At 39.5% G+C, this 115,001-nt stretch overlaps 1 protein-coding gene across 5 annotated transcripts; it reads left to right on the top strand.

The window, feature by feature from the left end:
• Positions 1-22,755: 22,755 nt before the first annotated feature.
• On the top strand, positions 22,756-106,766 carry Ptbp3 (polypyrimidine tract binding protein 3). Of its 5 annotated transcripts, none has more exons than XM_036178741.1 (15): positions 22,883-22,940; positions 25,914-25,947; positions 51,618-51,693; positions 64,468-64,637; positions 71,748-71,894; positions 81,651-81,815; positions 86,444-86,554; positions 87,725-87,899; positions 93,746-93,823; positions 96,706-96,845; positions 97,063-97,096; positions 100,578-100,670; positions 101,768-101,984; positions 105,660-105,737; positions 106,037-106,766. In XM_036178741.1, the coding sequence occupies exons 1-15, from the start codon at positions 22,933-22,935 to the stop codon at positions 106,167-106,169; spliced, it is 1,659 nt and encodes a 552-aa protein (XP_036034634.1). In that variant the 5' UTR covers positions 22,883-22,932; the 3' UTR covers positions 106,170-106,766. The 5 variants fall into 5 exon arrangements, with proteins under 5 accessions (XP_036034637.1, XP_036034634.1, XP_036034633.1 ...); XM_036178740.1 differs by having other exon boundaries at positions 51,618-51,702; XM_036178744.1 differs by lacking the exon at positions 25,914-25,947 and having other exon boundaries at positions 22,756-22,940; positions 51,618-51,702.
• The last annotated feature ends 8,235 nt before the right edge of the window (positions 106,767-115,001 follow it).

Here is a 115,001-nt window from a genome sequence, read left to right as displayed (position 1 = left end):
CAGTTTGGGCCAAAACATCCTATTTTACAAGGATGTCCAGATAACTAGAAATTCACATGCACAGAACTGGATCCACCCTTGCACCTCACAGAAAAATCAGCGAAGATAGATAAAGCCTTAAACGTAAGAAGCAGGACCGTAAAGTTCTTAGACGGAAACACAGAGGTACAGCAACAAAGCCCAGACAAGAAATACAAGGCATTGGGACTCATCAGAATTTAAAAATCTTAGGCAGAGGGTACACAGCTGTCAGCCCACTCCGTGCCCCATGCCCTGTACCCAGCAAACCTATTTTCTCCCTACTAATTGTTTTTACTTCCCCCCTTTTCCAATTTTCTTGTGTGTGTCTGTGTGTGTGTGTGTGTGTGTGTGTGTGTGTGCGTGCCTGCCTGTATTGGGGTATAAGTGTGTGGCGCACATAAGCATATGTCTGCATCCATGTGGCGGCTAAGGTTGACGTCGGGAACTTGACTCCATGAGGCAGGGTCTCTCATCAAACCCAGAGCTCGTCAAGAGAATATGGCTAGTCTTACTTGCCAGTTTGCCTGGGACACTGGGGCTGGAATTAAAGGCAGGTACCACGTCTGCCCAGCATTTACCCGGGTTCTTGGGGGGACCTGAGGCATTTACTTCAACCTCTGAGCCACTTTTTCAGCCACCCAAAACATTTGTGCCTCAAAAGATGCTATCGAGGGATGGAAAGAGCGCTAGGCATGATGGTACATGACTAATCCCGGCACTAGGGAAGTGGAAACAGGTGGATCAGGAGCTCAAGGCCGAGTTAAGTGCCAGCTTGGTTACTTGATACCTTGTCAAAAAGGAAAGAAAAAGAAATTGAAAGGATGATGGATAGATTGGACAACCAGTTTCATAAATCATCTATCTGATAAAGAACATTATCTAGCATTTATGAAAAAACTTGCAACATAGCAAGGACGATAAATGGCCCAAGTTCAGAGTGGACAAAGAGGGCCACTGAAGTGGTCCTGGGGTAACAGCACTTGCCGTGGAGACTGATGACCTCAGTTCAAAGGCATGTGGGTGGAAGGAGAGACCCGACCTCTGCAGGTTATATTCACTGTCGCACTCAGGTGCACACATGGGACTTAAATAAGTGATCAGAGAGGGGCTGGAGGCATGGACCCATGGTTAAGAGCACTGGTCGCTGTTCCAGAGGACTCAATTCACTTCCCAGCATCCACATGGCAACTCCCAACTGTTTCTAATGCCTGTTCCAGAGGACCCAATGTCCTCTCTGCCTCTGAGGGCACTGCATACATGTAGTGTACAGACATACCTACAGGCAAAATGCCCACACCTACAAAAATAAGAAATAGCCAGGCAATGGTGGCACACTCCTTTAATCCCAGCAGCACTCAGGAGGCAGAGGCAGGTGGATCTCTGTGAGTTTGAGACTAGCCTGACCTACAGAGCAAGTTCCAGGACAGGCTCAAAAAAAAAAAAAAAAAAAAAAAAAAAGCTAAACTTTATGGTAATATTTTATTTGTGCTAAAATGTGATTTTATTTGTATGTTAATAAATAAAGTTGCCTGGGGGTCAGAGCTAAAAGCAAGCCATTTAGCAGAAGTCTGGCAGTGGTAGCACCGGCCCTTAATCTGATCACTTGGCAGGCAAAGTCTCTTCAAGGACACAGCCAGCATGAAGACACACACCTTTAATCCCAGTACCAACCACAGAGACCTGGAGGTCTGTATAGACAGGCAGTGATGAGGAAGTCACGTGGTTGGGTTTAGAACCAATGAGAAGGCAGAACAGAAAGGCAATAAAAAGATGGGTCACATAGGAGAAGTCTCTCTCGGGAAGGACAGCAGCGACTGGTAAGCTAAAGGCTATTCACTAGTGTTCTGACCTCTTGCTTGGGCTTTTAACTCTTTATTTGGCTCTGTGTTTCTTATTTAATAAGACTGTTTAGAATTACATCTACAGGGGCTGGAGAGATGGCTCAGAGGTGGCTTAAGAGCACTGACTGCTCTTCCAGAGGTCTTGAGTTCAATTCCCAGCAACCACATGGTGGCTCACAACCATCTGTAATGAGATCTGGCGCCCTCTTCTGTATACATAATAAATAAATAAATCTTAAGAAAAAGAATTACATCTACAAAGCTTTTAAGTTAAAAGAACTAGAAGCAGTACACTTGGAAGCTGAGGCAGGAGGATCATTTGAGCCCAGAAGTATGAGATCAAACTAGGCAACACAGGGCACTCTATATTCAAAACAAAAACAAAACCCTTGTAGGATTTGAATAGAAAATTCTCTCCAAAAGACATGCAAATAGGCAGCAAGCGGATGGGGAAAAGTGCAGCCACATTAACTATAAGGGACATGCAGCTAAATGCCATGAAATGACATCACTTTGCATCTACTAGGATGGTTACAAATGAAAAGGCTAGAAAATAGGCAGTGTTCAGGGCATGGAGAATTTGGAACCCTCAGACATTGCAGCAGGGAATATAAAATGGTGCAGGAGGCATTGAAAAGCCCTGTCACTATCTCAGACATCGGCCCTACTGGACGTTCATTCGCTCACTGGAGAGAGTAGGGCAAACGCTCAAAACAGCCGCCAGATGGCAGTGTTGCTTTAAAATTCAAATTTATTAGCCAAGAAACCATTGATCTGGTAACATTGTGATAGACGATTACTATTAGAGTTAAGGCAAAAATATGAGAGTCTCTATAGGACTACCTTTAAAAAGTAAGAATATGCCGGGCGGTGGTGGTGCACGCCTTTAATCCCAGCACTCGGGAGGCAGAGATCTCTGTGGATCTCTGTGAGTTCGGGGCCAGCCTAGTCCACAGAGTTCCAGGACAGCCAGGGCAACACCGAAAAACCCTGTCTCAGAATATATATTTTGGGACAACGATAAAGGTTACAATTTAAATCTCGAGCCTCAAGCTCTCAATCTTCCTGTTTCTGCCACTCAAGAACTAAAATTACAGTTCCTGCACTCAGAAAATTAATACTTTACCATTAAATGGTCCTCCATTTGGTGGCTAACAACCACCTGTAACTCCAGATCCAGGGTACTGAAAGCCCTCTCTGGCCTCTGTGCATCCTCATGTGTGTGCACACATGCATACATACACACACAAATAAGTGAAAAATATTTTAAAAAGAAATTATGTTATGACCAAGAGCAGATATTTTCAGTGGCTTTAGGAAAGTCAAGGGTCTCTTGGAAATGTTCATTTTCTTCTCACAGATAGGTCACTTTGCCCCAGAGTCGCCTTCTGAGAAATCCTTGTGGTTTTGTGAGTGTGGCAATTGCTTCTGATGTGGGAATCAAACCTTCCACACAATTCCTGGGTCTTTTCTTGCTTTGTTATGCCAGTGGTTACACAATAACTTTAGGATAACTTCATAATTGTATTCTCATTTGTATTCTTTCTGGTGGTTTATAATTCCAAAGACTACAGAGAAGTGGACAGCCTCTTCTAACACTAGTCTTTGGAGAAAATTATCATTACATTTCCCATCTCCTTTAAGATGGAAAATTTTGCATTAGTTTTAAAAGATTTTAAAGCAGAGGGGAGTCTACTACACTGTCTTGAAACCTATTTTTGGTTTTGTTTTTATATTTAAGATGGGGTCTTCCTGTGTAGCCCAGGCTGGCCTCAAAGTCACATTTCTCCCACTTGAGGCTTCCAAGTTCTAGATTACAGACAGGTATGTACCAGCATGCCCGTTCCTGATTTTGTTTAGCTGAGTGTATCACAGATCTCTTTCCATGTTTACACCCCCAAACCTACCTTAACTGAGTGTGTATTAATAATATATATGTATATTACTTTGCATGTGTGTGTGTGTGTGTGTGTGTGTGTGTGTGTGTGTGTGTGCGCGTGCGTGATGTGTACTTGACTGTGAATGTGTGTGTTGTGGGTGTGTTGTACCCAGAGTCCCCCAAAGACCACCAAGAGACTGAATCTGAAACAAAAGCCGAATCTTTGTATTGTTGCTAGTTAACTCGGGACTCTTTGTCCATCTGATATAGCAGCAGAGCAGGAGAGACCCCAAGTAGCAACGGGGCACGGTTTTTAAATCAAGGAGACTTGGAGGGCACGGACTTCAGAGGGACAGACTCAGGACTGGTTTATGCGAGTAGCAATCGTGTTAGTAACTTTTAATTGGCTAGGCTTAGTTGGGCGTTACCATTTTTGGGCAGGCCTGGGCAAGTCCCAGGCTTTGTCCTTGAGCTGCCTAGTACTTTCACACTGACCCATGCACGTAGCTCTGAGTTGGTGAGGGGTCCCTGACAGTAAACAATTGGCTGAACCTTGAGCAGTCAGAGTACATGCAGAAAGGGAGCTACTGCAAAGACTGACTTTTGTTCACGGCCCTCCCAGAGACTGCTTGCTCAGGTCTCAGGAAACTGAAATTGAGGCCTGATCTCTGAGAGGGGACTGAGCAGCCTGTTGTGGTGTCTGCCTGGTCCTTTGGTTGTGCATGTGAAAGTCAGAGGACAAGTTTGTGCAGTTAGTACTCCAGCTCCACCTTTAAGGGAGTTCCAATGATCAAACTCAGGTCACCAGGCTCCCGCGACAAACACCTTCACCGTCTTACCAGCTCCTTACCTGAACTTTGTAGTAGTTGTTCTTGTTTGTTTCTCAAGACAAGTTTTCTCTGTGTAACTGCCCTGGCTGTCCTGGACACAAACAAACAAAAAAACAATCCAGACGGCAAGTTGCTGTGATGACTTGTAGCACCAAGAGCTGACTGAGGCTAGAAGAGGGCACCGGATCCCCTGGAGTTGTGAACTCCTAGATGTTGATGCTGGTATCCCAAATCTGGTCCTCGGAAAGAGCAGTTAGCTCTTACCCCATAAGATTGAGTCTAGCCATCTCTCCGGCCCGCCCCATTGGTTGTTTCCGTGGGACTCATTCTAACCGGGGTCAGATGCTACCTGTGTGGTTTTGATTTGCAGCTCCCTGATGATTAGTGGTATTGACTGTATTTTACACACTTCGGGGCCGTTTGAGTATTCTCTTTTGAGAATCATCTATCCAGGTAATTCACTTCTTTTCTGATTAGATTTTCTTTCTCTGGAAAGGAATCCTGGCCCGTTTGCGAATCTTTCCTGCCATTCTGGCTGCTGTTCATTCCTCTGGTCATTGTTTCCTTTGGAAGCTTCTTAGCTTGATGTCATCGCTTTGGCCAATTATTGCTTTTGTTTCCTGTGCTTTGATGATCATACCCAAAAGATCTTGGTCAGTAGTATTTGTTCTTAAGTGTTCCTCTATTTCCTTCCTGTGGCTGCAAAGTTTGGGCTCTTAAATTTAAGTCTTTATCCCCTTTGAGTGGATGATGAAAGATGGGGGTCTAGATTTCTTTCCTCTCTCTCTCTCTCTCTCTCTCTCTCTCTCTCTCTCTCTCTCTCTCTGTTTTTGGTGTATGTGTATGGGGTGCATATATGTGACTTTCACATGTTCATGCGCATGTGTTCATGCCTGTGCATTCTGAGATCAGGGAGTACACCAGGCGTCATTTCTTGCTGCCCTGAGACAGGCTTCTCCAGCACTGGATTGACCAGAAGTCAAAGTAGACCTCTCTGTTTTGTTCCTGGTCTTAGAAGAAATAATTTCAGCTTTCCACATTCAGTATGGCAAAGGACTTGGGTTCATCATGTATTGTCCTCATAGTGTGAAGCCATATTCCCACTGTCTGTAATTTATAAAGGATATAATTTCTTCACCATGGAGGTTGTCAAATTCTAACAAATGCTTTTCTGTAGTTGTTGAGATGGTGGGTAGCTTTCTCCTTCATTCTGTTGCTGGGAGGGATTGATCACGTTTCCTGTTTTCTATATATTAAACCATGCTGCATCTCTGGATTAAGTCCCACTTGATCATGATATATGATCTTTTATCCACTGCTGGATTAAATTTGCTGGCATTTTGTGACAACTTTCTTTTCTTTTTGCATCTCTGTCCATCAAGGACGTTAGCGTAGTTTTATTTGTGGTTTCTGTAGTCTGGTTTTGGGTATTGGGCTAATGCTGACTTTACAGAGTGAGCTTGGAAGTATTTACTCTCTTTCAAGTATCTGGAACAGTCTGAGAAGACTCTGCACTAATTCTTCTTTAAATGTTTGATAAAATTTAGCAGTGATACAATCTGACTTTGAGTGTATCTTGGTTAGAGACATCTTAGGAGTGATTTGATCTCGTTATGCCATATTGTTCTGTCCCTTTGTCCATAGCTGAGCCATTGGCTCCAGTAGGTTATTGTTCCATGTTTTCCAATTTCTTCACATATAGTTATCCCTAATGAGTCCTTATATTTCTGTGGTTCCAAGTGTAATGTCTCCTTTTTATTTTTTTAAACCTATATATAGTATTTTTGGGAGTCTTATGGATTAGTCGAGCAAAAGATCTGTCCATTTCATTTTTGCTTGTTTTCTTTTATGTGTGTGTCTTTGAAGCATGTGTGGGTACATGTTCCGGTGGGTGCATGGTGCCCTGCATGCATGCCTGTGCATGTAGAGATCAACTTTGGGTGTTCCTTAGGAGCTAGCCACTGTGTGTGTGTGTGTGTGTGTGTGTGTGTGTGTGTGTGTGAGAGAGAGAGAGAGAGAGAGAGAGAGAGAGAGAGAGAGAGAAGAAGAAGAAGGAGGAGGAGGAGGAGGAGGAGGAGGAGGAGGAGGAGGAGGGAGGTGGGAAGTGGGAGGTGGAGGGAGAGACACAGTCTCTCATTGGCCTGGAGCTCACTGACTAGACTAGCTTGGCTGACCAGGGAGCCCCAAGGGAACTAGTTGTCTGCCTCCCAACACGCCACAGCTCAGGGCTTTTTGTATCTAGATTGTAGGAGCTAACCCCTCAGGTCCTCATGTTTTCAGGACAAGCGGTTACCTCCTGAGCTGTCTCCTCAGTACTGTTTTCCCAGGCCTTTCACAGCATGCGCTTATCCTCTCCTTTCCTCTCCGTCCTTTCTTTCTTTCTGCCAAGTTTCCGGTCTGTTCTTGTCTTTCTAGTTCCTTATGATACATTGTTCGGCTGTGTGTCTGCAGACTGCCTTCCTCCGACTACTGCCTTTTTCCCTCCCACTGAGTCCCGGAGGTTTCGATATGCTGTGTTTTCGTTTTCATTTCTTTCAAGACATTTTAAACTTCCTTTTTTATTTTTCAATAACTTGTTCATTCAACAGAATGTTGCTTAATTGACAAGCATCTGTCCAGTTTCTAAAGCTCCTCTTGCTGACTCTTAGCTCTCAGAGAATGATTTCAGTGTTATTGAATTTGCTGAGACTCAGATTATAGCCTCGCATACAGCCTGTCCTAGTGGATGGTTCACTTGGTGATGAGAAGGAAGTGCCTATCTGCAGCCTGCTCGAAGGCGTGCCGTGTAGATATCTGCCAGACCCATTGGGTCCATCTATAATTTAATGGTTCTTTGTGGATGTTTTGGTCTGGATAATTTTATATTAGTAGGAGAGGGATCGATAGTAAGGTGTCTGAATATATTGTGTTATACTTTGTCTCTCCTTTTATACCTAATGGTATTTGTATTCTATCACTAAGTGCTATTGTACTCATTGTATGTTTATGAATTTAGAGTAGCTATTTCTTCCTGTTGGATTTGTATTTCTATTCATTCATCAATGAAGAGCCAGCTTCACTGACTTTTTAAGATATGATCCCTGACTGGCATTAAACTCAATATGAAGCAGGGGATGACACTGAACATCTTCTTGTATTTGTTTGGTTTTGAGGCAGGGTTTCTCTGTATAGCCCTGGGTATCCTGGAACTCAGACACATCCAGTTTATTCAACTCCTTTTTTATTTTTATTTTTCCAGATATGGTCTCACTATGTAGCTCTGGCTGGCTTAGAACTTGCTATGTAGACCAGGCTGGCTTCAAACTCACAGAGATCCACCTGCTTCTGCTAGGATTGAAGGCATGTACCACCACACCCAGGCTTTTTAAATATAATTTTAATTTAAAGTCTATTTTATCTCATATAATTATAGTGACTCCTGTTCCTTTTTGATTTCATGGTGATCTTTTCTCACCCCTTCCTTTTTATCTCTGTGCCTTTTCTAGTGAAGACAGTTTCTTATAGGCCATATATAATTATGTCTGTGTTTTTTGTTTTTGTTTTTCTATCCACCAGTGAGTCTATACCTTTCAATCGAGTAAATGTGTTCAAGGTTATTGATGGTCAGTAAAGACACACTTCACTGATTTTTCTCCTGGTGGTTCTGCGCATACTTGTTCCTTTCTTGTGTCTCTGGTTTGGTGGTTTTCAGAACACTGAGGTTTGATTTTCTCTCTCAGGTGTGTGTGTGTACTCTGCTGTTAGCTCTCACAGTTGCTCATACTTGCCAGAGTGGACAGCACCCTTTCACTTCAGGGGAGGACACATTTCACTGTTTCTACAGGCCGGTCGGGGAGGCGGGGGTAAGGACGTCCCTCTGCTTCTGCCTGTTTGAGAATGCAGGATGTCTTGCTTCACTTCTGAAGTGATAGCATTCCTGAGGGTGTGAGTGTAGCTACCCCTCAGTGTGTGCCTCCCTTTTAACCCCATTTGAGTGAGGAGTCTCAAGAGAACATACCTGAAGCTCAGAAGGTTGTTTGTTTGTTTTTCTTCCTGATTGGTACTGCTCTCTCCACCACCCCCAGACAGATGGAGTGTCACTGTATAGGCCTGGCTGTCCTGAAACTCACTAAGTAGGCCAGGCTGATCTGGAACACACAGAGACCCACCTGGTTCTGCTTCCTGAGTGCTAGGATTAAAGGCACATACCACCATTCCCTGCCTACTAAAGTAGTTATTAACTTTGATTGCAGATTGAAATCACGTGGGAGAACATGAGACCATTCTGAGTCTGGCTCTTACATAGAGGGGTTCTCATGAAATCAGTAGGGGGTTATACTGGCTGCTTTTCTATTATTCTAATAAATACCTACAGTAATCAGTTTCTAGAGAGTTTTGGGCTTCCAGTCCATGATTGGTTAGTACAAATGCATTTAGTCCTGTGTGAAGAAGCACATCACATCAGAAACACGTGGCAGAGCGTCATGCTTCATGAGTGAGTTGAAGCTTATTCATGGCCAGGAAGCAAACAGCGGAAGAGATGGGTCCCACAATCCCCTTGGATGAAAAGTTCCCAGCAGCTCAAAGCCATTCCACTAGGCCCCTCTTCTACATTGTCTATCACTTCCCAACAGTGTTAAACTGGAGGCAAAGCCTTTATGGGCCTTGAGGGGGCTTTTCCAAACTCAGAATATAGCCGGGATGCACACTGGAAGCTGTATGATGTAAAGTCCTTCGGCTAGTTTTCACATGCAGCCAAAGCTGAGAATCACTGATCTTGACCAATACAATCTTTATTCTCTTTGACAATGTCTTGTTCAGAAGTGAGTGTAGGATCGGGTTTGGACAAATCTAGGAAGTTCTCCTGGAGAAGCCAAAGAGGGTGTCAAATCCAGTGTCTTCATGGATTATACATAGAAAACGACAGGCCAAACAGCCCTTTTTGTACTTAGCAATTCCTCAGCTGATTTCAGCTTGAAGCAGTTGATATACTAATCCAGCGTATTTTGGGGTCATACACCCTGACTTCCTCCATGCGTGTGCAGATTATAGCATGCTTTGCTTCTCGTGTTCTGTTGCTTTGCTCAGCATACCACTGAGACAGTTGATTCCATCAGGATCCTGTCTTGCCCTCCCTCCAATAACGGAGTGACCAGACAGTTAATGCACAAACAAGGAGGACTTTTATTTGCAATGCGCAACCAACAGTTAAACAGGATAAACTTGAATAGGAACCCAAATAGGAACCTGGAAGGTCCAAACTTTGCAGCAGTGAGGTACCAAACCATTGGTTGCTGGCAAATTGCAGCTCTGGGCTCTCAGCTGGCCTGTGACGCCAACTGAGAGTCGTCCTCTGAAGAACAGGCTGCAGAAGAGGCAGGTCTCAGGCAAGTCTGTCTCAAAGGTTCTCCAAGGCAGGAGCATCTTCCTTCTCCAATAGTGAGACTGACTTTGACTCCTTCGGTCTTTCTCTGAAGTCTGGGGCTGACCTCACCCCCTCCTCAAGCTGGGCTGGTAAAACTTCTCCATGTATGGGGCTCAGCCAGGCCCTGATTAGTTTGGTGTATGTACGATAATGGATAGTAGGCGACTCTTTTTCTGTCAGTTAAAGAATTAAATGATGGGAAAGAGTTGAGAGCAAAGACAAAATGTGTTTGTAAGTGTCATAGACTCTAGACAGAGAGGAGTCCCAGAAATGGATGCCTCTGGGGACAAGGGGGTTTGGGTTTTTATTTGAGTTTACAGTGTTCTGCCTGGTGAGTCTCCCTCTCTCCCTTTCTGCATGGGTCTAAAGGTGGTGGCGAACCCTTTCTACAGCTGGGATTGGTTCCCTGTCTCTGTTCACAAACATAGAGATAGGAGCCCCTGCCCTGGAGTATGTATTAGTTACAAAATACCGTCACCAAAAGCAAATCTTAGAAGAAAGAGTTTATTCTGACTTCTAGTTCCAGAGGCCATAATGGCAGGGAAGTCATGGCCGGAGCAGGAAGCTGCTGCCGCATGCTCTTACACAGGAAGCCGGGAGGGGTTGTAAACTCCTAAAGCCTGCCCTCAAAGATGTACTTCCTAACAAGGCTCCTGGTCCTAAAAGTTCCCACTCGTTGTGAATCCTGCTGGGTGAGAATAAGACCACTGCCACAATTTGAAGCCAAATTTGAAGCTGACTTTAAGTAAATACTGGCCAGGATAGGATGGTGGGCTCTGGCCAGGTCCGTTCCTGGGTTCCTAGAAAATGGTGACATTTTGCAGAGGCTTATAAAGGCAAACCCATAAGGTTATGTATTTCCCACCAGGTCCAATCAGAGGCCCACATACATCTTGAAGTATTTCTTGCCTGCATACCTCCCACCTACCTGTGATCAAGCACACGGGGTGGGGGTGGGGGTCAACAAACCTGTTCAGGGGAGTCACAACACAGTGCTTGTTATCTCCCATAAACAATAGCCTCCAGCATCTCAGGAAGTACCTGACCTTGGGCAAGGGGCTGACAGGTTAGAGGCGTTTTTTTGTTTCATGGGTCTCTTAGGGACAGTAATTAAAACTTAAAATAGGGCTGGAGAGATGGCTCAGAGGTTAGAAGCACTGGTTGTTCTTCCAGAGCTCCTGAGTTCAAATCCCAGCAACCACATGGTGGCTCACAACCATCTGGCGCCCTCTTCCAGCCTGCAGGGATACATGCAGGCAGAACACTGTATATGTAATAAACAAATCTTGTAAATAGATAAGAGTGTAATTTAAATAAAACTTAAAATATAACTTTGGCTCTCACACCAAAAGAGGAGCAAGTGTTCAAATACACGAACCCATGGGGGATATTTCTCATCCAAACCGGCACAGTGCACTACCGTAGAAACACCTGCAATAGGGTTCCCTGCACTGATGCATGAGTTCACAAACAGTTGTTGGTGACTGGGGTTACAGTTTTCCCCTACCCCCTTTGTCCTTTGTGGTGTAGCATGGACAAAGAGACTCATCCCAGGTAAGGGGAAGTGACCTACTTTTTGGGGAAATGGAAACTTACTGCTGGGACCAAAAAGCCACATAGTAATAATAATTTTAAAACTCTCATGTTAGCTCAAAATGTAGTTATTATAGTCCCCCTTCTTCAGTTATTGGAATAAGGACCAATCCAGGCTGGAGAGGTGGCTTAGTGGGGAAGAGTGAGTACTGCTCTTGAAGACAATCTGAATTGTTTCCCAGCATCCATGCTGGGAAGGTGGGGGGCTCATAACCCCCTTAACTCCTGCTCCAGGGAGTTTGACACCATCTCTGTCTTCTGAGGTCACCTGGACTCATGTGCACATGCCCACACACTTACACATAATTAAAAATAACATAAATCTTGAGAGAGTGAGAGAGAGAGAGAGAGAACCAATTAATTATGAGAGAGCATCAAACCTAGGGGAGCGGGGAAAAGCCAAGCCCATCAAAAGGTTTCCCAACCAAGTTTGGCGGCTCCCATTTCCCTTTCTGCCCAGTGAGGCTGTAAGGAAGCAGGCCCCCTAAGTCGTCAGAAGAGCATAACTGGACAGTCTGAGCCCAGGAGTTTCAATCTGTTTCTGGCCTCCAGGGATCTTTGCAAAGTCTCTGACTCATCAGTAGTTAACTGAGGGCCATCAAAGGCAGTCACTGCAGGCTCTCTGTCCCTGAGGCTTGGGCTCCAGGCTACCACCAGGAAGCTCCAATCTTGCTGAGACTTTCCTCCTGTCTGTAACCCTGGCACTATATAAGAAAAGAGTTTTTCCCTCTGTATGACAACTTCATCAGAGATTCCTAGTGACCTACCTAGTCTCCTTTCGACACTTCTTACCTACAAGCTTTACTACTAGTAGTAGAAATATGGGCTTGGGGATTTAGTTCAGTGGTAGAGCAGCGCTCGCCTAGCAAGCGCAAGGCCCTGGGTTTGATCCTCAGCTCAAAAAAAGAAAAGAAAAGAAAGGAAAAAGAAATATGTCCCGCAAAAACACCACAGCCACCAGTCTCTCTTGCGTGGTCATGAGACCAAATTACGGCCAAGATATATTTGGAAAGATTCTGGGAAGTCTTTGTTTTTTGTTTCTTTTTTAAGTGTGGAGAGAGAGGGAGAGAAAGTGGGGAAGGTTTTGCAAGTGTGCAGGGACATGTGTAGGGAGGCCGGAGTCTGACACTGGGGCTCTTCCTCTGTCACTCTGGACTTTATTCATGAAGGCAGGATCTCACACTTGAACCCAGAGATTGCTGAAGTGGCTAGTCCAGCTGGCCACCTTGCTCTGGAGATCCTGTCTGTCTTCCTATTGCTGGGATTCTGGGTGGGCTGCCACACCTACCTTGCATTTCCCTGGGTGCTGGAGATCTGAACTCAGATCGTCAAGCTTGTGCAGCAAGCACTTTACCCACTGAACCACTTCTCCAGACTCTAGAAAAGCTTTTTGAAAGACTTTTCAGACACTTAGGATACTAATAGTGAGAGTCATAGGCTCAGACAATGAAACCAAAAGGAGACTGGGTTATTAATGAACCAGCCTTGAATCCATAACTTTGGACTTCTTTTGATTGAGTACAAAATTTAAGAACAAAAATAAAATTTTTTTCAGTTACTTTGAATTTTCTTTTAAATATGGGTGGACCCAATTCTTAATGGATATCCTATTTCAAGACAAAAGGATCAAAATATATATATATATATATATATATATATATATATATATATATATGGTCCATTACAGGATTCTTAAGCACAATTACATTCTTTCTGAAAACATCTCTTTTGTTCAAATTTCCTTCATTAAAATTGCCTTTCCTATCTCCAACTCCTGCTGTTCCCCAAGCACAGGGCTGCTCTCACACCAGGATCCAGCCTCCTTTCCCAAGTCAAACATTTTCTTGTCTGAACTGCTAATTTTGTTTGGAAAATAACTAGCAAGAAGGTCCAGGGTGAGTATGTGTAGTCCAACTTCCACTGGAGATATTTCCACCTAATTCTTCCTGGTGCCTTGTCAGTAAATATTATGTCAAAAGGATCTGCATTTTCCAAAGATAGATATGAATTTTGAGAAACAGAATTACTGCATTTACATGTTGAGAAAGAGAGATATTTGACATTCTCTGGATCAATGAAGCTTCCTCCCTCCTCCATGACAATAATAGGTAGAATAGTTAGCAGGTCCTTTCCCTTTGGGCTTTTAGGTGGTGCCTGACGTTTGCATTAGTTTAAGATCAAGCCTGATAGCTTCTCCCCCATATCTCTTAATGGCCTGTGTTTGCTACACAAAGGTCAGGCTTTGGAAACACTCTGCATTTCTACTCTCTGCCAAATGACATTCCTCCTAGGTGTCAGCCTCCTTTTGTCCTCCACAAAATTAAATTTTTGATTAAGGTCTCATCCTCCCTGTGTTTTGGAAGACAGGCAATATGAAGACCTAAGCCCCTGGTACAAGTCACCCTCCACTGCCAAGGGTGGGAGTGAGGCAGGGAGGTTCAGTTTTCCAGTTACATAAATAATACATTCTGGGAGAAACTTTCCAGACAGGGTTCTGTTTTCTTGTGTGTGTGTGTGTGTGTGTGTGTGTGTGTGTGTGTGTGTGTGTGTGTGGTGTGTTTTTCTTCTTCTTTTTCAGACTGACCTTTTGCTTATTTGCCTACTCAGGGTTGAACATTTGCCTGGTGTCCTGTGGAGTCATCAGCAGTTAAACATTTTTCAGAGCCAGACTGGGAAGGGAGAACAGCCCTATCCAGTTGTCTGACATTCCAGGAACTTCCCCACTACCTTTTTGCGTAAGGCCATTATTTCAACAAAAGCAAGTCTGGAAGAAAGAAGATAGGTATATGCTAACCAACCCACTTGGCTCTCTGCTAAAGACTCCCGTCAAAGGATTTTATGGATGCATTTGAATTAGTGACTAGAATGAAGGCTTTGTTCTAATTGCAAACTAAAATTTATATTTCCTGCTGGGTGTGGTGACCCAAGCCTCTAATCCCAGCCTTTAGGAGGTAGAGGCAGGCTGATCTCTGGAAGTTTAAGGCCTGCCTGGTCTACAACATGAAGCAAGTTCCAAACCAGGCAGGGCTACATAGTGACCCCTCCCCACAAAAAAAGATTTATATTTTGTGCTTATTATGTGGTCTCAGATACCCGAAAAGAAACTATCTGCGCAACCCCCATCCCCTGCCTGCTCCCCATAGAGCAGTACTAACAGTCATGCTTTTATGGGCATCTATAATATTTATCTACTCCATACTTCAGCAGACAGAAGGGTGCCGAGTCAGCACAGAAACTGTCCGGATCCATATACAGGCTGCAGGAAAGCAATTTTCTGCTACCATAAAGCAGGTTTTTCCACCTTTACGTCTTTGAAAAGATTAGGACCAGGCCCCAGTTTCTTAGTCAGTTAGAGATATCTAGATAAGTTAGGAAAAACTCCCCCTAAGGGCTGGTGAAAGGCTGGATGAATGCTACAGTACTTCTGGGGGAGACGGTGTCCTAGTAAAGCGGGGAGAACGAACCATGACCAGACAAGAAATGTCAGCAGTAATGATTCTGGGGCACAGACAGAATCCATGCCACAGACTGTGAAGAAGACTTTGTATTGTGTCCCCAATGGGGAAAGCATTGGGCTTTGACAAGGACTCCCTCCAAATGGTAATTCAATGCCAGTTTTAGCAAGTGAGACATTCCTAAAGGTGCAGTAGCAACTTGGATCTTGAAAGAGTATAAACTAGAGCTCAAGTATGTCATCTACAAATTAAGAACACCCCTGGGGTCCATTCCCAGGAGCAGGGTAGGCAGAAGAAGACAATGCACCCTATGTTGCTATTTCCAGGAGTCAGTTTCCTGATCATTATTGAAATGTGGACATGAAGGGAGGCAGAAGGGTGAGTGAGGGACCTGCAAAGCTGATCCGCCACTGTGGACCAAAGGACACCAAGTAGTATACATTTATACTGATTGTAACATAAAGACCATACAACAGAGAGTGGGTGATGGCATCCCAGTTGATAAAGTACTACACACAAGGACCTGAGTTGGATCCTCAAACTCTTTTTTTTTTTTAAGTAAGAATGAAATCTGGGCATGATGGTGCTTATTTGTAATGCCAGGCCTAGGGAGGCAGAGACAGAGGGACTCCTGGGGCTCACTAGCCAGCTAGTCTCCCTTACTCAGTGAGTTCCCAGCCAGCAGGAAAACCTGTCTTTGCAAAAATAAAGTGGATAGTACCTAGGGTTGCTCTCTGACCTACACACACATGTCCACTCATGCATACATACCTGAACACACAGGTGTACACACACACACACACACACACACACACACACACACACACATACAACACACTTCATTACAGGATAGATCTTTGGAAATTCTCAAGTTAAAAACTTTAGAAGCAATGAGCACACTTAGTACCCAGATCTTGTTTTTGACAAATGACTGATCCTCACATAGAGGCAAAAAATAAATAGGATGACTCTGGAACATCTTGTAATACCATAAAGTTAAAAGTCAAGAAGTGTTCAATAAAAAGCTGGGTACAGTAGTTTGTGCCTGTGGTTCCAGGGTTCAGGCGACTGAGACAGAGGATTCCTTGTGTCAGGGAGTTTGAGATCAACCTGGGAAATACTGAGAGACTGAAGAAAAACCTACAAACATGCCCCCAACACTGACAGGAGTATGTTAAGGAACACAGAAGTCAACTTAAATAGCTTCCATTGGCCAATGGCTAGAGAAATTTGGAAATTAAGATAAAATGACACTAGGTTATAATCAGATTGTAAAATGAATGTCTGTGATTCTGTAATGAAAAAAATAAATGATTATATATACAGATTCATGGGGCAGTAACAATGCATAATCCTAAATAATTTAGGTAAATGCTGTCCCTTCAAGGAAGTGGAAAGTAACACCCCATTCCTTGAGCATGAGCTGTGTATGATGACATCTTTCTAGAGAAAAAAATCTGGAAAAAGGATGACAAAGAAAAAAAAATAATAATGATTAAAAAAATCCACTTTACAGTAAAGAAAACTCTAAATTCTTATCTCAGTCAGGTGTTCAAAGTCAGTCTCAGCTTGATGACTAACGAAGTAATATGCACCTTAGATATGGTGTGGTGAAAATGGTGTTTTACCTCTGTATCTTCCTCTCTAATCCTATAAACAAATTGCAGTTGAAGGACATCCTACACAATCTCTGAATAGTATTATTCAAAGTTGTCCAAGTTTGAGAACAGGATCCTCAAGAGACCTAATGACGTCATGTAAGCTTGCTATCTTAGATGGGATTATAGGACACATATATCTTATTAGGTTAAAAATTAAGGAGCTTGCGGGGCGGTGGTTGTGCACACCTTTAATCACAGCATTCGTGAGGCAGAGCCAGGTAGGTGGATCTCTGAGCCAGCCTGGTCTACAGAGAGAGATCCAGGAAAGGCACTAAAACGACACGGAGAAACCCTGTCTCAAAAACCAAAAAAAACCCAAACCAAAACAAAAAAATTAAGGAACTTTATTAATAAAGACTAAAGTAATGATATCAGAATTATTTAATTTCATTAAATATTACTGTTCCAATGTAAGCTACAATAGCAGAAATGGTGTAGGACATGCATAAATGCTATCTTTGAAATTTATCTGTAAAATCAAAATTGCTCAAAAATGCTCATTTTAAAATTTTGCCAGCTGTGATGGGGCACGCTTCTAATTGTAACATTCGAGAAGTGGAGGTAGAGGGACCAGGAATTCAGTGACAATGACATTTGGCAAGAAAATTGCTTTAATTAGTTTGGATAGCTTATTCGACAGCATACAATACAGGAACATCAAGGTAGAAGATGTGTACATGGTGAGGTCCAGGGGTGGAGGGAGGATTTCTATGCCCTCTCTGGGAACACCATCTTTCCAACACCTCCATGTATCCAGAAACCCAGAAGTGCCTCAGATCTCTGTGTGAGAAACTGTCGTAGAGGATAGAGAGGTGGTGGTGTCTTAGGGTTTTTATTGCTCTGCAGAGACACCATGATCATGGCAACTCATATACAGAAAACATGTAATTGGGGTGGCTGGCTTACAGTTTCAGAGGTTCGGTCCATTATCAACATGATGGGGGGGAGCATGGAGGTGTGAGGGCAGATGTAATGCTAGAGTAGCTGAGAATCCTGCATCTTGCAGGCAACACGAAGTCCACAGAAAGTCACACTGAAAGAATCTTGAGCAAGAGACCACAGGGATCCCCCTCCTTCCAGCTAGGCCTCACCTCCTAATAGTGCCACGCCCTCTGATAGTGCCACTCCCTTTGGGGCCATTTTCTTTCAAACTACCACAGATGGTGCAATGGTTAAGAGCACTGGCTGCTCTTTTCAGAGAATTTATCTTCAATTCCCAGCACCCACACAACCCTTTGTATGTAACTCAGGTTCCAGTAGATCCAATACCTTCTTCTGGATTCTGTGGGTACCAGGCATGCCAGCAGTGCATGGACATCCATGCAGGTGAAACACCCATACACATAAAATTAAATAATAATAAAAAAAGACGTTAAAAGAATTTTGTTGTAGCTGGTTTTTGACTGCTGGAGAACATACAGAGATCCGCCTGGCTCTGCCTCCCGAGTGCTGGGATTAAAGCCATGTGCCACCACTGCCCGGCTCTGTTTGTTTTTTTGAGACAGCTCTGGCTGTCCTGGAAGTCCCTTTGTAGACCAGGCTGACCACAAACTGTGAGATCTGCCTGCCTCTGCCTCCCAAGTACTGGGATTAAAGATGTGTGTCACCACCGCCCACCTCACACCCCAGCTGGGTTTTGTTTGCTTGTTTTGTTTTGAGACAGGGTTTCTCTGTCCTAGAACTCACTATGTAGATAGACCATGCTGGGCCTTGAACTCACAGAGATCCTCCTGCCTCTGTCTCCTGAGTACTTGAGGCATTACACCCAGCTAGGGTTACCAGTTTTAAGGACAAAAGGTCAATATTTAAGGGTAATGATTCTTTAAACATTGGTGTTTAGCACTTGGACTATCTCTGGTTTAAACCTTACAGATTTTCCTCTGAATAGAAATAGGAAGGAGAGTTATATTAGAATCTCTGGACAACACTGGGAGCCTTGTGGCACAGGATGACAAAAAGAGCAGGGGACAGGAATGTCCTCCCTCTTTGGAAGAGTGCTTCAGAATGACCAACGCAAGTCTGGCAAGGGTTGGACGCTCTAACTAGAGTGACAGGAGATAAGAACATCTTCAATACAAACAGAAGGATCCTCTGCACCAGGTATCGTCCACGTGCAGCTGATTGTACTAGCACAGTCACAGGATGAGCAAAACAGACATTACTCCTGGTAGTTTCAGGGGAGGAATTTCACAAACCAGAAGAAAAATACACGGAAAATAAAATTATAAGGATTTTAGAACTAACTATCCGAGTATACAGTAACCTGCAGTGAGCACACAGGAGACACTGATGCCATCTCCTCCAACAGTGGGGAGGGCTTGAAGATGGGCTGAAGCCACACACTAATCCTGCATGTGTCAGTTATTACAGCCTCATTTGACAGCCACAGTGAGGTAGCCTGAAAAGGAAGACCATACTCAAATGGTTTTTTTCTTAAGCCTTTGAAGTTGAACTGTAGCAGTACTGAGGAAATATCAAATACTAACAGAACAATCAGATAACACTGATCTCTTAAAATTGTTGTTTTACTTTGAAATAATTGCAGTATGCAGACATTTAAAAGGTAATGCCACAAGGCCCTGTGTTCCCTCACCCAACTTCATCTATTGTCCATCTTAGCCCAAAGCAGGAGACTGATACAGATGCATCCATATATTTGTGACTTTTATATGGGTGGGTATCTGAAGTTCTACACACTCTAATCACGGGAAGATTTGTATAAGTTCACTCACCCTGCAAATCAAGACTCAGAACTGTTTCCATCACTACAAATATTCTCCTTGCATACTACTTTACAGTTACAGACATCTCTTCCAAACACTGACTTGTTCTCTGCTATATAATTATGCCACTTTGAAAATGCGATAGAAATGGAGTCACAGTATATAAGCTCTTGAAACTGGCCTTTTCCATTTAGTTTGATTTTAGAGGTTTCTTCTATTTTAAGGAACAGATGTCAATGTTTATGCTTTGGAATTATCATGAGATAAAATGTTCATATAATGACCTTCGGAGATTCATCTAATGACTAGTATTATTTCTGAACTATATTGGCATCTTTTTTAATGGCATCTTTTATGTCTTAAGAAGTCTTACATGTAAACACAAATGTGGGTTAAATGTTAACTATCCACTGCATAGTGGGATAGCTTAAGGCAAGTGTTCAAAGGTTACTTTTTGTGTAAACATAATAATGAAGGGTGTGCCTCTTATCAGATAAACAAGTTTCAGGGGGGATTTTCTTAAGCAAACTGGAAAAAAAATACAGGGAAAAAATATAAACTAAATTATTTAGAAACATCTTTTCAAAGTATACAGGAATCTGCAGAAATTGTCCTCTTTGGCACCAAGAAGACAGAATCTTATAAAGTGCTTATTCCAAATTCATGTGAAAACCCAGAACCTTCTGTTGAAATTACAGAAGACCAAGTCTCCTTTATATTATATGACCTATGGGAATACCTGAAATCCTGAACATAGGCTTTAAGAAGCAAACTTCAATCGAAAGAGTTCGAGGCCAGCCTGGTCAACAGAGGGAGTTCTAGGACAGCCATGGCTATACAGAGAAACCCTGTCTCAAAAACAAAAACAACAACAAAAAGCAGTGAACTCCATTCTATTATTTATTTATTTACACACACACCCTTCTGTGTGTAGCTCTGGCTGGCCTGAAATTCAGTCTGTAGACCAGGCTGGCCTGGGGGTCACTGCCACTGGCTCTTCTTTTTTTTTAAACCTTGTAAATTGGTATATTTTTAGAATTATCTTGCAGTGTTTATTAAATTTGATGTGCTTATACCAGTTTTCTGCAATTCTATTTACAATATTCTATTTCTCAGATGTAATAATATGTTTATAGCTACATGTTTCATGTGACACTGTTAGTGATAGTGAATAGCTACAAATAATTTAAGCCTCCACTATTTTGGAAAAAGTTAAATAAATTATGGCATATTAAATTATGGAGTACATTGGAGTATTAAAAAGAAGTCAATTAGCCGGGCAGTGGTGGCGCACGCCTGTAAGCCCAGCACTCGGGAGGCAGAGGCAGGTGGATCTCTGTTTCAGGCCAGCCTGGTCTACAAAGCGAGTTCCAAGAAAGGCTCTAAAGCTACAGAGAGACCCTGTCTCAGAAAAGAAAAAAGTATTATAAACCAGGCAGTGGTGGTACACACCTTTTCTTTTTCTCTTTTTTTAGAGCTAAGGATGGAACCCAGGGCCTTGTGCTTGCTAGGCAAGTGTTCTACCACTGAGCTAAATCCCCAACCCCGGTATACACCTTTCATGCCAGCATTTGGGAGGCAAAGGCAGGTGGATTTCTGTGAGTTTGAGGCCAGCTTGGTCTACAAAATGAGTTCCTGGACAGCCAGGACCATTACACAGAGAAACTCTGTCTAAATAAATAAATATCTAGATAAATATACACAAAATGGTTATAGTGGTTAGCAAGGGGGTGGTTCAGGGAGAAAAGCAAAAGCTTTTCAGGCCTGTATGGCAGTTCATCTCTGTAATCTCAGGAGGTTGAAGCCAGAGGATCTTAAGTTTGGTGCTAGCCTGAGTTCCATAGCAAGTTTCAGCTGGGCTGTTCTAGATTTAAAACTTGATCTCAAACAAACAAAGCTATTTGCTACTGTTTGAGTTTTGAAAAAACAAAAAGCATTATATTTATATGTGTAGCTTAGAAAGTAAGGGAGGCAACTTACAACACAAAATGCCCCAGATGCAGCAACAGAAACACTCCACCTGCAGCTTTGCCTGTTATTTTATCATTCATGTTTTTTGTTTGCTCGTTTGTTTTTGTTTTGTGACCCAGGCTGGCCTGGAACTTACAATGTAGCTCAAGATGGCCTCAAACTCTGGTAGGAGCTGCGGGTACAGGCTAGTTTAAAATCCCACATAGCAATGAAGGGTGGCAATGTTTCCAAACATAACTTAATATTTAAATTTAACATACAAAACGTTTTTGACATTTTGAATAGGGGAACAGAAATAACTTTAAAAATGACCTTCCTGAATTACAAACTGAAAGTGTCTACTATTTTAAAGTTAGGAAATCAGAAAGGATAAGGTGAAGCTGTTACTTCCTTTGAAATGGGTGTGGGCGGCCCACTTTCGTTTCAGAGTTTGAAGACTGGCTTACATTTCAATGATCTGTGAACTGGAAAAGCACTCAGTTCCAGAAGTAGGTAGGCTATAATAGCTATTCTATACTTCTATGTATAACCTGTTTTTGCTCATACTAGAGAAAAGGGCTTTGGTGCAAACGAAACGTCTCCTGACTGAAATTCCGGAGATCACCCGTGTATTTTCATCTGGAAAAACAATAATCCTTTCCTCCTCCCCCTCCTCCCAAGGATGAATGGCTATAAACTTATAATACTGGCCCTATAACGATCATCCCACGGCTAGGCAATGAAAGTTTCGTGTTAGAACGCTTAGTATTAGACTAGAAAAGCACTCAGATTAAAACTGTACAAACGAAGTACTTCAGTCCAGGGCAGTCTCATCTACCTAATTCCTTTCCCAACCACACCTATCCGGCCACTGCGTGTCTCTGAGGCTGACTTCCCGGGCCTGGGCGTCCGGCCGGCGGGCGATCTCTCCCAGGCTATGGGGCGCTGCTCTCAGCTCCCGGAAGACCACTGCCCGAGCCTGCACTGTGGCCGTCGCGCCGGTCCCCCGCCGTGCCGCCCGCAGGGTCGTCCGCCCGCAGAAACTCCTCCCGGCTTCAAATGTCCCTTGGGGTCCCGAGGCTTTGCTCGCCATCAGCGGGAAGCGTTCAGGCCCCTGCGGAAAGCCGGAAGGCCTGCGGGTTCGCGGGAGGGCGAGCGGCGAAGCGGGAAGCACAAGGCGCGCGTCCCCGCGAGCGCGTGCGCGTGCGCGGCGCAGAGGGGGGTCGCGGGCGGCGGGGGCGCGCAGGCGCGCTGGGGCGCGGGCGGGCGAGGGCGGGGCGAAGAGGCGAAGGCGGGAAGAGGGCGCCCTGGAGTCCAGCCGAGTCCGGGGAGGGCGTCGACGCCGAGGGGGCGGGGCCAGGCGAGGCGGGGACGCGCTCGCGGGCTGGGAAGGCGGGGGCGCGGCGCTGGCGAGAGCGTGCCCGGTCCCCGCCCCTGTTTCCCACTCTTCCTTCCACCTCCGACCGGCCGGAGCTGCGGAGCGGCTCGGCTCGCCGGTCCCCGGAGCCGCCGCCTGCTTTCTCCGCCCGCGACGAGCCCGTCAATCCCCGCACAAGGCGCTCCTCCATCTGGGCCATGGATGGGTAAGTGCCGGGTGGCCGCTCGGGGGCTGCGCTGGCCTCGTTTCCTTTCGGCGTCGCGTCCCGCCGAGGCCGGGGAACAGGGCGCGGCGCCGGCTAGCGGAGGAGCGACCCGGGGCCGAGCCCGACGGCAGCGACCCGGGGGACGCGGGGGTCCGTCCGCCGCAGTCTCCGCTTCCTGCGCGCGGCGCCCCCCGTCACGTCCGCCCCTCGCAGCCTCGGGGCGCTCTCGGGAAGCGGAGACGAGCCGGGGCCGGGGTGCCGGGCCAGCCTCTCCACACTTCCTCTCAGAAAATGGTGCGCGGCGCTGTTGGGGGCGGAGGCTGAGGCGGCCGCGGCGCTCGGGGAGTTGCTGTTTACCGGCGGGGTGGGGCGCGCGGCGGAGCTTTCCCCGGCGGCCGGCCCGGGCGAGCGGCGACAGCCGTCTGGGCGGCGACCGGGTCTCGAACCGCGGTCCCTTACGGGTCTCGGGACCGGCGGGGTCTCCTGACTTGCGCTGTGAGATACGTTAATCATTTCTACATAAGGAGCGTCTGCACTTTGTCACCGGGGACGCTTCCTCCTTGTCCCACCCCCACCCCCAAGAAACTTAGTGAATTCGCCGCGGGCGATGTCAGATATTGTGTAAGTGCAGTTTTCCGGGCTCTTAAAACTGCTCAGTTTAAATGGGGTCCGCGGCTAAAATTAAAGGAAAAAAAAAAAGATTTACAACCACCCTTTCCGAGTTGATAATTTCTCTCGGAACTTGAGACATGGGGCAGGACCTGATGTATTTTAATAAAAGTGGTAATTCAAGGATTTTAGTAAATTGGGGGTCATAACAAATAGTATTGTTCGGCAAGATTAAAAAAAAATCTCCAAGTCTATTAGAGATTCCAACTCCTTTTATTTATTTAATCCTTAGGCGTTTGAGTTGTTCTTAATCGCTGCCTCCGCCGACTTTGGACAAGATTTCTGTAAACTGCTGGATGGTGGAGCATATAGCTTGTTTGAAAAGTAAAAGCCATTTAACAGGTTGCCGCGTATTTAATTATTGCTTGCTACGCACTTACGTGAAGACCCTGGGATCTTACAACAGTTTTTTTTTTTTTTTTCCCCTTGCTAGGTTTCGTTTATCTTAGTTTCACAATATTGTGATATGGATTATCTCGTTGGAATGCAGATCGCACGCTGCTGCAGATATCAAAGTGCAATTTTAGATTTGATTTATGGTTGTGATGTTCTTTAAAGGATTTTTATTTAATGGAAGCTACCTTGTGAAAGCTTCTTAAGCATTGACTTCTCTTTACCTGACTGATTGATTTTACCTGTGAAACCATTTCGGTGATGTGTGCCATAATGCACTATATCTGTCAGGAAGGGCTGTGAAGTTACCGTCTTTAGAACGTTCGACTTGGGGTTTGGGGAAACAGGTTCGCTTTTTGTGCCCTGAGATTTACAATTAAATGGCTTCACTTGCTTCTTCAGTGTGAAGTGCAAATTCCTTCCCTACTGCGCGCTCAGGGATGGGGGGAGGGGAAGTAGGGGTAGTCAACCTTATTCAGCTTCATGCTTATCTGATCCAAAACGTTAATTGCATCGGCTTTTAGTCTTCATTTGCTACTTACTACATCTTACTTGTTAAAAATCACCTTTTTATTTGGCACACAAAGTAATAGGTTTTCATTATGCCATTTCATACATACATATCCTGGCACTCGGCTCATATTTGCTCCTCTGCTCACCTTCCCAAACGTAGTCTTGCTGATAGTTTTTTAAGAACTTTGACATGCTTGTGGTGTTGAGGTTACAAAGGCAATGATGTAGAACAGAGGAGGTCAAATAAGGTTGCTTTTTCCATCAGGACCAACAAAGACACTATTACACACTTTAAAGAGTGTAGCTTACCACTTACTCACAAGGTGACAAGTTTCAGAACTCTAAAAGGGAAATATTGTTTAAAACATTGTAATTTATACCACTTGATGTAGACACGTGTTTGCATACCTTTAGGAAGCTATGATGGCATTATGATTAGTAACATAATACAAAGCTTATTTGTAGCTTTTAGCAAATAAGGAAATAAAACTGCTAACTGAAGATATAGAAGAGTTGACTTTTTGTACAGAATAGCTGTATAGGGCTTTTTACACTCTTAAGGAGTGTAGCTTTGAATATAGTGGATTATGCTGTAGGCAGGTTTATTAAATTTTATTTTTCCACAGCTTGAAAAAAGCCCATTTCCTCTATTCAGAGTAGTTAAAAAAGCAAGCAAAAAAACCACTAGCCAACATATTTTTAGTTTCTCTTCGAGCTGTGTGTGTGTGTGTGTGTGTGTGTGTGTGTTCGTGTTCATGTGATTTGTGCCATAATGCACTATAACAGTCAGGAAGGGCTGTGAAGTTATCAAGTAGGAATACTTTTGTACTCACAACATAGTATTGATGTTTAACTTCTTTTTAATAATAAAATTTACAATAAAAATCTTACAGTAAAATTTGATGTGTGAAATGTGATGTTTGTATTTATTCTAGCTATGGGAGACAGTCATAACAATATTTTGGTGAGTTTTTGGGGTGGTAAGATGCAGGTTTCTGAGATGCTTTTTTCATGTCTGTAAAATCCAGGCACAGGTTTTGTTTCATTTAAAGCTTCATGGTTTGATCACTCATTTCAGGGACTTAATGAAGTTTGGTGATTTTAGTTTTCTTTGGATTTGCCAAAGTGAGATAAACACATGCTTATTGTATTGAAGCACAACTATACTTTTCTACACACTAGAGAGTAATTTTTTTTCTTGCATTGAGGTGTCGAGGCTTTGCTTTTGAACTCTGCTGTTGCTACACTGTCCATTGTTTTTTCTTTATTAACATTTCACAGTTCATCATTTTTTCATTATTTATTATAATGCTTTTTCTTTTTCTTAATCTTATCTGTCTTTTAAAACTTGTTCTCTAACTTTGTTTTCCATTTTCTCTTTTTACTTTTTCCATACAGTGTTGTTACAGATCTTATAGCAGTCGGTTTAAAGGTAGGAATCTTTTTACTATCCTTTCATAATCATTTTTATTTTAATTTTGACGTCTCTCCCAGTGGTGAAATAATTTCACCTGTTCATGAAATTGTATTTTGTTCTGTGTGATGATAATCTTTTACTTTTAACTCCAAAATGAAGAAGTATAGCTAATTTTGGATTTTATGTACTTTTCAGGAGGAACTATAGTATTATACATGTAAATTTAAAAAAAATCTAAAGTTTTACTTAACATCAGGATGGTGTTTTTGTTTGTTTTTTGTAATTAAAATAATCCTAGGCTCTGATTTATTTTTCTGATGAGTCCTTTTTAAAAAAACAACTTTTGTGAGTGTACTTATGAGAAATAAAATAACAATACTTGTTTTTTTTTTGTTTTTTGTTTTTTGTCTTTTTTTTTTTAGTGCCAGTGCTCTACATTTACATGGATTCTCACTAATCATTATAACATTCCTTCAAGATAGGAATTACAAGATAAAAAATTACTTTTTTTTTTTTTTTCTCGAGAAAGAGTATTTCTGTGTAGCTTTGCGCCTTTCCTGGAACTCACTTTGTAGCCCAGGCTGGCCTTGAACTCACAGAGATCTGCCTGGCTCTGTCTCAGAGAGTTGGGATTAGAGGCTTTCGCCACCACCACCTGGCTGGTAATTACTATTTTTTATTTTAGAGATGAAAAAGCAAGTTGAGAAAGTTTGTTCTAGATGTGATTTTCTAGTGTTCAAATGCTTGTCTTCCCTTTCTGTTTTAAAAGCCTGACCTTTGTTTCATTATATATCATTGCTAGCAATGAGACCTCTATCTAAAAAGGTGACCATCTAGAGAACTCAATATTTTGTAGTAGTGATTTTTCCAAGCTACAAATCTTTAGTTATACCAGGACCTTCTCATTACTGTCTTAAAGAAAATACAAATCAAGTAAACAGTGTTCCTAAATATATGGCTTTTAAAATATAATTGTCTTGGAGCTGCAGAGATGGCTCAGCTCTTAAGTACTTACTTACTGTTCTTGCAGATGACTGCGTTCTGTTCCCAGCACCTATGTGGTGATTCACGACTACCTAACTTCAGTTGCAAGGGGGTCAGATGCACTTTTCTGATCTCTGAGTGCACATACATACCAGGCACATCACACATACATGAAAATTTTAAATAAAATACTAAAGGATAACTGTCATAAAGTTTCCTTTGCTCTTTTGGTGTTTGATACTGATGTGGGAAACCTAGTTCAGTAGGTCACACAGTGCAGATTACTGTAGAAAGTAGAACAAATTATTTAACCTTTGTGTATATTTTAAATAAGCTAAGTTCATTTATATAGTTGCTTGATCACTTTCTAGTCTGTTTTTGTCAAAGTAAGCATAAATCCCACCACTATCTCCCTATTTCTGTACACTTTGCTAGTTAGTTCCGTATTTCTTTTTCTTCACACTTAGTGGATCTGGTGGTGGTGCTTATAGTCTATGACTTTTTTTGTTTGTTTTGTTTTTCGAGACAGGGTTTCTCTGTAGCTTTGGAGCCTGACCTGGAACTCACTCTGTAGCCCAGGCTGGCCTGGAACTCAGAGATCCGCCTGCCTCTGCCTTCCAAGAGCTAGAATTAAAGGCGTGCGCCACCACTGCCGGCTATGACTTAAGAAATAAGCATAGCAAGAAGCAGCATTTAACACTAAGAATGGCATGTCTGAGGCTAGCATAATTGGGAACTGTTGTTGTCCTTTGGGGTTAGGTAGAGTTGATCTGCTTTGGCAAGCTTTGAATATGTTTATGAATAGGAAATGAGGCAGCCTTTTCTGGAACTACCCTCTCCATAGGTTGTCTCATTTGAGAATGATACTCAGAGATTAGAAATTAAGTCCTCAACTATGTGTCTGAAGGTGTCTGTGGGAGAAGAGATATTTAAATGAATTGTTTTGATCTTTAAAGATTTGTGATTCTAGTTTTTTATCTGGCATATAAATACAGCAGACATTTAAAAAAGTTACCACTTAAAAGTTAAATTATGCTTGAAGGACCCATGCTTGTTTTATTATGGTGAAAACATATCCATAGTAAATGAAAGAATATTTAAGTGTTATGCCTAGGAACCACATGTGAATACAGGGTATGATTTTCTGTCTATGTGTTTTGAAATAAGCACTTTAAAAGCAACAACTCTGAAGAGATGATAAGCTGATTAATTGGTTCAGTAGGCAGCCTGAATATATACGCCCGTATGTTTATATATTATAAATATTTATATATTTATGCTATAAAATTATTCAATATATGTACTTTATCTTTTTCTTCCCCTTTGTGTGTGTGTGTGTGTGTGTGTGTGTGTGTGTGTGAAGGTTTCTCTGTGTAGCCTTGGCTGTCCTGAAACTCCCTCTGTAGACCAGGCTGGCCTTGAACTCATAGCAATCTGCCTGCCTCTGCCTTGGAAGTGCTTGTTATATGTACTTTTTGACAGAATTATTCTTTCTTTGATCTCACCAAAGAAGTTTAGTTATTACCAAATAATGAGCCATTAAGGCTTGCATTTCATCTAGAGTATGTGAAAAATAAACCAACATTTGCTTCCTCTGTTTGGTGTCTGAATAATAAAACAATTAATGGCTTTAGTTTGTAGCAAGGATGGAATTAAAGTTGTGTTCCCTAAATTTACTTTTGTGGATTAAAAAAGTTATTTATTTTAAAACTTATGTGTATGAGTGTTTTTCCTGGACATGTCATGTATGTATATGTTACATGTGTGTCGGGTGTTCATGGAAGTCAGAAGAGGGCGATCTGGAACCGAAGTTAAGGATGATTATGAGCTACTGTGTGGGTACTGGAATCTGAACCTGATGTTTTCTTTACTAATGTGTTTCCAGTGTCTGTTGTATTATAATCTCAAAAGATGTTTGATGCATGAATGAATGCTGAATTGTAACACACTTAAGTGGCATACGTACTGGAGCCCAAGCTTTCTGATACTGCTAGTATTTCTTCTAATAGGCGTAGACTTAGTGAGAAAGAATTCCTTTTCTTTTAGATTGGAATTTTATTGAAAACGTTTATATCTTCAGGTGTTTAGGATTCTTATCATGGTATGTACTTGAATGTTCTTTGTGGGGTATTAATTTTTGAACCTTGACCAAATTAAAAGATTAGCTCTTGGAACTCATCATGAAACATATTTGTTTTTGCGTTATTGAGAAAGAATCTTGCTAGGTTAATCAAGCTGGACTTGAACCTTCTTCAATCTCCCAATGGTTGGGGTCACAGGAATGCACTACTGTGTCTGGCTCTGTGTGTGTGTGTGTGTGTGTGTGTGTGTGTGTGTGTGTGTGTGTATCATTGAGAAACAATGAACAGTGAGTTCTTTTAAATGAAGACACAATCAGATGATGAAGAGTGATAGGGCACACACTTCAAGGATTTTATTTTACCACATAAATCAGTGTCAGCATTGTAGGTGATTACTTTTTCTGCATGCCAAAGTGCATTTTCAAATTTCAGCTTATGCTTTCATTAGTTCTAGCTGGCTAGTACTCAAAATCTTAAAACCACATGTCCTGTATTTTTTTTTTTCCATATTCACTGTCATAGTCTTTTAGGTACTCCTCCTATCTTTAGTGGGTTGTTGAGTATAGAGAAACACTTAAAAAGAACTGTAAATGGCTTCTGATAACTGTCATGCCTCCGATGTAGAAAAAGAACAATACAGCATATTGAAATTAATTTTGTCATCCATTTTCTTCATTCTGACATTGGGGTTAACAAGCAGCAGCCCATGAGCACATCCTGCATGACACCTGTTTTTTTGTAAGTAGTTTTATTGGAACACAGCCATGCCTATTTGTTTCCATATTGTCTGTGGTTACTTTCACATTATAGATAATTGCAGAGCTGAGTAGTGGTCATAGTCTGCAAAGCATTACATGTTCACCCCCTGGCCTTTACAGAAAGTGTTTGCTTACTGTTGTGCATCACTGTTGGAAACAGAAGCCTTTGACTGCAAGTTCTTACCCTTTAAAAATGAGATGTTTGGTTGGGGATTTAGCTCAGTGGTAGAGTGCTTGCCTAGCAAGTGCAAGGCCCTGGGTTTGATCCTCAGCTCAAAAAAAAAAAAAAAAAAGAAAAGAAAAATGAGATGTTATTTATGTAGAGTGCAGTTCAATAACCTTTGACACATTTTAACACTTAATCATAATGAGAGAATGCTACTCTAAAGATCCCTGTTATGTCTTTCCAGACACAGTTTAGGCAACTGTTCTGAATTCTATTAATGTAGATTAGTTTTACCTGTTTTTGCACCTCATGTGAATGGATTCATAGATCATAAGCTCTCTGGTGTATGGCAGGTTTTTATTTAGCAAAATAAATTTTTAGACTTATCTATGTTGAATAGTAGTAGTTCTATGTAGTTAGTAGTCCATCTTCATTTATCTGTATTTTATTGTGTCTTAAAGTCTGTTCTCATGTGATGGACACCTGAGTTCTTTCTGGTTTGGGACTATTACAAATAAAGCTTCTGAGAAGGTGTGTGTGTGTGTGTGTGTGTGTGTGTGTAGGATACTGTTATATATCTCTCTTCTGAGCCCAGGGATAGACGTGCAGGGTGATAGGACATGTATGTATATCAGAAACTTAATATTTGGATTTTGAATGTTCGCCAAATGTCTGTATGTTAAAGGCTCACTGCAGGGTAGCATTTTGGGGAATAGAACCCATTAGGAGGTTTAGTCTCCAGAGGTTTTAGGTTTCCGTGAGATTGTGGGATGTTGGCACTCTCCTCTTTCCCTTTGCTTTCTAGCCTCAAGGTGAACCATTTGTCTATCATGTTCACATTGCCATTTCTACCTGGCATTCTCATTAGAGGCTCAAGCTGTAGTCCATCTTCTTGATCTTAGACTAGAACCTCAGAACTATGAGCTGAACAAACGTCTCATGCAAGTTAGTTGTCTCAGGTATTTCATTATACTGATGAAGCCCCTACTCATGAACTGTAAAGCCGTTTTCTAAAATGTATGTACTTCACACAGCCTGCTTTATATTGGAGGTCACATCTATGGCCATACTACCTTGAATGTGCCTGATCTCCTGATCTGATCTTTAGAGCTCAGGTTGTCTTTCGTTCTTTGCAACCCTTGGTGCTGCTGGTTTTTACTTTTAGGTACTTTAAAAGGTATAGTTGAATGACTAGTGTCAGTAGTATTTCAATACACTTGCAGTTTTGTTTTTTGTTCTTTTTTTTTTTCCAAGACAGGGTTTCTCTGTATAACAGCCCTGGCTGTCCTGGAACTTGCTTTGTAGACCAGGCTGGCCTTGAACTAACTGATTCGCCTGCCTCTGCCTCCCAAGTGCTGGGATTAAAGGCATGTGTTACTGATTTGATGATTGGTAGTGATATTCATTAGTACCCTTTTTATGTGCTGTCACTTTTTGGGAGGGATGCCTGTTAAACTTAAATTTTTTTTTTTAAAGATTTCATATGAGTATTGACTCATATGAGTGTGCATGTGTGCATGTGTGTGTGTACCACATGCATACCTGGTGTCTTTGGAGGCCAGAAGAGGGCATCTGATCCTCTAGAACTAAAGTTGCAGAAAGTTGTGAACCTCTGTGTTGGTACTGGAAGTTGAACCCCAGAGTAATAAGTGTTCAAACCCTGAGCCATCTTTCCAGGCCATCTGTTAAATCTTTAATGTTTCATTTTGTGTCTCCCTTCCATTCTTCCACAGAGTTTCTCTGTAGATGTCCTGGAATTAGTTCTGCTTCCTGAGTGTTGGAATTAAAGATGTGTGTCACCACCCCCATCACCACTGGCTCCTCAATGTTTCTTATAGACAAAATGTAGCTTTTAAAAATCACATTTTGTAGCATCCTCGCCATTCCTGAAATCCGGGGGAATTTCCAAACAGCTACCTAGCTCAGTCAGTAGAGCATGAGACTTAATCTCAGGGTCGTGGGTTCGTGCCCCAAGTTGGGCGCCAAATGTAGATGTAACCGGCTTGTTAAATAAGAAACACAGAACCGACTGCAGAGTTAAAAACCACGAGGTTAGAGCAAGAGCGGAAAACCTTACCCTTCAACATTTACTTATGTACTTAACTTATGTAATTGTGTGTGCATTTGCCACAGCATGTGAGTGGAGGTCAGAAGCATCCTGCTGGAGTTGATGTTACCTTCCAATCTGTTAAAGTTACAGTGCTCCCCCCCTACACTTCTCCTTCTTCCCTCCAGCCCCTCCCATGCATTCCCTTTTGTTTTCTCTCAGATTCATGGGCTACAATGTTTATATATATATATTTTTCTTCCCCTTTTGAACATTGTGGTTTTGTCTTTCTTACTCATTGAAATTGTAACACATTATTAGGTGTCCTGGGTTTTTATTGTTTATTTTCACTCAGCATTTCAGTTTGGGAAGTTTCTATTGAAATATCCTTGTCTTTCTTTACTCTCCGCTGTACTGGTGCTAGGCATACATTCTATGACTGAGCTTATACCCATAGCCTTTATTGAAATACCTTGAAGTTTATTGAATTCTTTCTTCAGTAATATCCAGTCTACTAATAAACCCACCACAGATTTCATTTTTGGTGTGTGTGTGTGTGTGTGTGTGTGTGTGTGTGTGTACTGTGGTATATATGTGGCGGTCAGAGGACCATTTGTGAGAGTCCATTCTTTCCTTCCAACCATTTGATTTGGGACCTAGGGATGAACTCAAGTCATGGTAGCAAGTGTTTTTACCCCTAGAGTCATCTTACCAACTCCAGATTTCATTTTTAATACAGTGTCTGTCTGTCTGCTTCTTTCTGGCAGGATCTTAGTATATAATCCTAGAACTCTATGTAGACCAGGCTAGCCTCAACCTCACATAAATCTACTTCCTTCTGCCTCCTAAGTGCTGGGATTAAAGGCATGTACCATTGCACCTGGTCAGTATTTATTTCTCTTTTAGAGTTTACATCTCTGCTTAAATTGTCTTTATTATGTTTTCTATTTGTTTTCAGTAGAGACCTTCATAACATATTGGTCATAGCTACTTGAAATCTTGTCATCTAGTTTTAAAAATTTTTGTCCTAGCTGGACATGGTGGTGTGTGTCCTCAGTACCAGCACTGAGTGGGTGGGGTGGCAAGAGGCAGGTGGAGCTCTTAAAATTGATGCCAGCTACATCTACACAGAGAAACCCTGTCTCAAAATAAATTAGTTTTTTTCTTCTGCATGATTCTGTTTAGAGGCTTAGTACCTGTCTGTATTTATTTACTGCTTAAGGTAACTTTTACATTGTGGAAAGCCAGACATAATATATCAGAACAGAAATTTAGAGGCAAAAGGTCCATAGTGTGACAAGTTCTGTGCTGATCTACAAGTTGAGTTGGGTTTGGTATTTGGTGTAGTGCCTAAAAGCTTCAGTTTCCCCCTTGTTTGGGTCTGTATTTAGAGCCTGACCCTGCAGCTCTTTCTGCTGTAATCCATTGCTGTTATCATTACCAACCATCCCTGTGATGTGGTAAGATTTTGAGAAGGGACTCATTCAGAATGTCCTTACATGTCAGCTTTTTATGGACCCCTATCTTTGTTCTGCACTGCCGTAAATTCCCCCATACCCCTTTAGGAAGGCTTGCAGGGGATAGAGTTTGAGGAACTGCCCTTTCTTTTTTGGACAGAGTAAAGTGGTTTACACATTAGTGTAGGAATGCATTAGTCACAGTCTTTAAGGAACAGAACTGATAGAATGAATATATACACATACATGTTAGTTTATTTGATCGACTTAGAGATAAGAGTCTGGGTAGTCCAACAGTGGCTGACTCATGACCAAAGGTGCAGAGCCTGGCATTTGTTCAGTCCAGAAGGCTGGACGTCTTTGCTGTCCCAATCTGGTGCTAGAGTTGGGGTGGGTTCCTATAGAGCTGCTGGTTCTAAGTCTGTGTTGGATTTGATACTGGCCATAGCAGCAAGATAGATCAACTTGCCAGTAAGTGTGAAGGCAGGCACTCAGAAAGAAAACTGCTCTGGCCCAGTTCATGGTGGGTCTTCCTGCTTCAAATTTGATGAAGAAAAATCCCTTACAGGAGTGCCCAACAGTTTGATCTTTTTTTTTTTTTTTTTTTTTTGGGTAAGTATTCTAGGGCTGGGTGTGGTGCCACATGCCTTTATTCCTTGCACTTGGGAGGCAGAGACAGGAGAGTGAGTTCAAGGCCAATATGGTCTACATAGAGTTTCAGGTCAACTAACTACAAGCTGAAACCCTGACTTAAGAGACAGCTCTTTGTCTGAGGATATAAAAGGAAGATTTTCTCATTTATTTGTTGAAAAAATTTACTAGACTGAATTATTGGGCACCATTGTTTGGAATCAACTTACCACATGTGAGTTGGGCTATTTCTGCTCTATTTGTTTATTCTTATGTTAATGTCACATGCTTCTAATAATAGCAAGTATGTAATATCCTGAAATCATGTGGTGTAGAGCCTCTAAATGGTTGTCAAAATTGCTTCAGCTATTCTAGGATATTTAAAAATTTACATTGAACTTATTTTCTGCAAATGGTATTACACTAGCTGAATAACCATATGGAAATAAGTGTATCTGAACTGCTTACAGGAGAATTTGAGACTCATTTTAGATCTAGCCATAAAAATAATGTATGATTCATATGTATATACACATATACCATATATACATTACATACACCATACATAGGCATGCGCTAATATAAATAACATTTTTTAAAATGTAAATTTAAGGAAAAATTGCAAAAATAATAGAAATAACTTGTATACTTTTTACCTATTTAGTTAACCTAAAACAATCTTCTTCTTTTTTTTTTTTTTTTTTTTTTTTTTGTTGAGACAAAATTTCTCTGTGTACTTCTGCACCTTTCCTGGAACTCACTCTAGCCCAGGCTGGCTTCGAACTCAGAGATCCATCTGCCTCTGCTGGGATTAAAGGCACGTGCCACCACTGCCCGGCTTAAAAACAATGTACTACTGTGTGTGAGGTGTGTGTGGAGGTCAGAGGACAACCTTGGTGAGTTGGTTCTCTCCCTCTCCCTTTCTGTGGCTTCTAGGAATGGAACGGAAGTGTGTTAGGCCGCCATCACTGGGTGGCACTCGTCTTCACTGGCTGAGCCATCTCACCAGCCCCCTTCTAGTAAACTTTTCCCCATTTGTTTTCCATTCCCCCACTCCCTGTCTGACTCTTCACTCTCTTAAGATGCTTGCTAGTCTTTTGAACTGGGAAGCAGCCATGCCATCTCTCTTTCAGTCAGTAGTGTTTGGAGTGATTCTTTATAGTTTATTCTCCCCAGCTCTCACCCAACTAGGAGCTGGGCCAGGACTTCCCAATACTAGGCTTATACTGTACCATCAATATAAGTCCTGAGCCCTCTTTCTCTCTCTTTCTGAGACAGGGTTTCTCTGTGCAGCTTGGCTGTCCTGGAACTTGCTCTATAGACCAGGCTGGCCTTGAATTCACAGCAGTCCACCTGCCTCTGCCTCCTGATTGCTGGGATTAAAGGCATGCACCACCACCACCACCACCACCACCACCACCCATTTTTGTTTTTCTTTTCTTTTTTTTTTTTTCATTTTATTTTGAGACAAGCTCTCTATATAAGTTGCTCAAAGTGGCTTTGAAGTTTCACGTTTGTGATTAATTATATTATTTCTAAGTACTTTACAGTTTCTTTTTGTTTTCCTTTTTTACCCATGGAGTATTTAGCACTTTTAAAATTTGAATTTCTAAGTACAATCTATTCTTTTGTTACTACTTGTAATTCATTTCTTCTTTGTCTTCCTTTTCTCTCTTTTCCTTCCCTTGTCTTTCTTCCTTCCACTTTTTAGCCCTAGTACCCTGGAGTAAAATAAGATTAATATTTCATGACAGGAGGAAAATAGGTGAATTTCAAATCTTAGTGTCTGTGTTTTGCTGGAACAGAATGGCTCATTTCTGTGTTGTATATGGTTACCTTTTGTTTATGCAGCAGCATTGTTGAATAGTTGGTCCAAGACTCTTTTTATCTGGCTCTTGATAGATAAGCTTACCAACTTGATACAGTATCTGTGGTATGCTGCCTTCTTTGTACATTGGAAATAAATACTCTACCACTTAGTTATAACTGAAGGCCAAAATGTCTGCTTTTGTAAATGTAATGCCTGGCTGGGTATCTGAAGATGCTGAAGATACTGAAGAGTATCTGTTAGCACAGGTTATTGACTGTCTCATTTGTTTTCTCTTGATCTATCTGTCTATCTGAACACATACACATACACACACACAGGTTTGTTTGTTTTTTGAGACAGGGTTTCACTGTGTCATGTCCCTGGATGTTGTGGAACTCTCTTTGTAGACCATGCTGGCCATGAAATCACAGAAATCCGAGTGCTTCTCTCCCGAGTGCTGGGATTAAAGATGTGCACCAGCCACCATGCTCGGTCCTCTTGTCATATTTTGTATCTTCAGTTTGTTAGTCTTTAAGGATTTATTAAAAATTTTAAATAAACTATTGATTTTCGTCTTGCTATATTTCATTGGCTTTGTTTTCTTTGGGTTGCAATTTTACTTTTTGATGGTAAATGCTTTAACAAGATATCTCATTTTTATGTGTTGGTGAGTGTGAACATACATGTGCCTATGTGAGTTTGTGTCTTCATTAGTCCCTCTCTATCTTGTGTATATGTGGTATGTATGTGCCCGTGTGCATAAGTTTCTGAATGGTGGTCGGAAGTTAATATCTGTTGGGTTTCTTCTCCAATTGCTTTCCACCATTCATTCATTCATTATTTATTTATTGGTTTTTCTTTTTTTTTTTTTAAGATTTATTTATTTTTTATGTATACAGAAGAGGGCACCAGATCTCATTACAGATGGTTGTGAGCCACCATGTGATTGCTGGGAATTGAACTCAGGACCTCTGGAAGGGCAGTTGGTGCTCTTAACCTCTGAGCCATCTCTCCAGCTCCTATTTATTGGTTTTTCAAGGCACGGTTTCTCTGTGTAGTCCTGGAACTCACTCTAGACCAGGCTAGCCTTGAACTTGGAGATACACCTGCCTCTGCCTCCCAGGTGTCCACCTTATTTTTAAATTTTATTTATTTATTTATTTATTTATTTATTTATTTATTTATTTATTTATTTATTTTGTGTGTATGTATGTATGTGTGTGTGTGCTGTGCCTGTGTACCCATGCACTTACATGTGTGGAGGTCAGAGGATAACTTAGTGAAGTTGTTTCATGCTTCCTTTCTTTATGTGTATTCTGGGGATAGGATGCAAGTTGCCAGGCTTGTGAGGCCAACACCTTTACCATCTGAGCCATCTCTTTAGCCCCATATTGGCAGGGTCTTGTGCTGAACCTGGAATTTACTGACTGTGCTGTTGTGTGGACTGCTGGTCAGGAAGCCCCAGGGATCCATCTGTTTCTACCTCTTCAGCAGAGGGAGGATGTAGAGTATTGTATTAGGCCCTTTCTATTGGTGCTGAAGATCTAAACTCATGACTGCATCACACACACCTTACTAGCTGAACCATTTTTTAAAAGAAATTATTATTTTTTTTTGTTATTTTTGTTTGCATATATCTATGTGCATTATTTAGATACTCAAGGAGGCTAGATTCTCTAGAACTTGAATTACACAGGGTTGTAAGCTGCCATGTGAGTGCTGGGACTTGAACCCAGGACCTCTGGAAGAGCAGCCTGTGCTCCTAACTATGGAGCCATCTCTCCAGTTCTCATTTCTCTCTTTTTTTTTTCATTTTATTTTCTACTCACTTCACATACTATCCACAGATTCCCCTTCCTCCTCCTCCCCTCCGGCCCTCTTTCCCAAGCCACCCACACCCCCACATCCCCCATATTGAGGTCTCCAATGGGGAGTCAGCAGAGCCCAACACACTGAGCCTAGGCAGGTCCAAGCCCCTTCCCACTGCACCAAGGCTGTGCAAGGTGTCACACCACAGGGACCGGGTTCCAGAAGCCTGCCCATGCACCAGGGACAGATCCTGATCCCCCTCCCTGGGTGCCCCCCAAACAGTTCGAGCCAAACAACTGTCTTCCGTATCCAGAGGGCCTAGACCCAGTTATACCCTCTTGGGCATATACCCAAGGAATGCTCAATGTTACCACAAGGACACATGCTCAACAATGTTCATATCAGCATTATTCGTAATAGCCAGAACCTGGAAACAGCCTAGATGCCCCTCAACTGAAGAATGGATAAAGAAAATGTGGCACATATACACAATGGAGTACTACTTAGCAGTAAAAAACAATGATATCATGAAATTTGCAGGCAAATGGATGGAACTAGAAAATATCATCTTGAGTGAGGTAACGCAGACTCAGAAGGACAAACATAGTATGTACTACTCATAAGTGGATCATTTCTGTCTTTCTTGAATTATCTGTTGGCTTTGGTTTTCTCTTTTGACTTGAATGGTTTCCCCCTCTCAAAAAAAAAAAAAAAAAGTGGATGTGTTGTATTTGTATGGCAAGTCTTCTAAGGGTTTGTATACTTGAGGGTTTTTTTAAGCAAGAAAATTTATTTTAAAAGCTTCCTTCAAATATTCCTTTTACTGAGACTTTTGGTTCTTCAACCTCAGTCTGTAGCCATTTGTCCATGTCACCCTCACATATAATGCTTGGAGTTATCCTGCTTCTTTGGGGTTGTTTCTTTTGGTGTCTTAATTTCTGGAACTCATATATTCCTCTAGCTTTTGTAAATATCCAGTTAAATTTGGGCATGAGAGCAAGCTATTCATATTAATTTCATGCTATAGACCAAAGACCAGCTGGTTAGCTAGCACCATGAGTATGAAAGGCCATCACCTAGATAAGTCCTTCTGTCATGAAATTTCAGAATTTCGTGGATGAGGACATGGTTCTGAAGCATCTAGGAAGAAAGAAGTCAGTTTTAAGTAAGTGAAGGTCTGATTAGACTGAAGGTCACACTGGAAACTTAGCAACCACACTACATGCTCCATGAACTCTTTATCATTTTCTTGAGAAATAATTTTAACCCAGTACTGTAAGTCAAATGATCCTGTTTATATAGGTGGAGTTCTCCCATAGGCATGGGCCTTGCTCTGCCAATGGCCATTTAGTCATTTAGGGATGAGCCTAAGCAAAGTGAAGAAGTTAACTAAGAACAAGGAAAAAAGGTTTTTAAAAATGTTGAGCTATCCCAGAAGAGCAGAGAAAAGACTTTGGTAGTCAGCTGTCTAAGAATGCTTAGAAAGCCAGCATTCTAGATTTGTACAAGGAGAGATCCTGGTGGGATGAATACTGTCATAGTTGAAACAAAAGTGGGTATGCTATAGGACAAGCGCATAAAAGAAACCAAAGTTAAGGTCATTAAAGATGTGATGGAAATTTAAATAAGCAGGGTGAGAAAATTATGGTTGTTAACGGACCAAATTAGACTATATGACACGATTTGTGCAGTTAACAGGACTGTAATAACGCACTTGACTTTAAATCTAGGGGCATTTTTTTGTCTTCATGTAGCTGTAAGGTTGTGACAGTGGACCTTAGAATAGAAAATGAACTGTATCAGGACTGCGATTCCTTAATAATAATGACATAGTTATAAAAGTGCTATTTCTTGATTTTTCAGCTTTGAGTCAGCCTTTTATTCACCACAGGAATGGATAGATCCCAGTATGCTGTGATCACAGGGAGACTGTGACAATTATAATAACAAAAGGGATAAACTAGTGGAAAAGGGCAGGGCAGTTGCTACCTCTAACAGCTTTGTTTTTCACAATGAGACTCAAGAGTCATGTTGAATTGACAAATAAGCAATAAAGATATATTGTTAAAGTTGAAAGGTGTGGTAGGGCACACCTGTTATCCTATAATTTGGGAGGCAAGGGCAAGAGGATTGTCAGTTTGAGAATTGCCAGCCTGTATAGAAAGTTCCACAGCAAGACCCTATCTCAAAAAAGGTTTTCCATGAAATACTAGAAGAGATGGATATCTAGATCTAACAGGTTCAAAGGAGTCCATAGATTTGGCCTTTTTTTCTTTTTTTTTGAAAATCCTCTCCAAGGCTTTAAGTGAATCCATCAAAAGTATGAGATAAAGAGAATTCCAAAAAATAGAAAGAAAAAGGTGTTAGGTTAGCTGTGCATGTAAGCTTAGTGGCAGAGCACTTGCCTGGCATGCACAAAGGACCGAATTTGATCCCATCACCCCCCTTCCCCCCACATACACAAAAAAAAATCCCAAAAATATAATAAAGGGAAGTGCTATTAAACTTCCAATAGATATCTCTGGAGAAACCATATAGGGCAGACTCAAGTGGATGTTATAATATTCAAAGTCGTGGGGTGTGATGGGAGGAGCAGCCAAGACTACTGTACCTACTAGAATTATTCTTTAGAATTGGTGAAGACATACTTTCCAAGACAACAAAAGCCAAAGAAATTTACTTCCACTAGAGTAGCTGTAATAAATGAAAATGTAAAAAAGTATGAAATGAAGCTTGAAAGAATCAATTAGAGAAAACCACCAAGTAACACAGGATATAAAACAACCAAAAGTATTTTAACAGAATAGCAAGGTGTGTTTTTTTTTGGAGACAGTTTCTCTGTGTATCCCCGACTGTCCTGGAACTCACTCTGTATATCAGGTTGGCCTCAAACTCAGAGAGATTTGCTGGCATGTGCTACTATGCCCAGCAAGAACATGCTTTATTAATAATAACCTTGAATGTAAATGGATTTAAGTTATTCAGTTAAAAAACTGGAAAAAATGGCTGAATAAAGAAAACATGTGGGATCAGTTCATATGCTGCCTATGAGAACCCCAGTTCATTCGTGAAGACACAAAAACTGAAAATGAAAGGCTCAAAAAGGATTCTCCACAAGCAGAAACCAAAAGTGAGTAGAGAAAACACACATTAAATAGAAAGACTGAAAAGAAGTTACTCTATAATGATGAAGGGATAGTTTAGCAGGCTAGAATAATAGTTACAAATATGTTTGATTCTAGAGCCACTCCTTTGTATAAAGCAGACATTACTAAATGTAAAAGGAGAGTAAGGCTCTAATGCAGAATTGTTTGAGACTTTATCCCATGTTCATTTTTAGAAAGAAATCACCAGGGAAGCTTCAGAGCTGAGAGTACGTTGTAGAATAAGTGGATCTGACAAACATTTACATAATTGCCACCCAGCAGCTACAGAATGTATATTCTGCTGCATGTGGAATATTCTAACTAGACATAGGCTACAAAACAGATCTAAAAGACTTAAGAAGGAGTTGGGGATTTAGCTCAGTGGTAGAGGGCTTGCCTAGCAAGTGCAAGGCCCTGGGTTCGGTCCTCAGCTCCCGGCCAAAACAAACAAACAAGACTTAAGAACTTGACATTAGGGGTGTTTTCTTTGACAACAGCAAAATAAGTAAAATCAAGAGAACTCTAGAAACAGTAGAAATGAGCTTGGTGTTGGTGGTACATGCCTTTTTAATCCTAGCACTCAGGAAGTAGAGGTGGGCAGATCTCTTGAGTTCAAGATTTGCCTAGTCTACAAGTCTAAGACAGCCAGGGTTACAAAGAGAAATCCTTTTCTCAAAAACCTAAATAAATAAAAATAAAAAATAATCAAGTACATCAAGTGAATTCTTTTGAATGAATAATCAGTGGGTCAAAGGAAAAAGTAAAATTAAAAAACCAAAACTCTTGAAACAAATGAAAATGAAAACACACTAAAACCAGTGGGATAGGATTGTAGCAGTGCTAAGATGGAAACTTTAATAGACTATTATAGCATATGGAATTACATGGCTATAAGTAATCCTAGTCTTCAAGAGGTAGCAATAGGAGGATCATGAGTTTGAGGCCAATCTAGGCCATATAACAAATAAGGTCTGTGCCAGAAAGAAAAAGAAAATCAGACTAAAACAGATTTCAAAAATTAGTAGACGGAAAGAAATAATAGTAATCAGAGCAGATAAAGTCTTGGAATGGGAGGTCCAAAGTGTTCAAAATAAAAGTATAATGAAGGGCTGGTTTATTGTAATTGTAACATAATTGCAAAACCTTTAGCCAGACTAAGGAAAGAAAAAGACAGAAGACACAGATAAAAATATAAGAGGTGAATAAACAGATAATCAATAATACTACCAGAATGGAAAGGATCAGTAGAGACTATTCTGTAGAATTTTATACTAGCAAACTGAGACCAGGACAAATTTGTTTACAGATACGTATTACCTTTCAGAATCAAATCAGGAAGACACAGAAACCCAGAAAATCAAATATCAAACAACAAGCTTGAATCAAGGCTGAAATTCTAACAAAAGCACAGGACTTCTTTACTGAGGAGGAAGTGGAAGAGAGAACTTGTACATGCATACACACATGCTTGTGGAGACCATAGGTCAAATGAGATTATTCCTCAGTTGTTTCTTGACTGTATTTCTTGAAAAAGGGTCTGGAGCTTGCCCATTTGCTAGATTGGCAGGATAGCAAGTGTCAGAGATCCTCCTGTCTCCACTACCCAAGCATTAGGATTATAGGTGTGCACTAGACTTTATGTGTTGGGAATCCAGATTTAGGTGTGTCCTCATGCTTGTGTGGCAAACACTTTATGGACAGGGTTACCTTCTAAGTAAGTTTACCAAATAGTTAACACCATTTCTGAAAGTGTTCCAAAGGATTATAGTGGAAAACAGCCAGGCAGTGGTGGCAAACGCCTTTAATCCCTGCACTCAGGAGGCAGAGGCAGGCAGATATCTGAGTTCAAGTGCAGCCAGGGATACACAGAGAAAACCTGTCTCGAAAACACAGAACAAACAAACAGTGGGAACCATCATCCCATGAGGCTAGCATTACCCTGATACCAAAGACAACTATCAAAAAAGGAAACTGTAAACCAGTATGTGTGATAAAGGGATGCAAAAATTGTCAACAAAACATTAACAAATCTAGCTCAGCCATACATTAATATTATACCTGCGATTAAAATGGGGTTTATTCCAGGGATGTAAGGATGTCTCAGTGTACACAAATTGATAAATGTGGTACACGACATAAGCTGAGTGAATAATAACAACAGCAACCAAAAAAAAAAACTTAGTAAAATTTAACATTAATTCATGATAAAAGTCTTTTAAACATTAGGTAGAAAAGTAGTGCAATTTACCACAGTGAGGATGGTATATGAAAGTCACACATAGCATTGGATGGAAGAAAGTGGAAATTGCTGCTTATAAGATTAAGAACAGGATGGGGCTGGAGAGATGGCTCAAGGGTTAAGAGCACTGACTGGTCTCCCAGAGGTCCTGAGTTCAATTCCCAGCAACCACATGGTGGCTTACAACCATCTGTAATGAGATCTGGTGCCCTCTTCTGGCTTGCAGGGATACATGCAGGCAGAACACTGTATACATAATAAATAAACAAATCTTTAAAAAAAAAAAAAAAGATTAGGAATAGGGCCCTGGTGTTAGCACATGCCTTTAATCCCAGCACTTGGGAGGCAGAGCCAGGCAGATCTCTCTGAGTTCAAGGCCAGTCTGATCTACAGATTAAGCTCTAGAACAGGCACCAAAACAACACAAAGAAACCCTGTCTCGAAAAACCAAAAAGAAAAAAAAAAAAGACATCCATTTGGGTTAGGGATTTAGCTCAGTGGTAGAGCTCTTGCCTTGCAAGCACAAGGCCCTGGGTTCGATCCTCAGCTCAAAAAAAAAAAAGATAAGGAACAAAGCCTTTAATCCCAGCACTTGGGAGCATAGGCAGGTATCTCTGTTGTGGAATATTTGTTTAACTATGAAAGAGTTGTTTAATTATGTAAAGATATGTTGCTGTTTCACCTTGCCTGTCTAAGTAAGGCACTGATTGGCCTAATAAAAAGCTGAACAGCCAGTAGTGAGGGAGGAGGTATAGGTGGGACTTTCAGGTAGAGAGTAAGACAGTCCTGGAATTTAGGCCTGTGGGATGTGGGGGTGAGGGGAGAAAGAAAAAGAGAAGAGACGCCAGGGGCCAGCCAGCCATGGAGGAAGCAGGAAAGTAGGACATACAGAATGAAAGGCAAAAGCCCTGAGGCAAAGTGTAAATGAATAGGAAATAGGTTAAATTAAGTTAATGGGGCAGGCAAGCCTAAGCCAAGGCCGAGCATTATTATTAATTAATAATAAGTCTCTGTGCCTTTATTTGGGAGCTGGTTGGCGGGCCAAAGAAAAATCCAACTACAAATCTCTGAGTTGGAGAGAGCTAGTTCTAGAACAGCCAAGACTACACAAAGAAACCCTGTCTTGAAAAACAAACCAAAAAAAAAAAAAAAAAAAAAAAAAAAGGCAGCAAGACAAGGATGTCAGTTATCCAACACTGTTCAATATAGTATTGGGAATCATACCCAGGGCAGTAAGATGAGGGAAACAGATACAGGGCATCCACATAGAAAGAAGGAAGTCAAATCAACAACATCAGACAACATGATTTTATATGGAAGAAAACTTCCAGACTATGAATATTGTTTGAACTGATGTTTAGTAACTGATGTTCAATATCTAAAAATCAGACTTTTCTATACCAGCAACAAAATTACTAAAGAAATCAAGAGGCTTCTCAAAGGCACTTAAAACTTACAAATAAATTTAACTGAGGTTGAGCTGGGTATGGTGGCACATAACTTTAATCCCAGCACTTGAGAGACAGAGGCAGGTGGATGGATCTCTCTTTGGAGTTTGAAGCCAGTACAGCCAGAGCTACACAGGAAAACCTTGTCTTGAAAAACCAAACCAAACAAAAGCAAAAATTTAAATAAAGTTATTACCGACTTATAATGATACTATAAGTGTTATTATTTACAATGGTAATACAAAATGTTTTTTAACTTTAAAAAAAATGTACATTGGGGTTTTGCCTGCATGTATGTCTTGTGAGGGTATCAGATCCCCTAGAACTGGAGTTACAGACAGTTGTGAGCTGCCGTGTGGGTGCTAGGAATTTAACCTGGGTCCTGTAAAAGAGCAACCAGTGCTCTTAGCTGCTGAGCCATCTCTCTCACCATATAAAATACCTTTGAGACCAAAAACAAAAAGAAAAATGCAGGGTTGGGGATTTAGCTCAGTGGTAGAGCACTTGCCTAGCAAGCACAAGGCCCTGGGTTTGGTCCTCAGCTCCAGAAAAAAAAAATGCAAAGACATACAGTATTTATTAATGGTAAGAATTAATTTTACTAAATGGCAGTGCTACTCAGTATTTTAAGATTCAGTGTAATTCCTATTAAAATGTTAGTGATTTTTTTGTTTTGTTTTTTGTTTCTCTGTAGTTTTGGTGTCTCTCCTGAATTTGCTCTGTAGACCTAGACCTGGCTGGCCTTGAACTCACAGAGATCCACCTGGCTCTGCCTCACGAATGCTGGGATTAAAGGCACGTGCCACCACCACCTAGCTAATTATATATATATCATATAATTATATATAGTATATATTATATATGCTTTGTTATAGAAATTTGAATGTTCAAGGAAATATGTCAGGTAATAGATAGGTCAGTTATCATGATCCTGATCCTTATTGTATACATAAGTTGATGTATACTTCAGACTGTGTTCCACTAATATATATAATTATTTCACATGCACACACAATTACTATGTGTCAGTTAAAAAGTAAATATTTAATCTCCCCCCTTTTTTTTTGAGACAGCATTTCATTTTATTTTATTTTATTTTATTTTATTTTATTTATTATGTATACAACATTCTGCCTCCATGTAACTTTGTACCTCAGAAGAGGGCACCAGATCTCATTACAGATGGTTGTAAGCCACCATGTGGGTGCTGGAAATTGAACTCAGGAGCTCTGGAAGAACAGTCAGTGCTCTTAACCTCTGAGCCATCTCTCCAGCCCCAAGACAGCATTTCTTTTGTGTAGCTCTGGCTGTCTCTTTGTAGACCAGGCTGGCCTAAACTCAGAGATCTGCCTGTCTCTACCTTCTGAGTGCTGGGACCTTGCGTGCGCCACTAGCACCCAGCTCTTGTTTTTATTTTTAACAGCTGTAAAAAAATTTAAGTAGTTAACAAACAGTTTTCATTAAGTCTTCTCTTGATGGAATTTCCAATATTGTACTCTAATATTTTTTTATATTTATATTTGTTTTGATTTTGAGACAGGATCTCACTGTGTTCCACTTTCTGGCCTGGAACTTGCTTTGTGTAGACCAGGCTGGCCTTGAATTCATAGATATTTACCTGCCTCTGCCTCCCGAGTGCTGGGATTTAAAGGCGTGCGTCACCACCACCTGGCTAGAATAAACATTTTTATGAATAATCTTGTGTATATGTCACTTCATAGATGAGAAGGTAGTTTGTGAAATAGAATTAAGGCACTGGTTTGCTATATGAAAAGTTAGTGTGAGAGGGCAGGAAGGCTGAGGTGATTGCGTACTTACCTTTCAATATTTGTGTTTACTATTTTTATGTCATTAAAACCAATATATGTGGCTTATGAGACTGTATTTTGTAAATTTATATCCAGGTTTTAAAGTATGATGCTTTTTTCCCAGTTAAATCTTTTTATTTATTTGTGTATCTGTGGGTGGGTGTCCACATGCCACAGTGTTGTGGAGGTCAGAGGACAACTTAAGGGGGTCAGTCTTCTTCTTCTTCTTCTTCTTCTGTCTGAGGATCAAACTCAGGTTCTCAGGCTTGACAACAAGCACCTTTTTCCAAATATTTGACTATCTTGCTGGCTCATGCTTCATTATTTAGTAACTGCCTAGTATTTGTTACATGAATTTACTAAAGCCCATTTAGTTTTTGTAAATTTAAATGAACTTACTGAGTTACAGGCCAGCCAGGGCTACATAGTGAGGTCCTGTCTCAGAAAATTAAAAACAAAACAAAACAAAACCATATTTCTTTAAAACACTGCTTTTTGCAGTAGCAGTGGTTCACAAATTGAAAGCTCACTATTTTCTTATCTCTGTACTGACTTTTTAAGCAAGGACATTTTGTCGAGTGTGTGTGGTTTTTAACATAGATTACATGCTAAAAGTAAGTTCTGTGAAGGGAGCTTTAAAGGAGAGCACCAGTGGACCCACACCAGGCCAAGGGGAAAAGGCTCAGGACAGCAAGAGACAAGACCCAGGACCCTGATGAGGCTGACAGAGGGGAGAAGGGGGAATGGAAAGGAGATGCCTTCAGGCACGCACCGCCACCGCCTGGCCCAATGGAACAGTCAACTAAGAGTGGGGCAAACGGTTTCTCTTCTAGAAAGCCTCACAAAGGCTTGTTAATCCATCTGCTAGAAACATGGCTTTGATTGAAGGTAGTACTTGGGTATTAATTTCAATATTTTGAGATTCTGTTCATATGAAGAAAAATTAGAATCCTAGAGAATTAAGAATGTTTTGGTAGATAGTAAAACAAATAATACCTTATAGTAGAATTTCATGTGCACGTTAGGTATGATCTGAAATTTAGATTTTGGTTTAGTTTCAAAATCTTACATGTTACTTCAGTGGCTTTTTATCAGTTGTACAGATTGTCTTTTAATCACATTAATATTCTCACTTGAAATTCACATAAGACCAGTTTCCATCAAATTTGATAATGTAACATTTTATTTATATGGCTTAATCACAGTATTCCTTTGCTTTGTTGTCCTGTATATTTAATTGTTTTCAGTAGGAGGGAGCATCAATAATTGATGCTTGAGGCAAGTGAAGCTGATTTATGTGTTGACTTAGTCAGAGAGCTGACAAGTCCACAGGAAATTGCTGGACTTCTGTAAACTGACCACGTGTTTCTAAGGAGACTGTTGATACAGTGCTAACCACCCTCCCACACCTGCCACATGGTGTCTTCATTTTTTGGCCTGTTAAGACCTCCTTGGCAATACTGTTAATTGTTTACCCATGATTCAGTCTTTTTTCCTTCTACGAAATAATTTTGTTGTTTTTTGAGGAGAAAACCAACTCCCTTAACACACACATACATCACCCAAATTAGTAATAATAAACCTAACATAAGAGTGTTCTTGGTGATTGACCTCTTAATGTTTGAGATTACCCTGTTCTGTGGGAAAGTAACTCATTATTGCTCCTGTGTAACCATTGCATGCATTGATCACTCAAGATTTCTTCTGTAATTATGACACTTGGTTGTTTCCACCTGCTCTAGTATGAATAATGCTCTGGGAATAGTCTTACATCTAAGTGTGCATAAGTAAGCACACACCTCTTGGGTGTGTGCAGAGGATTGTTAGGGTCTTAACTTACATGTCCACGAATAACAAGTTAGATTAAACTTGTTTTCCTATGTTGATTGCATATAACGCTAGAAAAATACTTTTTGTTCCTTTCCAGTGTGGGTGGTTTTACTTATTCCTGTGCTGGAAGTTAGGCTGCTAGAGTAAAGATTGCCTTCTGTGTTCTTGTTATAGAGTGAAAGCAAAGACAAAACATTAGTCTGTGCTTGGCTTAACTAGATGACATGTCTGTACTCCAGAGGCCGAGTGTCAGTGAGGCAGGAAGAGGTTCCGCTCCAGACACCCCAAGTCATGGGGCTGGGAATGGAGAATTGGTAGTCCTTTGACGTAGGAGGAAGTACAGCTGCTCTCCAGTGGTCACAGTCTGCTGCCACTTGGTGAGAGGCAGCTCACTTGTCACTTCTTGTGTCTTAGTCTTTTGTTTATGGTGGTTTGTTTTGTTTTTTAAAGGTTACGGTTATAAATCCTTTGCAGATTATTCACATACAGAATGAGTGTGCCATTATCATGCTTTCTTTCACTTTTCCTTTTACTCTAAGTACAGATCTTAATTTTAAAGTCTGTATCTGTATTTTGTTGTTGTTGCTGCTGTTTTGTTTGAGACAGTTTCTTTGTGTTCCTTGGGCTGGTCTAGAACTTGTGGATCTCCTGTCTCAGCCTCATAAGTGCTTAGGTTATAGGCATATACCTAGCTATTTTTTGTTTCCTGTGTAAGAAAGAGTGTCCTACTCTAAAATCACAAAGTCATTCCTTTATCTTCTGGAGTTTTCATCATTTTTCTTTCCTTTTTTTTTCCCCCAAGACATTGTTTCTCTGTGTAGTTTTGGAGCCTTTCCTGGAACTCACTTGGTAGCTCAGGCTGGCCTCGAACTCAGAGATCCGCCTGGCTTTGACTCCCAGTGCTGGGATTAAAGGCGTGCACCACCACCGCCTGGCCCATCATTTTTCTCTGTTATTTTAGTCGGCAGTCCACATAAAATAGTTTTTGTCATTTAAACATAATCATTTTTAGAATATTCTGTGAAAAGGTTGCTCAGATTATAATGAGAATTTTAGTGCAGTCTCAACCCACTGGGCTCAGCCACCTGTCTCAATTGTGTGAGCGAAAGAAATGAATAATTGTGAGAAGCAGAGAAAGGAGAGTTACTCAACATGCATTAGGAAGAGGAACAAAAAGAGGGGTCCCCATGACCATCTTAGATAGAGGAAGCATGATGTTGGGTGGGACAGGAGGTTTGGAAAGCTAAGCACTGCTGATCAAGGTGTGGTCTGTTTATTGTGTCTTTTCTGGTTCTGCAAGGTTCTTAAAACAGTAAGGGACAAGCTGCTTTTCAGGTAATTAGTCATGCTCCAGAGTGCTGCCTTGCTGTCATGGACAGCACACTCAATTTGGCTCATGGCCTGTTCTGTGAGGTTCTGTTTCTGGAGTCCATGGTGACTGCAGGTTTAGGACACTGACTGGAGACCTTTTGACACTTTGTGGGGATCTAGAATAGGACATTATAAGATACCCTAGGTATTATTCTTATCTTTGTGCCTTCCTCCTTGAAGTGAAATGAGAGGTTAGTCACTACCTACTCCTAGGTAGTGATTATCATGCTTGTGTGCCGAATTAAGGAGTATAGTTGCAAAGTGAAGGGGGAGTTACCAGGGTTTTATCTTGCTTTTAGTTACCTTGTGGGCCCAAGGGAGGAGTCAGTGGTTTTAGCAAAGGCAGGTTTTTAAGAAACTTTTTACAAACCAGCTCTATTTTGACATGAAACCTACTGATACTAAAGACACATATGTAGAAGATATTTATCAGCAAAGTACATTGTACCAAATTCTTCAGAAATTAGGAAAGCCTGTGATTTAAGTAACACACTATCCTGGTCTTTTGGGGAGAATTGGGATTTGAAATTTTTCTTTCATCCTGTTTGGTTATTTAACTCGTTTGGGTTTTTGGAGGTGTCTTTGATAAACTTTACTAAAAGAGCTGAGGGTAGTAATTTCTGGATGCTTAAAACAATGATTGTTTAAATAATTGTATTTGTGGTAATACAGACACTCGAATTAGTCCTTCAGCAGAAGCCAAAATGTTTGTTGTAGGGGCTGGAGAGCTAGTTTAGTGTCTAAGAGCTGCTTTTGCAGAAAACCAAAGTTTGGTTTCTAGAACCCACACTGTGCAGCTCACAACCACCTGTAACTCTATTTCCAGGGGATCAAACTCCTCCTGCAGGCCTCCTTGGGCTGTCGTGTACTGTATGCCCATGACATACATTCACAGGCACACACACATAAATTAAAAATGAAAATAAGTATTTGTGGTAGTATTATTCTAAAATTTATAGTTATTTGAAGATTATGTTCTATCACCCAATGAGCCAAAATAACTTATTCTTAAAAGTTCACCAAGATGAACAAATTTGATCCATTTGAAATAGATTGGTTTTGACTTTTTATTCCATATTTATTATCATTTTATAACCTTAGTGATCTATACTAGGATTGTAATGAAAAGGATTATCTGATACATTTTAGCAGTGAGAGTTCAGATGTGTAAGCAGGACAGAGCTCTTGCTTGGACAGGTCCTGTGGCTTATTCTGTAATTTCTGCACTCAGAAGGCTGAAGCAAGAGGATAGAGAGATCACCTTTCAGCCTTGGCTGAAAGTATAGCACGACTCTCAGAAAAACCAAGGTCTGGAGCTGTAGCTGGGTGGTAGGATGTTTGCCTTGCAAGGCCAATCAATACCCAGCACCAGGAGACAGACTTCTCTCTTGCCATAAATGAATAAAATTTTGAAAACATTTGCTTAAAATATAGTGCACATCTCCAATCATGGTGATGTGCACCTTTAATCCCAGTACTCGGAGGCAGAGGCAGAATCTCTTGAGTGTGAGGATAGCCTAGTCTACAGAGCAAGTTCGAGGCCAGCCAGGGCTGTACCGAGAAACCCTGTCTTGAAAAACCAAAAAAAGAAGTTGGGGAGGGAGAAATACAGTATACACCAAAGATAGTTTTTAGGATTAATGGTATGGAAATCAATAATCATGAAATTTCGACCAGTATGGATATAAAGTGTGTCCTTGTAGCTCTATTTTTAGAAATGAGTATTGAAAGTAGGATTCTTAGAATGTATACATTAATTGTTTGCATGTAAATATATTTCATAAAAAACTTTTTCAGAATGTAGTTTCCTAAATACAGTTTGGTACTTCAGACATAGCATTTTGGATAATTGGAATTGGTCAGAAGCATTTGCAAAATTAGGTACCCACTGTTTCTCTTTTTATCTTTTCTTTCTTTTTTCCTTTTTTTATGACTAGACTGAGCAGCTGCTGTAGTTTTTCTTTATACATAGTTTGCTTCCAACCATCTTTTAAAATATCTTTATATTTAAATAATACTAACTTTTAGTAAATTTATTAGTAAACATAAGCCATTATTTTAAAACTTGCTTTATTAATTGAGCATAAATTTTGCTTTTCAGCGGGGTTCTGATGAGCTTCTTTCACCTGGTGTCATTAACGGACCTTCTACCATGAACAGTTCTACTCCTTCTGCAGGTGTGTATGGTAAGTTCTGCCCTCCCCCATGTTTTGTTTCTCTGTGAGCTTCCCTCCCCTTTTCTCATTGTTCTTATATGCCACCATAGACAGTAAAAATCTGTGTGAATTTTACTCAGCGAGAAGTGAAAGCATCAGTTTAGGAAAAAAGATGGTATATGTTGAAGAAATTTATGAATGAGTCCACCATATTTTAATCTACCAAAAAATTAATTGGAAAGATTTTGTAGGAAGAGGATTTGTTAATATGAACATGTGAACAGAGTGATCTGGGAATTGAGACTAAAGCCAGCTTTGTAAAGTTGAGCTCACATTGGGTTCATTGGAGAAGAGGCTGGGGAGATATGTATGTAGTTTATGGGGAAGTCTGGCAGTGCAAGCCTGAGGGCCTGATGTGATGATGGCCAGTACCCGCCGTGTCTGTAACCCCAGTGTTGGAGTTTGAGGGGTGGAGAATAGAGAGAAAGAATCCTTGGGGCTTGCTAGCCAGCCAGTCTAGTCAAAACAGGGAGCTCTAGGTTTAGTGTGAGACCCTGTCTCAAAAAGGAAGGGGAAGAATGGTAGAGGAAGCAAACCTCCAACTCCCCTTCTGGCCACTGTAAGTACATGCATGCCATCAGTCAGCGAAAGATGAATGTTGGCACTCACTGCCTCTTCCTTTTTATTCATTCCAGGAGCCTAGCTCGTGGAAAGAGACTGCCCACATTCAGGTTGGGCCTTTCCACTTCAGTAAAGCCTCTTTATTTGGAAACCCTTCCGAGATAACACCTAAGGGTTTGTCTCCCAGATGATTTGAAGTGTCCTAAAGTTGACCATCAGGATTAACCAGCACACTCAAGAAAAACTTGGAAGTGCTGAAAATCTGCAAACAGCCTGACTTACCCTTGAAGGTTTTGAGTGTGGGATATATTTGCCTTTGTTTTTAGAGCTCTTGTGTTGCATGTGAGGACAGACAGGCTTGAGCACCGTTACTGAAATTTTCATTATTCTTCTCAGGAGTGATCTAACTCCCCACAGAGAGTTGTCTCCTGGAATTCCAGTTGACCTTATAGGACCAGCACACCTACCTTTCTTGCTTGGTTTTAGCTTCTTTTATATACTTTGTCCTTTCTTTCTCCTTAAGAAAATGCTGTTTTGGATAATTAGAATAATTTTCTGATTCACTCAATTTGCCTTCTCCAGTTTGTCATGCAAGCATGAGGGGCCTGACTTAGATTGCCAGTACCCGTGTAAAGGCTAGTCACTGCCCATCTCTGTAACCCTGCTGTGAGCAGTGGATGGAGAACCCTTGGGGCTCATTGGGTTTTTTTGAGTTTTGTAGTTTTCATTTCTCTCTACCTGCCTGCTTGCCTGCCCATCCATCCATCCATCCATCCATCCATCCATCCATCCATCCATCCATCCATCGCCAAGGAGTGAGGGTATGTTGTTAGGGATCTAATCTAGTCCTTGAAAATGCTAGGCAGGCCCTACTCATCCAGCCTTGTTTGATTCATGCTCCTCCTAGATTGTCCTGGAAGGTGAGAGGGGGTGGGTGTGGTATGAGTGTGGGTGTGTTGTTAAATTAACAGTAGTACCTTGATTTTCCTTATGATTTCCATTTGGTAATGTAGAATAAACTTTTTTTCTTCATGCTGGGAAGTGGACCCCCAGACCTTTCATATATTAGAATGAAGTTGCATTTCTGGAACCAAAGAAACCTCTTAAAACAATGATAATTTAATCTGGGCGGTGGTGGTGCACGCCTTTAATCCCAGCATTTGGGAGGAAGAGTCAGGCAGATCTCTGAATTTCGAGACCAGATTGGGCTACCAAGTGAGTTCCAGGAAAGGCACAAAGCTACACAGAGAAACCCTGTCTCAAAAAAAACCAAACCAAACCAAACCAAAACAAAAACAAACAATGATAATTTATTTCTTGGTAATAGCCCAAACCCAAGTGTGTTCGAGCTTGTGATTTTTTTTTTTCTGCCTCTGCATCCAGAATGCTTCTGGTGTTACAGGCATTTGCCACCATTACTCACTTGAACAATGAATATGACTCATAATTCCCTGTAACTCCAGCTTCAACTTTCATAGGCATCCATATATTAGTGACATTCCCACGCACATGCACACATGCACGCAGTTAGCAAATTACTACAAAAAAGTCATAGGAGTAGACTTTGATGCTTTCTTAAGATGCTTATATAATTTTTTAAAGACAACATAAAGTCTTACTGTGCACCGAAGTGAGAGCCAATTAACTGACTTGCTGAGTGATCTTTTTTTCTTTTTCTTCAGTAGAATCAGAAAAAATTTGTAGCTAATCTGAATAACAATTTTAAAATACTTTAAGAAGTCTGGGGAGGCTGGGTGGTGGTGCATACCTTTAATCTCAGCACTTTAAGAAGGCTGGGGAGGCAGAGGCAGGCGGATCTCTGCATTCAAGGTCAGCCTGGTCTACGGAGTGAGTTCCAGGACAGGCTCCAAAACTACACAGAGAAACCCTGTCTTGAGGGAGGGAAAAATATAGGGAAAACTCATTTCTATTGGTAGAATATTCTTCGTTTGAAAGCAGGAACTAGGCTTGCACCAAACCTCTTGCAAGTACATAGCTGTTTCATAACATTTTTGCCAGGTGTGGACTCCAGTGATAGGCTGATGACGCATGGCTGTGAGTTAACCTGAAAGACAGAAGAAAGCTGGAGTAGAGAGTTTATTACACACACTGGGGTAGCTACAGCAGATAAGCTTCTGAAAGGTTTGTGCCACTGAGAGGAGGGAAGCCTTGTACAGCAGTTGAGGGGCAGGTTATTTCATGGACCGTTTTCATGGGGTCCAGAGCTAAGGCAAGAGCTATATCTGAAGGAACAGACTAGCTTTCTGCCCTTGTTAAATATTAAGCTTTACAGCACCAATTGTCTCTGGAGGCTGATCTTTGGGGCTCAGATACCATGGATCATTGGGAGTTTGTCTTGGAATGTTTGTGTGAGCACAGATCGCTAGAGAAGGCTCCAAGCAGTTGAGTTTTGATTGTTAAATGTGGAGACTGAAGGGTTTGTTTTTGGCATTTTTGTCTCTATGATTTTCAGTAAGAACAGTTTTCTTACCTTGAGTATGTGGCACCAATATTTTCATTTTAGTATTACCACAAAACGGTTTTTATCTTAGCCAGGACTCAGGAAGCAGAGGCAGAAGGATTTTGAATTTAACGACAGCAAGTTCCTAGGCCAGCCTTCACAACAAAATTCTATCCTACCTCAAAATGATGATAGTAACAATTCTTACCTTTAATGTTGAACCTTTAAAACTGAATTTAAATATATTAGGTAGAATTAGTCCTCTAATGTTAAGTTGGGTTCCACTGAAAGAATTCAGAAGTATGCTAGTATTTTGTAATAGTTGATTTTCTAAAGTTAGCAAATGATGACAAAACTGAATGGTTAATAGTCTGCTAATGGAGTTGCTAACTGTCTCTTTATGGCATAGACAGCAAAAGAAGCTGCATGTGAAATTAAGGAAAATTGTGAATTGGTTCATTGCAAGATATTCAACAGAATAGTGATAAAGTTGTATTTCATGTGTACTTTGCCCATTAAAGGGAGTGTGTGTGAGGGAGAGAGTGATTGAAAGCTGTTAGAAAAAGCTAACTATTTCTACTTACTCATATTCTACTGTATCTGCTGCTTTTAAATCAAAGGCTCTGTCTGTTGTTCCTGAATTTGTAAAGATGTCCATCTGTCGTTGAGTAACTTTCAGATTTAACTGCTCTGTCTAAATGAGTAGATGAGACTGTAGCAGAAACCTGTGGCTAAGGAATTCAATCTATAAATACCATTCTGGCTTTTTTTGGTACAACTAACAATATAGACAGATATATTTAAAATGAAGATTTTTATGTTGCCTGAGGATAGTGGAACATTGGTGCCAAGTTATGACTTCCTCAGGCAACTTGGGACCTACAGTTACTCTCTTTAAATGTTGTTAATTCTTTTAAAATCCTCTGTAGGCTGCTGAGGTGCTCAGGGGGTAAAGGTCCTTGCTGCCAAGCCTGGTGACCTGAGTTTCCTCCCCAGATTTTACATGTGGAAGGAGAGACCTGACTCCTGTTGTCCTTTGACTTCACAGGTCTCTGTGACACAAACATGTCTGCACATGCACACATGTGTACACGCAAGATCAGTAAATAAAATGTAGTTAAAAAGAACAGAGACATTTCTTTGTTGTAGCTACATATCCTGTAAGAGATTTAAATTATGAAGTTTAGTTCTAAAACAAAGAATATCTCTTCTATGAACTTTTCCTGTTAAACAGACTTGAAAGAGATTTTTATTCAACGTACATTAAATTTATGTTACTATGATATACTGGTTTCACTGGTGTGTGTGTGTGTGTGTGTGTGTGTGTGTGTGTGTGTGTGTGTGTGTACACACAGGCAATGTTTTCTATTTGGCAACTTGAACATGGTTCTGTGCTGTTAAGGTTTTTTGTTTTGTGCCTTCTAATAATTATGAAAAAGAATTCCATGCTTCATGAATTCCACTATCCCTTTAAATACAGTTGTACAAACTAATGGCAGATACTATGATACTATTTCTTTTCTTGGTTTTATTTCAGCCTATTGTTACTCAGATTAAACAGCTACTTTCAAAATCTTCCTTTTGGTTAGAGGTGGTTTTGACTAATAAGTAGTATTATATGGGACTTGCAGGGCATCTCTGTATACTGTTTTTCTTTTCTCCTGCTTGGAGGAGTTCTGTCTTCAATCTGAGATTGTAAGGATAAGGATTACATTTCAGCAAGAGACAAAACGTAGCCCCTTCCCATTGTGTCAAGGCTGAGCAAGGTATCCCACCACAGGGAATGGGCTCCAAAAAGCCAGTTCATGTACCTGGGATAAGTCCTGGCCCTGCTACTAGGGACCCCACAAACAGATCAAGCCACACAACTGTCACCTACATTCAGTGGATTTAGTTCAGTCCCACGCAGGTTCCCAAGCTGTCAGTCCAGAGTCAGTGAGCTCCAACTAGCACCAGTCAGCTGTCTCTGTGGGTTTCCCCATCATGATCTTGACCCCCTCTTCTTCTGCTCTACCACTGAGCTAAATCCCCAACCCAGCTTCTGATGTTTTACATAGATGAAGTAATTTGCACCTGGCATTTGGTTTCTGGGAGCTCCTTTTGGGTTGCTTTGAAGGTACAGATATTAACCATCTCAACTGTAAAAGAGTACATAAACATGCCCTAGGTGAAGGGGAGAGGGCTTCAGTCCTTCCAGGCTGGACCCCCTGCAGCCGTGATAGGCTAAATTCATTCTTCAGATGCCTCTGTGTCTTCATTCCACGGACCCTCGTGAACCCACACACTCATGTAGTGACCACAGCTACATGGATCTCTTAGAACTGGGGCTGTAGGTGTGGATCCTACCTGGTGTGGATGCTGGGCATTGAACTCAGGTCCTTTGGGAAGAGCATCAACCAGGTTTTAACCCCTGAGCTGTCTTTCCAGCCCAATGTTCGGCTGCTGATTATGTCGTCTATTTATTTATGGAGCTATGATAATAATTATACTAAAAGTCATTATATGACTCCGGTGTAAAATGAAAGCTATAGAGAAATACTTTGATTGATACAGTTATGTTTTTTTTTTTTTTTTTTTTTTGGTTTTTTGAGACAGGGTTTCTCTGTGTAGCTTTGGAGCCTGTCCTAGATCTCTCTCTGTAGACCAGGCTGGCCTTGAACACACAAAGATTCGCCTGTTCACAGTTCTGGAGGCTAGGAAGTATTAAATGAAGGTGGCCACAGATTCAGTTGACTGGTGAGGGTTTTTTCCTGGTTCATATTTTTTCCTATGTCCTCAGATGGAGAAATGGCAAGGCAGCCATCTTTGTTTTCTGTTTTTGTTTTTTTGAGACAGGGTTTCTCTGTGTAGTTTTGGTGCCTGTCCTGGATATCACTCTGTAGACTAGGCTGGCCTGGAACTCACAGAGATCCACCTGGCTCTGCCTCCAGAGTGCTGGGATTAAAAGTGTGCGCCACCACCGCCTGACCAGTGAATTCTAACATCACACAAGATGAACACAGTATGTACATGGTTGAATGTGTATGTGATTAAGACTCTTAGTGGTCCCTATGTCAATGTCAGTCTATCTCTCAGCCAGTGGATCAGGATATAGCCCTTACCTACTTCTCCAGCATCATGTGTGCTACCATGTTCCCAGCCATGATGATAACGAACTAAATCTCTGGAACTGCAAGCAAGCCCTCAGTGAAGTGCTTTATTTTATAAGAGTTGCCTTGGTTGTGGTGTCTCTCCACAGAATAGAACAGTGACTAAGAAGTGATAGAGTGCTATTTTACATTTTAAGAAAGTAGTCATAAGTTATGAGAAGATTATTTTAGAAAATCTGGTTCCTAATCAAGAAGTCAAATCCCCTGTCACCTACCCATATTTCAGAAGATCTAAAAATATTCCCAAGTCTGTAGTTTGGGGTTTGAATTACAGCACTCTCATCTCTGTTTTGAGTTAATGTAACTTATGAAAAATAATACGCCCATGATTGGCTTAGCTTAATCCATACATACAAGAACAGGTCCAAAACAGGAAATTATAAAATATGTCACTACGGCAAATAAATGGAGACAAAACCTTATAACAAATTAATAATATAATTAGGCCCAGAGGTAGTGATGCACACCTTTAATCCCAGCACTCAGGAGGCAGAGGCAGGTATAGCTCTGTGAGTTTGAGGCCAGCCTGGTCAACAGAGCAAGTTCCAGGACAGCCAGGACTACATAGAGAAACCTTGTCTCGAAAAACAAAAAACAACAAATGAATAAAATTAAAAGCATAATTATAGCTGTAATAAAACATAAAAAGAAACCAACAAAGTATGATAATGAATTATTACCAAAATCTAGTAATCAAAAGATCAAATAATAGATGAGCTTGGGTGTAGCTTATTTTCTATGACTCTTCTTTGAGAAACCACACCCATTCTCTGGGGTATGTCTTACTCTCTTCTGAGCAGTTTACTGCTCAACCATATATTGAAATATCTTTATTAAATCCCAACCCTGCTTAATTAAAAAAGATTTAAAAAGCCATTTTCATTACAGTTTAAAATAAGACAACATATATAATTTACCACTACCATCTAACTTATTTAGAGGGAGATTCCAGTGAATAATTAACAAATTAGTGAAATAACCTTTGTATTTATATACTTGAAATTATCTTCATTACAAAGTCTGGAAGACTAGTGACAAAGCATGTATGAGGTTCTGGGTGCAAAACCCAGAATTACAAAAGCAGCAGCATACTAACAGTACATAGCTAGTAACAAATACAAATGAAAAATAGTAATAAAATCGAAATAAGCTTAAACATGGTAGTACTTACCTATGGTCGTGTAACTCAGGAGGCTGAGGGAGGAAGGTTATGAGCTGAAAGGCAACCTTGGGGTACAAAATGTGTTCTAGGCCAAACAGATCAACAAAGTGAGACCCTGTCTCAGTTCCTGCCTCCAGAAAACTAAAGTTTATATGCATATGACAATGTTAGAAAGAAGTTACTTGAAAGTTTGTCATTTGTGTAAGAAACTCTAGCAGTTGGAAAAGTGGCCTAGTTATAAAGTCCTTGTCTCACATAAAAAACCGAGAGCATGCTTGTAATACCAATTTTGTTGTGGCGAGACTAGGGAACTGCTGGAGTTGGTGGCCAGCTGTTCCACCCTACCTGAGGAACTGATTTAAATCAGTGAGACCCTCTCTTCTCAGAGACGTGGACATGTTCCTGAGGATGACACCCAATGTTGGTTTCATAAATACGTGTAGATCTGTGCACAAACATGAAAGAAAAATACTAACTGCAAAGGGAACATGTGACAGTGACGGTATTCTGTCTCAAGTTTGGTGGTTATAATACAGATGCATAGATCTGTCAGATCATCAAAATCTGTATTGCTTGACATTTCTTTAGTTTTGTGGTAGAAATACAAGATTGGTTTCATTCTTTGAGACAGTATTTCCCTGAGTAGCCCAGGCTGTCCTCAGCATTTACAGTACTGGGTTATAGGGGTGTGCCACTGAATCCACCTGGGATACAATAGTAGTAGTAGTAGTAGTAATAATAATAATAATAATAATAATAATAATAATAATAATAATAATAATAAAATAATAACAACAACAATACCATGAGCATTGTGGCTGGAGAGATGTCTTGGCAGTTAGTTAATGTTTGTTGCTCTTTCAGAGGACCTGAATTCAGTTCCTAGTACCTACATCAGGAAGCTCCCAATTGGCCAGTAACTAACAGTTGTAGAGATTCCAATGCTGCCCCCTTTTGGCCTTTACAGGTACCTGCATACACATGTGGCATACATATAAATAATAAAATTCAAAACAAAATAAGACCTTGGCAGGGTGGCTCTCACCCTCTAATTCCTCAACTTGTGAGGTGAGGCTAGAAAGATGGGTGAAAATCAGGCCTGCCTGGGCTTGATAGAGAAACTGTTTCTGACCGGTGGTGGTGGTGGTGGTGGTGGTGCACGCCTTTAACCTCAGCACTTGGGAGGCAGAAACAGGCGGATCTTTGTGAGTTCGAGGCCAGCCTGGTCTACAGAGTGAGATCCAGGAAAGGCACAAAAGCTACATAGAGAAACCCGGTCTCGAAAAACAAAAACAAAACAAAACAAAAAGAAACTCTGTTTCCAAACAAGGGTTGGGGAATATAACATAGTAGAGTATTTGCCTAGCATTTGCAAGGCCCTGGGTTTACTCACTACCACTGCCAAATAAACAGATAAGTAAACAAAGTACAGAGACTTCCATATATATGATATTTGATAATTTTTAGTGTTTACTTGGTGAAATACAACATTTATAAAAAGTACATATTACTATTTCCATATTGTTTGTTAGTACCATATTCTGTTTGTTTATTGCATATGTGTGTGGGAGTATGTGCCATGGTACATTCAGAGGACAACTTTCAAGACTGTTCTCTCCTTCCACCTTGTGGTTTCTGCAAATCATACTTGGGTCCTCTAGTTCGTTAATAGGTACCCACTGAGTCATCCTGCAGGAGTCCTGCTTTGACTTTTCTTGTTCACATGTTTGTTTATGAACATTTCTGCAACTGCAGTGGTTTGGTTTTTTGTTTGTTTGGTTGGTTTTTCGAGACAGGGTTTCTCTGTGTAGTTTTGGTGCCTGTCCTGGATCTCGCTCTGTATACCTGGCCTCGAACTCAAAGAGATCTATCTGCCTGGCCCTGCCTCCTGAGCACTGAGATTAAAGGCGTTCACCACCACTGCCTGGCATAACTTCAGATTTTTTTTTTTTATCAAGTCTTTTAAATATAGTCTTTTTTTTTCTTTTCCCTGAAGTAAGACTTTCAAATTTCATAGATAACATTTTCAATTAGTGTGTAGCAGTGTCCTGAACTACTGAAAACATCAAGGAAAAAAAAGTTGACACCAAATAGTAGAAACAATGTAATTTCTAGGTTGAAAAGTTTTGTTTTGTTTTTAAAGAAAAATCAGATATGCAGTTGATTACTTTGTACTAGATACTGTGTCAGACATTTAAAAGATGCTGAAAGTTAAGATGATTTAGTTTTATAATTTCCCTCTTATCATATTTATAGAAAAATTTGAGGTATACTAAGGAACAAGTCGTCTGGCCAGAACAGAACATTTGATTGAACAGCTGACCAAGGGCCCTTTCCCTTCTTGATGTTGGCCATGTAGTTTTATCATGTGGAACAGTTACTTATGTAAAGTGCTTGTCTATAACTGCTCGTGTGGGGTCAAGGTTGCCATGGTAGACCTATTGCGGTGCAGTGCAGTACGAGTTCCAGTAATTGCTCGCTTCTAGCATTCAGCTTTTCAGACACAGGGTATCTCTGTCAAATAAACAGCTTCCTTTTTAAAACTGTTTTTATTTACCTACTTTATATGTATGATTGTTTTGCTTCCATGTGTGTCTGTGCACCATGTGTGTACCTGATGTCCAAGCTGGTTAGAAGAGGGCATTGGCTTCCCTGGAACTGGAGTTATGGATGGATACTTGCCAGCCACTATGTGGGTGCTGAGAATCAAACCCAGGTCTTTTACTAGAGCAAGAAATGCTCTTCACCCCTAAGCCACCTCTCTAGCCCCAGAAGCAACCTTAATGTTCCTTGATTATGTTAGAGTGTTCAGGACTAGTTTACAGTAGCTCCACACCTTGAGCAGTTTCTTCAAGTACTTAATGCCATGGTGGTCATTAGTGTTGAGCTCTCTATGTCACAGAATATGCCCTTGCTCAGCTTCTGTCTGAATGGCAGGTGTTTGGGGTTTTATTCTAGTAACAATATTGCAGAACTACAATTTGTTATTTATATATGTGTAAACCTGCTCATCTGCCCATTCTCCTGCCCTCTCCCCGGGGGAATTTACAGTATCTGTTGAATTTGCTTGCCCTTTTCTAGGAGTGCCAAAATACTTTAGAGATTTTTGTGGTTAAAAACTGCCTTTAGAGTTAGACCTTAATTTTGATATTTATGGAACTAAATTAAGTCAGTTTAGGCTTTTAAAAAAAGCTTTAAAATAAGGAACTAAAGGATATTTTAGTTATTTGGAAGTCTGTCAGGGTTCTTAGAGCTAGGTATTAACATGATAGACTTCTTTTAAATTCTGAGGACATGGTGGGGATCCATAGGAAAGGAGGTCAAAAAGGGACAAGGTCGGAAGTGCTGTTGGTGATTTAGAGTGGGAATGAAAGAAGTCAGAAGTGAATTTCGAGAGACAAGGCTGTGTTTCTTGATGTAGTAGTTTAATTCACCCGTAAATATGTGAGTGTCTATTTGTTGGTTCTGTCCAGGACGCTTCCTGGATTCAGGGAAAATTTGGGAGCAAGTGTTGTGTGTATGGGTGTTCAACACATTCATGTATTTTTAGGTCAAGTTGTGTATGCCACAGACATGGCATAAAATATTGTTGTATTTATATATGGTCCTCATAATTTATTTAGGATTATAGGTAGTGTATTTTCATTAGTGTTTAGGGAAAAGATATTAGGGGTTTGGCAAGACTGTATTTTTCTGTCAATACTGGCAAATACCACATTTAATATTTAAAGCAGTATAATAAAACTTTTACTTTTAAATAATTATATTCAGCCTATCTTCATTCTCTTCTTAGAAGAAAAATATTTCTGAATTTCATCTGCATAAACTTGAGTAATCCATATAGGCAGGTCAGTCCTAGTTAGTAAGATTTAAATACAGTCTGGCTATGTGCTAGGATATGAGTTTACTTTGCAGTGGCCATTCTGAAATTTCAGGGCAGAACAGCACTCTTGAGGACATGCTGTACTGTAGATGCGTAGTACATCTGTAGTTTGAAGTATGGAAAGGGTATTGGAAAATGTGGATTTCCACCAGGGTCTGCTTATTATTACTGAGTAGGATTATCATAAGAACACAAAATTTAGCTAGTAAAGATAGAGTGATAAAACCTATAATGCCTGAGAAATACACTAACCTTTGACATGTAGCTCATCCACATCTCCTTGGTTGTGTTAGATACAAAATGTATATTATACTCTTTCCTAAAATTTATTGTTTTAATTATTTTTTAGTAGTATAATATTGGTGAAATTATTATGGCCACTCCACGTAGTTAAAAGAGAGGTTTATTCTGTGGGGTAACTTACAAATGAAGGGATAGGTTGCAGGGTCTGCCAAAAGGTATGGCGCAGTCTGGTGGTGTTCTCTGGAGAACACTGCTTGGTCTACCTCCAGTGTCCAGGGTCCCAGAACCAAGAGAGGCCTCTCCTCTCGATCCTGGGTCTTGAGCCTCCTCCCTTAGCCCCGCCTTGTGGGCGTGACCATTACCAAAGCCTCAGTGGGGGTTGGAACTTCCAGGCCAAGGCTGGGATGGCTACCCACTACAGTGTAATGAATTGGAAAAGGGTCTGTAAAAATATATTAGTGGGGTTGGAGATATTGCTGAATTATTAAGAGCACTTGGTGCTGTTGCAGAACACTCGGGTTCAGTTTTCAGCACCCACAGGGCAGCCTAAAACTCTGTAATGTCAGCACCAGGGAATCCAGTACCCATTTCTGGTTCCTTGGGAACCAGGCATGAAGACTGTACATACATGTGTGCAGGAAAAATGCTCATCCCCATAAAAATAAACTTAACATATATGATATATGAGACATTCTGAATATTGTTCTGAACATTGAGTTTAGAGGTATATCATACCTCATTTAATGATTGGCATGCATCTTGCCCATTTTGTCATTAGTAAACATCCTAGCGTGTGCTTATACTTACTTACTACACACTTAGTTTACATATACACATATGGTACATGTGGTTTAGCCCGTGCCCCAGCCTGCAAGTCTATACAAATTGTCACTGTATTGAATACAAATACTGTAGGTATTTGTAGTTAGTGCTGTGTATCTAAACATAGAAAAGGTAGACTTGAGTTGAGTGCTTACTTCATGAAGGTGGTATATATGACTCTTTATGAAGTAATATACTTCATTTATCCTACCTAATACTTTTCCTTTAAAAAAATCAGACAACAATTAAAAAAATTTAGTGGCCATGGTGAAAAGCCAAAAGTAGTTCATCAAGAGGTGGTTGGTTTTATTTTCTGCTCATATCATTCTTATCAACCCCATAGCTCCATGAATTTCAAATCTGATATACTAGAAGGTCAAGTGACAGTTCAGTTAAATGCAGTATGTCAACCCAAATTAGTTTCAGTAATTAAAAAATATCTTATGTTTTTTAGCTAATGGGAATGACAACAAGAAATTTAAAGGAGATAGACCTCCCTGTTCGCCTTCCCGTGTTCTCCATCTTCGCAAAATTCCATGTGATGTCACCGAAGCAGAGGTCATATCATTAGGTCTACCATTTGGCAAAGTAACTAATCTTTTGATGTTGAAAGGAAAAAGCCAGGTATGTAATATTCAAAGATCAACACTGAGTGATAATCTTCTGGGTGGTAGTATTTCAGATAATTTTTATTTTCCTGAACTTAAAATTAACAAGTTAATTTGACAGGGTCTTTCTTTTATGCTCTGGCTGGTGTCAAATTCATAAGCTCAAGTGACCTTTCTGAAGTTCAGCCCTCCAAGTATCTGGGACCTCAGGAGTGTATGCCACCATGCAGCTCAGCTTTTCTTACTATCCATGACCACAAATTAGTTTTTAACACAAGGAACAGGAGTATTTCTTTTCTGTTGACTTGGGGTCATTTTATTAAGCCCTATTTTATATTTTACTTAATGTTTTCTACTATAGGATGGTTCTTAAACATATTCTGTAATTACTGATAGAGAAGTTATAAATTATGCTTTGTTTGTCCAAGTAAGGACCAGTTAAGTTTTCCATACTACATAGTCATCACTGTAAGCTAAAGATCTAATTGGCTTTTACATGGGATTCAAGAGTTGGGACCAGCTAGGCATACTGGCACACACCTTTAATCCCAGTACTAGAGGAGCAGAGGCAGGTGAATCTCTGAATTTGAGGCCAGCATGATCTACATAGTGAGTTCCAGACAGCCAGGGCTGTGTAGAGAGACCCTGTCACAAAACCAAAACCAACAACAGTAACAACAAAAAGAGTTGGGAGATACCTCATTCAGTAAAGTAGAATTGAATATTTAGACATTTTTTAAAGGCTAGAGATTTAGCTCAGCAGTAAAGAGCACTTGCTACTCATGCAGAGGAGCTAGGATCAGTTTCTAGCACCAGGGGATCTGACACTCTCCTAATTCTGTGGGCACTAGGCACACACTTGGTGCATATATATACAGGCAGGCAAACACCCACAAAAGTTTAATTTTTTTTAATGGATTGGTTTTCAGTAGGCCAGTTTTCTTGTAAGAGCTAATTCTCCTTTAAAAACCTGATTGCTGTGAATCTTTCACTCTGGTCTGTTGTAGCCTGTTGCTTTAGGCTAGACTAAACCAATGTCATGTCCCTCATATTGGTGAAATTATGAAGGCCTCTCCACGTAGTTAAAAGGGAGGTTTATTTTGTGGGGTAAGTTACAAGTGAAGGGATCGGTAATAGGGTCTGGGAAAGGTGTGGCGCAGTCCGGCGGTGTTCTCTGGAGAACTCTGCTCGTTCTACCTCCAGTGTCCAGGGTCCAGGAACCAAGAGAGCCCAAGCATCTGGATCTTCAGCTTCCTCTCCCAGCCCTGCCTAGTAGGCGTGACCATTACTGAAGCCTCAATGGGGGTTGGAGCTAACTGGTCAAAGCTGGAATGGCTACCCCACTACATCCTCATTCCATAAAATCATTGAATACTGTGTATATTCTAGTGTTAGGGATTGACTTTAGGGTTTTGCTTGTGCTTGTAAAAGTACTTTACCTTTGAGCTACAACTTGACAATATTATTTCTTTATGATAAAAACATTTAAAATCCTGTTTTCTAGCCTTTTAATTATATAGTATATTATCATTTATTTTATTTTATTTTTTCGTTTTTCCCCCCACTTCCAGTTTTTCAAAACCAGGCTTTCTCTCTGCCTTGTCTATCCTGGAACTTACTATGTTGACCAAGTAAACTAACAAATCTGCCTGTCTCTGCTCCACAAGTGCTGGGACTAAAGGTGTGAGCTACCACCCGATTTATTATAACTTATTTAATGATGTTACTGAGAGAAAGCACAATCACACTGTTACTCCTATCTAAGGATAGTTTAGGCCCATTGATCAACTTTCCCCAAGTCTCTTGCCTCACTAGTTTTTCTCAGCCTTTGGTATCTACTGCACTGCCTAACTTGTGTGAGATCAGTATTTTAAGAGTCTACAAATGAGTAAGATACTGCAATGCTTATCTTTTGTTTTTAGCATAGTTTACTGAATAAAACAATCTCCAGTTCCATCCATTTTGTCAAAAATTGCAGTTTTTTGGGGCCCCCCATGTTTGAATCATTTCATTGTATACAGGTAACACATTTTCTTTATATATTCATTGGTTGATAGGTACCTGAGTTGTTCCTGTGTTTTGGCTGCTGTGAGTAGTAAGGAAATAAATATGGGAATATAGATGTTTCTGTGACCCCCTGGTTTTGTTGCTTTTGAATAAATACCCAGTAATGGATTGCTAGATTATAGGTTAGCTCTATTTAACTTTTTTTATAAAAAGAAATCTCTTTACTGCATGTATAATAGCTACATCAATTTATGTTCCCACTAGCAGTACAAAAAAGGCTTTTCCCCCCCATATTCTCAACACTTTTTTTTTTGAGACAGGATCTCACTGTGTAATTAGTCCAGGTTGGCCTTGAACTCACATCCTCCTGCTTCTGCCTCATGATTCCTGATAGTAATGGTGCATACCATCGTGCCTTGCCCTGCCTTTAGTATTTTGATAATAGCCATTCTGTTATCAAACAACTAATTGTAAGTTTGATTTTTATTTTCCTGATTAGTGGAATTGAGTTGTTTTTTTTTTTTTTTAAATAGCTGCTGACCATTCGGTTTCTTTGGGGGAAAAAATCTGTGTAGGTCTTTTATCTGTCCCTCCCCGCCACGGACAGGGTCAGACTAACCTCTCACCTTTTCATCTTGAGAACCTCTTGCTCCATCTCCTACCTTCTGGACTTACAGCATGTACAGTGCTGGTGCTCTCTAACTCCTGAGCTGTGGAGCCCTCACCTTATAGCTGTGTTCAGACAGGCCCAGCTCTATTACCTGGTTTCTAAAATAGAATTGGTTTTTCCTTTTGTAGTTGAATAATTGGAATTCCTTATCTATTCTGGATAATATCCCCTAATCAGATACATAGTTTGCACATACTGTCTTCCATATAGTGTATTTCTTCCTTATCTTTGTGTCTCCTTGTCTGCTCTCCACCTATTCATCAAAAACCAAACCAAAACAACAACACAAAAATTGGATTTTTCAGTGTTCCTGAAACAGTTTTTCTTAAGGTGAATAAGGAAGCTTCATTTTCTGATACCTAACAAAATGTAGTACCTGTCATGCTCATAGAATTGAATGCCTCCTTGTTCCAACTCAGACCCTTGTAGAATAAATTCTCTTAACACATTTTTGGTTGTCCTGAAAATCTTGTATGCCCAGCATTGCAATGAAGAAGATACCAAATCTAGGCCTTAGACATTTTGTAGCACATCGTAATGTGTTACCTGTTTCTTCTGCTTTCCTTGAGTAGTTTCATTTATAAATAATTCAGACATGACACTGGATAATGCCTGATTGAGTTCATTTTGTTTAATAAACAACATCCCTATTTAATTTAGATGAAGTCACTAAGAATTAGAGACATTAAGTAGCATTCTGTAGTATTCAATCTGTGCTTATATATTTCTTGGAATTGGTACGTGACTCTCACTAAAATCATAGTCTCTGCTACTTAAAATTGTGTGGGTTGTATGGTCATATCTAAAATTGTCTGTGAAAGGCAGTCTACGTGCAAGCCCACAGCTTCTCTTTGTGTTTACTGTTGATTCTGTAAGTTAACTATAGCTGTTGTGTTTTATTTTGGTCATGGAGCTCTTTTAGTAATACATTTCACCAAGAGATTGTGATGCCACTGGAAACACTTGCAAAGGTGGAATGTTAGGGAGAGAGTTGGTGGTAGTTTCATCAGCTTTCTCCCTGGGTAGTACTTTGGATTATAACTTTCAGATGATGAAAGTAGAACTCTTTACCAGTTATTTTGAAAAAAACATCAGTAATGTCTTGTCTGGATTCCATATGGAAAGTTTATTTTTGTTTTTGTTTTTAAGATTTATTTACAATTTTTAAAAAAGATTATTTATTATGTATACAATGTTCTGCCTCCATGTATGCCTGCAGGCCAGAAGAGGGCACCAGATCTCATTACAGATGGTTGTGAGCCACCATGTGGTTGCTGGGAATTGAACTCAGGACTCTGGAAGAACAGCCAGTGCTCTTAGCCGCTGAGCCATCTCTCCAGCCCCTTATTTACAAAGTTTTATGTGTATGTGTGTTTTGCCTGCACTCACATATGTGCACCTTGTACATACCTAGTACTCATGGAGGTCCGAAGAGGGTGATGTTGTTTATTAAGAGGATGTTGTTTATTAACTCTACTTGGGAGTAGAGTTAGAATTCTGAGCTGCCAAGTGGTACTGAGAATCAGACCAGGGAGCGATCAGCCAGTGTTCTTCAGTTTGTTTATTCTGAGACCAAGGGCTCTCTTTTGTGTAGTCTAGGCTGGCTTGAAATTCATGGAGATCCACCTGCCTTTGCCTCCCAAGTGCTGGGATTAATGTCTGCCACCCTGCCCAGCTGCACCCAGTGTTCTTAACCAGGCTGGCCTTGAACTCACAGAAATCATCTGCCTGTTTTACTTCCTAAATTCTGGGATTAAAGGCGTTTACCACCATGTCTGGCTTACTCATCATTTTAATAATTTATATTACTAATACTTATTATAGATACTTATGTTAATTTTTGATCAGGTTTTTTTTTGCATAAATTTGAGATACTCTTATAGGTAGTTCTGAGTGCTCAGTATGGTTGATATGTTTATATTCTTTTTCATCAGCCATTGAAAAAGGAGACAAACCTTGATTCACTAAAAGTTTGTGTGGTGACACATCCCTTTGATCCTAGCACTCAGGAGGCCAAGGCAGGGGATTTCTGAGTTCAAAGATAGCCTGGTCTACATAGTGAGTCCAAAGACAGACAGGTCTATATAGAGAGACCCTGCTTTCCCCAACAACAACAAAATGAAGAAAATTGTATGGCTGTTTTAATCCTATTACAGAAATCACAGCAGTCTACATAGCTAGAATCAATGCATAGGATAAGATCTAAATGTCAAGAAGCTTCTTCCATCACTGCTTTCCCATGCTATCTCTCCCGCCTTGTATTAGTACAGTGATTATAGGTACCAAGTGTCACTTGGAACGATTCATCAGTATTGAATTCACGTAGGAAGTTCCTATATTTCTCTATTTCAATAATTGATCCTTTGTATCTTATTTTAAAAATAGTCTTTATTTAGAGGGTTTGAAAGTATTTTATTTTCTAGCATCTCTAGGTCTTATGTGAAATATGATTATATTTGTGTTTATGTGCTATAAATGTGTGCATGTGTGTTTTTAAGAATCCCTCAACACTTATATCTAAGCCCTAGGAGCATTAGCTAAAATAATATGAGTTTCTGCTAAGGTGTGGATGACGATAGGATGCTGGATAAGATAGCAAGTATATGTTCAAAGAGATTTCTTCCCAGGAGCAAAGATGGATAAGTGGATATGGAACATAGCAAGCTCTTGGTGTACCTTAAATTAATGCTGTCTGCTGACAATGTATACTTGATTCCTCATTGTGGTCTACAATTTTGTCTCCCACCCCCACCCCACAGGGTTTTTCTGTATAGCTCTGCGCCTTTCCTGGATCTTGCTCTGTAGACCAGGCTGGCCTTGAACTCAGAAAGATCCACCTGCCTCTGCCTCCCGAGTGCTGGGATTAAAGGCATGCACCACCACCACCGGGCTTCAATTTTAAGTCTTATGAAGTTCTTATCATAAATCTTAAATTGGGAAACCTTTAAGTAATTAAAAGTATTTCACATGTGTAATGAATAAATTCACAAGTAGAGAGATTTTTTGTTTTTGAAATGTGGTATTACCCAGTTATGTTCTTTGCTGGTAATAGTTCAAAGTGCTATGTGTAGGTGTGTGTGTGTGTGTGTGTGTGTGTGTGTGTGTGTGTGTGTACATTTATGTACACATATACATAATATGCAAATATATAAACAACGTTTATGTGCATGCAGTGTGTGTATAGACATAATGTAGATACATATAAAACAGAAAATACTTTATATAGATTTATATGTAGCTTTTGTTTTAAAGTATACAGGATGAGTGTTGGTTAGAAGCATAATTGAAAAGTGAGAAAAACTAAATGTGGGGCTGGAGAGATGGCTCAGTGGTTAAGAGCACTGGCTGCTCTTCCAGAAGATCTGGGTTGGGATCCCATCACCCACATTAACAAATAAAGCTGCATCAGCCAATGGCAGGGGATAATGGGAACATGTATTCACAGCATACAGAGAGACATCCCACAGCAGACAGCTGTATATTTTAACAGAGGAAAGTGAGGCTCAGAGGTGTCTGACCAAGTTACTATAGGTAGGTGGAAATTTAAATCAGGATTTTACTCAGGCCATATGACATTTCCTATTCCTTGCTGTCAGATCAGATTGGTTGGCTCCATGTTGGCAGTGTTTGAGATGATAGGAACTCTGACTGAAAAAGGAATGTTCCATTTCATTTGTAGAAGAAGAGCAAATTATTATGCCCAGATCCTATTTAAGAATTTAGGCAGAGTAGTACTTTTCCACCAACTGTCCCCCTTTCCCGCCCTCTAACAGTTTTTCAAATTTTCTTGTTTGTTTTAAAACAGAAAACAGGATACTCACTATGCTCTGTACCAGGCTGTCCCAGAACTCAGAGATTCTCCCACCTCTGCTCCCAGTACTGGGATTAAGGTGTTCACCACCACACTCACACTTGGAGTTTTGTTTTTAACTCCTTTATTTGGCCCCATTGAATGAAATTCTATTATATTATCTCTTTTGTGTACTCTAGCAATTTAGCCCCAAGATTTTAACAACAACAACAAAATCCATTAAATCATAACTCCTGAAAGTATTTATTTGTAATGGTGATGCAAGCATTTATTTTTACCTTTGTAACTATTTTTAGGCATTTGAATAAACAGAAGTGAGAAAAAAACCAAAATAATTACCAACTGGCAATTTATTTCCCAAATTGCGTGTCAGTGCCCCACCCCCACCCCCACAGGCACATGGGGTTTCTCTGTATAACAGCTCTAGCTCACTTTGTAGGCCAGCTGGCTTTGAACTAACTCATGGAGATCTCTGGCTTGAGTGCTGGGATTAAAGGTGTGTGGGTTTCAAAAACTTTAATTGGACCCAGTTTTCCAAATTTATTCCATCCTCTTGGGGACAATGTCATGTATGGTAAGAAAGCAGGAGTTTAGAGCAGTATACAATCATTCTTAACCATCTTTTGTGTTTATTGCAGGCCTTTTTAGAAATGGCTTCTGAAGAAGCTGCTGTTACTATGGTAAATTATTACACTCCTGTTACTCCTCATCTACGAAGTCAGCCTGTTTATATCCAGTATTCCAATCACCGAGAACTTAAGACTGACAATCTGCCTAATCAGGCTGTAAGTATTATAGGCATCTGTAAGAAGTTATACAAACGTGGTATCATAACATAAAATTAGTTTTCTATATTTTAGAGAACTACCATATATTCATTTAAGTGCACTTTCTTATAATTGAGTATATAATTTGTTCTTAAAGGCTTAATAGTAATAACAGTTTTGTTTGGAAAAGTTGGAAGTTAACGACATTAGAAATTACACTTATTGGGTCATATTCTTGTAATCCAAGCCAATAGGAAGCTGGACTATACAGGAAGACTCTCAAAAAAAGCAAGAAGTAACATTTTTCCCCTCAAAACTATTTTCACTGCCGTGGAATGTCCTTCTGCACACTGAATATGTGTTGTTCCCATTGGTTAATAAATAAGCTGCTTTGGTGCTTTGTCTAAGAGTAGGACCTGTGAGATTTCCCTCTTCCAGTTTAGCATGTCTATTGGTGGTGTTGTCCTTGTTCAGGTCTTGGCTTAGGCAGCCACATGTTGATATAGGTATTCTGGATGTGGCTTCCCAGTCATTTCTAGGAGATAACATCTCACAGCAGACTTCCTGTCCTCTGGCTCTTAACTGTCTCTTCCCTTTCCCCCCATGATGTTCCCTGAGCCTTGGACTCAGGGGTTGTGTTGTAAATGTATCCATGGGGGCTAGCTGGGCACCTGACGATCATTTGTTCTCTGCATTTTGACCAGTTATGGTTTTCTGTAATGATCTCCTGTCTGCTGCAAAATGAAGGCTGTGTGATGAAAGGTCATCTGTGGGTATATGTGGGAGTTTTTGTCTAGTCAGCTGCTCCCAAATAAACACACTGAGGCTTATAGTAATTATAAATGCTCAGCCAATAGCTCAGACTTGTTACTAGCTAACTCTTACATTTAAATTAACCCATATTTCTTATCTATACTTTGCCGCATGGTTTGGAACCTTTTCTCAGTACAGCACGCTCTTCTTGCTTTTCCCTACGACTCTGGCGACTCTTAATTTTGCCCTTCTTTACCCCAGCATCTTCAGTTTGGCTCTTTTACATAACCTCCTGTTCAGTTATTGGCCAGTTAGCTTCTTTATTGAACCAATCTAAGTGACAAATTTTCACAGCGTACAAAAGGATTGTTTACAGTATGTGGGTATAAGCATTAGTATGAATGCAAGATTGTTTTAATATAAAGAGAATTTTGCATGTATTCTTGATCTAGGACAAGAATTCTCCAGCTTTTTATTTGAGTTGAGAGATTATTATGGGAACAGCATTTGTAAATGTATTAAATTAGTCTTTTCTACATTAATACAGGAACATTTCCTGCACATAATCCTTATTGAGCTATAGCTCAGACTATTGGAATAGAGTTCTTCAATGAAAAGTGTATTTATAGATCACAAATAAGAAGCCTGCTCATGGTTAAACATTAAGTCTAGAAAAATATGGAGGAAAAAAAAGCAAGCATCTGTTTGACCAGGATAACTTATAATTGATGCTAATGTTTTCCTATATATTCTTTGTTATGGTATCTGTGTATGTAACTGTATACAGATGGAATCTGGTATGTGAAATACTTTCATTTTTACTCTGTAACAATATGTTATGGACATAGTTCTACAGCAAGGGACATAGAGCCATTTTTGGATTTTCAGTGACTGCTTGGTATTCCCATAATAGAAGAGCTATAATTTGTCTAGGTTCTTGATAAGCATTGAAATGTTTTTCCTGCTTTATGGTTTTACTAATAGTACTGCAACAGTATACTTTTTGGCACACTTGGAACCTTATCTTATTAGATCCTGTTTCTAACAGTGAAATCCTTGGGTTCAAGCATATTCATGTTTTAATAATCTGTTCCTGATTGCTTGCTTTACTTAATATTAAATAATTGTATCTTATTGTTAAACTCTTAATAATTCATAACAATTTGCAGTAGTTTTTCTTAGTCATTTCCTTTAACTTAAAAAAAAAATATGTGTGTGCATGCATGTGCGATATGTTCGTGTTTGTACATTGTAGTGTGGCACAAATGTGTGGCCTTTCTGTTTAGAGACCAGAGGACAACTTTGGGTGTTATTCCTTGCCTTCCACCTTGTTTGAGACTATGTTGTTTGACACTGAACTCCGGGCTGGCTGGCCCTTGAGTCCATAAGCATTCTGTCCTCACCTCCATCTCCTCTAGGAGCATAGGGATACATAAGGCCATACTGTGAGGTTGTCCACACATTCCCTGCATTCAGAACCAGGTCCTCATGCTTGCATTGCAGCAGATGCTTTAACTGATGAACCATCTCTCCTATCCTCCTCTCACTTTCTAAATTGTAAAAAATAACAAATTATTTTTCCCCCGAGACAGGGTTTCTCTGTGTAGCTTTGGTGCCTGGATCTCGCTCTGTAGACCAGGCTGGCCTCGAACTCACAGAGTTCTGCCTGCCTCTGTCTCCCCAGTGCTGAGACTAAAGGTGTGTGCCACCACCGCCTGGCCACATAACAGATTTTTAAAAAAATTTATTTTATTTCTTATGTATACAGAAGAGGGCACCAGATCTCATTACAGATGGTTGTGAGCCACCATGTGGTTGCTGGGAATTGAACTCAGGACCTCTGGAAGAGCAATCGGTGCTCTTAACCTCTGAGCCATCTCTCTAGCCCCACATAACAGATTTTTAATGGTTGTTCAGGACAACCATTGACTCAGTCATCTTTGGAACTTTTTCACTGTTTTGAACTGAAATTCCCTATCTTAAATAAGACCTTTCCAGTTCTCCTTTTCTTGGCCTCTGTCAACTACCATTCTACTTTCAGACTATGACTTTATGTTTAGATTTTTTTTTTATTCATTTAGTAACCTCCCTTAAGATTATCTTGTCTTTCCATACCATGCTTCAGTACAGTGTACCAAGATTGAAACGAAACAAGATTTCTTAGAATATTGTTAAAATGTATTTACTTATTTTGTTGATGAGTGTATCTATGAATGTACACCACATGGAGATCAGAAGCCATGATGTGGTACCACAAGTTCACCCTCCATGTCCTCTGCCAGAGCAACAAGTGCTCTCCGTAGCTCAGCCAACTCTCCACCTCTCTTCCAGTACTTTTGATTGCTTCGGGCTTGATCGGCAAGTCTTTGTTCTCCTGTTGGTTTCTTTGTTTGTTTTTTGAAAAATAAAGATGGGGCTTTATTCTTTCTTATGGCACGATAAGTTTCTTTTTGATTACTTATTTAATAACCCATTTATTAATCTACTGATGAGAAACTTATCTTAATTTTTCATGCATGCCCTTCCTGCATGCTTACAATATGCATTTATATACACTTGTTAATAAATATATGTAGCATTTGTTGTTCATGAATGCTGCTCACTTGGCATGCACTCCAAATCTAGTTTGGACCTAACATTTCTAGTCCATTCCTGCCTTAGTGAGCACTATAGCTTAATCTATTGAGGAACAATATACTGTACTGTCTCTTCAGAAATTAACTGGTCATATTCTTTATAATTATTTTGTTAAGTCTTGGTTTTTTTTTTTTTTTTTTTTTTTTTTATAAATTGGAATTGGTTTGAGTTTTGTAAGTTTGGAAATAACTAACATATTCTTCTCTGATCCTTTATTGCCAGAAGTTCTGCTTTGTTTGTTTTTCTTTCAGTAGAATTTAAACATTTTCTTCATGTAAGTCATACAGTTTTAGCAATAGTCTGATTCCTAAGGATGTTAGTATAAATTGCCAGAAGAAAAGATAATTTAATAAAAACTTAAAGATTGGATTATGCCAAAGGGAAACAGTGAGAAATCCCAGTTGCTGGGCAACCACAGGCACCCAAATGGCCTAGTTTATTCTTAGATAGCCTTGATTTCTTCCCAACCCTTTTTTACTTTCACTTCTGTACAATGTTCATCCCAAACTACACCATCGTTAAGTCAAAATGGAAAGTACCTGTTTACATATACTTAAAAATGGTGAGATTTTTGTTTGTTTTTATTCTGAAAGCCTAGGAAGTAGAGAAATTCACATTTCTTCCCTTTTTGGTTCTCAAGATATACCCCAAAGCATGCATGTGCCTCTCCCAGCTGTGGATACTTGTTCAAGTCCATATGAAGTCAATGTTTCTCCACATGTAGGTTGTGATTCCCTGATGGGTCGAATTAACCTTTTCAAAGATGTTGTCTAAGACCATCGGAAAACATATTTACATTACAATTCATAACAGTAGCAAAATTACAGTTATGAAGTAGAAACGAAAATAACTTTTTGTGTTGGGGGTCACAACAAGGGTCGTAGCATTAGGAAGGTTGAGAGCCATTGATTGATATGAAATAGTTTTACCTCCTTGATTTACAAGAGAATCATAATTATTAAATGTAATTGTGTGGTGATGTAAAAAAAATGTAATTGTGTTGTGAAGTACAAAATTTGAAAACTTTTTTTCTTTTTTTTTTTTTTTTGAGCTGAGGATTGAACCCAGGGCCTTAGGCAAGCGCTCTACCTCTGAGCTAAATCCCCAACCCTGAAAACTTCTTTCTTTGGAGTTTTCTTGATCTTATTAAGTAGTTTATGAATCTTCAGAAATGACTTTGTAAGGATTTTTTAAAAAAGATTTATTTATTATGTATACAGTCTTCTGCCTGCATATATCCCTGCAGGCCAGAAGAAGGCACCAGATCTCATTACAGATGGTTGTGAGCCACCATGTGGTTGTTGGGAATTGAACTCAGGACCTTTGGAAGAGCAGCCAGTGCCCTTAACCTCAGAGCCATCTCTCCAGCCCCACTTTGTAAGGATTTTACCTTTAAAATGTTCTCTAAATAATTATTAAAATTAAGAGTACAGACTAGAATACTCTATGCTCGTTTCTTGTTCTTGACTTTGGAAATGTATTCTTTATACCACACAGACAGATACTTTGTGTTTTATTTGTGAAGATGAGGACACACTGTGATGCCCACATGAGGTTGAACTCTCTTTGTAGCCCAGGCTGTCCTATTTCTGTTCTCTTACCAGCTGCTGAGTGCTGGGATTACAAGTATGTGCCACTGTGCTCCTGTGGGCACGTTTAAGCTTTATGAGAAATATATCTCCCCAACTTAATAAAGTCCTTGTGCTTGTTTGATTATACTGCTTCTGTGTCTCTTATTAATGGTATAGTCATTCTAGAATTGTTGCCCCAAATTTCTAAAAATTGTCTCCTATAGTAATTTTATTACATCATAATTTGAAACATCAGAAGCATTTTTATCTTCTCTCACTTTTTGTTTTTGCTTAGTTAAACATTGCTACTTAGAACTCGGTGTGTGGTAGTAGTACATATTTATAATCCCAGCACTGGAAAGGCTGAGGCAGGAAGATTTTAGCTCAAAATTGCCCTTGGGTATACCATGAAACCCTGTCTCAATTCAAAAGAAAAGCTCAAAATCTTACAATGATAAAATATGTCTATCATATTTTTCACTGCCCCCCCATTTTTAAAATTCAAAAGTTCTTTTCTTTCCTTCCTTTCTCCCCTTCCTGTCTTTATTCTTTTCTTTGCTTCTGCTCCCCTCCTTTGAACTTTTGATCTTCCAGTCTCAATCCTCTCAGTGCTGGGATTACAGGTGTGCACAGGCACACCCCACTTTAAAAGCATATCTTCATTTTTAGTTCTTTAGAGAGCACCAGTGCAGACTCTATTGAATGTTCCAGTGACTAGGACATTATGCACCATTGAATCTCATGTTTTTCTGCCAAAGCGAAAAAGTGAAGAATGAACGATAGCAAAACTAGCATCAGCAAGCGCTCACTAGAATTAAAATTAATAGACAACGTAAGTAAAGAATTGAGATGAGATTTGTGTTTAGTTGCACATGCTTTAGGTATTTAATCATTTTTAACATGAGGGGAATGCTCACTGTGATGTCTTTGCCCAGATACTCCACAGCTGTAATACCCAATGTAGAAGTAATGACCTATATTTCGCTAATTGTAAAATTCAGCTCCCCAGCTGGGCAGTGGTAGCACACGCCTTTAATCCCAGCACTCAGGAGGCAGAGCCAGGTGGATCTCTGTGAGTTGAAGGCCAGCCTGGTCTACAGAGCGAGATCCAGGACAGGCTCCAAACCTACACAGAGAAATTCTGTCTTTAACAAAAACAACAAAATTCAGCTCCCTAGTTACTGTGGCTAATAGCTGTTGTATTGAGCAGGGTTAAAATCTAGGCTTTATTACAGGAATCTGTTAGCTGTAGGATAGCACTGATTAATTAATATCTTCCATATTCCTCTTTAACTTGTGATATGTGTAGAATACAGTTCATACAATATTTGCTTGTTAATTCTAATCTTTAACTTTTTTTTATTGGTACCCTCAACCCCACACACACCAATTAAAGGTTCAAATGGAAATCTGAGTTATTTTTCAAACCTATAAAAGCGGCACCACCTTCATTTTCTAGTAGAATCTTACTAAGAATTTCACAGAGGTAGATTGTCATGTTTAAAGCAAGACTGGGGTTCTAGGACCCCACACTATTGTCTATAAGAATAAGTTTTGAGAAGTAATGATATAAACAAAATATTCAGTTAATTCACATATTGTTCTTAAAGGTGATGTTGCTCTGGGAACTAAACATTGGGTCATTTTTGTATTATCTGATACGTAAAAAAGTTGTTATAAAATCACTATTAAAATATTTGCACACTAGCATTTTTGAAAGGATTATGTTCACCTCAGCATATGCAGACATTGGAACTGATAGATTAGTATGGCTTCTGCACTTATACAGATTTGTGAAGTATTCTGTATATTAAAAAAAAAGACTTTCTCCTTATTTATAAGGAACAAATTAAGTGCTTAAAATAGACAAAGAACATATTCATAGCCAGGGACAGTGGTACATGCCTTTAATTACAGCACTTGGGAAGCAAAGACAGGCAGATCTCTGAATTCAAGAACAGCTTGCTCCATGTAGTTAGTTCCAGGGCAGCCAGCTACATAGCCTCAAAACAAAGAAAATAATAAAAGAAAAAGAACAAATACAGGTGTGAAAAAAAGGGGGGGATTTGTTGAGTTAAGCATACAGTAGTAAAAGGCTCCCAAGTTTGATAAAGGTGCTTAATTTTAACAAAATTCATTATAGCAAAACACTAAAAACTCAAGCATTTCAAATTAGAAAAATTATTAAAAAAAAAAAAAAGTAAAAACTACCACCAATTATTTAAAATAACAATTCTATGACTGACATTTTGGAATTGAATATAATGTATGAAAATGAAAGCTATATTGAATTTGTAGAATTTTTCATTTCGATGCACACATATTTTCCATATTATCGCCATTCTTAAGTAAATATTGCTAGCATGGAGGAACTTGCTGTAATTTTAGCAGTAGGCTGAGTTTGAGGCCAGCTATTTCTGCATAATAAAGCCTGTCTCCATTGGGGGTGGGGTGCACAAGGCTCAACCACGCACAAAGAACCACAGGCAGCTGAGGAGTGCTGAGGGCTAAAGAGATAATCTTCCTTGGGGAAGAGGACACCAATTTCGTTTCCAGTAGCAAAAGGTCAGCTCTAAACATATATACACACAATTAGTGTTACACAGGTTGTACCTACTCTCCTTTCGCTTCATGTTTAAAAATAATTATTTTAAGTTTTGAGGGAATTAAGGATTATATGCAGGTAGAGCATATAAAGTTTCAATTCTCAAGCCTTTTGAGAGTATATGACCAACCCGCTCCTTCATTATTGACTGGTTGTGTATGCTTCCTACAAATGGGGCATTTCTTTAACCAACTAGAATAAGGTAGTCAACACTGGTTTGGGTTGGTGGCACAGGCCTGTAATCACATTTACTTAGGAGGATCATGAGTTTAGGATCTATTGGGCCCACACAGTATATTTTAAAGCCTGCTCAGATGTGACTTTATGCAGTGTGGTACCTTGTGCAACCTTGATGGGCTAGAGGGGGAGTGGGGGGGGGTGCCGCTGCTGGGCTCTGCTGACTCCTCATGGGAGACCTAGATTTGGAGGATGTGGGGATGGGGAGTGGCTTGGGTGGGAGGAGGGAGGAGGTGGAATGTAGGGTGAGTAGAAAATTAATTTTAAAAAAAAAAGAAAAAATACCAAAATACCCCAAAAATTCTTGGATAGGATGTTTGCCTGGTGTACATGAGACCTTGAGTTCAGTACCTACTTCTGGACCTGCCCCCCATAAGAAGTTAATATTGATGCATTGCTCCTCTGCCACCTGTAGATCCCATTTGTGTTTTGCTAATTGTTCTAATAGTACTGCCTGTAGCAAAATGGTATAATCAAGTTAATGTATGTGTTCTGTTTGGTTATGTCTTTTTAGTCATTTTAGACAAACTCTGCTTTTCATTTAATCTCATGTCTTTAACATCTTTGAAAATGAAAGGCAGAGAGGTAGGCGGATCTCTGAGTTCAAGGCCAGCCTGGGCTACGAGTGAGTTCCAGGAAAGGCGCAGAGAAACCCTGTCTCCAAAAAACAAAAGAAAACAAAACAACAACAACAAAAAAAAAAAGGAAAGAAAGAAAAGAAATGAAAGGCAGTTTATTTCTCAAAATGTCCCTCAGCTTTTGTTGGTCTTCTGTTTCCTTGTGATTCAATTCAGGATATGTATCTTTGACAAATACATCTAGAAGTGACACAGTTGTGTTTGCCCGGCTTCTGGACTATGGAGTTAGGACACTTCTCCACCATTATTCATTGAGAAGGGTGAAGTTGGTTAGTTGTTTCTTGGACCCCCCCCCATTCTAAAATCCAAGGATGCTAAAACCAGTTCTATAAAAATGGTGTAATAGCTGTATATACCACAAGCACACATTGTTGTGTATACTTTACATCCCCTCTAGATGACTTACAATACCTAATGCAGTGTGAATGCTATGTAAATAGTAATACTGCCAGATGTGGTGATATATAGAAAGGAGGGCGACAAATTCCAGGCCAGCCTTAGCTACATAATAGCAAGACCTGGTCTCAATAAAAACCCCAAAGGGTGTGTGTGTAGATGGAAATTTTTTCATTTGTGTTTAGATGTTGTACCTGCAGATATGAAGGGCCCAACTTAAAGGGTGAAAGAAGTAATAGTATCTCATGCACAGGCATTTGGAGATACCATAAATGCTGTTCTTTACTAGCTATTAGTTGTTAGTTAGCATTATAGACTTAGGGGTTCCTGTTTGTTTTATGGATGACTTTTGATGTTCAAATTTCTTGGATTGGGCCAGTGGGAGCCCTTTCAAGTTGTATTCTGTATCCTTTTGACACATCACCTTTATCATTTCAGTGATTTTTGCATTCTGGAAAATATAACAAAAATACTACAAAACCAAAATTATTTCACACTTACCTTCTGCTTTTCCTGCTACAGCTCTGAACCTGTTTAGAATAATGATCTACTTTCCCCACTAACACACCAGTCACATTTGCACTTATCTTAAGTCATCCAAAGACTTTAGAACTGAATTGTTAAGCAGTAATGCTGGAACTAAAGCATGCACCATTGCTCCTGGCTTTTTTCATGTGTGTTTGGAGGATCAAACCCAGGTCCTCATGCTTACACAACAAGCATTTTCTTGGCTGAGCCATCTCCTGAGCCCCATCTTTTAAAAAAGAAAAACTAAGCACACTGAAAACTTGGCTCTCTACAACTTCGGATATGTGCGTCCAGATAAAGTATATGGGAATGAATTGTTTTATGTCATCTCAGCTTCAGGATTGATTCACTGCTTCTGTGATCAAAAGTGGTAATTTTTCATTTTTCTTAATTTTGGCTTGTTTTCTAGAGAGCCCAAGCTGCACTGCAGGCTGTCAGTGCTGTCCAGTCAGGAAACCTGTCCCTTCCTGGAGCTCCTTCCAATGAAGGCACAGTGCTACATGGGCAGAGCCCTGTGCTCCGGATAATTATTGAAAATCTATTTTACCCTGTCACTCTGGAAGTTCTTCATCAGGTAAGGAACAAGCTCTTCTGAAAGCAGAATCAAAGGTGGTTTCTCGAAGTTTAGTTATTATCTGTTTTTTAAGTTGGGTGTGATAGCACACAGCTTTAATCCCAGCACTTGGGAGGCAGAGGCAGGCAGATCCTTTGAGTTCAAGGCCAGCCTGGTCTACAGAGTGAGTTCCAGAACAGCCAGCACTACCTAGAGTAACCTTCTGTCCCCACCCCCAATCTGTAGATTTACCATCCTGTTTCATAGAAGAAATTGTGTCAGGTATTTTTTGACGGCCTCCCTTTTCAAAATTTTCTTCCTTTGTTTATTTTGAGACAGGGTCGACTTATATACCCTTGTCCTGTAACTCACTGTAGACCAGACTGGTATCAAACTCACAGAGGTGTGCCTGCCTCTGCCTCTCGAGTGCTAAGGTGTTATGTCATTACATCTGGCCTAACTTGAATTTTAGATTTTAAAAGATTATCAGAGTGGCAGGGCTTTGGATGTAGCTGAGTGGTAGAGACATGTGGCATGAATAACTTTCATGCATGAGATTTTACATTCAGTTCCTAATACCAGTAATTATGAGAATAATACCAAACACTAGAGAGAAAATAGCAGGTAAGAAATTCAAATTTTAACCAGATATAGTAGCATACATTTATAACCTTAGCACTTAAGAGGCTGAAACAGGAGGATTGTCCAGTTGATAGCAAAACCCCTTGTCAAAAATCATCAAATTTGAATTATTTTCCTGTCTTTAGTCATTGCTGTGAAGGGACACCATGACCAAGACAACTCTTACTAAAAGAAAACATTTAATTTGGGGCTTGCTTATAGTTTCAGAGGCTTATTATTAGTACATTATCATCAGCGCGCGCGCACACACACACCTATAAATAAAAATATTTGGCTGGGCAGTGATGGTATGTATACACCTTTAATCCCAGCACTTAGAAGGCAGAGGATCTCTGAGTTCAAGGCCAGACTGATCTAGAGAGTAAGGTTTTTTTTTTTGTTTTTTTTTTTTGAGCTGAGGACTGAACCCAGGGCCTTGCACTTGCTAGGCAAGTGCTCTACCACTGAGCTAAATTCCCAACCCGAGAGTAAGTTTGAAGACAGGGAAACCTTGTCTCAACTAACCCCCTCAAAAAAAAAAAAAAAAAAAATACAGATAGGTAGGTAGATATATGTGTGTGTATGTATGTATGTATGTATATGTGTATAGATGTATATATAAATTCTGAAGGGAAGATCTATAAGCTTTAGTATATACACAGATATATGATATGCATTATGTTAGATAATCACTTATGTCCAGTGTAATCTTTGTAGGTAATTCATTAGTGCATATAAACTGTCTTATCAAAGATATTCCACTAAATCAGGACTAGCGATATTTAAAATTTACAAATTGGAAGGTCACCAACTTACATAATTTTCTAGTGAGTAGAACTGGGGACACATCCTTCAATAAAGCCGTATCTCCTAATCCTTCCCAAATAGTTCCACCAATTTGGGGCCAAATACGCAAACATGAGCCTATAGGAGCTATTCTTATTCAAACACCACGCTCCACTCCATGGCCACTCCTAAACTCTGTAAGAAGATTCCACAATCTCTTTACTCATGTGTCTTTCACCACATGATGACACTGCTGTGTTCAGCCGCTTGCTTTATGGTAGAGCTAGGCACCATTATCTTATCTCTCACCATAAGCCTTGGCTCCTCTCCTGAGGCTCCTTTTCTCTTCAAACTGTACATTTTGAACTTCTTTTGCTTCACTTGCTCTTATCCATTGTAGATCTGCATAAGTGTGATCACTAATAACCACATGGCAATCAATGCTAGGCTGTCTTGGAATTTTCTCCATTGAAGAAATTAGTCTGTCACTTTTGGTGGGGGGCAGGTTGAGACAGGGTTTCTTTGCATAGCCTTGGCTGTCTTAGAACTAGCTCTGTTGACCAGGCTGGCCTCAAACCCACAAAGATCCACTTGCCTCTGTCAACTGAGTGCTGGGATTAAAGGGGTGGGGGTGTGCTGCCACCACCACCCACCACCACCACTGGCTTAGTCTATTACTTTTAAATTGAGCTGCAGGCAAATTCTTAGGACAAGAACAGAAGTAGTCATAGTCTTAGCCAAAAATATTGCAGAAATGGTCTCTAGCCCAGTTGCTGATATTATTGCTCCCCTCAGAAACACCGTGAGCCCGGCTTCCATAGTCCCCAGCACTACTGCCTTCCAGGCTTCTCCTAGAATGGCCCATTGAGCTCCTCTTTTCTGATTCAGAGTCCCAAAGTCTTTCACATTTCTCAAAAAAAGTATGGCCAGGTTTGTCACTGCAGTAGTCCACTCCTTGATTCCAATTTCTGGGAACCAGGTAGCCAAATATTTGAGCCTATGGGGGACATGCTCATTCAAACCTTCACACATGCCTTTGGATATATATGACTAGATGAAGAATTGTAGGGTGGGTGTGTGTATGTTCAAAAACTGAAACACATCTTACCTGAATTCAGACATATAAATAAGTGGGTTCTTAGAGACTTACTTCCACCATCAGCATTTCAGTTTATGATAGGACTTAGATCCTTTCCCAGTGTGTCCCCGGAATGTAAATACCAAGTATACCAGTTAGTAGGACTGTGTTTCTTTCAGTAGTTATCTAAGTACCATTTTCAAAATAAAGTGCCCCCCGTGAAGCATTTCCTAGGGAACAGTCATGTTTGTAGCCACCCTTGTCCCTCCCTAAAAGTAGTTAAGTAGTTGCTTAAGTCATTGGTTTCATTGTTCTGCTAAATTTGTTTTCTGTTTATTGCACAAAGTAGCATTTAACCATCAAAGTACTGGAGACTTGATTTGTAATTGGTTTTATTCTGTTTCTTTCACAAAGAGAATGACCTCTGTTACCTATTAGTAGAGTGTTTTCATCTGCTTCTGTAATGTTGTTGCTTATTTATATTCTTAAAAAAGATACTTTTGAACCAGTGACTCAGATTTGCCACATCCATCAGGTGCACTTAGTGGGTGTCATGAGGTCATGTCTTAATGGTCTAGTTAGCATTTTCCCCAAACAGTAACAGACTTTCTTATATAGAAGATCATGGAATCCTGGGTGAGCAGGACTTTTCAATTATCAGTACCATCAGTTGGGTTGAGACTTTCAGTCTTTAGTTACAGAAGTCATTGTTTAGTTCTTCTTCCCAGGGCAATGGGGGAAAAAATCCTTACCAAAGCCTTTAGGCTTCACATACAAATGTTGTCCCCATTTACTTGTCCTCAGTACCTAAAATGCTTTAACACCTTGTCTTTTCTGGAACCCTGTCTATGTCCTCTGTTCTCCAGTTTAGCCTTATCTTTACTTCCCTTTCTGTTTCTTGGGCTTGGGATACTCCTTAACCTTCAAAGTCAGTTGGCTGATGTCTGTCATTCCGTCATCTCAGATGTTTCCTCCTTAAAGAGTCTTCTTTACTTTAAATCCTCTCCCTTGACACTGTATCTCCTTTTCCCTGACTTAGTCAGTGTTCTGTTGCTGTGAAGAGACACCAACACCATGCAACTCTTACAAAAGACATTTAATTGGAGGCTTGCTTACAGTATCAGAAGTTTAGCCTATTATCATCATGGGGTGGGGACTGGGCTGTATGCAGGCAGGTGCTGACCAGTAGCTAAGAGCTGCGTCCTGATCAAAGCCCACCCCCAGTGACACTTCCTTCAACAGGGTCCCACCTCTTAATCCTTTCAATCCTTTCAGATATTACCACTCCCTGGTGACTAAGCCTGTGGGGTCCATTCTTGCTCAAACCTCCAGGCCCTGCAGAGATTGTGTGCTTAAAGTTAGAGGAGCTAGAGCTGGGTTGAACTTTGCCCTACCAATGCACTCCATTTAATCTCATTCCTCTCTTCTTCCTATTTTTTATATTACTTTTATATAACCAAACATTATGATTTCCTTTGCCTATTTATTGTCTCAAGAAAGGCAGACATTATTGTTGCTCTTTAATTTGCCAGTACTTAAAAAAGTGTCTTATAATTTGAACAAGCCTGTATTTGAACATCTTGTTTCTGCCTATAAAAGCCTCCAGAAGTAACTGGTGACTTACAGGGGTGAAATAAACCATTGACTTATTTGACTTCTTATTTTAATTCATACACTTGTGAACATCATTGTATCAAACTATCAGTTAATAACTCTTATAGCCTTCTGTTTTAGATTGTGCCGTTTTTGTACATACTACAAAATTGGTTAAATATTTGAGTGCCTGTTGTGTGCCAGGATCATGCATAGGACATTAACATCTTAGGCTTATTTTAAGACTTTTGTTGTTGTTGTTGTTGTTTTGGTTTTGTTGTTGTTTGTTTTTCGAGACAGGGTTTTTTCTGTATAGCTTTGCGCCTTTCCTGGTAGCCCAGGCTGGCCTTGAACTCAGAGATCTGCCTGGCTCTGCCTCCTGAGTGCTAGGATTAAAGCCGTGGGCCACCACCGCCCGGCTTAAGACATTTTTGTATCAGAAGTTTTAATAGAGAAAATTATATTTTTACATATTAAAGGGATTCATTGGTAGGTAAGAGATCATGAATTTGAAGCCTGCTTGAACCACATAACAAGAGATATCTTAAAACAAACAAACCCTTTTTTCCAGATATTTTCTAAATTTGGCACGGTCTTGAAGATTATCACCTTTACAAAGAATAACCAGTTTCAAGCCTTGCTTCAGTATGCTGACTCATTGAATGCACATTATGCCAAAATGGTAATTATACTTTTCCTTTTCTATTATTAGTCACTCACTTTGGAGACACCTGAAGGAGCCATCACATCTCACTTGCTCCTTGTATTTTATTAAATGTGCCTTTTGGTCATTGTAAACTGTATTGTTTCCTTCTAAGCTAAAACTTACTGCTTTCCCATTTTAAAAAGCAGCTTTAGTCTATCACTTCTCAGGTCTCTGAGACTCATTGCTGTTGGTCACATTTAAAATCAATACCTAAGCATAGCACTCCTGATGCAATCTGATTGATCAGCAGATGTTTGACCTTGTGGTTTCATTTACTTGTCTTCAATCAGCCAGAGATTGATTTCACTACTTTTATAACTATATTTAGCTCTCATTGTTATTGAGCTAAAGACATTACACCTTAAGCAATATGCTGCTGCTGTTTTCTTTTTTTAAGTACATGAATCTTTGATGTTGTTTTAATGAGACAAAGTAACACACTTGGTCACAAGAGATAACAGCTCTCTTGGAAAGCTGTCATTAACCTTAATTCTGCTTTGTTACTTGTTTAGAGATAGAGACTCAAGTTTAACATACTTTTGTTTCGCATACAGTTTGTGGAATAGTCTTTTCATTTCCTGTATCCTCTAGCTGCATGTTTATCATACAGTTGACATATTCTTTGGGTTTTGTGTTTGTTTTTATAAATCTGACTATTTGTGAAAGTAGGCAGTAACCACAAATAGCCCACTGGTAAATTTATTCTAGTGAAGGGGAGGATTGCTGATCTTTGGTCACAAGTGACTGACTCCCTTTGTTTTTTATTCAAAAAAGCAATTAAAAAAACATGGCAGATAATATTTTATGTAATATGACTAACATACTATTTACAGTGGTGTTTCATCAATACATTATTTTCACCAATATAAATTATACTAAGATGAAATCAACACCTTTATATACTTAATGTGGGCAAAATAACCATAATAATAGTGTTTCTATAATAATACAATACAATAGTTTTCCAAGCTTTTATGTTTCTTTCATATGATCTGACCACTTGAGAATAATAAAAGTAAACCTAGATCTTTGGTCTTTTGTCCTTTGCTCTCTGCTTAGTGTTGGATGGGTGCTGTCTCAGAAGAGACTAGTCAGTGAGTCAGTATGGTCTTGACAAAACACCAGTCCCTTTCTCATCTGCTTTAGGCTTTGGATGGCCAGAATATCTATAATGCATGCTGCACTCTGCGGATTGACTTCTCCAAGCTCACCAGCCTTAATGTGAAATACAATAATGACAAAAGCAGAGACTTCACTCGCTTAGACCTTCCTACTGGTGACGGTCAGCCATCTCTTGAACCTCCTATGGCTGCTGCTTTTGGTGAGTAGTTCCTTTTTTAGTCACAGAGCAAGTTTTCCAAAGTTAGAGTTTCACCTATTTATGTCAATCTTTTTCTTCTTGGGACTTCTAAAGGAAAGCATATGATCTAAAGAAACAAATATGCCTGTATATTAAACCTTAATACGGTAGTGCTGTTAGTTCATAAAACATAGAAGTATAAAATTCTGTTCCAAGTTTTTTTTAAAGATTAATAATATTACCAAAAAGCTACTTATTTGCTTTAAATTAATTATCTTAATGTTAACTTTGATTTTAAATATGAAGATTTGTAAGCAGAATTTTGGCATTAAGTGCTCTTGAGAAAAATAATTTTTCTTTTAAAGTAATGACAACTTGCTATCTGGTGGTGGCACATGCCTTCAATCCTAGCACTTGGGAGGCAGAGGCAGATGGATCTCTGTGAGTTCTAGGTCACCCTGGTCTACAGGGTGAGTTCCAGAACAGTCAAGGCTACACAGAGAAACCCTGTCTCAAACAACAACAACAACAACAACAACAGCAGAACCACCACCAACAAAGAAGTAATAGCTTTCATATCAGTGTCCTAAATTAGCAGGTTTTTTCCCTTTATTCAAACAGCATTGATCTTATTCTGTTTTACTGAAGCAGTAAACTTCATCTTTGTCTCAAGCTATGTGAATATTAATATTTTACAATAAATAGACCCCTTGAAAATACTTGCTTTCCAAATTTGGTTTGCAAAAGTAGGTTTGAAGAGCTTCCCTCTTATTTAAAATAAGTAAATTTTTATTTTAAGTAAAGATTTTTTTCGAGACGGTTTCTCTGTGTAGCTTGGTGCCTTTCTTGGAACCACTATGTAGCCCAGACTGGCCTTGAACTCACAGAGATCCACCTGCCTCTGCTTCCCAAGCGCTGGGATTAAATGCGTGTGCTGCCACCGCTGTTGCTGCTGTTGCCGCTGCCGCCGCCGCCGCCGCCGCCGCCACCACCACCACCACCACCACCACCACCACCCAGCTAAAATAAAGTAAATCTTAATGGCTCGGTATGGTGGCACATACCTTTAATCAGGAAACAGAAGGAGGATGTCTGTGAATTGGAGGCTGGTGTTCATAGTGTGTTCCAAGACAGCCAGGACTACATAGAGACCCTGTCTCCAAAAAAGCCCCAAACACAAGCAATAACAACAAAAATCTTAAAAAAGATAAACCTTTATGTAAAGGCCAAAAAATGGATTTATTATCTTTGCATGTATCATTAGATTAATTTTTAGCTTTATCTAAAAAGTAATATTTATTATTCAGGAAAGTTAAATTTAAATATCCTTGTGGTTTATTTGTCTCTGCTAAGTAACACCTTAAAATATTGTTGATACCTAGTAGTATTTAATCTCCCTCCCTTCCCCTCCCTTCCCCATCCCTCCCCTCTGTCCCTCCTCTTCCTCCCTCCTTCTTCCCTCATTCATTCATTCATTCATTTTTTTGAGATTATGTCTTTATGTAGCCCTGCCTGTCCTGGAACTCACTATGTAGACCAGGCTGGCCTTGAACTCACAGAGATCCCTCTGCCTCTGCCTGCAAAGTGCTGGGATTAAAGCAATGTGCCATCATGACTAGCTCAGACTTCTTTTATATGTGAGAAAAGTAAAGCATTAAAATAACTAATTGGTTTTCCAAAATTTTTTCTAGAAAATAGTTTATAATTCTACTTTAAAGTAAAACCTTTTTGTCTTTGTCATTAGAAATTAGGACAAATTTAAGCTTGCAAGCACTTGACTATCAAATGCAGAACAACTTTTATTACAATAATTGGAAAATATATATATTATATACTGATATAATAAATATTCTGTTATGAAAGGAGAAGCACCTTTAAAAATTACAATTAAGAGTTTTTTGTTTCTGAATATAAGGTACTGCAAAATAATGTCTACATTCTAAATATAATTTATCAGAGAAAAATATTTATGTCTTTTATGAAAGTTTGTTCTCTAATATTTGACACCAATTCCCTCCTTGCTTCTCTTGGTTTGGAGACTGCACACTCTCCTTTCCTCTGACATTCCTTTAAAGGTTGTGTGCTTGTGCACATGTGTGCTTGTGCACATGGAGGCCGGAGTTTGACTTCACTTGTCGTCTCTGTCATTCTCCACCTCGGGATCCTCTTCTCTCCATCCCTCTTCTCTACTCAGGCCTTCATATTTGCATGGCAGGCACTTCATAGACAGCTATTTGCTTAGCATCTATAGTGATACCTTAACGTACAAGTTTTTAACACATTAATAAAGTTGAGCATATTTTCATTTGACACCCTTTGTAAATTTTCAATTCTTCTCAGTTTTTATGTGTGGTTTCTTAGGGTTTTTTGTTGTTGTTGTTGTTGTTTCTTTTGTTTGTTTGGTGTTTTGTGTTTTGTTTTGTTTTTAGATGGTTTTCTCTGTGTAGTTTTGGTGCTTGTCCTGGATCTTGCTCTGTAGACCAGCTGGCCTTGAACTAACAGAGATCCACCTGGCTCTGCCTAGCAAGTGCTGGGATTATAGGTGTGCACCCCCGCCACCCAGCTGTTTTTTATTTCTTTTGACAGGGTTTCTCTGTGTTGCCCTGACTTTGTTGGAACTTGCTCTGTAGACCAGGCTGGCCTCATACTCAGAGATCTGTCTGCCTCTTCTTCTTGAGTGCCGGGATTAAAGGCCTATGCTACCACTACCCATTGGTAGAACTTGCTTATGAATTCCATATTCTAGTCCTTTTTGTGTAGAAAGTTTTCTTGTTGGACTGTCTTTGGATAACGACAGATTTATTATTATGAAAGCTTGGCCTTTAGCTTAGGCTTGTTTCCAGTTAGCTCTTATAATGTAATTATCCCATTTTTTTTAATCTACATTTTCCGTGTGGCTCTTTACCTTTCCCCAGTATGGCATGTCCCACTTGCTCTGCATCTGCTGGCAAACTCTGTGTCCTTTGATTACTCCGCAATTCCTCTCTGCCCAGAAGTCCCGCCTATCCTCTCTTGCCTAGCTATTGGCTGCTCAGCTTCTTTTTTTTTTTTTAATGTATTTATTTGTATTTTATGTGCATTGGTGTTTTGTCTGTATCTGTATCTGTGGGAGGGTGTTGGATCCTCTGGAACAGGAGTTACAGACAGTTGTGAGCTGCCATGTGGGTGCTGGGAATCAAGTTGTCTGGAAAAGCAGCCTGTGCTCTTAACCACTGAGCCATCCCTCCATCTCCCTCAGCTTTTTATTAAACCGATCAGAAGGAGCCTTAGGCAGAGGCATTTTTATAGTGTAGGAAAAGATTATCCAACAACATTGGCTATTTAGAAAGTTTCTCCCTATTTGAGTTTATTGATAGTCAAATTTATTGTTTTCTTTATATGATGTGGTGGTTGTTCAGTGTGAGGAGTCTTATATAAAAAATAGTTATTAAAAAATAGTTATTAGCCCGAAGTTATAAAGGTATTTACTTATATTGGGTATGGCAGCGCATGTACCCAGTACCCAGGAGGCAGAGACAAGGATTGTAAGTTCAAGGGTAGCCTTAGCTACATGAAGAGACCCTGTTTCAAAAACCAAATTTTTTTTCATACAAAGATTACTACTTATATTCTAAAATTTATACTATTTTAGGTGGCTTTGTTTTTAAAATAATGTAAGCTATAGGAATAGCATAAATAACTCCATATTTCTCAGTTGTTATTGTCACTCCTCATTACTTTATCATCTCCAATTATATTTGCATGTATTTATAGCTGTGTCTCCCACTTGAAACCATTGGAGAGTAAGTTGCAAATATGATGGAGTTCTGAATATTCACTGAGTATTTGCTAAGAGCAAAAATTGTGTGTGTGTGTGGTTCCTTTCTGAGACAGGGTGCCCGGCTGGCCTTGAGCCCATAGCAGTCTCCTCAGCCTCCTCAGCCAGGGCTCCAGGTGCGAGCCGACATGTTTGGCAATCAGTAGCCTAACTTCTGAAATTTTGCCAGCTATAAAAATAATATACAGCTATTTTTTTCTAAAAACTTGAAAATTGTCAGGATTGTTCACTGAGGCATTTCTCCAGCCCAAGAATGAAAACTTTTAGTGGCACTTCGTGTATTTGTGGTGTGTGTGTGTGTGTGTGTGTGTGTGTGTGTGTGTGTGTGTGTTTACGAGCACACACAAATAAGTATAATTACTTGCCTATGGAGGCCATAGAACAAACTTAGGTATATTCTGCAGGCACCATCTACCCTCTTTCCAAGACAGGATCTCTTCACTGGTTTGGAACTCACTAGTTCAGCTAGACTGACTGGCCAGTGAGCCTAGGTGTCTGCTTGTATCTGTCTTTGGAGAGCTAGGGTTCTAAAAGCACCACCAGGCTCACTCAGCTTTGTAATGTGAGTTCTGGGGATCAAATGCAAGGCAAGTACTTTACTGTCTCGGCCATCTTGCCTGCTCTCAATGCCATTTTTTAAAATTAATGTTTTTAATATATAATCACTGTACATAGTTGTGGTGAATAATGTATAAGTACATTACACAATGCTGAATGATCACACCAGGATATTTAGTATTTATTTGAGTTGGGAAAAACTTTGTATAGTATGTGACGACTTAGAAATAGGTTTTGTCTTAATTTGTATTATTTTAGTTGCTGTCATGGGACATTTTTCAGATGCATGCAAAGTACCTGTTCTTAATTATTATAAATAGTTATTAATGGTCTCTAAACATTGTTCTTAAAATTCTATGTAATCTCTTAATAAGATGAAATATACAGGCTGTTTTCTAACAGATTATTTCCAAGTGCAAATACAAATGGAAATAGCTGAGTCTTTGCTTGGACTTCTGCAGTCTGATTTCTTTTTATTCCCTGAAAACTGTTCCTTCTCTTTTTCTTGTATAATTCCTATTGGAAGGCCTCCCACATTTTTAATGTAGTCCATAGGATCCCAGGGATCACTGGTTCCCCTTCCTAAAGCTGTTGTCTTTCTTTCCTCCTTTCACTTGAGCCCTGGTCATCTTATTGTTTCTGTACCTTTGCTGGAGCCTTCTTTTGTCCACAGGCACTCCTGGCTGAGTCCACATTATTCCAAGTATGTTGCTTATACTAATTATTCCGAGTTTGCTTTGGTGTTTTCAGTTGGACATCATACAGTCATTTCACACTTGATTCCTCCATTGGAACTGTTTTATTGACACTGTCACCAGGCTTCCTATAGAAAAGACTGGAATTGTTTGTCTAATTATACATGGTACTGTGCTTTGTAGTAAAGTACTGGCTAGCTCAAACTTTCCCTTAACTTGCAGCAATATCTTCTAATCCATCATAGTGAAGCCTCTGGGGCTCCTTAGTCCACTTGCTGTATTATATGCCTGGAGGACCCTCAGCTTGTGAATCTCTGTAATTCATACTCTTAAAACATCTCAGTGACAAAAATTTATCTCATGTTTGTTTAAACAGAATCATACCTTAAATTCATGATCCTCTTGCTTCAGTAATAGAATTAAAAGCATGTGCCACAATGTCCAGCTTCATTATTTGTTTTCATCAGTCCAGTACTACTTCAATACAGTATAATTTAACAAGCATTTGATGACTTTCCATAAAGGAAAAAAATGCTCTAGATAAACACCAGAATCTTAGCCTAGTCCAGACTAATTCACAGCTAAGTTATGCTCTTCATCCTTGAACCCAGTTGAAAGCCCTCAGCCTCTGGAGAGAGTAGGGACTTTTATACTTTCGGGATTACCTACTGAACAACTATATGATTCCATAATGGTTCAATTCCATTTATAATATATTTTCATATGGGCATTTCATATTGTATTGACAAGCATAGTTAGCAGGCAGTATTATTTATTGTAGCCTCTCTTCTTCACAGGTGCACCAGGTATAATTTCTTCTCCATATGCAGGGGCTGCTGGATTTGCCCCCGCCATTGGATTTCCTCAAGCTACAGGTAAATCTTTTCAGGTTGAATTTCAAATGGTTCTTTAAATGAATTCTTTGTCTTCTAGGAGCTCACCAAATTTGAATGATTTAAAATATTAGGTGTAACAACCATGGAGTAACTTGCTTAATATGCTCAGCATCTTTATAGTTGCAAACAGTTTTCTCTAATTCCACTGTGCACTTCAGTAATTCCACTGTGGGTTTTTTGTTTGTTTTGTTTTGTTTTTTGTTTTTCAAGACATGGTTTCTCCATGTAGTTTTGGTGCCCACCCTGCATCTCGCTCTGTTGACCAGGCTGGCCTCGAACTCACAGAGATCTGCCTGGCTCTGCCTCCCGAGTGCCACCGTTGCTCGGCCCCACTGTGTATTTTGAATCACTTAATTTCTCTCAACACAAGTAATTATAGATTAATTACATCAAACTAGCCTTTATGAGGTTGTTAGATAAAGTGTATGACCTGCTTCTTTGTTTATTGATAAGCTTACTGTATGTTGAATAGACCTGAGTTTTACTCTTTTCGTTTCTTCAACACCTTTGAAGGCAATATACCCAGTAAACATTGGACAGCTTTGGAAAGTGTTTTACCATTCACAAGTTCTGAAGGGTATGAATGTCATTTATTTCAAGGAATGCAATCCCTCCACCCCCATAATTGGGAATAAGTAAAGAATAGGTACTAGCCTTGTCTGTCCTAGAAGTTACTCTATAGCCCAGCTTTGAACTCACAGTGATCCTCCTGTTTCTACCCTCTTAAGTACTGGGATTAAAGGTGTGCCCCACTACTACCTGGCTTTGATTATGATTTCTTACTTGATGATATAGTTGGTAGTTTTATATTTGTAAACAGGTTCCTGATTAAGAATTTGTATGCCAGGAATCTGATGTTATATATTACATTTCTGATTTCCAACTAATTCATGAACATAACTATATTTTAAATTGCAGTGTAGCTTCTTTCTGGCAATAATTATTTATTTGTTTGGTTGGTTGGTTTTTGAGACAGGGTTTCTCTGTGTAGTTTTGGTGCTTGTCCTGGATCTCGCTCTGTAGAACAGGCTGGCCCCTAACTTACAGAAATCCACCTGGCTCTGCCTCCCAAGTGCTGGCTTTAAAGGTGTGTGCCACCGCCACCTGGCATAATTTTTTATTTTAATATTTTAATTCTGTAAATTTTAACTACTATCTCTTTGTTGGGGAGAATAGAACTAACTCAAGAAGACTGATTAATTAAATATTAAGTCCTAGTTAATTGATGGTTTTAATATACTGAAACACATCTTTTTTTGACTGTTTTAGGTAATCTTTTTTAACAAAAGAAAACATAAAACCCCATAGAGTTTGCTTGTTTGAATCTCCCAGAGTTTAATTCTTGTGCATCTGGAAGTGATAGATTGGTTTTCTTTCATTTTAGATGTTTTGCTTAGAAACACTGTAGTTTAAAACAGAATAATATACATTAAGGGGACTGAAAAAAGATCAATGAATGCTCCTAATTTGATAAGACTTACAAGGCTAAGCAGAGCACATACATATACTGTAGTTCTTCTTTTAGCTGATACATGTGACTCACCTATAGATAGTAGCAACAATTGCAAAGTTGGATCAGAAGGACATGGGAAGTGGATCATCTGAAGGAAAACATTTACTATAAAAGGAATTCAAGCTAGGTGTGGTGGTACACACCTTTGTTTGTAGCACTTGGGAGGTGAAGACAGGAGGATCTCAGAGTTCCAGGCTAGCCAGAGATATAAAGTGACTCTATTTTCCCCCACCTCATCCTTCCAAGGGCATCCAGTTGGAGAATGCCATCTGCACAGTCTTAAAATTATTAGATTACCAGGGGGCTGGAAAGATGGGTCAGTGGCTAAGGGCACTGACTGCTCTTCCAGAGGACCCACATAGCAGCTCACAACTGTCTGTAACTCTAGTTCCTGGGGATCTGACACTCTCACACAGACATATGTGCAAAAACATCAATGCACAAAAAAATAAAATAAAAATAAATTATTAGATTATCAAACAAAATTGGATGAGTTTCATGTCTGTTGCAATTTAATTACATGGTGTAAAATAGAGTGGTCAAATGAAAACAAAAAAATGTTAAACTGAAAGAACCAAATTGAGACTGGAGTTGTAGCTTAGCAATAGAGTGTTTGTCTAACATGCAAGGCCCTGGTTTCATTTCCAGTGTAGCAAGATAAATACATTGGCTCCCTTTATAGAGCCAGAGGGTCTCTATGTTCTGAAATACTTTTAAAGCAAAGGTATAAGTAGTAGCACTTCAGAGAAAGTGCTGTTTTAAGTATATACAAGCCTTTTCAGTTGTTCAAAAATATCTATCTTGGGCAGTAATCCTAAAATATAGAAAATTTATTGTTGATTATAATCTGTAAAATAGCACTTTACAAGGTTAAAAAATACTTTCCTATGTAAGCATACATATTTGAGACCTCTTTTGAAGGGCTATATATTAAAATATATAAAACATTTACATATGTCACATATAAATATAATCAGAAAAGTTTATTTTTAGCTAATTTTATTTGTGGTCAGTATGAAAATTACATTCACTTGACATGAAGGTGCTAGATAAAAAAGTGGTTGCAGATTATAGGCCCTCTGTGAAGCTTAACTGATTTTTAAGACCAATGAGTCCAGTTACTCTGCAGATATTAATTTAATTAATAAAATGATATTAATTAAGATAATGCCAACAAATAGGGAACTCATCTTCAGACAGACTATGGGAAGAAAGCTGGCCTTGGGTAGCCTTTATGATAATCTGGATACTTTTTAAAAAATGTTCACTTTCTTGGCTTAAGTTCTACCTATCAAATGTTATTCCCCTGATAACTGGAATGTAAGAGACTATTTTTGTGTTTTAATAGGTCTATCTGTCCCAGCTGTTCCCGGAGCCCTTGGTCCTCTCACACTCACCTCCTCTGCTGTCACTGGAAGGATGGCCATTCCTGGGGCAAGTGGTATACCAGGGAATTCTGTTCTGCTTGTCACCAACCTCAATCCTGATGTGAGTTGAGAAGTGGTCTAAGTAGTCTTACAGGAAGTGGGATGATGGGTTCTTACGTATAGTCTAGGTTTGTGTTAAAATGCTTAAGTTTAAGGATTTTAAATAATATGTGTCAACAGGATATATAGAAACAAAACAGTGCTGTAACAGAGCATTGTAAATAAACTTGCTTTAAAATTGTGCTATATTTAGTTATATCTTGTGTTATCTTTTTCAGTTTATCACACCACATGGGCTTTTTATCCTATTTGGTAAGTTCTTTTGTGTTTATTTTTAGTATCATCTGTAGATATGAAGTGAGCACATGTGATTCATTTAGTGATATTTGTTGTTTATTTTTATATGCTTAGTAATATGTTTGACACTGAAGATAGAGCAAAGATAATGATCAGGGAACTTAAGTTTGTAGATGGTGGTATAAAGCAGGGAGTGCTTATTTAGCTGACTCAGAAATGGTAGTTAAGCTGACTTGTAAAAAATGAGGAAGAATCAGCTAAAGAGACGGTGAGGGTATATATTTTCACAAACAGTTGTAGGAGGAGTTTTCCTGTCCCGCAGTCACTCTCAAATAAACATACTGAGGCTTATATTAATTATAAATGCTCGGCCAATAGCTCAGGCTTATTACTAACTAGCTTTTACATTTTAAATTAACCCATATTCCTTATTTACGCTCTGCCGTGTGGCAGTACCTTTATTAACATGGCACATTTATCTCCTGCTCCCTCTGCATCTGGCTGGTGACTCTGACTACACCCTTCTTCCCAGCTCCTTAGTTTGGTTGTCCTGCCTATACTTCCTGCCTGGCTACTAGCCAGTTAGCTTTTTATATTAATCCAGTCTGAGTGACAATTCTTCACAGTGTACAAAAGGATTATTCTACAGCAAACAGTAGCATTTCGAGAATTCCTAGAATAGGGAAGGTAAAGGAAGCCCAATGGAGAATATAAGACAAACATGTTGAACTGAGACTGATGGACTGGTGAACAGTCATAAAGTGTTGATAAAGTATGCGAAAAAATTTGATTCCCTAAGAAAAATGGGAAACAGTATCATTTTAAGCGAGATTAAGACATAATGACTTCAGGTATGGTTTTGATTGTGGAGTACTGGGAATCAAATGCAGGACCTCTTCCATGGAAGGACAGAGCTACTAAATTATACCCTCAGTGTTTCTCAGGCTAGTGAGGCTCTATCTTTAAAAAAAAAACTTGGAAAACTTCTAACAATCTTTCCCTCTTAGTTAAAGGCGTAATAATTAAGCATGTATTTCAATTTCATAAGACTTACACATCTTTATTTTATTATACTCACATGTAGTATTAATTAGTACACAAGCATAGAAATGGGAATAACAAAATAAGCAGTACTTAAAAATTTAAAGAACTTAATACAAAGCTTTTCTCCATTACAAATATTAATATTTCACAAGATACATGATACATTTATACTTTATTTTAAAGAAATTGGTTTCATTTTAATTGGGTATTCCAAGGATAAAATATAAGGTTCAAATGGAAGTGTTTCATTTTGGTGTACTTGTACTAATATTTTTAGTTGTACTAACATTTAGTTGAATCCAGTCCTTTTTGATATGCTTTATCTAGAAAAGTTCTGTGTTTTCCTGTTAGCAGATTTTTTTTTTCCCTTTCCGGAGCTGAGGACCGAACGAGTTAAATCCCCAACCCCTCTGTTAGCAGATTTTTAAATTTGTTGTATTGAATGTTAACAAATGGGGCAAGTAAGTACTCATTTCTAAATTTTCAGGTGGTAATAGGTTGTTTTTTCAGACCTGGAGATTGAACCTAGGACCTTAGATTTGTTAGACAAGGCATCTACCAATACTGAAATGGAGTCTTGTTTTTTAGCCCAGAATGTCATTCTGCCTCAGCCTGCAGAGTAGCTAGGATTCTAGCATGCTGCCTTGTACTTGGCTGCAAGAGGATATAGGGTAGTTTTTGGTTTCTTTTTTGCTTTGTTTTTTGAAGTTAAGAGATATGATGTAGCAGTTAAGAGTGGGTACTCTCCCTGCTTGCTAATGTGTTGAGCTCATTTATTTCATTTATTAAATTGTATTACTGTGTTGTATATGTGATGTATGTGAATTACACACAAGCCGTAGCATACATATCCATATATGAAGGTTAAAGAACAACAACAGTATAGTCACTTCTATCCTTCCACCTTTAGGAGTTCTAGCAGTTTATCTCACTGGATCTTAAGATCTTAAAAAAAAAGTTTAACATTTACTTTATGTATTAAGGTCATATTTTAGTCAATGTTCTATTGCTGTGAAGAGACACTATGACCACGGCAACTCTTATAAAGGAAAACATTTAATTGGGGCTTGCTTACAGTTTCAGAGGTTTTAGTCCATTGTCGTCATGGTGGAGAGCATGGTGGCATGCAGGCAGACATAGTGCTAGAGAAGTAGCTGAGAGTTCTACATTCATATCTGCAGGCAGCAAGAAGAGAGAGGTACTCTGGGATGGGCTTTTTGAAATCCTAAAACCCACCCCCAGTGACACACTTCCTTCAACAAGGCCACACCTCCTAATCCTTTCAAACAGTACCATTCCTGGTGACATTTTATTTATCAACCAGTCAGAGCAACACACATTCACAGCATACAGAACGACATTCCACAGCAGGCAGTAGATTCAGAACACTTGGTTTTTTTTTTTGTTTTAAATTTTAAAATCCGTGTCTAGGTTAAAAGTTGTCTTTAGGTGTTGGTAATCATCTCTCTTTTGTTTGCCTTGAAGATTTCCATAACTATTTTCTTATTGAATTACAAGTGTAATGATGTTGCTTCAATACAGAGGTCTATTTTTATGTACAGTATAAACTGCAGTATATTATAGTTTATTAGACAGAGGAAATGAAAGAATGCTTTTTACTTTAATTTTTGTAGAATAAAAGTTCATGAAATGTAATTTTTCATGTTGGCTTTTATTGTCTTCCCACACACAGATTATTTTGCCTGTCTTCTGTGATAGAGGACCCACTCTTGGAATCATCATCATCATCATCTCTGGGAACCACTAATAATAATAATGATGATGATGATGATGATGGTGAGTTGAGCCAGAAGGTGTTAGGAAAGCATTCTCATAACTTAACAGTGGAGTGGAAGAAGTGAACAGTTGTGAGGGATGCTTACTTAGACCATAAATTCCAAAGGTGCTGGTGATTGGACGAAAGTTTCTTTTTTTAGTTTTTTGTTTGCTTGTTTGTTTTTGTTTTTTGAGACAGGGTTTTTTTGTGTGTGTAGCTTTGGAGCCTGTTGTGAATCTCGCTCTGTAGACCAGGCTAACCTTGAACTCACAGAGATCCGCCTGGCTCTGTCTCCTGAGTGCTGGGATTAAAGGCGCACACCACCACCGCCTGGCAGACGACAGATTTTTTAAGGGAGATGCCAAAAATGAGTGCCTGACAGGAGCAGTTGTGTGCACAGTGCTCCTTTATCTTTAGCTAAGGCTGTTCATCTCTAGAGATAGGAAGAGGTAAGAGCAGTTCAGTTCACTGGGGGATAATGGATCTTACGTATTTATGAGATAACTGTGACAGATTGAGAGGTGAAACGCTGTGAAACTTAAGACAGCATGCATGGAATTGCCATGGGATGGAAGGTAGTAAAGTAAGAAAGAAAGAAACCTGTAAATACAGGGGTAAAACAGCCAGGCATTTAAATGCAGTGTTTTGTGTTTTGCTTTGTTTTGTTTTAATTAGGGGTGTATGGTGATGTACATCGAGTGAAGATCATGTTTAACAAGAAAGAGAACGCCTTGGTGCAGATGGCAGACGCGAGTCAAGCTCAGCTAGGTACTGGCTGTGGTGATGCCCATTTTACACATGAATTCCTTCAGGATGAGCAAAGGAGAACTCCTAGGGATGTAATTTTGCAGCAGTACTTCCTTGTGATAGTGTTTTCCTTATTATTTGCCCCTGCTTTACCTGAGGCTCTGAAGATCATTATTTAAAACACACAACACATTCACTTTAAACTGATAAACATGACTTGTTTTGTTTCACATAACTGTATGGGTGTTCACTTTTCTTTTAAAAGTTAAAAAATTATATGATCTGAAGAGAAATGAGATTCTTTTCCTTCTGAATTAGATTTTCTAGAGCTGTTGAGTAATTTAAAAGTGGCAAATTTTCTAATAATGGTACAAGAATTTGTCATTCCCTGGCCACTAAAATATAACTACTCAGCTGTCTTAAAAAATGCTTTGCTTAAGACAAAACTATATAGTCAATAACCATTCCTTGAGGGTTTGTTATGTTCTGTGTCTGCAGCTTCCTAGCACTCTGCTCAGGAGTTACTTTGTTTGGTTAGGCTATTTTTTAATTGCTTTTATTATAACAAAATGAAGTTATTTAATACTTTTTTCTGTGAGCTCTTATTGTTGTTTTATTTTGTTTTTTTGGTTATTTTTGAGACACGGTTTTCTGTGTAACATGCCTGGCTGTCCTAGGACTCAGTCTGTAGACCAGGCTGTCCTTGAACTCACAGATCCTCCTGCCTCTGCCTCCTAAGTGTTGGAATTGAAAGCGTGTGCCACCACTGCCCAGCTCTTACTTTTTTTTTTTTTTTTTAATTTGTAAAAGTTTGTGTGTGGGGGGGTATTTTTTCTGCATATCTAATTGTACACCACATGTTCTGGTGCTGGCAGAAGCCAGAGAAGGCATTGGACCTCTTGAATTGGAGTGAAAAGACAATTTGAAGTTGGTGTGTCTGTGCTGAGCACTGAACATGGGTTTTCTGGAAAAAGCAGCAAGTGCTCTTAACCTATGAGCCGTTTCTCGAGCCCCTGAGCTCAGATTGTTTACAGTTTTAAATGACAAAATGAAAAATGTGGTAACAGACATTAAGTATCTCAATATTCAAGGTTTCCTATTTTCTTCCTATACAATAGCAATGAACCATCTAAGTGGTCAGAGACTTTATGGAAAAGTACTTCGTGCTACACTGTCCAAACACCAAGCAGTTCAGCTCCCTAGAGAGGGACAAGAAGACCAAGGTCTGACTAAGGACTTCAGCAATAGTCCTCTGCACCGTTTTAAAAAGCCCGGCTCAAAGAACTTCCAGAATATCTTTCCACCATCAGCCACTCTGCATCTTTCCAACATTCCGTATGTATCTAAAAAGTTGTTTTGGTGATTAATCTAAAAGATGTGGTTTGCCTTGGTTGTCAATTTCTTTTACGTGCCATCATGCTGTGAAGAGCCTGTAGTTCCACTGATACTCTTTTTAAAAACATTTTTAATGATGGATTTAGTCTTACTTTATGTGCATTGGTGTTTTTCTTTCATGTATGTTTATCTGAAGGTGTGTGATCCTCTGGAATTGGAGCTAAAGACGGTTGTAAACTGACATAGGGGTGCTGGGAACTGAACCCAGGTCCTCTACAAGAGCAGCCAGTGCTCTTAACCGCTGAGCCATCTCTCCAGTCCCTGATACCCTTAAAAGTGAAATTATCAGCATTTGAGGATTTTCAAATAAAGAATTTCAGTTAGTTGCTTCTCTGTTTAAAGTAGGCATAAAAATAAGTATATGTAGATATTCCTCTGGTAGATGTTTGTCTACTTCTTTATAGAAGTGCAACTCTCAGGTAATACAGCAACATCAAACGATTTGTCTAAAAATTTGACTGCAGTATTATGTGACATGAGAAAGTAACATAAGACGTAAATGTGGTATAAAATCACTGCTCATTCATTTACACAATACCTTTGTTGCCTTGAAGTTACTCAAGAAATTGAATGCTTTCAACAAAGATTGTATAGTTCACACACATCATGAGATATTTATAGTTTCTGACCCTTCAAAGAAATCATTTATTGTAATTCCTTAATACTAATTTTTTTTTTTTTGTCTACTTTAAACTTACTCATGAAAGGGGTACACTTTGGAACTAGTGCTAAAAGTTGTGGATGCCCCCCCCCCCCCCAAGTAACAGCCTAAACAGAAAGCAGTTGAAGAGAGCTCTAAAAAACTGATGAGAAGGGGAAGGGTAGTTCTCCACAATTAATGCTTCTGGCAGGGTGCAGGTGGCGAAGGACTCAGATTTCTTTAAGGGACTGGCCACCAGGAGTTTGACCATGCTCCAATGAGTATATGGGCAACACAAATTAGAGTTTTGCCTCCCCCCTTTTTCTTCTTTTGTTTTTCTGGCAGGGAGGTCACAGGGGTGTGAGGACAGACCTGGGAGGACTGGGAAATGTGTGCTCTGGGTTCATGATGTAGAATTCCCAAATATCAATAAAAATATTATGGGGGTGGGAGGAAAAGAAGTTGTGGGAATGTATTTGTGTGTTTATATGTGTGTAGCTGGAGACCTCCTCTCCATCCCCCGCCAAGCCCTGTTAGTCCAACAACCCACTTATAAAATAAACACACAGGCCGGGGCTGGAGGCAGGAGCCAAGATGGCCGGGAGCCGGTACTCAGGGAGGAGTGGGAAGGCCTCACTCACAGCGGGTTTTCGCTGGTCTGGGGGCTAAGCTAGGGAACTGAGACCGGACTAGCTGCTCCCTTTTTCGAGAATGGAACCGTGTAGGTGTTCCTTGGTTAAATGGAACTTTGCAGGCGGGTTTAGGTATCCTCCAGCTGGGGAGGAGGCTGAGGGTGGAAGCCACCCAGGCCTTTGGAATTTGCCCCACGTGAGTGCCATGTGTGTATAGTTTAAAACCCAAGGGAATGGATGGGTTAAGTTTTGGAATCTAATTGTAAGAACCTGAGCTAACTAGGAAAGAAAAATAATTACTCAAAATAGTTTTGACTACTCAGTGTTTCTGCTGGTGTACAGTCAGGCTCAATGAGAGTCTTTTCATCTGAATTAGGCAGTAAAATCAAACCTCATGCCAACTGGTAAATGGAGGAGTCTCTTTAAACGAATTCCTGCTATGCAGTGGTGGTACACACAGAGATGGTGGATCCCTTTGAGTTTCTGGTCAGTCTGGTATACAGAGTGAGTTGCAGGACAGCCAGGGTTACACAGAAACCCTGTCTTGAAAAACCAAAAAAAAAAAAATCAAAAGTACCAGCTCATCACTGTGGACTATGTAAATGGGCCTGTTATTGTTAGGTGTGTGTCTGTATGTGTGTTTGGTTAGTTGGTAGTTTTTTGTTTGTTTGTTTGTTTTATTTTTGTTTTTTTCTGGTTTTTCGAGACAGGGTTTCTCTGTGTAGTTTTGGTGTCTTTCCTGGATCTCACTCTGTAGCTCAGGCAGACCTCAAACTCACAGAGATCCGCCTGTCTCTGCTTCCTGAGTGCTGAGATTAAAGGTGTGCACTACCTCTGCCCAGCTTTGGTTTTTTTTTTTTTTTTTTTTTGGTTTTTCGATACAGGGTTTCTCTGTGTAGCTTTGCGCCTTTTTCCTGGAACTCACTTGGTAGCCCAGGCTGGCCTCAAACTCGCAAAGATCCGCCTGGCTCTGCCTCCCCAGTGCTGGGATTAAAGGTGTGCGCCACCACCGCCCAGCCTTGTTTTTTAATCCCTGTACCCGGTCCTCATGTATGGTTAGCAAGTTCTCTACCATTGAGCTAGACACCCAGTCCTTTTTTACCTCGAAGTGTCTCAAACTTGAGACCCGTTAGCTTTTAGCGTTATGCCCAGCCTATTTGTTCCTTAAATATAGCAGTTATGCAGGAGCTGGTCACTGATTATAACGCACATAAGACAGACATTCTAGGTGAGAAAAGAAATGAGTATTTCTGAATTGTCTCTATGCTGGTGCTGTACATCTGTCACTCATCTTCATAGCAACCTTTTGTTTTGATCTAAAAATCTATATGATGTTGATTTTTTTGGCTGTTTTAAGTATATAGTACAGTGGACATTCACATTAAGAACATTCATATTTTTGTGTAACTATCCATTATCTGCACCACCTTTTTATCATCCAAATTGAAACTGTCTTATTAAGCAATAACGCTCCACTTTTTTAGTCTGGTAAGCTCTACCTCTTATCAGTTTATCCATAATAATCTTGAAATATGGTCACTAGTTTCAATTTATTGATGGAACTCAGAATAATTAATTCAAAAGGATATACCAGTGAGTAAGGAATATAGTGTAAGCACTGATGTTTCCCTGAAGAATCAGTGATGGTTTATGTTGTGCTTCTCCTTTCGTTATGTAACTGTGTGATAGACCTCTGTGCCAGTTATTTATTACTGTATAACATTACCCCCAAACTTAGCGTAGTATCAAGTATTTATTATCTCATACTTTTAATTGAATGTAGAGGTGGCTCAACTGAGTGATCGTCTCTTGAGTGTGTCTCATAAGGTTGAAGTCAAAATGCCAGGCAAAGGGATACCAGAGAATGTGTAGCTCAGTGGTAGAGCTTGTACTTGGTGTGTGGAAAACCCTGGATTCGGTTCTTGGCACATACTGTCCCAAGGGTTACAGAAGACATCTCTATGCAGTATGAGGGGAGAATGGATAGCCCTGGTGTAAATAGTCTCAGAAACTGGCTAACCCAAAAGCTGTAAAAAGTGTATAATCCTGGGCTATGGCAGGTAAGCCAGAGCTGAGGAAATAGCTTTGATATTACTAGAGCTCACTATTAATGCCACCAGTGTGAGAGTAATAATCATTTTGAAAGAATACAGAGTTATTTTGTTTTGCCTTTATGTACTTTCCACTGTCTGCAGACATACATGTATCCATCTTGACTATTGACTTGTGACTTGGAAACATTGTTGAGGATATAAAGTACTTTAGAAATTTGATGATAATCAGAGCTCATCCTTGATTATCTTGCAAATGGGACTAATGTAGTTGACACTGATATTTTCGCAGCCCTTCTGTTACAATGGATGATTTGAAGAACCTTTTCACAGAAGCTGGATGCTCAGTGAAGGCTTTTAAGTTCTTTCAGTAAGTTCTTGCTTTCTAAAGTAATTAACATTATTGCACAGGATGTGTAGTTTTTAAAAGTAGTTCAGCAAAGTCCTTTGGTAAAAGGAGAAGATTTAAAAGTAAAATTACATTTTTTGATTGAGAGCCTAGCCTTTAACAGCTGAGCCGTGGTGGTGGTGGTGGTGGTGGTGGTGGTGGTGGTGGTGGTGGTGGTGGTGGTGGAGGAAAAGGGGAATCCTGTAGCTGATATGTAAAATTATAAAATTTTAAAAGGAAAATTAATTCTCAGTACATTTCTCTTTCTCGTGTCATTTTAGGAAGGATCGTAAGATGGCACTCATTCAGTTGGGGTCTGTGGAGGAAGCAATGCAGGCCCTTATTGAGCTTCACAATCATGATCTTGGAGAGAACCACCACCTCAGAGTTTCCTTCTCCAAGTCCACTATCTGAGCTCTCTGGGAACTTCCCCTTCAACTGGACCATAATTTCAGTAACGTCTTCAGGCACAGACTGAAGCAGCTGAGACCAGTTCTGCCTCTTCCACAAAAGCCACTCTTGGGGAGTTTGATTGATACTCAAGTACATTCAAAACAAGAGATAGTCCTTTTTTTTCCTCTGATTTATTTTTCCCCCACCAGTGTATGATCAAAGGTTTGCTTTTCCTTTGTACTGCAGTTTCTATGAAAATAACTTTCAGGAAAAAAGATTAGGAAAATATTTTTTAAATAATTTAATTCCCTGAATTAGATTTCAAAAGGACAGACTTTCTTTAAGTTTGGGTCCAGATCAGCCTTACATGACATTTCTAGTGTCCTTTGTACTTTGAGGAATTTAGACATACAGACTTTTACAATTTCTTGATGTAATTTAAACCACTTAAAACCAAGTTTTTAACTTTATGATTCAGAAGTTTCCCTGTAGAAAATAATGTTCACTTATAAATTATATCAGATATTTGCATCTATTGATAGTTATTATACATAACCACATGGAGTTATATTGGAAGCAGGTTTACGAACATGCATGCTTTCTTTCAATTTTTTTTTTTTTTTTTTTTTTTTACTGTATGACACTCCTTTGAATAATGCATATCTTCTCTTTCAAAGACTATTTAGAAAAGTAAAGTATTGCAATTGTCCCCAGGGAAACAGAAGTGGAATTCAGCCTGGATCTGTTACAATATCAGAATAATTAATCATTTTAGAAAAAAAACCATGTTTTAAATTTCAAAATGACATTTGTCAAGTAATATACTATGATCTTGGAAAATTTTAAAAGAAAAATAATCCTACTTTTTTATAATTGTTTTCAGAAAAAAAGTTTACAGTCTTAAGGAAAATATTCAGGTCTATCATATGGTTTGACAGATTTTTTAAAAGTTATTTTTGGTAAGGTCTTCTTTTAGAAAAAAAATCTCAAGGGTTTTTTGTACCACTATAATCTCTAATACTCAGAATTACTGTGTATTTACTTAATTTCTTATGTGCCTTATTATGTGCTTAAGATATAATAGATTAGAGTTTTATCTAAATATCTAGAAAGATAAATTGTGGGCTTGGTGAGCATTTGTTATTTCTTTCCTTGTCTTGGATTTTAAGGTTTTTTTGTTTTTTCCTTTTTTCATTGGAATTTTAAGTGGTTTTCAATAAGTAATAGTTTTTATTCAGATTTTGGTGCTTTGGTGTAGTGATGGGTTAGGGAAGGGGAGTGGTTTGGAAATCACTTGTGTGCACCTGTAGGCCTCTGTTGTGACTGCTGGTTGTCTCCAGCCTTTATGTAAAGTCAGAACTGCAGAACTGGATCTCAGTTCACATCTGTCTGACCTTTACTTCCCCTTAGGATTTGTCTCAGGATTACTTGGTTCTTTCTCAGCATTTAAGTAAGAACTTGATTTTCTTTGTTAATGGAACTTCATTACTGAATACCCACATATTTGGAGTATGAGAAAGTGGGTTATTTTTTATACTCTGACCATCTTACTTTTTGGTTGAATGTAAAAGTACATGTTAATGTTGCTTCAATGATTGTATCATGTAAAATTGTTTCTTTTTAATATAAAACTGCTTTTGTTAATTATTCCTTCAATGCTTAGTCAGTTTTTAAAATACAGAATTTGTCAAAGGGATCAATTTTGTCCACCCCTTTTCACTTCAATATTCTCAGAGTTGATCATCTCATCTCTTAAAGAATATCTCAGTCTTCTATTTTCAGCCATTAATTTGAATGTATATTTTCTCTTTTTAAAAATAAAGAAAAGTTTTATAGAAAATAGAAGCTGAAAGAGATAATTATAGATTGTTTAAAATCAAATAAAAATTCCTTCAATATGAAGCAACAGTTGGTAGAACAGGCAGAGAGATGCTAGGTTGAGACATTTCAGATGGGTCACCTTAGTATTGGCTGAATAGATAGGCATGACAATGGTCTAGTTGGGTGTTTTCCCACTTACATTTGAGGTATATTTTCACCTGAATATTGAGTAAAGGGGGGGAGAAAGTTGCAAGTCTCCCCAAATTTGCTTTTTTCTTTTCACACAGACACTATATTAATCTTCAGTGACATTTTAAATTGGGTTGCTTCCTTTATTTTGAGTTGGGAACTACCATGTAATTTATTAATTCATGACACATAACATCCAGCATAAGTGTAGCAAAAATTATTGATAACAGAAGGGAAGTCATAATAGTGTTGAATGTAATTCTGAAATAGGGATGGCCTTTAAATCTGAGAGAACATTGAAATCCTTTTCAGGGATTTGTGTAGATATGTGTGCGTGTATGTGTGTGTGTATAAATAAGTGTATATACATACATATACTCTTTTAATGTTATATATACATATGCACATTACGTACATTTTAATTTATTGACAAAATTAACAAAATTAAGATTTGGGAATGTAGGATATGCTTACTTTAAAAGAGCATGTTTGAAGTCATCAGATTGTGTCTAAAATTAGCTGTAGCATATGGATGCTGTCCATATTGAGCTCTCTATTGTTTAAATTATAGAGGTCTACAGTATTTGTGTTGGCATAGTTTTAAATATGAGGTGGTGGAAAAATTAGATCTGTGTATTTTTATTTTGGCATGCACTTATTCAGTATCTTTTAAGCAGTGGTTTATTTTTGCTGTTGATCTTTGAGAATACCTTGCTGAGTTAATTTACTTTATTTTGAAGAGTGATGTCATACCACTTTTCAAAGTATCCTAACTTACAAAGCATATGTAAATTCAGGACTTAAGGAAATAGCAGTACACATTTATTAATTAATGGCACTGTATATCAAGATGCTTTACTTTGGAGCTTGGGGTTTGGATAACTCATATACTGGCAAAATGTGTTTTGCGACATCTGAGAATAGATAAATCATGCATTCTCTTAATTGACAATTAGCTAAGAGTTTCAGGATTACCTTATATCCCTGTAAAATGACATGAGATCTTTGGGATTCAATACTAGAAGCAGTTCTTTGTAGCAGTGTGTGAACTGAATGTTCTAGAGTCACAGTTGCTGTCTTTTTAATTCCTTCTTTGTCTTTGCCTGCTGTGGTGAGTAAGGGTCCTGTTGAAGTTTAGAAATTCACCTTTTGAGCCAGGCCTGATACCCACAGAGCTATAATCACAGTACTGGAGGAGGCTGAAGGTTGTGATTTTTTTAAACCCAGCCTGGACTGCAGAACAAGTTCCATGCCAGCCTTGCTTCATAAGACCTTGTGTCCCATCTCCCCCCAATTAAAAACAAAAAACAAAACAACAACAAAAAAAAACCTCTTAGGAATCTACAAAAGAAATCTACAAAGTGTCATGTTATCAGGCATTTATGTTTGAATATATTATCATGCAGTTTCTCTTCTAGTTTAATTAAATATTCTTGGACAGGAAATGGCAAACTCAGAAAAAATGACCTTTTGTGCCTCAGTGAATCCACTTGGAAACCCCAAACTTATCTCTTAGAAAACCCGGTGTGTACTGCTATTTTTAAAACCAAAAAGCATGACTGTGATCAGAGCATTTTTCTCAGCTTTTCCTTTGTCTTGATCTACTGTCAATGAGAATAAAACTGCCAGACTTAAAACATTCACTGTTGTGCTAAAACAAACACAATTTAGATTGTACATACTTTAAAGTATAACTCAGCCGTCTTTTTAAGGGTTGTTTTAGGTAGAAGACTGTTTGCGGTCTTTTTCAGAGCAAATCCTAACAGGTACTTGTGAATTGTTTTGTTTTTTTAATAGAAAATTACAGAAATGTTAATTGAGGGGGGGTGTAAAGGAGAAAAACAAAACAGGACCAAAGTTTATGTGCCTTCTTCAGTAGTCTTAATTGACCTTTCTTCCTATTTGAGCTTACGGTAGCATTGGTATTTTGATTTTTCAGGAAATATGTATTATACAGTTTAAGAGAATGTTGTCCCACAGACTAGTCATACAGGCAAATAGTTATAACTGAATAAACAAAATCTCAGTTACTCTTTGGCCTTCAGTACGTAACGTACTGGTCCAAGAGCAGAGCTGCTCTCAGTCTTATGGTAGTCAACTTAGCTTTTGTGGGCTGAGGCACCTGCTCCAGAGAACCTTGGTGATAATAGCCATGCCTGAAAGCTGCTTATGGCAAACGTCACTTAACACTGTCAACAGAGTTTTTGCTATGTTTGTAGTAGTTTAAGAACAGGTATTTTAAGTAGTTGTTTTTGGTATCATTAAGAATAATATCATACTCTGTTCTCCCCCCCACCCCTTACCACTTGCTGTTTCCCAGATCTTTAAGAAAAATACATCCCATATCCAGGAAGTACTAATTACAAAGATTGCTGACCACACCAAGTTTTACATTGAAATTTCACCTCATTGCTCTGACCAAAGACTGCCTGTTCTGGTTTATTTAAACTCATCTGTGAAGCATTTTCCCTGAGCTCTTTTCTGAAAGATCCCATGCAGAGCGGCCTTGACTTTCCATTTCCTATTGATGAACAGACTGCCTAGAGAAAATGGGAATTTTACTGTGAACAAAATGGAGTGGGACAAGAAAGGTGGATGATCCTTTTCAGTACTGTATTGAAGTGGGAAATAGCACAGCTAGAAGCCTCTAACACTGTCTAGTGTTTTACATGATCTGTTCATAAAATTCCCTTTTTCTGTTTGTAAGAATGTTCATCTAACAGAAGAAAATGCTGTAAATATTTGTAACAACATTTTTTAAAACCAGGCCAAAAAGAAAAAAAAAGGTTTTGGGAACAAGTTAACATATAAAGTGGTTTTATAGAAAACAGCGATTGTCTTGTATATTTTGATAAGCAGCAGTACCAGATTTCATTTGTAATACAGTTTGTGGTATCAGAAGAAAAGGATTCTGTGATTGTCTAAGTGAATTATGTTATAAATGCAAAGAGGAGAAAATATTAAAAACCATATTTTCTAACTGTGTAGTGCATGGTTAATTCAAGCTTCTGTACACTACAATATTGATTCCGTTCCTTCGGTTTGTATATTTGATACCTGTTACTTGGAATCTCAGTCTCTTTTCCTAACAAGTATAGCATTGTAGCATGCCTTTTAATAAATGTCATGGCATCTGTACTCTCTTAAAATTTTTCTGTGTTCTTGTCTGTGCTTTGGGTTCCCCTTGTCTTACCTGTAATCCTAATGATGTCATATTTTCTTTTATTTCCCATGGCCATCCATCTTAAGTTTTTATACTGAATAGCAGATACTTAAACAACTTTAAAAACTGTGATTTAAAGAGAAAAAATCAAAGTCATCGATTCTTTTGGTATAATTCTCATTTTAAGGAGCAAAGCACTTCTCTGATCTTAAAATACACTGCCTGGGTTGGGGATTTTTTAGCTCAGTGGTAGAGCGCTTGCTTAGCAAGTGCAAGGCCCTGGGTTCAGTCCTCAGCTCTGGCCAAAAAAAAAAACCAAAAAAACAAAAAGTAAAATACACTGCCTTCTTGGGATATTCTCCTCCACTGCCTTTGTATATAATTTGAGATATGCAGTGTGGCCCTCAGTGAGCTTGTGTCCTTTGAGTTAAAGGTTAACAGTTACTAGCTGGCCATATATTGCTTTTCTGTAGACAAACACTTTGCTCCTTGGTTCTGTAAAGTATCGTTGGAGTTCAGGAGTCTTGAGTAATGTCTATTTTAATCTTTTACTCAAAGATCTCTAGGAAGTGGGGGTTTATCTTTAACAAAAGAGAAAATTTTATACTACTATTCATCATTGTTGGCTTACTTGTGGGATTTATTATTTTCTTAAATGTTACTACATAAGTATTTCAGCCAAAGGGGACATATTTGTTTTTAAAAAGAAAAAGATAACTCTGTAACCAAATGAAACTTTGATTGGTTTGGTCGACTGAAACTTGAACACAGCGGAGTTATTACCAGGAACTCTGCCACTTTGGCGCATACTTTAATTTTCAGTTAATTACCGGTTTCCTTGCTTTCATTCAGTACTGTCTACTGCATGTAGGTGCTACGGTTTTATTTTCCCAGGCACTGCTAACATGACAGTGAAGGTCATGACAGTGGTGGGGGTGGGGGTAGGGGTAGGGGTAGGGTAGACTTATGTTTTCTGAAAACTACCAAAACCATCTTAAAAAGACACTGAACAGAACGGGCCAGTGGTGGCACGCACCTTTAATCCCAGTACTCGGGAAGCAGAGGCAGGCAGATCTCTGAGTTCAAGGTCAGCTTGGTTTACAGAGTAGGTTATGGGACAGACAAAAGGACACTGAACAGTGTGCTAGGAGCATTTTCCTGAAGGCTAGAAAAAGTTAAACTGATGATGTAGTTTTGGTTTAAAAAATTAAGGAAACCCTGCTCTTTAAAAAGCTCATCCCTCGGGGTTGGGGATTTAGCTCAGTGGTAGAGCGTTTGCCTAGCAAGTGCAAGGCCCCTGGGTTCGGTCCTTAGCTCTGGAAAGAAAAAAAAAAGCTCAGCTCATCCCTTGCTGGGCAGTAATGGAGCACACCTTAAATCCCAGCACTTGGGAGGCAGAGGCAGGCAGATCTCTGTGAGTTCGAGGACAGCCTGGGCTACAGAGTGAGGTCCAGGACAGGCTCCAAAGCTACATAGAGAAACCCTGTCTCAAAAAACCAAAACAACAACAACAAAAAGCTCATCCCTCACAGTTGTAGGACCTAAAAATTCAAGTTGTTTTTCAACTTCTGATGGGAATTTGACACACTGTTTCTCTTTATGTGCAGTTTTTATTCCTTCTGGTACTAATTTTCTTTATGTGTAGATTTTGTAGTCTTCATGTGCCTTCTTGTGGTGTTCTATCCATTTGTGTCTGTGTCATGATCTCTTATAGGGCTAGCAAGAGGGGTATAACAACACATTCCTGTAATCTCGGCACTAGAGAAGCAGAGATAGATGGAGGTATCACTTGGGTTCCATATGAAGATGCAAAACAACAAGATGGGCATAATTAAGGCACACAATCTTACTCACATAAAGGCCTGTCTCTGAACACAATCATAGTCTTAGATTTGGGGAGTTAGATTTTAACATGTGAATCAGGATGGGTGTGCATAGTTCAGCCCACAGCACTGCTTAAATGGAATTACTTGGGGTACTGTAGACTGTTTATGCCAACAGTTGAGTTAGGTGCTAGGAAAGTAGACATTAAAGGCATGTGACTTGGAAGGATACACTGTAAGTGGCCATAAAGACCATCTGACTCTGTAAATCAAATACCTTTAAATTTCTGCCTTTAAAGTTCCAAAGCTGGATGATGGTGTGGTCACTGTTCCGCCAAGGTCCACACCTAAGCTGCCGTACAGCTAGCTAGTCATGTTAAGTAGCAATGCATAGTCTGTGACAGTGACGTGCTTCTATTCCAGAAATAAGCCATTTGGCAGATTCATTGTTGCTCAGATGCCATTATTTGAAGAACATATAATGGAGTAAGAGGACACAGTCAAGCTGGGTCTCGTTCTTAATCTTAATTGTGTTGATAATTGGATGGGGGTACCTTGGTTAGATATGGCTAAACAGAGGACAGCTGTTTTGTGTTTGTTTTGATTTGCCCTTTTTTTGTTTTGTTTGATTTGATTAAACTAAGGTTAGTGGAATTCCCAACTCTACTAATAGAAAGAAATAATTAGCCAGGAAAAAAATGACTACAGTTCTGTGAAGATGCATTACTAGTTCTTTTTGGAAGAAATTGCCCCTGTGAGGTTAAGTCAGCACTTACTTGTACCTTTACCTAAGGTTATGGGATTTGCAGAGTTCATGATCTTGGGAGAATACAAATGTCAAGTTCTAATCTGTTTATAGAGATTGTCTTTAACCAAAAGAAAGCTGATGTGGAGTATCTGAATGTTGGCAGAAGTACACTTTATAGAGGTAAAGGGATGATAGAATATTTACATATGGAACTGTACTGTGCTACAAATGAAGAGTCTCACACATGGGATGGATGCCAGTCAGTCAAAAGAAGCCATACACAAATAACAGAACTTGAGTACGTGTTTGCATCAGGTTCAAAAATGGGACCTTAGAATTTCCTTGGTGAAGAAGGTAATTAAAAGTCTATGAAGAGGAGGCCTCTGGTGTCTGGTTAATTAGTGGTTTGTATCTTTGCCTCTGTAGCAGTTGACCTGGAATGTTTATGACAAATACATCTTTGTACACTTAGGATTCATATGTTTCTGTGTTACCCTTTAGTGGGATTTTAAGACATTCCTGTATCAAGCTAAAAGCTATAATCCAGTCTGTACGTTGCTTAAATCAGTAGGTTACCCTATCCATTAAGACCCTCTTAGGAAGAACTCAAAAGGACGTGGACTAAGTTTACTATGAAACTCCCATATGTGTGTATATTGACTTTCTCTAACAAAAGAACCTTGTTTTCAAGTAAAATTTATCTTCTGAATTGTTTCATACCCAGCTGGATTCAGAAGTGGTATATTTCTATGCATATTAGCTTTGTATTTGCGACTGTAAGCCTGATTTGGTGGGCTGTTGATCTCTAACCAGATGTATTTCTATCTAGAGAAGCCAGGGAGACTACCTAACTCTGGCATCCCAAGAGACTATAGTAAGAAGTTTAATGAAACCTGTCACTTAGATTCTTAAACACATTCACATATAATATGATGAATCCCCTGTATACTCAGTATCTAACCGCACTTACTTAGCTGTGCTGGTAATTGGTGTAGGCCTTATGCATCCGAAGCAAGTATTCTACTGCCGAACTTTACCCCCAGGCTTCTTTTGTCGAAGCAAGTATTCTACTGCCGAACTTTACCCCCAGGCTTCTTTTGTCTGTGTTT

Source organism: Onychomys torridus, chromosome 2 (genome assembly GCF_903995425.1).
Source record: "Onychomys torridus chromosome 2, mOncTor1.1, whole genome shotgun sequence".
Lineage (NCBI taxonomy): Eukaryota > Metazoa > Chordata > Mammalia > Rodentia > Cricetidae > Onychomys > Onychomys torridus.
The sequence above is the reverse complement of the archived record's forward strand: the minus strand, read 5'-3'. Positions and strand labels throughout refer to the sequence as shown.

Bases quoted from the DNA above. Each gene is read 5' to 3' on its own strand.
- Ptbp3 (XM_036178740.1), top strand. The intron at 25,948-51,617 runs GTAGGAATCTTT...TTTGCTTTTCAG, and splicing joins TTATAGCAGTCGGTTTAAAG to CGGGGTTCTGATGAGCTTCT. The intron at 101,985-105,659 runs GTATGTATCTAA...ATATTTTCGCAG, and splicing joins CTGCATCTTTCCAACATTCC to CCCTTCTGTTACAATGGATG.